Source organism: Meles meles, chromosome 17 (assembly GCF_922984935.1).
Source record: "Meles meles chromosome 17, mMelMel3.1 paternal haplotype, whole genome shotgun sequence".
Lineage (NCBI taxonomy): Eukaryota > Metazoa > Chordata > Mammalia > Carnivora > Mustelidae > Meles > Meles meles.
In genome coordinates, this window is record NC_060082.1 from 38,329,265 (window position 1) to 38,471,554 (window position 142,290).

General features: G+C 52.0%; 2 protein-coding genes across 4 annotated transcripts; one reads left to right on the forward strand and one right to left on the reverse strand.

The window, feature by feature from the left end:
• Positions 1-3,731: 3,731 nt before the first annotated feature.
• CAPN2 (calpain 2) lies at positions 3,732-44,917 on the forward strand. The gene is made up of 21 exons (XM_045982473.1): positions 3,732-4,103; positions 8,333-8,402; positions 25,888-26,006; positions 27,049-27,182; positions 28,021-28,189; positions 29,352-29,435; positions 30,741-30,826; positions 31,370-31,444; positions 31,913-32,073; positions 33,380-33,549; positions 35,038-35,049; positions 35,623-35,834; positions 36,549-36,585; positions 37,283-37,348; positions 38,275-38,332; positions 39,819-39,883; positions 40,514-40,582; positions 41,233-41,311; positions 42,384-42,500; positions 42,726-42,784; positions 44,071-44,917. Exons 1-21 carry the CDS (start codon positions 3,867-3,869, stop codon positions 44,092-44,094), a joined length of 2,103 nt encoding a protein of 700 aa, XP_045838429.1. The 5' UTR covers positions 3,732-3,866; the 3' UTR covers positions 44,095-44,917.
• Positions 44,918-48,522: 3,605 nt separating this feature from the next.
• TP53BP2 (tumor protein p53 binding protein 2) lies at positions 48,523-104,127 on the reverse strand. 3 transcript variants are annotated; one of them, XM_045982664.1, is made up of 19 exons: positions 103,889-104,127; positions 97,015-97,114; positions 81,169-81,316; positions 75,471-75,584; positions 72,286-72,368; positions 69,045-69,146; positions 66,934-67,108; positions 65,959-66,140; positions 65,462-65,626; positions 64,977-65,205; positions 63,498-63,602; positions 62,879-63,027; positions 61,736-62,195; positions 59,603-60,378; positions 57,266-57,403; positions 56,436-56,569; positions 54,514-54,680; positions 51,286-51,485; positions 48,523-49,284 (listed from the first exon to the last, which is right to left on the reverse strand). In XM_045982664.1, exons 2-19 carry the CDS (start codon positions 97,048-97,050, stop codon positions 49,243-49,245), a joined length of 3,405 nt encoding a protein of 1,134 aa, XP_045838620.1. In that variant the 5' UTR covers positions 97,051-97,114; positions 103,889-104,127; the 3' UTR covers positions 48,523-49,242. The 3 variants fall into 3 exon arrangements, with proteins under 3 accessions (XP_045838620.1, XP_045838621.1, XP_045838622.1); XM_045982665.1 differs by lacking the exon at positions 97,015-97,114; XM_045982666.1 differs by lacking the exons at positions 81,169-81,316; positions 97,015-97,114.
• Positions 104,128-142,290: the final 38,163 nt, after the last annotated feature.

Below are 142,290 nucleotides of genomic sequence, written 5' to 3' on the forward strand. Positions count from 1 at the left end.
CCTGCCTCTCTGTCTGCTTGTGATCTGTCTGTCAAATGAATAAATAAAATCTTTAAAAATAATAAAAAATAGGGGCGCCTGGGTGGCTCAGTGGTTTAAACCGCTGCCTTCGGCTCAGGTCATGATCTCAGGGTCCAGGGATCGAGTCCCACGTCCGGCTCTCTGCTCTGAAGGGAGCCTGCTTCCCTCTCACTCTCTCTGCCTGCCTCTCTGCCTACTTGTGATCTCTCTCTGTCAAATAAATAAATAAAATCTTTTTAAAAAAATTAATAAATAAATAAAAAATAAAAAAAAATAAAAACAGGACAAAGACCCAAAGCTGTATTCCAAGCTCACAGAAGCCCGGTAACGAAATTGGGACCCAAAGAAAGGACCAAGACAGGCAGTTTGTATCCACTTTAGTCAAAGAGACGATATACACTTGTGAGGAATCGACCAGATAAGGAAAACCCATGTTTGCGAGCTTGAATCAGTAAGGAATTCTCAGGGGTTCTGGTGCTAGGCCAAGGCCAAGCTGGGAAGACCTGAGCTCAGGAGCTCACCACAGGGCTCTACCCTTCCACGAGGGGCAGCGCCGGCTGGCGTGCAAGCATTCTTTGTTAAATTAAACCCAGGACCCATGAAGCCCATAGCTGGTCCCTGTCCCCCCTGTGGAGCAACACAGAACAAAAACACACCCTAGGCTCCATGACAACGCTGAAAACACAGGAAGTTAGTCTCTGGGCCCATGCATAAAAGTGTGCCAAAAGATACCTCCCCGAAAGAGTATAATAATGACTCTCAAAGAGAAAGATGAACCTAGGTCCAAGATTTTATTTCACTCATCAGTGAAGAAGGGAACCAGTAGGTGTTGAAAAAAATTTAAAAAGTTCAAAGGAGAATCTAAAAGAGCAGCGGGTTGGACACAACAGAACTGAGATCTGTTCATAGATAAAGAACAGCTGTAAGGAGGCTGTGGGGTTGCACTTCCCTCAGGGAAACCCTATTTGCAGTACATGGGCAACAGTTATTTGCATTACTGTCAGTTTCCTAAAACTTACAGGGTTGTGAAATAGCCTGAACACAGGGAAAGGGACAGACAGGAGCTCATGGGATTCCCTGCAAGTCTGCTTAGTGAGAAAGCCTGAGACCAGGAGGTGAGGGGGACACCGTTGTGGTTTCTGAACCAGATGGGTGGGGGTTCCCACCCAACGCTCTCCTAACCACCCAACGCTCTACTAAAGGTGACTACAGCCACCTGGACCCACACAACTCCGCTCAGGCGGTCTGGACCCAAAGCTGGAATTCCCTATGCCCAGGGAGGAGGCCCAGGCCAGAATCCTACAGATCCGCTCCCACAAGATGAACGTCAGTCCTGATGTGAACCTCGAGGAGCTGGCCTGCTATGCGGAAGGCTTCAGTCGGGCCCGGTGCGAGGCCGCGTGCGAAGGCGGGCGTGATCGCACTGCGCAGGCACGGGAGGAACTCACACAGGAGGACTCCGCAGAGGGCGTCCTGGAGGTGCCAGCCAAGAAGAAAGCAAAGCAGAAGTACTACACCTGCTCCCTGGTCTGGTGCTGGTTAGAGTCATAATAAAAGAAAAGAAAAGGAAAGGAAAACAAAACAAAACAAACGAACGAACAAAACTAATATTGCAGAGAACACCCGGAATATCTTTCTTCCTTTTTATTTTATTTTTTTTTAAGATTTTATTTTATTTATTTGACAGAGAGAGATCACAAGTAGATAGAGAGGCAGGCAGAGAGAGAGAGAGGGAAGCAGGCTCCCTGCTGAGCAGAGAGCCCAGTGCGGGACTCGATCCCGGGACCCCAAGATCATGACCTGAGCTGAAGGCAGCGGCTTAACCCACTGAGCCACCCAGGCGCCCCTCTTTCTTCCTTTTTAATTCCAAAGATTTTTAAGTGTTCCCTGACAGGTTATCGTCTTGCGGACAAATTCTAAATACTCAAATCTCGAACTATGCTTCAAGATGGACTATCTAGTCTTCCTGTTCTTCAAGCTGAAAGATAATTTTTTTTAAAAGATTTTATTTATTTATTTGACAGAGAGAGAATGTGCGAGCAGGGGAGGGGGGCAGCAGCAGGAGAGGGAGAAGCACGCTCCCCGCTGAGCAAAGAGCACGATTTGGAACTCCATTCCACGACCCTGGGATCATGATCTGAGCCGAAGGCAGACACTTCACCGATGGAGCCACCCAGACGCCCCTAAAACATAATTTTTTTAAAAAGTTAAATCATGACTGATTCTCATCTAGCTATAAAATGAACACATGTTAAAGATTTCATTTAGCTCATTAATTAATTGAGGCTACTAAGCAGATGCTACATCTGGTTCAAAGGAAAAGTGCAAGAAGCATTGGTTTATATGAAATGAAGAAAATTGAAATGACTGTGCGACCAGCCTCAGCGCACCCCCGCAGAGTGGGGAGACCCCTACACTGGGCAGGACTCATATGCATGTCTACACTAGGCGGCCACCGTTATCTACAACTCAAGAGTCATAAAACAACTCAGGCACAGTGAAAGACTACCATCGGGTGGCTGGAAAGAGGTGCTCTAACCAGATGTTCTGATCACTTTGCCGTGGAGAGCTGTCCTGGGGAAGTGTAAGAAGTTGAGCAGCATATCCCTGGCTTCTACCCCATAGAAGCCAGTGCCCCACCCATCCTCATTCCCGACAATAAAAAATGTCTTCCAGCAAGTGTCCCCCTGGGATAAGGTGGGGAGGGCAAAGTGACCCCCAGTTTCCCGCTGAAACACAAATGCTTGCCCCTTAATGTGGGGAGTGTGAGGACAGCAGTCCTGGGTGTACCAACGCCTCCCTGGTGGAGCTGAGAAGCTTGCTCCCCGCCCAACCCAGTACCCCCCACACCCGGGGGGAAGCGGTCACCCTGTACGGCTCTCCAAACAACCCACAGTATTGACTCCGGCCTCCCGTTCAAAGTAAGCGTCAGATAAACAATACCTGGCTTTGGTAATCTCCACACACAACCTGGGGCTGGAACTCAGGACCCCAAGATCAAGATCAAGATTGCATGCTTCACCAACTGAGCCAGCCAGGCGCCCCACAACGAGTACCTTTTTAGTATAAGTATGCCCCTGCACTGTCTGGGACATACTTACACTTAGCTGGTGCTAACCTGGAATTCGCATTTAACTGCGAGGATGTATTTTCAGTCGCAAGCCCCGACCCCTGTGTGTAATGTGCAGCGTGCGATTACAACGGTCCTGAGGCCTGGGACTCCCTGAGCTGTCCGCGACCGCTGGTGCGACACTGGGTCACCCAACATCTTCTTTCCGAGGCCCGCTGTTCGCCTCCGCAGGATGGGAACCCCAGCGGCGGGACACCCCTCTCCCGGGGTTGCTGCGAGCGTTGAATGAAACCGTCTGCACAGCCTTCAGCGGTATTGGACACAAAGTCGGGGCCCACGCGGTGGCCGCTGATTTAGTCCCCGACCCACCTCCTACCCTTGGGGGCGGGGAGTTGGCTGAGTGTCCTCTCCGCAGGAGGCAGCCCCGCCCCCGGCGCCGAGGCCACACCCCCGCCGGGAAGCCACACCTCCTCCCGGCGCGGAGGCCGCTACCCCCGGACCCCGAGGCCACACCCCGCGGACGCTAAGACCACACCCCGCCGGGAGGGGGCGCCTGCTGCGGGGGGAGGCGCCGCCTGCAGCACCGCTACCCCCGGACCCCGAGGCCACACCCCGCGGACGCTAAGACCACACCCCGCCGGGAGGGGGCGCCTGCTGCGGGGGGAGGCGCCGCCTGCAGCACCCGGGACTGCAGTCCAGCCGCAGCGCGACCGACCAGGCCGCGCCCCTGCCGACACCCGTCCCTGCTCGCGCGCCCCTGCCGAGACCCCGCGCCATGGCCGGCATCGCAGCCAAGCTGGTGAAGGACCGAGAGACGGCCGAGGGGCTGGGCTCGCACGAGAAGTCCATCAAGTACCTCAACCAGGACTACGAGGCGCTGCGCGACGAGTGCCTGGAGGCCGGGACGCTCTTCCAGGACCCCTCCTTCCCGGCCATCCCTTCCTCCCTGGGCTTCAAGGAACTGGGGCCCTACTCCAGCAAGACGCAGGGCATCGAGTGGAAGCGGCCCACGGTAGGGCGCGCAGCGCGGGGCGGCGGGGGGAATGGGCCAGGGTGGGCGGAGAGCGGCAGGGGACGGCGGGGGGCGCGGGGCCCAGAGTGGGTGAGGGACGCAGGGTGCGGGGTCTAGGCCTCCCGCCGGCCGAGGCAGTGGGGTCGTGGAGGGCCTGCGCCCGCCGCCGGAAACGCACCAGGGAGCGCACCGCGCGCGTCCCTCCCCGTTACTCGATTCGGGCGCGTCCGCTGCGCGGGCCTGGCCTTTGTCCACCCCGGCACTTCCCGGGCCCGGTCTGGCGCGCCCTGTCCAGCGGTGCAGTTAGCAGGCCGCGGGAGCCGCCTTGGACTCTGCCAGATGTCGGGGTGACATAGGGGACCCGAGGCAAACTTTGCTTGGACTCCCGCGGGGAGCGTGGGAGGCAGTATCTCTGCCTGGTCAGTATCTCTGACCAGGGAAAGTCAGGCTGTAACTCAGCTTGTGTCTGCGTCAGGGGAGAGGGAAATCTGAGCCTGTTCCTTTTGTGAGTAAGGACTCTCCTGCAGTCGTGGTTAGATTTATCCAGTTTCGTGTTTGTTTTTCCAAATGGGAGCTGGTGAGACCTCTGCGTAACATTTACCCTGATGATTAACGATCGGATGGACAGGGTAATCTGGCAGGGAGCCAGTGCTCCTTCTCATTGCACTGGCCCAGAGTCTTTCCCCGGGAACTTCGGGTTGGGGCCAGGGGAGCCCTCTAAGCTCCCTTGTGCTGTCCCCACCCCTTCCCTGGCAGGCCTTGGGACAGCTTGCCCCCTCCTCCGGTTGCCAATCCGGTGTGCTGGCTCCACCTGCCATGGGACACTGCCTGGCCTTCCCCCACCAAACCTGAACAAGGCTTCCTGGGAACCCAGGCTCTAGATTCCTGACTTGAGAATAAGGCTGCTGCCCTGCGTCTAATCCTCTGGACCTCCCAGGTTTCCTGTTAACCCAAAACCCAGCCTGTAGGCAGCAAGCGCAGTAGAAATGCCCTAGGCGGGGTCCTCAAGTCCCCAGGACTTGAGTTCATTTCCCGCTAACCTTCTGGGTGACTCTGCCTGCACCTTTTAGCCTCTTCACTTGCATTTCTTCATCGAGAAAGAGAGGTGTTGCCTAAGTATTTTCCTCTTTATTGATTTATTATTCTTTATCTTTTATTGTTCCTCACAGAGCCCTGCTAACTTTCCTCCAGTGTTTCTGCAATTTATAGATATAATTATGTATTATCTGTCCTTCGCACTGAACTGCGGAGACCCAGTGTGTGTTGGTCACCAGTGTGTCCCCAGAAATCAGTGCCTCCTCACCCAGGGGGCCTGAGCACGTGTTCCCATGCCAGGCACTGTCTTCAAGGCTGGGGATACACCTGTGAAGAGAAAGACAGTGATTCTTCAGGGAGTCAGGGAATGAATGAAGGCAGGATTGTAAAGAGCCTTGACTGAAGTTACAGTTATGAAAGTGACAAATGAGAGAATGTATTCATCTGACACTAACATCGCACCTCACTCACACTTTACAGAGTGAATTGGCACATGCCTTCACGTGTTCTTTTGTTCACTAAATAAGCATTTACGGAACTCCTACTACATGCCAGGGACGGTGCATCTAGTTTCTGCCTCCTTAGACTTTAGGGGCTGGTGGGGGAAGGCAGGTCACCCAGCAGGTAGACATGCTGGTAGTGCTTCCAGATGGGAGAGAGGTCTGGGGCCATCTCAGGACCCCTGCTCAGGACAAGACAGACTGGGAGCTGCACAAGTTGGGGGGCAGGGGAGGCAGGGAGGTTGTATGTTCCCATTCAGCGGTTGGAGAACTGGAGGCTTGCAGAAGTTAAATATTTGCTCACACAGGTGTCTGGGCTGGGGCTGGGACTCTGTCCAGCCCATGGGTGTGCAGACCCCACAACTCACAGATGCCCTCTGCCTCTGTCCTGCCTTCTGGAACGCTGCTGTGGTTGGGGTCAGGCAAGGGAAACAAAATGTCCCCTGGATTTGGACACCAGCGAGTCATTGGTGACTTTGGCAGAAGAGCTGCGGTGGGAAGGTGATGCGGAGCCAGACACCGGGGTGCTGTAGAAGTCATGGTCAGGGACCCAAAGGGAAGACCGTTGTTGGGCTTCTTTCAGAAGGGTGTCTGAAAAGCAGCAGGGGAGTGGTGGGTAGGGCAGGCTGTGGGGTTTTAGAGCCTGTGGGATGTGTCATGTGTTGAGTCACCAAGGGAGGAAGGAGTGAGAGACGGGCAGACAGGAGGAGCTTGTGACACAGGGTCCCAAGGAAGGGAGAGCAGGGAGCAGGCAGGCCCTGCGCTGTCCCTCCCCAGGGAGCGGTTTCCTGACCTCCCACTGACTCTGCAGCCACTGGGAAGGGGTAGTCAGGTGAGAGTGGGGGGGCCCCCGAGTCCCCCTGCGCCCCGAGAGCACACACTTCTGTGGTGATTCACTTATTCACCCTCCAGCCCGCATCTCCAGCCCCCGGGATAGGGGACTGTCATCCCCTTGTTCTTCACTGGTAATAACAATAGCTGACTTCTGCGGAGGGCTTACCAAGGACACTTGGTCTCACGTGAACCCCCCAGAACACCCTGTGGGGAGGTACACTTGTCGCACAGTCCCCATTCTACAGATGAGGAACCAAGGCCAAAGGAGGTGGAGGACCTTGCTGGGGACTTAGGACCCATCAAAGTGGGAGAGCCAGGGTTCAGACCCCCCCCCCACCCCGTCTGGACCCAGAGCCCAAGCCATCGACCCCGTCCCCAGGACTGTTGCATCCATGTTTAATCCAGTACTGCACTTTCCCGAGGTACCTCCAAGGGCCACCCTGAGCTTTGCCTTCTTTGGAGAGGCGGCCGAGGTGTGGCAAAGTTTCTGCAACAATGGAGAAATCCTGCTGGGGGAAGAGCCTGGCGCACAGAGGAATGGCGGTGTGATTCTTGGGTTCTCGGCACCAAGCCCAGTGTGTCCTCCGATGAGCTGCATAAGTGCTGGGCTGGCAGGTTCCGTTCAGCAGAAACACACTCGCATTGTCCTCTCATCCCCCGAGCAGACCGACCTGAGCAGGGAGGGGACCATGGCGAGGCGTGAAAGGAATGCGTTCTGCTGTAGATTGAGGTGCTGGGACAGGAGACGGGGGACATGGGGCCGGATCCAGGCCCCACCCAGGATGGGCTTGTGCTGGACCCAGAGGGACACACCAGGGGCACAGCGCAGGGTGTAAGATGGAGTGCCTGCACACGGAAGTTGTGCAAAACCGACAAAAGCCCAGATTTATGCTGGCTTCCTTTGTGGCTTTGGGGTGGAGCGTTTCAGAATCAGGAAATGGACAGGGTGGTGGGAGGGGCTGGAATTGTTCAAAACTGGCCTCCATCCGGCTGAGGGAGAATCATCCTGAGTTGTGTTACTGATCAGTGAGGTTGTAACACCCTCAAGAGCTGTGTTACTAATCAGTTCCAGGGAGCCCAGACCCGGAGCAGGAAGAGTAGGAGCTCTCTGTGGCTATGGCCAGTGAGCGCAAATCCCAGTGCTGTCTGTAACTTAGACACATTGTTTTACATTGTTCTATCTCCGTGGCCTGTTTCTTCGCCTACCCATCTGAGTCCCTGGGAGGCCCCATGACACGAAGCACCAGGCACAGCCCTGCTCTGTAACAGCGTCCCTGACACATGGACGCCACCCATGTCCCAGCCCCGCGGGCGAATTCAGGAGACTAGCTCCGATCCCCTGCACATACCCACCAGCACCGCTGGACGGTGCACAGCTAAATCCCAAACCACAGAGTACAAGTGCTCAGGGTCTCAGAGTCGCAGAGATGAGCAAGGGCTAGACTGTGAAGGAGGGCTTCATGGAGGAGGTGGCAGTGAGGCTTGAAATACGGTAGGAGATGAAACAGGAGAGAACCTGGTGGGAAAGGAATCCCATGAAGACAAAACAGCTGATGTGCAGGAATAGAGGAGAGGGGCTGGCGGGGTGTCCCCAGAGTATTAAGGGACCCACAGGTAGCAGAAGGGAAGTAGCGAGATGAATTGAGCTGTCGGCAGTGTGGGATGCTGGGCTTCCACACTTTCCACCCCTTCCACGGGCAGGAGTACGAGAAGGGGCCCGAGGCAGTCTGTTTCTAACTGCAAAACTTGCCCTGGGGGGGGGAGGGGAGAAGGTGTCTGGTGCACCCACCAGGAACGGGGATGTCCTAACCCTGGATGCAGGAGCCTGGTGGCCTGACAGCACTCTGGGCCCGTTTGCAGGAGATCTGCGATGACCCGCAGTTTATCATCGGAGGGGCCACTCGCACGGACATCTGCCAAGGAGCCCTGGGTAAGTGACGGCGTCTGAAGCGGGCTGTGGGGTCTTGTCTGCAAGGCTGTGCCTTCCCTCCCTTGGCAGCCTGGAGTTTCCATTTCCAGAAGCTTCTTGGAATTCCTGCTCCCCTGAGGGGTCCATCCTGAGGCACACATGAGGCCTCCTGGGTCCCCTGCTCTGGGCTGGTTGTCGAGGTTACACAGACGCTCCCACTGGAGGGTGCAGGGGCTTCTGAATTTCACCACCTTGTGCTCGGAGGCCCGGTCCCGTGGGGGCAGAATGGCTAGCGGCCGATGATGCAGTCAGGCTGTGGGCCGAGGGCCAGGTGGAAGGACTCCCCAGGCCAGTCACAGCCCTGACACCTCTGTTCTCGGGCAGCTGCAGGGCCGGGTATTGGTGACTCAGTGTGAGGGAGGAGGAAAGCCTGCGCTCCTCACTGAAGGGAAGTCAGAGCACCAGGGCATTCTTGGGGTTTGTAAGATGGGCTCACCATGGGATCGTAAGAGCAGGAAGCAGCGCTTCTCCTTGCAAAGAGGGTGGCAGTGTTCATTTAAATGAACACGGGGTGAGGGGAGCTGAACTGGGAGGGTCTGAGGGTCTGAGGCCGAGCCCCTGGCCGCAGTGTCTCTGACAAAATTGATCAGTTGAAATTGTAGCTCCTTTCCTGGCCCACCTGGGACAGGTTCCAGTACTCAGAGTCATACCCACTCGTGTTTATGGAGTGAACACTCTGCCCCAGACACTAAGCTGTGATGGCAGAATCCCGGCGGTGCTGTGATCGTCCCTATCGATGAGGACACTGAGGTCCCGGAAGTGACATCGGAACTGAGGGTCAGACACACAACATGCACAGCTGGACTCCGGGGCCTGTGTCCTCAGCCCCTGGACTACACTTGCAGAAGGGGCTAGAGAGTCTTGGTCGCCGAGGGATGTCAGGGCAGCTGTGTGACTGTGTGACTCTGGGAGCCCCACAGGAAATGCCTCTCGGGGAACACGATGACCGCTGGCCTGAGCCCAGCCTCTGTGTGCGGATTCCTGAGATTCCGGAGTACATGCTTACCTGCAGAGAACACCCTCCCTCACACCCCGTTTCCTTCCCTCTCCCCCAAACGATAGACTAGATGCTCAGGGGTCCTTGGTTGCTGACAGAGGCCTGGGCCAGCCCCGGGGACTTGGAGTATCTGTCATACTGGACTGGACCCCGCATGTGGCCCAAACATCTGCTTCCGAAGGTTATCACGTCTCAAGAGTCAAGTAGCATAAGTAGCAAGTGGAGTGTTTAAGTCCTCTTGACAGAACACCGGGCCTCTCCGAGAGGAGAGGAGACGGGTGGGCCTTACATTCCAGGGGTAAAATTCCTGAGATCTGCACTGGGTCAAATAGAAACGAGGTCAAGTGTGATCAGCTCTTGTAGAATTAATTCCTCAGTCTTTGGTCTCTAACACCTAAGGCCGTTTGCCCTCTTTGGCCTTTCCTTTCCGAGTCTCCTGGTTCGATGGCCCTCTGGGAAACATGAGTGTCTGGACTCTCACCCTGACTCTGGCCTCTGGGCGTGGGGTGGTGACTGTGGCCAGTCCCAGCAGGCTCAGAAGCATTGGGAACAGGGGGCTGTGACATGGCACCTGGCCCACAGGAGCAGAGTGGCAACCTAGGCTCAGCTCCTAGACTGTGGGCAAGTCATTGATCAGACGAGGCATTTGGCGGTTCTAGAGTCATTCCTCCTGCCTGCGGTGGGCACAGCTTGGAGTGTGGCCCGACGGTCCGCAGCGGTGACAGCCCACCCACCGCACCCTCTTCTGTGTGCCCTGCTGCAGGCGGTCCCCCCAGCTCTGCTGTAAACCCCCCCACCCCCACACAGACCAGAAGACAGCCCCAGCGGTACAGCTGGGGATATAGGGACGGCCACACAGCTGAAATGCGCTAAGGAGAGAAGTGGATCCGATTATAGGTCTTTCTGACCTCCTCCGAGCTGTCCTGATGCTGTGACTGTGTCATGGGGACCGGGAGGTGATGTTCTCAGAGCAGAATTCACTCTCTACCCAGACACACACTTGGCTCACCAGGGACCCCGGAGGGTACCATCCGTGGACTTCTACGTTTCCGGGAGTTTGCCACCCCCACAGGGCTGCCCAGCAGTAGGCCATCCTCAAACCACCCTCCTCTCCCAGGGGTGCAGCCAAAAACCCCAGCGAGGTCGTTCTTGCGGGGTTTGTAGAATTGCCCCTGCAGTGAGCAGCTAACTAGGCTCTAGTCTCGCTGGCAGTAACCCGCTCTTCCCCGGGCACAGCCGCCCGCAGGGGCCCGGGAAGTCCAGGAGCTGAACTCCTCTGACCTGAGGTTTTTGCTGTGCCTCTGCAAGCTTTCTCCAGTGCTCCCAGAGTCCCCCCTCCCCCACTGGCCCCCACGGCTCTCTCCTCTCTCCCCTGTCTCTCCGCCCCCCCAATCCCAGGCCCCCAGAGGAGGGTTCAAGGCTGCTGGCAACTGTCAGAGCCCTTGAAAGGCACCACCCTGTGTCACTGTCACCTGGAGCATGTCCTCCAGGCTCCCACGTGGGTCACCCTGCCTCCACCCCCAAAAGGCACCTGGGTTCCGAAAGCACCTAATGAGGGGTGATGGCTATAGGTGTGCTTTCCACAGCCCAGCCCACTGGAGAAGCACCTGCTCCCTCCACCGCATACTAGCCTGGGGGACCTTGGGCAGGTTACCCAAGCTGTCCGAGACTCAGTTTCCCCTTCCATAAATGGGAATAATGACACTGTAGTTGACCCTGGAGCCACAAGGGGGTTAGGGGGCGCTGACGCCCTGCACGGCTGAAAGTCTGCATGTAAGTTGACTCCCCCGAAACTTAACTACTAATAAGTGTTTTAAATAATTTTTATATATTTTCATATTTATTTTTTAAAGATTTATTTATTAGAGAGTGTGTGCATGCATGCGCACACACACACAAGCAGGGGAGAGGGGCAGAGGGAGAGGGAGAATCGACTCCACACTGAGTGTGGGGCCCCCCACGGGGCTCAATGACGCGACCCTGAGATCACAACCTGAGCCAAAACCAAGAGTCAGGGACACTTAGCCAACTGAGCCACAGAGGTGCCCCTGTGAATAATTTTGGGATGATTTACAGTATAATTTTTTAAGAAGTCATTTTTATAGTAGGTGCCTTTTGCAAATGTTAACAGCCTTTGTTTTGTGGTACGGTCTTAGATTTATGGAAGAATGGAGAGGACGGTACAGAGACCCCCCACCCACCTCACACCCAGATCCCCCATCTCGCTGAGCTTGGGCGCTTGTTACCATTCATGACCCAGTACCCACATGGCACCCTCGAGGTTTCCTCAGCGGTTACTCGTGTCTGGGCGCTGCTCCAGGACCCTCCTCAGGGACCACATTATGTCTGTCTGTTGCGTCTGCATGGGCCCCTCTGGGCTATGGCAGTTTCCCATGCCCCTTGCATGTTATGGTTCTTGTAGGATGCCCCTCTGTTCTGGAATATGCGGGTTGTGACTGGAAATGAAGTGTCCGCTGGTTTGGTGGAGAAAGTAAATACATTCTCTTCTCTTCGCAACCGTCGCCTCGCGGCCCCATCATCAGGGCCCCACCGGGGCCTCTCCGGGTCCTAGAGCAGATGGGTGGTGGCTGTGACTCATTTCCTCCCAGCCTCCCTTCCAGTTATAAATACTCCTCCACGGCTTTGCTCCGCCGAGGCTGCAGCCGTGCTCCCTGCTCCCTTCCTGTGATCCCTAAGACAGTCACAGAAGCTGGGACGGCTGGAGCGCTAACACTGCTGTGTTCCCCCAGGCCCCTCTTCCTGCCTCGGCTGCCCCTGGCCTTGGCCGGTACACAGCAGGGTTCCTGACCTCCCGACCCCAGAGAGCAGAGGCAGCAGGAATTCTCCCCCCAAAGAACCCCCCATTGTTGCATCCATCTGCATCCGAAGCCCTCGGGGTGCCCAGGAGTTTATGGGGCCCCCCGTTCCCCGCTGGCCTCTGATCCCACTGTGACTTTCACTTCTCAGATGCTCCCTGAGCCAAGAGCCAGGCCTCAACCCTCTGGACTCTGCTGTCTGCCTCTGAGATGAGAGTTGGATCAGTTTCCTAAGGTCCCACTACTTCTGACATTTTGTGACTCCAAAATATGGTGCTGTCTGCTGCAGACCCCCACAGTCCTCCTGCACCCCCGCCCACCCCCCAAGGGGCTCCACTTATGTCCCTGCTCCAAGGTCTGGGAAGCCCTGCTCAGATCACCCCCAAGCAGTGTCAGCCACAGGGGGGCCTGGCGAGGCACTGGCCTGCAGCCGTGTGGGGTGGTGGAGCCCCGGGAGGAGGGTGGTTCACACCGCGAGCCTGGCCAGCAGCTGTGCAGTTAACCAGGACGGAAGTGGTCTGTGTCAGCCACATGTGCGCACGGGCACTGCGGGGACGGCCCTGCAGACCGCGGCTCACCAGGGTCCAACCTCCCATCCCTCACTCTCTGGCGTTGGATGGTCCCTGTGTCCTCCCCACCCCCCCCGAAGCCAGGCTGGGCACATGCGTCCGTGAGCACCTGTGAATGGCAGGGCCCAGAGTGAGGACGTGGGGGGTCTGTCAGGCAGAGCACAGGCATGGCTCTGCAGCGTGTGGCTCTTCGCTTTGGCGGATCACTGTCCTCCTGAGGCTTCAGCTGCCTCATCAGCGAACTGGGGAAAAGAGGCACCTGCCCCAGGGCTGAGGCTGAGAGTGGTCGCACCTGTACAGCTCCGGGCACCCGGGCACATGGGAGGGGTCTGGCAGCTGCAGGTTGGCGGCTCCCTTCCTGTGGGCGGGTCAGGCGGCCCTGGGGAGGCCAGTGGCATGGGTGCAGGCGCGGTGCCAGCATTCATACCTGCCCGGCTGGGCTCTGGGCCTTGCCCTCGTTGGCCCCCAAGGTTGTGGAGAGGTACAGGAGGTGGTGTTCAGAGAAGCTCAAGGGGTACCGTGCTGTCTTCTGCGCCCCATCCACGGGGCCCACACTCTGCCTATAGTGCGCCTTCAGCCGGAGCTCCCCCCAACCCGCCTGGGCCGTGGGGGCAAAGGTGAGGCTTGTGTCCTCCCTTTCCCATTGGGGTAGGGAGCTTCACAGCTCCATTTGCCATGTCTCTGGGTCTGGATTAGAGGGAAGAACTCATTCTTGTTGGGACACTTTGTCCTGGGGTCTCCTGTACCTGGCTGCCCCACCCCTCCCCATCAGCAGGGTTTTGTCCACAGTTCAACCCTGGGGATGCCTCCAGGGACTCAGGAGGTTGGGCGCTCCTCCTGGAGGGTGGGCGCTCCTCCTGGAGGGTGGATGAAGGGAGCAGGGGTCGGGGCGGAAAGGCTGTGGGTTGGACTAAGCCCCAGTCCCAGAAGCTGGGGAACATAGCTGAAACCAGCATCAGGTGGCTTCCTCCTGGTCTGGGCCCCAGGCAACCCAGTCTCAGCAGTGGGGCAGGGACTCCCTTCCCAGCATCCAGTGTTCCAGGCAAGTTCGGAGTCAGGGCGGGAACCACACGGCTCACATCCTTAGCTCCCTCCTTCCTTGTAGGGCCCCCTCCGGCAGGGGACAGGGGATGGGAGGGGCAGGGACACGTGGTCTGGATTATTCGATGCCACTAGCTCATGGAAGGAGGCTTGTGTTTGCCAGGGAGGGGTGGAGCCCATCCCCACAGCCACCAATGTAAGTGAGCAGTGACTGCGTGTAGGGGCATTCTGGTTTGGGGGTACCCTCCTCTGGGCTGCTGCTGCGGGGCATGACAGGGTCATGGGAGGGACGCCGGCTGGGACTTCCCAGCCACCATCTCACAGGCCTGGCCCCCTGGCAAGCTGTACACGTCCTTTAGGGAAGCCCCTCCTCAGCAGCTCCCACGGGTGGTCCCAGGTTGGCCCCTCGGGGCTTCTGTCCCCTCCCTTCCAAAGCCAGAGTCAAATGTGGCCAAAAGCAGTCTTAGCATCTGGTCTGTTTGGAATTTATGTAGCTTCGTGAAGACATAAGACCAGGTCCAGCAGGACTGGACATAGGGCAGGGCCTCCCACCCTCCGTGCTGTAGAACAGGCTGGGCTTTCCTGGCCCCTGGCCACTGCATGCACCAGCCCCACCCAGACTTGACCGTCAGAAATGTCTCCAGACACTGCCAGGATCCCCTGGGATGGGGGAGTTGGTGGCAAAGTGACCTAGGAGGGAAACTAGGGACCATCCCATCCGGGGTGCCTTGGGGAGGGTGGGAAGATCAGAGGGAGCCTGGAGGAGGGAGCCGTGGTGGTAAATGATGGGCGAGTTGACAAGGCTCCTGACTGGCCCCCGCCACAGTTGGGAGGAACCAGGTCATTGCTGGGATGTTTGAACCTGCGGGAGGAGCTCAGCCTTTCCCCTCCCCTGGAGGTGGTGCAGCCGAAGAGGGGCTGCCCCTGCTTCTTGGAGGGTGCTTCCCTCCCAGGGCTGCCGTGCGGACTGCGTCTCGGGGCCTGAGGTTCCCCAGCAAAGGCAGTGTGACTGGGCACCTTGGGCACGGTCCCCACACTGCCATCTCCATGCCGGCCTCTGTCTTGCTGGCACCCTCTCCCCCCAAAAGCGGGTCAGGCTGTCATAGTCAGCAGGCAAGTCTTCCTAGCCAGATCTCAGGACAGCGGATTCCCGGAAGGTCCCTATCTTGCCACCCCTTTACCTAGTGTCGTAACCCACCCCCAACATGAGTGACTGGAAACAGCAGGATTTTCCTGTTCACTTTCACGGGTTTGAAGGATGACCGGGGTCAGCCCTGTGACTCAGGGCCCCTCCTGCACTTTCAGCCACTGGGCTGGGGGCACCGGAAGGCCCCTCGCCCACATGCTTGGCACCTGGGCTGGAGGCTGGGTCAGCGGGGGCTCCGGGGTTCCTGTGCCTCTCACATGGCCTCTTCCACAGAGGCCTCAAGAGAGAAGACCTTCTGGGCACTCGTCCTGAGAGAGACCCCAGGAGGCTGCCTCATCTTTTACGACCTAGCTTCAGGGGTCACGCAGCACCCCTTCTGCTGAACCCTATCCACTAAGATGCTCAGAGGCTGGCCCAGGTTCTCGAAGAGCACGGGACCCCAGAAATGCTGTGGCTGCCATTTCTGGAAGATGCCGTGTTCCTCTCCTTGGAATAATGACCTTGTCCTTCACCAGTGGAGATCCAAGACTTCTCGGACACTAGCCTGTCATGGTTGGGTGCCTGGGTTCTCTGGTATCCCAGTATGCAAGCTAGCCAGACACCGAGCTGGCCGGGCTCATGGGTGCAATCTGGGGACATGGCGGGGGGAGGGCAAAGGATTAAGAGGGGCCCAGCCCCCAAAGACTGGGACTGAGTCCCCAATGCTGACAAAAGAAGGAGGTGGAGGGCAAGTTGCCCAGGCAGGATTGGCACTTTCCAATGGGAAGTGGCGCCTTCTGGAAAGTGTAAGCATTTTATTGGGCCTGGAGGGTCTGGTGCAAAAAGGGAGAGGCTGAGACAGCACCTTCCCTGAACTGGGAGAGTCTGGTCCAATCTGCTCTTCACCTCACCTTCCCCTCACTCGGAGCCCTGTCCCACCTATGCCTGCTCCCTGCTTCTGTGGGACTGAGCCGCCCCTGCACTGCGCCAAGTGTCCCCACCCACCCTTCCCTAGCCCTGCAAGGGCACCTCCCTACCACCTGCTCCTCAGAACCAGTTCAAGCCCACCTCCCCTGTCCCCCATCCTCCTAGCCCACCCTCTCTTAACCACCCCTCCTGCAACTCCTCACCCTGTTCAGACTTGAAGCCGAGGGCTCATGGCCACCTGTGATCGTGGTTCCCTGCCTGTCACACTGTCATACGTGCGCCTGAGAGCAAGAGCCAGTTTCATCTGGAGCCCGCACACCAGGTGTGGAGGGGAGAAGGAGCAAACGAGGCAGGAGAGAGCAGAGGAGAGGAAGAAGAGATCGTGTCCCTGTCTGCCAAAGTCCCTGCAAGGAGGGGATGCTCAGAGGCTCTCAACGGGAACAGGGGTATGTCAGGCCGAAGGCCCCAAGAGAAGCAACAGTGGGGGGTGCCAAAGCTCAGAGGGCTTCCAGGAGGCAGCAGGGCCGGCCTTGAGCAGTTGTCTGCACTTCCTCAGCGTGTGTGCTTGAAGTGTGTGCACGCGATGCGTGCCGCGAGTCAGGGACATGTGTTCCGTGGTGACACAGGCCCTGCCCTGACGGATCTTGTGTTCTGGGACCCCCCGCAGGCAGCCACACTGTCCTTTCGGGGGACGGAAGCCCAGCGTCTCCTGGATTCTCCGCCTCACTTTCCCGTTTGTAGAAGGAACCCCTGATGGCAGGAGCAAGCACACAGCAACTATCAACTGTGCTTCCTGCTTGGATAAATCCCCGCCGGCCACAAATATTAGGAAACCAGCCCTGTCCTTCTCCTTGCAGTGGCCCCAAGTGACTCCGCACCCTGCACAGAGCTGACCTTCAGGGCACACACAGAGGCCGGGAGCACAGCCCTGGAAATTTACTGACATGGTTCCATTGGAATTGCCTCTTCAGAAGAGGGCTCTGGGCCTTCAAGGAGCCATTCATCAGGCCGCCAGGGAGTGCTGTGCGGGGAAGGCTGTGTGTGCCCAATGTGCTCCAGGTCAGCGGGAGCCAGGAGGGGTGAGTCCAGCCGGAGACACTCAAACCTTTGTCAGGGTAGTCCAGAGGGCAAGGTGTCTGCGTCTGATGACCCCAAAATACAGCCAAATCCCCCCTTTCCCAAACAAGTCAGAAGAGGGGGCAGGTCTGGACTCGGAGTGGATTCCCTGGGGCCCGTGAGCACAGGGGACCCAGTGATCCCAAGAGGTGCCTCACAGGGCGGGGGGAGGGGGCAGAGAGAATGTCACTCCGTAGTCGTTGGACAAATGAATAAATTAATATGTGAACTCTCTCTGCCTTAGACACAAGATTCTTAGGTAAAAATTCCGTGCAGAAACCCACAGTGAGACACACAGGGAGAAGGGGGTCCTCCCCCTGCAGAGGCCACGCCAGGTGCTTATGCCCTTAAAGGGCCCTCTTGCCGTGTGTTCTGTGAGGGCTCCCGGCACCCTGTCCTCCCCTGTGTGGCTCCCTCTCCTTACGTGCCCCCTTTTTCAGCTCTCTTCCCTTCTGGACCCCACACTGCGGCCCGAGACCTCCCCTGTCCTGGGACTCAGCTTTGTCCCTGACTCCTTCCCTAGAAAAACACATTCGTTCACCTTCATGTAGAGTCTGGACAGAAGGTGTGGGGTTCCACATCTCTGAAGCCCATCCAGGGAACCGGTTTCCCTTTTGCATCGGATCCTAACAGCCTTCTGATGCCTCCCCCGCCCTTCGACAGCTGAGCAAATGTGCAGTCAGCAGTTCAGAAACCTGTCCACGCTCACACAGCACCAGCAGGATCAGGATCCAAACCCAGGTCTTAGCACCCTGCCTGTGCTGCTTCCTGTGCTCGCAGCTCTGTGCTGGCCAAGAGGGCGCCTGGGACAGTGTGGCCCCGGGGAGGCAGGTGTGCAGGAAGGGCAATCCCTAGGGGCTGGGCTGGAAGGCTGAACCCAGTCAAAGGGGACAAAGTGGGCAGCCAGAAGCCCAGAACCGGACAGGAATCAGAGAGGATGGCGTTTCCCCAGGTGTGTCCAGGCGTGCGGGAGGAAGAGGGCACGTGGGCTGTGGGCCCAAGGAGGGCAGTTCTTGGAGTAAACAGGCACGCACACAGCCTCCAGAGGGCACGTCCCTTGTAGGGATCCTGAGGTCTCCACTTGGGGGGGGGGGGTCTCCATGCCGACCTAAGTGAAAGATAGGGCCAGTCGGTCTTGGCCCTGGACCCCCACCCCTGGACAGTGTCTAGAATGCGGGCCTCCTAGCTGCCTCCCAACCCCGGGTTCAGGTTCTCAGAAGCTCTCTGGAGTTCCCACTCCAGGTCTGGTCTCAGAGTGCGGTGACAACTCTGTGTTCTGCTCTGGGAATTAAGTCGAGATGCAGTGTGGAGTTTCGGGAAAAGGGGGATCCAAGCTCCCCTAGGCAGCTCCTGCTTGACTGAGCGTGTGGCTGTTGGGGTACCCGGATGAGCTTTCAGGATAGGAAGCAGGGCAGAATATCACCCCCCACCCTGCCCCCAGCCTCTCAGACCTGTACCAGTTGAGTGTCTTCCAGAACAGACTGGAAGGGCAGGAGTTCAGCGAGGGGGTGGGGGGAGGAGCCCGGATGTGGGACCAGCCAGTCTGGAGCCTGTAGTCAGACATTCAGTGGGTGTTTTGGGAACCCCTGGTCTGCTCCTGTAATGACGGGCATGGCCAGCAGCCCAGGCGCTCAAGGACCTGTAGTGACCCAGCTCCCACCCTTGTCCCTGCCTAAGTCTGGGGTGCTGGACAGGGGAGTCAGCTTCGGGCAAAGTAGACAGAATGTGCTAGAATTTACTGTGCCTCACCTCAGTGGGGCCTGACCTCCCCTCCCCCAGTGCATCCAATAAAACCATGTCTTATAAAGAAAAACTATGGGTAAAGAAAAGACAATCCAGAAAGAAAAGGGTCTCGGAATTTAGGGACAGGAAGAGGCACAGATGGTGTGAGAAGGCCCTGGGCTGCCAGAGGAGGTCCCTGCATTTAAGACCAAGGCTGGATGGCCAGGGAGGAGCCTCACTCATCTCCCAGGGAAGATCTGGTTCTGAGCGGCCCAGCTGCAGGAGACCCTGCCCGGGCGGGCCAGCCCCAGATGCACCCTCCCTAAGTACGTGGAAGGTTCCAGCGTCCAGTAAGTGGAAAGTGTGCACATTGTGCCGCTCTCCGCACAAAGCGATCACAGGTCCTTGCTGGGAAGCCTGCGCTCTTGACCTGAGTAGCTTTGCATTCCCGTGGAAACTCCCTTGACCAGAGAAACCACTTCTCAAGGGGTAGCTGTTAACTTCTCGACAGACAGAACAGTTTCTACAGAACAGGCGCTGGGAGTCAGAGGAGCGACTGAGCTGATGCGCTGTTCTTACTGGCGATAGACCGATTCTCATGGGGCACTATATGTAAAATAAAGATGTTCACTCAGAATAACTGATACTAAGCTATTTTTCTTACCATAAGGGCATAAACAAGGTACCCGGGGAAGCCAGTAATCTAGGGTTGGTGGTAATAAAACCATAGGCGAAAGATAACCACATAAAAAATTATCCATAAGAGCTTCAGTGGATGAAGACAAGAGTCAAAAAAGGGCCATTACAGTGCTCCCCCAAGTTTTCTCCCATTTTTGTTTTTTCCTTTCGGCATATCCTATGTACTTCTTGTGTGCCGTGCTCCGTTTCTCTGAGCACCGCTTGGCAGTCAGTCTGGGTCGTCAGGGAACATCTTCGCTCCGTTCTTTGTCTGCCGTAGTCTCATCAGGGAGGTGCCCCTGATTTGTTCCCCTGGTTACCTGTGGATGGACACTTAGCTACAACAGGGCTCCAGGAAATAACCATGTCACCCCTCTGTTGCTCTCATGAGTGCGTCTGTAGGGCCGACTCCTGGCCCCAGCATCTTGGGGGCGTGTGCTCCCTGTTGCCTCTCGGTGTCCATGGACGGGCATGAGAGTGGGTCTCCCACAGCTGCTCTGGGGACCCCACATCTCGTTCTTTGCCATTTGAAAGATAGAAATGGTGCAGCGTAGTTCCACTTTGTTTTTCTCTTATGATGAGTGAGGGTGAGTGCCTTTGAAAGTCTGGGATTTAAAAAAAAATTTTTTTTAAGATTTTTTATTTATTTATTTGGCAGAGAGAGATCACAAGTAGGCAGAGAGGCAGACAGAGGGAGAGGAGAAAGCAGGCTCCCTGCCAAGCAGAGAGCCCGATGCGGGACTCGATCCCAGGACCCTGAGATCATGACCTGAGCCAAAGGCAGAGGCTTAACCCACTGAGCCACCCAGGCACCCTAAGAAAAAAAAATTTTTAAGCACTCTCTACCCCCAACTTGGGGCTTTATTTTTCCCTTTTCCATCTTTGTCCGTTTTTCTGTGGAGCTGTTGTTTATTTACTAGAAAAGTTTATACATGATGTCTAGGATCTGAGTATTTTTCCTTATTATTTTTTATTTGGTTTTGTTAATCATGATTTTTTTTAGCATATAAACTTTTTTTCTCTTTAATGTAACTAAGTTTATTATTCAAAAGTCTTATGGCTTCTGGATTACAATTCAATAGCCTGTCTCCAGTCACATTACATTGGAATTCTCCCATTGTCTTTTCCAGAATGACTGTGGTTGTATAAAAACATTGTATTTATAATGTTGTCATAATATTAACATGCTAAGATACCATTAAGATATATGGCATAAATAGGCAATCAAAATAAAAATAAATGGCTAGATTTACCATATTTATGTAAGATTATGTAAATAATATATTAGAATATATACTTCAGGAATATAATGTTAAATGCTTAATTTACGAACATTATTCCATTTAGAATTTATCCCTGTGACAAGATGAGCTAGAACTTGATTTTTTTTCTAGATGGCCCTTCCACTGTTCCAATCCCACATGCGAATACTGTATCTGCACTAAGTTCCTATGTTTAGAATGATTCCTGAACTTTCTGTTCTGTGTCACGTATCTGTATTCTCGTGCATAAGTTCGTTTTAATTATTTTGGCTTTATGCCTGTTTTAATACCTAATAGAGGTAGGCTTCCTTACCTTCTAGACTTTCTTCTATGCTTGATGTTTAATTTTTCCTTATAAACTTTGCATAAGCTAAGTTCCAAATTTAAAAGATCATCTTACCATTTTTATTGGGAGTGCGCTAAGTTTACAGACTGACTTAAGGGGAAGTGGCAGTTTTACGAGGATGACTTTTTCTAGCCAAGAATCTGAGCCCTGTTTTAAATGGGGTAAATGATTATCTGAGCTTCCCCATGCAGAGTGTTGCCCTTGGAGTTAGCTAAGGGCGCCCAGCTGATGAGGGATAGACCTCAGTCAGCCCAGCTTTGAACACTGTTGGCCAAGCACACTGTGTGTTCGAAGCCCTCTGTGACCCACTGAGGAAGTATCACCAGATCCCTGGTAGGAAAGGCCCTGATTTAGGAGGTGGTGCTGGTGTCAGGACTCAAGAACTGGGCGTAAATGGGTCATGCCCAGATGCCACCTCGAGGGAGCAGTGCCCGGGGTCAAAGGGACACAGCTCCAGCCAAGCCCAGGAAGAAATACTCTCACCGCACCCTCCTCCTCCCTTCCTGTGCTCCCCAGGGCCCCCGCTGGCCGAACCCGCCAGCAGCCAGAGGCGCTGGGAACCCACAGTTTCGTCCAGGGAGGCCAGCTCCGGGACAGAGGGCAGGATGAAGATTGTGCACTGGACGTGGGGAGGCATGCAGGTCCCCACGACCGTCGTCTCTGCTCTGAGACAAATGGACTAAGTGAAGATGAGGTCATCCGCGGTGACTGAGTGTAAGCGGACTCTGTACCCGGCAGGGGCTCTGTGGTGTGTCGCTCAGGGACAGTCCTGCATGGTCTGGATGGCCGCCCACCCTCACCTCTCTCTTGCAGACAGGTAATTTAAAAACCTATGGAACTGCACACCTGCATCTTTCCAAGCCTGTCTGTGTGGCAGCTTTGCCGGACAGTCCTTGTCACTGAAAGACACCCTCACAGGCTTTCCTGGGGCTAAACCAGTAGAGCGGTGGCCGGGTGCGTTGCCGTCTCACCTGTCCAGAACCAGTCCGCTGGTTGTACGCAGATCCTGATGCCTCTGACCCAAACAGCCTCTGCTGGGGGAGGCTCCACCCATGTCTCTTTGGAACCGTCCAGAGGAGAAGGGTGGTTGTGAGTCATTTGGGGAAAGGGAGAGGCTGACCATGATGTGGAGGACAGAGGATCCAAGATTGCAGCAGGAGGTTGTGGGATAGGTTTCTGGGAGGTGGGGGGGGGGGGGGGGCAGTGGCATGCGGACGTGGCATCCAGGCGGCAAGCAGGTGCTAGTGAGCCACCATGCAGCCAGACACAGAAACAATCAGGTCCCCTCCCAAGGACAGAAGTCCCCACAACAACATCCTGTGAATTAGGTGCCTTGGAAATGGGCACCTGTTTGCAAAGGAGACCATGTGGGTCACACACGAAGAGCTTTGCTCAGATCCCCCTGATGGTGGCTCGTTACAGGGACTTCGGGAGGCCACCAGCCTCCCTCGGCCCCCTGTGCTCTGCTGTGACCACGGCCGACAGCACCTGGCTGTTCTGTGACGAAACGGGAGGACAACGTGAGGGGCTTGACACATCATGAATCCCCATGATGTCACTATTCTAGTCCCCGATACCGAGAAAACTCCCGTGAGCGGGGAAGTAAAGAAAAGAGGTGGACCCTGGGACAGTTAGGAATCTGAGCATAAAACAGGGTTCCCGACACTTTCAGCTTATCAGACGTCCACACGCTCTTGCAGAGGCCTCTAAGCCTCCAGGTAGGACTTCGGGAAGCTGTGGCGCATCACCGCTCAGTTTTAAACTTGGATCGCACTTGGATAGTCCTAGTGGGGTCTCTCCTTTGTCGAAGGAATCAGACGCTCCTTGACCAAAAGAAATCTCTAGCAAGGTTCGGTTTTTTAACAAAGCCCAGGATTTGATTTAGAGGATTTGCTTGCGAGACCGGGTCACCTCTGGTCTGCATGCTCTCTGAGGTTCCATTCCTTCCCCACAGAAAGGTGACACAGCAAGGGTGATCATGTCGTAAGGTTTGCAGAGAACCGGGCAGCGTGCTCTTTGCACACTGCCAAGCGGTATCCTGCACGCTGGCTGCCTGCTGCCACCGAGGGCAGACCCGGGTTCTGCCCCTGCGTTGCTCCTCACAGGACACGTGACCTCAAGCAGGTGACTCGACCTCTTAAAGCCACCGTGCTGTCATCTAGAAGGCATTCTAGGATGACGTACCCTTTTGGAGGACACCTGGTAGGTTGGGATAGCTCTGCATGAGGCAGGGGGTTCAGGGGCCTTGCTCCCCCCAGCTGGCCAGGGGGTACTAGAAGGAAGAAAATCAGGAGGCATGGAACACAGCCCCTGATTGCCAGGCTGTGGCGAGAGCCTCCGGGCCTGGTGGGAGCGGTCATCTGAGCTTGGTGTGGGGCCAGCACTGACCTAGGTTGATGGCCCAGGATAAACAAGAAGCCCGTCCCTCCTGCACTCGGGGACATCCGGGAACTGTCGTGATGTCTGAGGCCACAGAGCCAGACACACGTGTGCCATGTCAAAGCATGAGCTCCTGGGACCCGGGGATACCAAACCAGGAGGGGTTGGAGGGACCTGCTGCAGCCGCTCTTCCCAGGGGCTGCACAGCAGGTGTGGGGTTCTGGCTTCAGGACCTGCCTCTGGGGTCCTATGCTTGACCCACTCTGTCCACAAGCCTGTCATCCTCCACGTGTTGACAGGCCCAAAGTGCCCAGAAAAATCTCAAGTCTACTCAAGAAGAGTAAGAATGACAAGCACCTCCAGGCTTCCAGAGGACCAAAGCCATGGGAGGACCTGAGGTCAGGGGACAAGGAAAGGACTGGAAAGGGGATCTCATGAGCCCAGGAACAGCGGACACGTGGTGGGTTTGTGCTCCAGGTGGGGACAGTGTGACACGGTCCACATGGACCGTGGGAGAGCATGATGCTCAGAAACAGCCGAAGCTTGCTTTACTGACCAGGCAGCAATGTGGGCTCAGCACAGGGAAGCCCCTCTGGGTAGATTTCCATGCCCCCAGTGGGGGCTGCTCGCCTCCTGCCTGGTGAGAATAAAGACTCCCACCGCCAGATTTCTCTGCAAGCTCCATACTCTGAACACGCCAGGGGTCTCCAGTTTAGTTCATGCCAAGGCCTACTTGGCCCAAAAGGTTGTCTCCGAGATCTGACGGACTGAAACACCACACCTTCAAAGTCTCAGTTAAAACTGTTCAATTGTTGGCAGCACATTTAACCTCCCCAGCCATGTCCTGCTCCACTCTGACGCAGACACATTCATGCTCCTCGTGGAGCACTGGGAGGAAGAGATGAGGTAATGACCGGAAGCTCCCAGGAGAGTAGCCCACACATCTGAGGGTGTCCACCAGCGAGGGCTGCTGGCCACGCTGCCCTGGAACTCAGGAAGACTGAGGTCATTGCATCACATGGCAGAAGAGTCCAAGGCAGATCGAGCTGCAGGTATGGCTTGATTCAGGGTCTCCAGCGATACCTGCAAGACCTGGTTTCTAAACCCCTTCCGTCTCCCAACCCCTCTTCCTCCAAGGTGTGCCCATTCCCAGGCAGGCTGCCCCTCCCCAGTGGTAGAGCACCTGTCCACTCCTGCCAAAGCCCCCAATAAAGCTCTCGTGGCACCTCACGGGCTGTGCTCCAGGCTGACCACAACAGGCTGGGCAATGTGATACTTGGGAAACCACAGGCCCACCTCTGGAACTGGGGCAGGGTCTGAGCCACTGAAGCCTCATGGGCGGAGCGTGCAGAGCGGCTAGAGTCTCCGGGGCACGTGGGGGTTCCCGGAGGCGCGCAGGAAAGCCACATCTGCATGCCCAGCACCACTGCGCCTACCCGCTGAAGGAGCGAGGGAATTGGTTTACCTGTGTCGGGTTCCAGACTGAGAGAGCAGAGCTGCCCAGCTCAGGCCTCCGAGAGCCGCGCACACGCCACCCGTCAGGACACAAAGTAGTCGACCAGAATCCCGAAGAACTCAGTGCCCCTCAGTAGCGCCTTCACGAGCCCCGTCCTTAGGAAACACGGAGCCAGCGGTGCACATTAGCTCCTCCGAGGCCGTGTCCTGTTACGGCTGTGGGAAGTGGTAGGAGCGCACGCACTTGTTCAGACTCAACTCAAGGTCCTCAGCCTGCCCAGGGGGCCTATGGCGTGCCCCGGCCTTTGGAGGTGAACGTGAGCCCCCGCAATGGGCTGTTGCTGCCCACAGCTCCCTGCTGAGCACTGAAGACAGTCATGGTGCTTGCGCGCAGAGCGCCTCCCGTGTGCTTTACCCACTTCACACACGTGCTCCCGCGACAGCTGGGCGGTCCCTGAGCCACAGGGGGCATGGCGGCTTGGGGAGGGGCCTGTCCGACCGTCCTGGTCCTTGTGCCCCGGCACGGTGCCCTCCCACCCCCTAGAAGTAACTGTCCATACCCTCGCCCCTGGAGGGCAGTCTGGCCGTGAGCCTTTTCTGACCCATGCGGGATGCGCAGGACAGCCTGTGTGGGATCTGCTGGCGGCCCCTGTGCCCTCCTCCCCGCCGACCACGTCCCATCTGCGTGGCTGCATGTCCTGCCCCCAGCTCACCTGAGTTCACCTGTATGCCCTGTGCCCCTAGAAGTGTGGGTACCCCATCACTCCAGGGCTCCTGCTGTGTCCTCCGTGGGCCAGGCAGGTGGCTGGACCAGGAAGACAGCGCGGCTGGCTCGTGTCTTCCCACGAGTGAGTCCTCCTGCCTCTGTCCAGGTCACCTCCCCACTAAGGATGTCACCCAGCCCTAGAACCCTCCCATCATGCGGGGGCTGTGTTCACCTGCGTTCACCCCATCCTCAGCTTCAAACTCCCAGGGGTGGACAGGGTTTGGAGCTGTGTGCTTGTGTTCACAGGTGACTGCTGGCTCCTGGCAGCCATTGCCTCCCTCACCTTGAATGAAGAGGTCCTGGCTCGCGTTGTGCCCCTAAACCAGAGCTTCCAGGAGAGCTATGCGGGGATTTTCCACTTCCAGGTGACTTGATGTTGGTACCGGCTTCTCCCCAGTGGGTCCTGGGGGGCCAGGGATAGGACCTGGTGTGGGGGAAGGATAGGTCTTAGGGCATAAGGACAGGACCTGGAGAGCTGTGGACAGTTCTTGGAGGGTAAGGACAGTACCCGGGAGGCCAAGGACAGGACCAGAGGGCTAAAAGAGTTCCTAGGGGGTGGTAAGGACAGGTCCTGAGTGGGAGTGCTAAGGGCAGTTCCTGGAGACTAGAACAGGTCCTGGGGGCTAGGACATATCCTGGGGGCTAAGGACAGGCCCTAAAAGACCAGAACAGGTCCTGGGGGTAAAGACAGGTCCTGGAGACCAAGGACAGGTCCTCAGGGGTAAGGACAGGACCTAGGGGCTAGAAGAGTTCCTTGGGGGTGGGGGGTAAGGACAGGTCGTTGGGGAGTGGCTAAGGGCAGTTCCTGGGGGCTAGAACAGGTCCTGGTGGGCTAAGGACAGGACCTGGGAGGAGTAAGAACAGCACCCGGACAGGGTAAGGAGGAAGGTCCTAGGAGTTAGGAACAGGTCCCAGAGGCTGGAATAGGTCCCCATGCTCAGCCAAGTGTATCAGACCCTTAGGACCGTGCTGTTCTGTAGAAGGACTTGGAGAGGCTGCCTCAGGCTCCCTGGCCTGCTCCTGACAGGGGGCCTGCCAGGATAGCAGTAGGAAGGCTCTCCGAACAGGCAGGGAGGTGGAACAGGCACTCGGGAGGTCATTCCCAAGTTTAGAAAAGCCTGTTTCGGGACATCTGAGACAAAATAGTGAGCTGTTGCTCGCTGCCTTCTTTTATGCTGGTAAATGAGAAGTAGCATCCTTGAGAGAGCAGGAGACTCGGGGCACAGTCCAAGACGTGGGTCTGGGCTTGGAGGGAAGGACAGGTGCCTTTGCCCTCAGCTGCTCATTGAGGCTGTGCCAGGCAGAGGAAGGGCAGCATCTCCTCCCAGGACGGGCTTGCGGAGGCCAGGGGTCCCCATGTGGCTGCCGGCCCCTCCCCCAGCCCGTCCCGTGTCCCCTGCCCCCCAGTTCTGGCAGTACGGCGAGTGGGTGGACGTGGTCGTGGACGACAGGCTGCCCACCAAGAACGGGGAGCTGCTATTCGTGCACTCTGCAGAGGGCAGTGAATTCTGGAGCGCGCTGCTGGAGAAGGCCTACGCCAAGTGAGTAACTGCAGCCCTCCCTTGGGCAGCCTGGGTCCTGGAAGTGGCAGGTGGGGGTCAAGGACGACTCTGGCCAGAAGTGGGGTCTCAGTGCCAGGAGTGCTTGCCTGGCGGGTGCCTGGCCATGTCGTGCCTGATCAGTGACCGTGTTCACCACGTCGCGGCCACGTTAGCCACACTTCCCACACAGGAATGGGTGTGGCCCAGACTGCTGACCTTGAGGGTGACCTCCACTTCTTTGTCAGCTAAAGACAGTGGAGTTTTTGCCAGTGGGTGTTCCTGGCCCCTGAAGAGGGATGGAAAGCTCGGGAACTGGTGCAGAACGTATGGTGTGCCATTAGCCAGCCCACAGCCTGTCGTCCCCGAGCCCCACGGCAGCGCCCCCGCAGGCAGTCCCCTCCCACCCTGGCCGCCTGGGCTCTCCGGCGTCCAGAGATGGCCGTCCCTGGCAGCTGCTGCCGGGGTGGAGGGCCAGGCTCCCCGTGGCCAGGAGTCAGCGTCTGGGGCCTGGGAGCCACATCTCCGTCACGCGCCCCGTCACACAGCTAGAAGCCGCAGGTTGTGCTGTGCGTAGACCCTTTTTCATTAGCGAGTTGGTGTGTTCTAAGCAGCCAAGGAGCCGGCTGGCCCTTCTGGGGACCTCAGTACAGGAGGTCAGACCTGATGACTGCCGGGGCCTTGCCAGTCGGGCTGCAGATTTGCTGGAGCCCAAGTCCCGGGGAACCTGAGCGGAGGGTCCCTGGAGCCCCCGGCCAAGAAGGCATGGGGTCAGGGTCAGGGCGGGAGGTCGGATGGGGGGGCACTTTGAGAAGCAGCAGCGGCATCTGTCCCCCCTCAGAGTCAACGGCTGTTACGAAGCGCTGTCAGGGGGCGCCACCACTGAGGGCTTCGAGGACTTCACCGGGGGCATCGCCGAGTGGTACGAGCTCAGGAAGGCCCCTCCCAACCTGTTCAGGATCATCCAGAAGGCCCTGCAGAAGGGCTCCCTCCTCGGCTGCTCCATCGATGTGAGTGCAGGCCCTTCTCCCAGCTCTGGCGGGCGCGAGCCCATCCCCGTCCGCCAGGAGGGCTGTGACCTGGATCCCAGGGGTGGCCAGCAACAGCCAGGCTATGTAGGGGACAGCTGATGGGGCAAGGGCGCCTCTGGGCACCGCCAGCTTGGACTGCGGGTTCTGCAAGTCCCCTACCCTCTGCTGGTCCCTGGGGAAGGACCCAGTGCAGACACCCGCCCCTGGGGAGAGGCCCTGCATGGCCTGGAGCCTGGCACCCTTCCCCTTCCGATCTGCAGGGTCTGCAAGCCTGTGGGAGGCTCGGGAGGGGCTGTTTCCTCATGGTGGCCTTGCTGGCCGCAGGGATGTGTGCACCCCCTCATGTCCCCAGGCGTCCTCTGGATAGGGGCTGAGTCCACTCCCCACTCCTGTGCCACCGGGAACACGTTCCCCATGGGGACAGAGAGAGAAGCCCCTGCTCTTGGGGCCAGAGTCTCTGTCTGATGTGCTAAAAAACCAAATTCAACCTAGTAAACTTGAAGAAATACTTGATTTTATTAAGTGTTCCCTGGGGGAGGGTCTTAGACTGCAGATGACCCCGTCTCTGGGGGTGGAGACTGGCGGTTAAGACTGCATTTCTGGGGGTGCCGAAACTGTATCGGGATTGTGTGGCAGGCCCGGGCTGGGGCTCGGCCCACGGTCTTCTCTCTGCCAGACTGCGGGCCGGAATTCTGGCTTGTTCTGCAGACCCTGCTCTCAGGCCTTCTTCCCACTGACTGAGACAGACACACCAGCCTCCCTTCTCTCATAGTTGGGGGGAACGGGGGACCCCTAAGGAAGTTCCGATAGAACAGGAGCAAATCCCACAGATGGCCACATACACAGAAGTGTCCTCGGGGAACCCCGCAGCGGGGCCAGGCCAGACCACAGGCTCCGGGGCCACCTGATCCCGTCCTGGGTCTGTCCTGAGCCCGGGGCCACCAGCCCCACTCTAGGGTTCTGCGAAGGCTCATGAATGCCTCCCACTCACCGGTGCAGCGCTCTCCCCCTGGCTGCCCCTGCTGTCCTCCCCGTCTGAGAGCTGCCATGGGAGGCTGGCACTGAGGGCCTCAGTGGACCCGGGGGAACAGAAGGTAGAGCGAGGCTGCGCCCAGTGGCCTGACCCCTCCCATGTTTCCAGATCACCAGCATGGCAGACTCAGAAGCCATCACGTTCCAGAAGCTGGTGAAGGGGCACGCGTACTCAGTCACCGGGGCCGAGGAGGTAAGGTGGACAGAGGTTTGCAGGGGGGTACCCAGAAGCACGTCTGGTGGGGGACTGCCTGGGTGGGGCTCACGGTCTTACAGCCCCGCTGCCAGGCCTCCAACTCATGAGGCCCAGGGAGCCGGGCCAACAGGCCTGGAACTGCTGCCAGCCAGCATCTGCCCTCTGTGGGCCGCGGGCCAGCTCGGGCGCTCTCCATGCGGTCCACGGTTGGTCCACGATCGGTCCACGATCGCCCCGCCCTAATGGACCCGCTAGAGATCAGAGACAGTGACCGCAGCTGGCTAGTGCCAGGGTCTCTGCACAAAATGCCTTTGCATTTGATCTTGCCACAGTGTCTGCGCCCGAATTCCTATTCAGGTCTGACCGCATTTCTCCAGCTCTCTGGAGAGTTCTCTCTCCCGGAGCATTCTCAGGTCAGAGAGATGGTGACGGTGTCCCCATGGGGCCAGCGTGGCAAGCCCAGGGGCCCCCCAGCAGGTGCGCGAAGCGTGTAGCAGTGGCCGTTACTGGACACCGCACATGCTGGCGTGCAGCTGGTCTTGCGTCCTGTAGGGGGACCCCGCATCCTCTGACCAGCCTGGGCCTCCGTGTGGTGTTTGACCTTAAAGTTTGGTGTACTCTCCGCCCACCTCTGACACACATGCATCTTTCTCTTCGGAAAAAGCCCAAGTCTATGGAAAAGCTGAAACGACAGCGTAATAGGAAATACCCGAACACTGTTTCCCTAGACTCGACGGGATTTTCCACGTCTGTTTTGTGTTCCCGTGCTGTTTTTTGAGCCATTTGGAAGTGAGTCACAGATGTCAAACTTGGCTCCTGAATGCGTCTCCCAGGAAAGAGACGCCGTCTCGCATGGTGCCAGTGCCGTTTTCCTGCCGAGGGAAATAAACATGAATCCCGTTACAGCATCGAGTGCAGAGTCCGTAGTTACCCTCCAACTGCTGCCCGCCCTTCGTAGCAGCACCTGCCGGGACTCAGATCCAGGCTGGGCGTCCCCTTCCGCTCGGCCCTTTTCCTGTGGTGGGGGTGAGGGCAGCGCGTCCTCCGCTAGTCAGGAGGCTCGGGGGCACTGTGCACTGGCGCCCCAGGCTCACAGCGTCTGCCATGGGCTGGACCCCCCAGAACGGTCCATGCCCAGCAGCAGCGAGTGGCCGGGGGTCCAGCCCTTCTCCCTCTCGTGACCCCCCCATAACACAGACCTGACACCTCCTGACTCATGGACGGGGTGCTTTGGGACTGAGTGCCTCTAAGCCCAGCTTGAACTCCACATCCTCCCCTCTGCTCCCCATAACCCATCTTCAGGTCGAAAGTGCAGGAAGCCTGCAGAAGCTGATCCGTATCCGCAACCCCTGGGGAGAAGTGGAGTGGACTGGGAAGTGGAACGACAAGTGAGCCGGGTGCCCTCCCCGGGAGGTGCGGGGCATCCAGGAAGGGAGACCGCAAGGCTGGCGGCTGGGCCAGGGCCGGGGGCTTGCCATGGGGGCCCAGAGACGGGTCCCCACTCCCGGGGGCCACTCAGGGCATGTGCCCCTCTAACCCATCTGCGTGCCTACCTGCACGCCCTGGGCTCCTTCCATCACCCTGTGGTGCACACCTTCCCTGGAGCAGTCAGCCGCTGGCAGGCCTTCCCGGGGTGGGGGAGGGCGGGCAAGGGGCCGGTGCCTCCAGCTCAGCCACTCGTGGGGTTTTTCGTTCCCCTTATGAGAGCTGCCACTTTTGGGCCGCCCGCGCTCTCCCCTTCTCCCTCCGATGGGTCGTGTCCTGTCTGCCCTCACCGCCCTGCCCAAGGCTACAAGCCTCACCCAGCCGGGGGTGGTCTGGGCCCCTCAGATGTGCCGGAGCGTGTCCCTGGGCCTGCATTCTCGGGTCCTGGGGACAAGGCCTCAAACAGCACTGGCTTCTAATGCCCATCCTGTCCCGTGGTTCTCCAGCTGCCCCAACTGGAACACTGTGGACCCAGAGGTGAGGGAGCAGCTGACCAAACGGCACGAAGATGGAGAGTTCTGGTAAGGCTGCAGGGAAGGGGGTCTGCCCAGGGGGCTCTGGGGAGCTGAGCCAGGTGATGTCTTCGGGGCACGGAGGCATGGGAGTGGCTTTTGTCATCGTCCTCTGTTCCCTAGAAGACCCTGAATGAAACCCTTCTTCCTCCTCCCCGATCTGTCCCTCTCAACAGTGGGGTCTCAGAGCTGAGCAGCTTCATAGAGAAGCCTGTTCAGATCCCGTGGAAGAGACACGGCCTTTCTCCCCCGCAGCGCTAGGGTCATCCCAACACCTTAGGAAATGGGCCCTTGGATAGCAGGGCTGGGCCCGTGGGTGGGCCCCACCACCACCACCGCTGCCTCCACGCAGCCTGGCTCAGTGCTCAGAGCAGCCCGACCTCCGCCAGCTCTCTGTCCGGCCTTGGGCAGAAGATCAAGGTATGTGTCCACAGGTTGTCTTGTAACCTGGGTGCCTGTGTCCCCCGCCTCTGCCAGGATGTCTTTCAGCGACTTTCTGAGGCACTACTCCCGTCTGGAGATTTGCAACCTGACCCCTGACACCCTCACCAGTGAGTCCTATAAGAAGTGGAAACTCACCAAGATGGACGGGAACTGGAGACGGGGCTCCACGGCGGGAGGCTGCCGGAACTACCCCAGTAAGACCCCACTGTGCCCAATTCCGGCTCATGCCCTCGGCCCCTCTGTCCCCGGGCAGCCAGGCCCGCAGGAAGGGACCTCACCCGCGGGCCCTAACACATAACACAGCCCACAGTCCAGGCCCCGCCCTTGGGGATCCCGGGACCTTCTGCTGCATGGGCGGGGGCCCCTCTCCTTGCACCGCAGACACTGAGTCCGCAAGACCTCCAGGTTGGGCCCGAGGGACTGTCCCAAGGGGCTGATCAGGCTGTTCCTTGGGTCTCGGTGACCAGTTCCTGTGGCTCCATCTTGGGAGATGAGGCTGCCTGGGCCCGCAGAGGTTTAGGGACCTGCCCTGGGCCGTGAGCTCCCAGGGACTTGAGCACACGTGGTCTGGCGGTGGGGCGGCAGGTCTGGGTCCTGTGTTGTGGATGAGGGACCCAAGGATCCCAGTCCGGCAAGCAGACGGGTCCCTCCGGCCCAGAGCCCCTCATCCTTCACCTCAAGTGTGCAGCCTCCAAGTGGCGGTTCCAGAGGTGCTGGGAAGGCACTGTGCCCCAGCCGCTACGTCAGGGGTTGGCAAACTCTTGCAAGGGCCAGATGGCAAATATGTGGGGCTTTGCAAGCCATCAGGTTTTGTCACACTCCCGGCTCTACAGCTGTGGCCCGAAGGCCATCAAGTGAAGACATACAGCTGTGTTCTAATAAAACTTTATCAGTAAAAACAGGCAGCCGGGCACAGGGTTGGGATCAGCCAAGCCCAGCCCTGGATGGTGCCTTTCTTTCCCCAACAAAGAGCTTTATCCTATTAGAGGGGAAGGCAGTCAGCACAATTATCCCTAAATGTGAATGAACCTCAGGTCCCTCCCGTAAATAGGTTTTGAAAGTGGGGAGGGCGACACCATGGGGACAACAGGACAGGCTTGGGGGGACAAAGGACACAGAAAAAGAGGCTTAAGTTGTGCACAGGATGTTCCTGGCCTCTGGGTTCACTGGAGGTGCAGGGGTGCGTGCCCCCGCCTGCCCAGCCAGGCCAGCTGGGCAACCTCTGACTTCCCAGACGAGCGTGGGGAGGGAGAGGTACCGCCAGGGGACTGCTCAGCTCTAATGGCCTCTTCCAGAATGATGACCATCAGTCCCTGAGACCAGCCTGCGGGTGGGTGGAGGGAGTGGTACAGAAAAGTCCCCACCATGTTTAGATGAGCGCCGCCGCGCCCCCTGCCAAAGCCCCCTGCCATGCCCACTGCCCACCTCTGCTGCACCCCTGCACCCCCACCTGGGGCTCCCACGTTCTGAGTGACAGAGCCCGGCCCCCTCTGGCCGCAGACACCTTCTGGATGAACCCTCAGTACCTGATCAAGCTGGAGGAGGAGGACGAGGACCAAGAGGATGGAGAGAGCGGCTGCACCTTCCTGGTGGGCCTCATCCAGAAGCACCGGAGACGCCAGAGGAAGATGGGCGAGGACATGCACACCATCGGCTTCGGCATCTACGAGGTGCGGGCAGCATCACGGTGGGGCTGCCGCCTCCCTTCCTGCCCACATCTCAGCCCTGGGACCCAGGCGGGACCCAGACAGGGAGCTGGGCCAGGGCATAGCGAAGCTTCCACGAGAGCCGGCATCTGGGCCCGGCCGGTCTCGAGAGAAGGCTTGAGGTCCCTGCAGGTGCTGAGCTGCTGCCTGGGCCCCCACAGCCAGCTTCCTGGGTAGTCCACTCTATTTATAGGGGCCTCTTGCCTCTTCTGAGACCCTACCCCCAGGCCTGGCACCACTCTCCTTGGAACAAAGGAGACTTAAGAACAGAGCTTCTTGAATCCCATCTGGGAATACGGCAAGGGCAGGAACTGTTCCAGCGCCCAGCTGATGGGAGCCCAGCCCGGTGCAGGGCCTGGGAACAGCTCTGGACAGGGAACACTGGCTTTCATGCTGTCTCCCGCACGTCCTTGCATTCGAACCATGTTCAAGAAAAGCCCAGCTCAGCCGCAGGCAGAAAGCGGCTGCCTGCCCATCTGGGGCTAGACCCCGGCACCCTCTCCACTCCTCCCTGCAGCACCGACCAGATCCGTTCCACTGGTGGGTAGAGCCCCCAGTGGGCCCCCCTGTTCCGTGAGGTCACCAGCGAGGTCACAGGGACAGCCTGAGCCACCTGAGAAGCCCACACCTGGTAGAAGTCAGCAGCCTGGAAACATGGCCCTGCTCGCTCCTCGCGGGCAACGTGGCCCCGGGACACCTGCCCATTTGCTCACCAAGCAGAGTCGGTTAGATGCCATCATTTCATAAATTATTTATTTATTTTTATTTATTTGACAGAAATCACAACTAGGCAGAGAGGCAGGCAGAGAGACAGGAGGAAGCAGGCTCCCTGCGGAGCAAAGAGCCTGATGCGGGGCTCGATCCCAGGACCCTGGGATCATGACCTGAGCCGAAGGCAGAGGCTTTAACCCACTGCCACCCAGGTGCCCCTAGATGCCATCATTTCAAACAAGGCCCATGACTCCGAGCCCCTTCGTCTCTGCAGTGGGAGCTGAGGGCTTCAGATCTGGGATGGAGTGGCCCAGGAAAACACAGACTGACACACTACCCTCCCCTTACCCCCACCTCACGGGGATGGGATGCCCCCGGGGGCTCTGGCAGCAGCCAGGAGCTGATGCGTGCTGCCCTCCAGCCCGGCGGCACCCCTTCACTGCCCTGTCTGCCCGAGGGCACAGCACTGCTTCTGCGAGCCGGGGGGCGGAGTAAGCTGGCCCTGTTCCTGCGGGGCTCCGGGCCTCGGGCTTAGTCTCTGTGAGTCAGGAACAGTGCGAAGGGCTCAACCGTGAGGTGCCGATCAGGGCTTCATTTTCAGCGTGGGAATGCTTGGGTCGCTTGGAAAACAACCACCTTGTGGACACAGTTGTGAATGAGCTGCTGCAGATGGACGGCGCAGTCAGGCCTTCCTGCAGCCGCCCTGTGGGCCGAGTGACTCATTCCCCTCTCTCCCTGCAGGTCCCAGAGGAGGTACGCCTGGCAGACGTTGGCACGGGATCATCAGTGGGCACAAGGCTTAGACCACCAGCTTAGGGGTCCTGTGAAGCCTGGGCAGGGGCTGGCGGCTGCGAAGGATGAGGCCCCATGCCCTCCGGGCCCTGGTGAGGTGGCTCAGGTCCCAGACCCTGCTGGTCGGAGCTCAGGGCCAGGCCTCCTGGGCAGCCCCACGGGACCTGTGCATGTGTGGTCCTGGGACAGCAGGAGGCTCTTCAGAGTCCCCCAGTTGTCCTAAAATAAGCCCCAGGGGAACGAGGCACCCCACAGACTGTGAGATAGTGTGGGAACACAGACGGAGGCCTGGATCCCCAGGCAGGCCCTGTCCTTGCTTCCATCCATGTGGCACACCACGCACATCCCTGAGCCCCTGTGAGGAAGCCCGAGGACCTCCACAGGCAGATGGGGCCTCTCTGCAGAGCTGGGCACACGTGCGGCTCCTGCTGCACGCGCCTCCAGGTCTCCCCGGGCCACTCCTCTCTGGATGTGGAACGACCCAGACACTGTGCAACTGACTACCCCCTGCCCCCGTTTCCGTTTGTCCACCAGATGTACGGACAGACCAACATCCACCTCCCCAGAAACTTCTTCCTGACGCACCGAGCAAGGGAGCGGTCAGACACCTTCATCAACCTGCGCGAGGTGCTCAACCGCTTTAAGCTGCCGCCGGGAGAGTACGTCCTGGTGCCCTCCACCTTCGAGCCCAACAAGGATGGGGACTTCTGTGTCCGCGTCTTCTCCGAGAAGAAAGCCGACTACCAGTAGGTGGCCTGACTGCCCCGCCCTCCAGGTCCCTGCGGCTGGTCCCGACCCTCCAAGGCTCCCGATGCCTTGGTCTGGGACACCTGCTGCTGCCCAGGTTAGCAGGGGAGGTGGGGTCAAGAAGGACTTGAGTGTTGTCGCTCGACGTCTCTGCGGTTCCAGCATAGTGGTGTGTGGTCAGGTTCACCATGACCTTACGTAACCACACAGACCGACTGGCAAGCGCAGACCCCGTGGCCACACACTATCCTGCCCAGGGTGGGCGCCAGTGGGCCCTGTCCACCTGCCACTGCCATCAGGACGGCCTCACCTCACAGCGGCCACCGCCTGGACCATGTCTCTTCAGTTAGGTGCCTGATTGCAAGAGACATAATCCACCTCGGACAGCTTAACCAAAAGGGGATTTACTGAAAGACCAGGGGGCTTTGAGCGGACAGGAAACAGACACAGCAAACAGCCACGTGCTCCCTGTCCAAGACCCAGGACCATGTGTGCAAACTGCCGGGTCAAGCCAGCCATGGGCCTAATGGCTTCTGCCAGATGCAGGCATGGCAAACCAGACTCTTGACGGCCTGGCATGGGATCCTCAGGCCCAAGAAGGACCTTCTGACTCTTAAGTCCCTTCATTGTGGAGAGGGACTCAGCCCTGCAGGCAGCACTGGGCGCGCAAACTACACCCCGGCCTCAGTGACACAGTTTCCTTCTGTCTCCAGGGTCGTTGATGACGAGATCGAGGCCAACCTTGACGAGGTACGTGCAGCCCCTAGACTCCCACCCCTGCTCTGCCGCGGACCACTCAGGGCCCAGAGCAACAACACAGGATCGCCAGGGTTTAGGAGGACTTGATGCCCACAACTCCAGACTAGGCTCTGCTTCCCGCACCCACGCTGACCACCGTGCGGGATTCAGATTTCCACCGTGCGGGACTCGGGTGTCCAATGACCCCCTGGTCTCAGTTTCCTTAATCATAAAATGAAAACGCTGGGCGACAAGGTTCCCATGGCCCCAAGGGCTCCAAGAGGTTCTGTTGAAATACTGGTGACTCGGGCTCAGGGTCTCTGAGACCCCCCCAGAAGGCTCCCCTGCTGTCCCCAGGCCTGATAGCCCTCGGCTCAGTGGCTTGTCCTTGGTCCCCAGGAAGAGACTGGTACAGTCCCAGAGGGCCATGTCACAGGTCTAGATCATTCTGGCTAGGCTCTGCTTCTGAATCCCCACTAGTGTAGATCAGGAGGGCCATTCTGGTCGCAGGTCAGAGAAGACACTCTGAGGAGCTCACTAATCCCTCCCACAGAGTTTCTATCCCTCTCCTGTCCGGTCGAGAAAATCGTTCCTTTATTCTTTGCCATCCTTCGTGTCAAGCCCATAACTTGGCCCTTAGGCCCACGGGAGGCGGGGGAGGCCCCCTCCTGGCTCTGACCCGCTCCCAGCCACGTGCCCCTCCTTCCAGATAGAGGCCAGCGAGGACGACATCGACGATGGCTTCAGGAGGCTGTTTGCCCAACTGGCAGGCGAGGTGGGTGTCCCTGTGGGCTCTGCCATGTGCTCTGGTCGCTGCAAAGGGAGGGACGGTCTCATCCTCGAGACTCCAGTTCAGAGGGACAGAGGAAACCACAGAAGCAGAGAGGAAATGCGGATGGAACTCGGGCTCCCGCCCACGTCCTGCCCACACAGTGGGGCTGCCAGCTCAGGGTCAGCTCTGGCCCCGTGTTCCCCATGGTAGGGTTCCTGCTCTCATTTCTCCCACTGCAGCTGGGACGTGGGGCTCAGACCTTATTCTTGATTTTCACAAAGATACCCGGAGCGGGGATGGGGTGGGGACAAGGGTTTCAAATCTCTGCTGTGTTGATTGCGGGAGCCATGTGGGCCTCAGGCTGCTGTCCGCTGCTCCCACTGGTCCAGAACCTGGCGCCTTCCTCTGTCCTGCACAGGAAGCCGGCCCACCCCATCGGAGTGCAGCAGGTGCCCCCCCCCCACCACGCCCCGTCCCGGTCTCTAAGGGACAGAGACATTTCCCCGCTGGTCCAGTCATACACAGGCCCCGCCGCCACCCCCAGGAGGCAAAAGGGACCACGGCCAATCTTGGGGCTCGGTACCCCCCCTTACCCAGTACGTGTGCGTGCACAGAGGCACCTGAACCCCCCGAGAAGTCCTAGGCACAGAGAGAGTGCTGGTCCTAACCAAGCCAGGCCCGAGTTTCATAGGGGAGGACAGCCTGTGGGGCCACACGTGCGCGTGGAGGGGAGGGCTTACCCCTGATACCCTCCAGAGCTCAGAACTGGTGTTGGAAGTCCACCTGGAACAGGTGTACCGTGGGGTCTGGGGGTGGTCGAAATGCACATCACAGACCCTGCCCTGACCCACCTAGTGCACCTGCCCCAGGGTGGGTCTTCAAGGTCCTGTGCCCCCACCATGTAACCACGCTCTGCTTCATGTCCACAGGACGCGGAGATTTCCGCCTTTGAGCTACAGACCATCCTGAGGAGAGTGTTGGCCAGGCGTAAGTGCCCTGCTGGCGCTCCCTGCGCCCTCGCACCCCCTCTCCCGCAGCAACATCTGCGTCCACCCCCGCTGCACTGGGTAGAGGAGTCTCTGAGCACCCCGATGAAACAAAGTACAAAGGGTCCAGGTGGAGGTCAGAGGCCACGCCCCAGTTCCCACCACTGGCGGGCTGTTGCTCGAAGCCGGGTGCGTGACCCCCAGGCTCTTTCCTCGCCCATGAAGTGGGTGGGTGGCTACCTAACTTCCCGGAGGGGTGCCGTGGGGCGGCCCCTCGGAGGAGCAGCTGGTAAGGAGGGCTGAGTCAGCCCCACCCACCGGCCCAAAAGTCCCCAAGCTGTGAACCCCGGCTGTGTGTAGTGGGGTTGCGGATGGAGTCCACATCTCCCTGTGTGGCTGGGGCGCAAGGACGGAGACCATCTTAGACTCAAACCACCGCAACAGTCCGTGAAGCGTCTCCCCAGTGTGCGGGCCCAGGAGCCTCATCTGACGTCCTGTTCAAGCCCATGAGCCAGGCTGGCGACTCCAAGGCTGCGGTGGTGGCAGTCGGGTCTGCTGGAAGAAAAGGGTGATGCAGGAGAGGGGCCCGGGGCAGAGCCGGAGCACCTCCCATGGGCCTTGAGGCTCGTTCACCCCAAGTGTGGTCCAGCCACAGGGGACATGTTTCTTCCCCATTGATTCATCCCAAGAAGCACGGCTGCCCCAGAGCCCCTGAGAGCCTGGATGTCGCTGTGTTCTGGGCAGCAGCCCCGTGCTCCGCCCAGAAGCTGGCCTAACCCCCCCCCCCGCAAGAGCAACCTCTCTAGAAGTACCTGGGCTGGTGGGGTCGCCCACCCCAGAGCACACGGGCAGCGCGCCCAGCTCAGGAGGCACACGTAGCTGGTTCCTCCCGGGCAGGCCGGGTGAGGATAAGAAGCTGGTGTTTGGCCTGGAGGCTGCCAGGCACGAGTGAAGTCACAGAGCTGCTGAGGCATGCAGCCCTCAAAGCTGCCTTGTTCCCACACACACGGAGGCTGGGCGGGCAGGGAAGAGCCAGGCCGTGCCGGGACTCAGCCTCCTGGGCCGCCCACTGATCCAGGCCTCCGCCTGGGCCCGTGGAGGGGTCTGTGCGCACAAGGGCAGCTCAGAGAGAAGCTACGTTACATTTGCAAGGATGTGACAAAGGACAAGTCTCTCGTGGTCTGTGACAAGGGTCTCTGGCCAGCCGCCAGCCACTGCTGTACCCCACTCTCCTAGTGGACCACAGTAGCTCTGGAGAGTGTCTGGTCCTCAGGCTTCTCAGTCTACAGGGACACAGGCTGACATGGCAAATACACGCTCCTCTCTGTCCCCTCTGACCCCGCGAGCCCCCTGTGCCACTAGAAGAGGGTGAAATGGCCCCTGTCCTGGAGGCACACGTAGGCGTTTCTGCCCTGGGGGGGTGGTCCTCTGGACAGCACAGCCCACCCCCCGACCCAGGGATTTCCCCATCATTCTTTGTCTTCTAGGCCAGGACATCAAGTCGGACGGCTTCAGCATCGAAACCTGCAAAATCATGGTGGATATGCTGGACGTATCCTTTCGTGCTGCAGAGCACAGTCGGGGCGTTGAGCCCCCACCAGTCCTGCTCAGAACCCCCCATAGGGAGCGCCAGAAGCCCCAGCCCCCTGCACGGGCAGCGGGAGATGCCCACCCGCTGGGCCCAAGCAGCTTGGGCTGGTTTCCTGAGGGGCCATGGCAAACCTCCCCCGACTGTCCTGTTTCTGGCCTGAATCTGTTTTTCTCAGGTCGTGGGTTTTTTCTCTAGTTAAAGGCACAGGGAGGCCCGTTGTGGGCATCTCTTTCCCAGGGCCACCCGCCCACCTGCCTCACCGCGTTCAGGGCAGGGATTGGGCTGAGCTGCCAGAAGTTTGGTCTCCTGGGCTCCCAGCACCTCCTGTCCCAGTGCCCCCCATGAGGCCCTAGAAATAGTCTCAGAATCACCAAGCACTCCTGCATGTCACCCGACAGAGCCTTTTCGGCAGGCTTGGGGCCCCCGCCAGGCCCTCCACCAGCCCGTGGATGCAGCTCTGGCCCCTGAGTGCCGCGTGAGGTGCTTCAGCTGGTGCTCCACATAACTGTGCGGAGGGCGCCACGCCATCCAGTGACACGCCCGCACGATGCCCCCTAGGGGCCTTCCTTAACCTTCCTTAACGGTGCACAGTCAGATGGCAGCGGGAAGCTGGGGCTGAAGGAATTCTATGTTCTCTGGACGAAGATCCAGAAGTACCAGGTGTGTACCTGGGATGGAAGGCAGGGCGTGCGGCTCCATGTCTGGGACATGTCTGGGAGCACACCCTCTGTGGGGGCAGAAAACGGGGCACCAGGTCCATGTCAGGCTGTGGGTGCTGGTGTGCGCTCCATGGGGATGGAAGGCGGGGCGTCGGGTCTGTGACTGGCCATGGGGGCAGATGCACCCTCTGGGGGGGCAGAGGGACATCCCCAGGAGTGGGGAGTTGACCCCCAGAGGCATGATGGGCAGCAGGAACAGCAAGGACCAGCCTCTGACATGGACCTAGGCTGCTCCCACCCTCCCCTGCTAGTAGCTGGCAACAGGGTCACCTTCCAGCTGCCCTGAAAGTGTCTTCAAGAGCCTGTGCAGCCTCTTGTCCTTTGGACTTTGGACACCCCAGGCACAAAGATGACTTCACAACACGGGTCCGCCATGGCTGGCTTAGCGGACCGACGACACGCATGTGTACAAGCCTGCTCACAGAGAGAGGTGGACACTATTAGCTATTTAAGGCAGAAACGGGGTGACTTTCAGAGGCCAGAGGAGAGGCAGAGCTGGCAAGCTTCATGCCCTCGCGGCATACAGTACGCGCTAACTCGTCACCTGCTGGCTTTGCATTGCGGTCTTTGTAACTGTTTTGCTCATTCCAGAAAATTTACCGGGAAATTGACGTGGACCGGTCGGGTACCATGAACTCTTATGAGATGAGGAAAGCCTTAGAGGAAGCCGGTAAGGACTTGGTTTTGTGTAGAACATGTGAGCGCTTACTCTGCACTGAGGCAGGTGCTGGCTCATCCTTTCTATCCATCCCCCTTTGAAAAGCTCACTGGTAAAATAAAATGCCCGCTGTGCCCTCGCAAGTCCACGTTTCCTTCCGAGGGCCTGGCAGGTCGAGCGGGCAGAGCCAGTTTTCAGCTCACTGGGCCCCCCACCCTGGGTAAGTCCCTCACACCCAGTGGGCATCTCCACTCTGTTGGTTGGGATGTAATCCTTCCACAGAGACCCAAACGGCCATCCTTCTCTCCCAAATGGTGCAAGTGCAGTACCTCCCTTCCCTGCCTGACCACGCTGGCTTGCCGCCACGACATTCTGGCAACAGGCGGACAGGGGAGGGAAAGACAGGCTCCTTGCCTTTCGGGGCACACGTCCCCTCAGCGGGCTGCAAGGCAGGCGGGGAACATGGGCTCACTTTCACATAGCCGTGGCTCAATAGAAATTCTGCTGCTGTGGAAAAGGCAGGAATTCACACTACTTTGCGATAAATGGATTCTGCCCCATGCATCGAGGAAGATTCTCCGAGGTGATTCTGAGCTAAACAGACAGGAGATGAGGCACGGGCAGCCTCGTGTCAGCCAGTGAGGAGACAGGCAGGGCCGGCAGCAGACTGCAATCGGGAGCAAGGGGAGGAAGCGCCATCTTTGCAAAGCACGGGAGTCCCCCCAGGAGAGCGCCAAGGAACAAAAGCAGTTTGTTCAGTCGCTCTGAAGGGTCACTTCCACCGGGGAGCAGGTGCAGGTACAGGCACAGCTGCAGGTGCAGGTGTGGGAGCAGGTGCGGGAGCGGGAGCCGGTGCGGGAGCAGGCACAGGTACAGGCACAGGTGCAGGAGCAGGTGCGGGAGCTGGTGTGGGAGCAGGTGCAGAAGCCGGTGCAGGTGCGGGAGCAGGCACAGGTGCAGGAGCAGGTGCGGGAGCCGGTGCGGGTGCGGGAGCAGGTGCAGAAGCAGGCGCGGGTGTGGGCACAGGCACGGGAGCACTGCGGGCACCGTCTGATGCTCACATCGAGGCTTCGTCCCACCGCAGGCTTCAAGCTGCCCTGTCAGCTCCACCAGGTGATCGTGGCTCGCTTTGCGGATGACGAGCTCATCATCGACTTCGACAATTTCGTCCGGTGTCTGGTTCGGCTGGAAACGCTATTCAGTAAGTGACCCTTCAGGGGAAGGCCCTTCTCAGCCCTGCTGGGGTGAAGGCAGCCCGCCCTTTGCCTCAGGCGAGATCGCTTGAAACAGGACGGATCTGCAGTTGACCATGAAGATCCTTTGCCACGGGGACAGAGGCCAGGAGTAATGGCTTGGGACAAACAGGGAGGACAGTACGGTCTCTGTTCCGCCTCGCTCACGGGGGATGGCCCTTCTTCCTTCGCAGGGGTTTTTAAGCAGCTGGACCCCGAGAACACTGGGACCATACAGTTGGACCTCATCTCTGTAAGTCCGTGGCTCACACGCCCTTCCCTTAGGGGGACAGAGTGCTGGCACCGGGGCACAGGGACCTGTGGCTTAGTGGCCGCTTACTTCAACCTGCACCTTACAAGTCTTCAGGTCCGTGGGAGACAGCCCCAAAGTGGCTGTAAAGTCCCACCACGCACTCTCACTGGCAGCCCCGTCCACGTCTCCTGCTGCCCCTCCTGTCCCCTCCTCCCACTGGCTTTGCCTCGAGTAGGCAGTGGAAGAGGGGGCTGCGGGATCCCTCGTAGGAGAATGAACCGCTGACCAGCACACACGGGAGGCAGTGTTCATATAACAAAACCCTTTGGAGGAAATTCAAGCGGGTTTGGAAAGATCTGTCATGCTTAGACCAGATCCCCCTTTAAAAACACTCCCAATAGTAACTAAGCTTGGGGGATGTGTCTGGAGCCCCCACAATGCCCACCTAGGAGATGATCCTCAAGCCAAACGGAGGGGGGATACTGGTTCCCTGGAAAGCTAAGTACGAGGTGTTCTCTCTGGCCATCCTGATGCCAGAACATTCTCTCACCCCCAGGAGGAAGGTTAAACCTGTGCTCCCAGGCCGTACATTTCCTCTGCTCTCAGGGGAATGGAGCTTGGGGCAGCCCCAGGGCTGGGCGGGGGGCTGAAGCCCCCCGGGAATGACTAGGTCCCACGTACCAGTGAGGAGTGAAGTCGCAAATGGGATGGATGTTGGCACTTGGCCACTCCTTTCCTTGCACTTTGAACTCTGGAGGAAGCCAGCAGCTTAGTAGCTGCCCACCTGCTGTGAGGCGCTGCTGCGAAGGGCTTCAGCCATCTGAAAATCCGTTTGAGCTGGTTACAAAGAACATTAAGTTGCTTTTCCAGCCATACATCCCTGGGGAATACACCCGCCCTGAGGTCACAGCCCATAGCCGAGGCTCTCATGTTTGCTAGGACGAGCCACCGCGCCATGGGGAGCCTGGCAGAAGCCGGGGGTCCAGTCCCATCCCAGACCAACTCGATCAGAATCGGACCCAGATTGCCCACTTTACTCCAACAGGACAAGGGCCAAAGCCACTGGTTTCGGGGATAGCCACAGGCCAGACGCACGTGAGCCTGATGTTCTGTGGCCTGAGTTCCAGGTCATGGTCCGCTGGCCTGTGGTGTCAAGAAGCCGCAAGCCTGTATGCGGAGGCCCCCACCCTGGCTCAGCTTTGTGGGCGGCAGTCAGGTCTCTCAGAATAAATAGCCTTTCGTTTTGCCCCCGGTCTCTGAGCTGATGGCTGTTTCCTCCCTCACAGTGGCTCTGCTTTTCTGTCCTTTGAAGTCCTAACCAAGCTGCCTGAAGACAATCAGCCGAGCACTAGGCCTCCGCAGAGAAACTTTTTATCTGGACCTTGCAATTACGGGAACATTTACTTAAACAGATGATCATAGCTGAAAATAAAGATGCTTTTTGAGGTAGCAGAACGTTCAAACTTCAAAGTCAAAGATTTGCATATTATGATATTAAATGCCAGCGAGTCACTTAACCCTCGGTAAGTGGAAAGAAACCCTGGAATCTGCGTACTGTACAAACTCCAGTCTGCAGCGACAGCCGACCAGGGAGAGGGCGCAGGGAGGTGTTTTAACAGCTGACCGACCGCATGTGGAGTCTGTCTCTGAGGTTCCTGCTGGGAATATTGAGCAACCTCAGGTTTAAAAATGCAGCAGTCCGTGCCCCTGGAGTAAAAGGGAAACCAGGAGGCATCGCGGAGCGACCGAGAAGGCACCCCTATGTCTTGTAGGTCACTCCAGAGACCAGCCTTACGTCAACTCGACCGGTTACCTGTGTGTCTGAGCCCAAACCCTGAGCAGTCTGGTGTCACATGGGGGGTGTCCCATACGCTGAAGGGGATCAGCTCTGGCTCAGCTACCTGAAGCGTGCACCAGCGCAGGGGCCCGGGGTCACGGTCAAGGACAGAATCAGCGGTTCTGCCACCTGGATGTCACCCCTGCCCTGCTTGCGCGTGGAGCCAGGAGGGAAGTGGCGTGGGAGCTGGACCCCCGACTCCACCCTGGGACAATGCTAGCCGCTTTGTGCAAGTATCGCCTTGTTGCCTTACCTTCTCCCACACCTGCTGTTAATAAAGAGCAGCCCAGACCGTCCCGCAGAGTGCTGTCCTTCCTGGAGGGCCTGCCAGGGCTTTGTGCCCACACTGGTCCTGGCCTGCTATGTCTGAACTCCCCTCGTGACAAGAGCAGGCAGCTTAACTCCCCTTTCCTGTGCGACTGTACAATCCGGAAGCTCATAAGTGGTCTCCAAGTAGGTGGGACTCTAACCCGCTTCTGGTCTCCCCTGAGGAGGCCCAGGCAGGCCTTCGGGCATTAGAATGTGACGGGGCCTGGCAGAACAGGCACGGAAGTCCCGGGGGATGCCAGAGGAGTGGGATGCGATGGGATAGGGAGGGGCATCTCCCAGACTCGGCAGGGAGGTGCCCAGGCCCTACATGCGGGCTGAGGGGAGGCAGGGAGGGTTGGCGAGTGTCCTCCACTCAGCAGCACAGGCCAGGGTGCAGGATGGAGGCCTCTGAGGCCCAGGCACGCGGGAAGAGGAGAGGCCCAGGCAAAACCACGTCCGTGCTGCAGGCTCTGGCCCTCTGCTCCTGCCCGGCTGCCCTGGCTCACCCACTCACTTGGCACTGTCCAGTCCCAGCACACGGGAAAGGTCTACGCACGGTAGGACGAAGAGGGGGAAGTTTCTGGGGTTCTCCCACATGGTGCAGCCCTTGCCAACGCCTACTTCACAGGGAGAAGTTAGCCAGTGCATCAACACCCCACATCTTCTGACCCCGCCAGAAGTGGCCCCAGTCCCAGGCCTCCAAGTCTGTGCTGGGCACATGGCCTCTGTAGCTCTCCTGCACGCAGTATCCCAGCACCCTGAGAGCAGCGCCTTCTTCCCAACATAGGACACGCCCTCCTCCCCGCCAAGCCCAGCAGCTCCTCTCCCCCTTCGCCCGTCTCTTCCCTTCTCTCTCTCCTCTCGCTCTGTTCTCCCCTCCCTCCTCTCTTCCTATCTCCTTCCCTTTTTTTTTTCTCCCCACCCTCTTCCTCTCTCCTCTCCCTTCTCTCCCCAGCTTCTTTTTTCTCCTCCTCCTCCTCCTCCTCCCTCCCTCCTCCCTCTTCTCTCTTTTCCTCTCCCATCTCCTCCCCTCCCACAACCACCTGGGCCCTGTTGCTTCCTGTGACCACCACCTACCTCCCAGTGCCCAGACCTATGAAGGAGAACCAGCGGCATCTTCCCAATTTTCTGTGCCTTCAACACCATGAGCTCTGCCCTCTGCCCTGTCCTCCATGTGCCCCCCGTCCCTACTAGAAGCCCCCTTCAGCAGGGCCCACCCTCCAGCTGCCCTACTCCCCCCTCAGAAATCTAAAAACTGCCACCATGAAGATGGCTTAGGGGCATCACTCTAAAAATTCGGGACCAGCGTGTCCCTGGGTCAGACCTGGATCTCTCACGTGACGGGGAATCGCACAGCCATCGGAAATCGTGCTCATGAGCAACGTCACAGGCACGAGGCCATGGCTGCTGAAGCCGCATGCTCTCAACCCCTGCACAGAAACCTGGAGCCGTGACCGGATGTGCTGACCAGACACAGTGATCAGACACAGTGACTGGACGCAGAGACCAGATGCACTGATGGGAAACCTTGACCGGAAACCCTGACCGGACATGGTGACCGGATGTGCTGACCGGACTCAGTGACCAGACATAGTGACCGGATGCAGAGACCAAACGCACTGACAGGAAACCCTGACTGGACGCAGTGATCGATGTACTGACCAGACACGGTGACCAGACATGGTGACCAGATATGCTGACTGGACACGGTAACCAGATGCACTGGTGGGAAATCTTGACTGGAAACCCTGACCAGACACGCTGACCGGACGCAATGACCATTAATGCTGACCAGAAACCCCAAATTGACATGGTGACCAGAAACACTGGCCACACGTGCTGACCGCACAGGCTGACTAGAAAGCCTGACTGGACGCAGTAACCGGCAGTCCCACTAGCGCCCTCAGCTACCCTCAAGCACCGTGACCCCAGGTCCGGGACCTTTCCCTGTACTTGGGGATATTTCCACGAGGACCTCTGATACAAGGATCCTCAGGCTGATGATAAGGGAAAAACAAAAGGAAAATAAAAGTGAAGTTTCTTAGTTTAGGACGAAGGAAACAGATTATCATATTCTCCTAGTTTTCACGTCTTCCCTTCCCATACACCTGAGCGCTTCTTTACAATTTCCCGGCACCTCTGTGTACAATACCTGAGTGGGCCCCTCTGCGTGCCAAGGTGTGCAGAAGTGATGCTGAACTGTGCACCCTGGGCAGGGCCACAGAGATGGTTAGGAAGTGCCAGACCAGGCTCAGAGGCCCTTGCTGCCTCTCGCTTAGCAACTTAAACACCCATCCTCCAGCACCTGGAAGGCTCAGATGAAGGAGTGTGTGACTGTTGATTCTGGGGTGGCAAGTTCAAGCCCCACACTGGGAAAAGAGATTACTTAAAAATAAAATCTTAAAGCAAAACACAGGACACCCCTCACCTCACAGTCCTGTAGCAGGAGTCCCAGCCCGCCCCATGGGACTGGCCGGTCCCAGCAGAGACCCCAGGAGGGGCTTCCCACCGTGGGCAGCAGCTTTCCGCATTCCCTGGCACATGACCCCTTCCTCCTTGTGGCCACCAGTGGTGGGCTGAGTCCCTCACACCTCTCTTGCACCCACCCAGCCCAGGGTGACCTCCCCCTCCTGTCAGCTGATCGGAAAAGTCCCTCACAGAAGCACCTAGATCAGCATCTGGCCAGTAACCAGGACTCCTAGTCTGCTCTGCTCCAGAACAAAACCCCACAGCCTAGAGGCTCACACAACAGATGTCTACCTCTCGGTTCTGGAGGCTTTGGGTCCAAGATCAGGATGCAACCGACTTGCCATCTGGCGAGGACCCTTCCCAGAGTGCAGATGGCCACCTTCTTGCAGTGTCCGCACATGGCGGAGGGGAGGGCTGCAGCCTCTTCCTCCTTTCAAGCACAAATGCCCTTCATGGGGTGTGTGGGGTCTCTACCTGGTGATGTTGTGGGTGCCTCCTTGGCTCCCGGAGGCCCCACCTCCAAACACTGTCACCCCAGAGGAAGGAAGATGGAGGGCGTCCTCAGAATTCTGTCCACCACACATGTCTTCCAACTGCTAGCTCGAGGTGTCTATACTGTTTCTCCATTACCCTGATGAGCGTGGGATATTCTGTCTTTCACTCACCTTTCTTGCTAGAATTTAGATGCTCAGAAAAACGTACAACAAAAAGTGAGCACTTGTTTTCTCATTTGTGGTTTCTATTAACTGCAAAGAGTTCCACTAAGCAGCATGGGTTCCAAAGCCATTCACAAAGTCAGTAACATACTAAAAACCAATGTAGAGACCCTATGTACATTTTCAACCCATGAATGAGTGTAGACAATGTAGACGAGGACAAGACCACTCAAAGAGACTGAGGAGCAGTGAGACCCTCTGTGCCCAGGGTTCTCTATCAAAACCCAACGCAGAACTGACCAACTGCAAAACCAAGTTCTCTGTAAGCAAAACACCACTTCTTCCATGTAATCACATGGCTGGTAAAGAAATACTATTTCCCACTGGGTGAGCCGCCCAAAGGCTTGTGAACTTTAAACAAGGCTTTTAATGACACAAAAAAAGTAAAGCTAGTAAATAGCTTTAGAGTCAAAAAGTTTAATTTTATTATAATTGTTTTTAAAGTCAGCTATGATCTTGACAAATAACATGGGTAAGTCTATACAGCCACGTTTCCAATTTCCAAGATACAAAAGACAATAAATACAGATTCAAATTCGTCCTAAAAACAAGGTTCTAAATCTAATTAGCTGTGGTACAGCTTGGATCCAGTATCACAAACATACGTGTAGTCCTGAAGAACTATCAAACAGGGATTGCAGACACCTGACCAATGGTTAGTTCTCCACCAGCAACATCCACGCGAGGAAACGGAGTCCCCTGGGGGTCTGTTGGGGGGAGAGGCAGAGGAACTGCCTCGATGGCACTGGTCCATTCTGGTGGGGCAGGGGAGGTATAGACAAACACCAACCAGGTGGAAAAGGAAGCCGACCTCCCAGGAGCCCAAACAAGGCCCTATTTCTCAAGAAAAGCAGGATGGTCACTGTTCATCTTCCCGAGTGCTCCATGAACACCGTTCCCCAACAGTGTGGTCAGCTTACTTTTAAGCTCCAGTCCATCATGCTGAACGTCCCCCACAGAGAGCAAATTCTCCAATCCTTCATTTTCTTCCAGAGGACATTCTACATTGTTTTCAAGTTACGTTGTCATTAAAGTCAGTCTTGTGAAATTTTTGCCAAAAACAATCACATTACTTTTTCTTAGTGATAACAAAGATTAATTCTTCAGAAACTAAAATCTGTGAAGTTTCAGGCCAAGCTCCTTTGTCTTGGTTTAATTCTTGGGTACAGCTGCAAGAGAACAGAGACATGCTTTACACGTTGTAGAGACAGAACGCAGGAGTGTAATGGGGGTGATGGCGCTAAGCCCTGGCCCCAGGCTCAGCCTGTGATGGCTGGAGGTGGCCTGTGGCGTGCCGTGTGCAAGGGGGACAGGAGAGATCGGAGTCTGTCAGCTTCACTCACAACAGCCTGACAAACGCTCTCGTGGGACCTGAGACTCAGCCGTGAAATGCCACAGACTGAAAGACTACCGATTTAAGAGAGGGTAAGTGTGGAGTTTTTGTTGGTGGATTTCTGTGGCTTTGTGTTTTCCACAGTAAGAGCAAGAGAGGAGTTTGTGAAGTTCAAAGATCTGCAGTCTGCAAGCCAAGAACAAGTCAAACTAGCAATTCAACTGGCAAACTACACAGAGCCCCCCTCCCCCTCCTCCCACCCAGACAAAAGGAACAAGGTTCCCTGTAAGAAAGGAGAGTCGGACTTCTAGCCAAAACTGAAAAACTAACTGGCAGATCAACACTATACAAAAGACCATTTTCCTGAGAAAAGATTGTTAGTCGATATAATCTTCCAGGCTCCCATCTGAGCCTCTGATTAAAAACTCGTTTATGCGATTTCCATTTTTTCAGTCTCCAAGGAAACCAAAAAAAGTTACTTAGAGTCCACTTCTACCGCAAAGAGATTTCCAAAAGGCTAAGAATATTTCAATGTCCCATTAACATGACAATCTTGGGTCTGGTCTGCAGATGTCAGAGCCTCCTGAGGGCATCCCCCTGCGGGACCAGTGAGGCTTCCCAGTTCCTAAGTCGCAGAACGCTCTGTTAGAGGAGTAAAATAAAGAACTCAGACCCACAGGCAGTTCACAGAGGTTTTCCCAGGGAAGAAACGGTGACAAGTGCCGCTGGTGTTCAGGGGGATATGGCTGCAGGCCAAGCTGCTTCTCTGGGCCGGGGAAGCTTCAGGGGCTCATGGCTCAGGGTTCCTTAGCTCTCATCTGTGCTTCAAAATTTTCATTATGGTCCCACCAGCGGACACCGTCTAAGCCCCAAAGGCTGACTTAACAAGGAACCGTGGACCAGAGGGCAGAGGAAACACAGGAACAGGCAAGGAGGATCAGTAGATGCCAGGTCCCGACACCACGGTCATGCCGTGGAGGTCACGCCACCACCGCAGCGCATTCGCACACAGAGCCCAGGTTCGCGGCCTCAACACCAGAGCAGGTCCGCACGAGGACGAAAACATCCCCCCGCTGTCCTTCAGACACCCCAGCAGTCTCTAGAGGCAGTGTTCTCTGTGCCCCTGTGCCACACCCCTACTGCCCAACAGTGAGCGTGTAGGGGTGAAGCAGGGGTAGAGGCTGGGTGGAGCAGGGGTGGAGGGGGGAGTCATGCTGCTGCCTCTCCCCCACACCACCCCCGCCAGGCTCTTCTGGTTTGGACTCTCCTCTCAGCCTCTCCGTCACCCCTCCCACTCTGCCACCCCCAACCCCTGTGCACATGGGACGTTACTCCCACTCCCTGCCCTCAGCCCACCCTCTTCGCCGCCTCCCTGCAAACGCTCCCCAGAGCCTCCTGGTGAGGGTAGCCACGTCTCTATCCCGGTCTCTATCCCGACGCAGCAGGGCGGAAAGCTTGCACGCACTCACACGATCGGCTTTTGTTTGTTTCCGGCTTTAACAAAGTATAACACTGAACAGGAGAGAAGGCTCTGTCTGCCAGCTCCGCGGATGCTGTAGCCAACGTTATCCATGTCCCACACACTGCTAGGAAGCAGCAGGACCCCCGACCTCAAGGGCTAGCAGGTATGGACATGGGATGCCCACCAAGTGTAAACCTCACACTGTCCAAACTCTAAAATTCCACATGGTGCGAGCAAAGGGCAGTCAGCCGCACAGAGCCCCTGACACAGTGCGGCCCCCGCATACCTGGGTCCCACACACCACTAGGGCCCACGCACACCCGGGCCCCCTGCACACCCAACCCGCAGAGCGACCCGTCCGCATGGCTCGCTCACCCCCAGCAGGTTGCGCGGAACATAGCCCTCCTTGTCGTGCAGACGTGCCCACCACCACTCCGTCTCCTCCTCGTCCTCCCGGCGGATGACAGTCATGCAGTCCCCGTCTCGTAGGGGCAGCTCATCACCGTTCTGAGGCTCATAATCCCACAGCGCGTAAAGGACTCCTTTGTTCATGATGCCCATTTTCTCCTGAACTCCTGAAATGACAGGAGAAACCGCATAGGACATGTGACTAGGACTGCCTGCTCTTCAAACCCTCGGCTCCATGAAGCCACATGAGGAGAGCCGGGCAGGCACCGGGCACCAGAAATACCACATGAAGCCCTCCATGAACAAAAGACCTCAGGGCAGGGGGGATTCCCACCAGACATGTTAGCCTCCGCGATCTTCTCTAAGGCAGCTCAGAAACTACTCTTACTCGGAGTACAGAAAGCCCTGCAGGCCCAGGAATATGATGAACTGCGGGCGTCTAGGCTGTTAGAGGAGCGCGCTTTGCCTGCGGAAATCCAGCGCCGCTGAGCATGGGGACAAGGAATCCTGGAGAAACTACCTCATGCTTGACCTGGAACCTAGAGCAGCCACGACCACAGCTCACAATGACAGTGTCTCCTGAGCAGTCCCTGCCCATTTCCAAGTGGGGAAAGGGAGAGGAAGAAGACTGTAAGACACACGAGAATGCACAAATATTTCAGACACAAAAAGTCTACACAGAGTCAAGTATAAAGTCACGAGGATAGGGAAACTCACAAACGTCCACTTTTACTGTAATAACAGACTTGCACATCCAGCCCTACTTCACGCTCCTCCACTCTCCCCTCGCGGGCAGGACAGGCACCGGGTGGGAGCAGGGCAGGTACAGGGCAGGCACGGGGAGGGCACGGGATGGCACAGGCCAGGCACAGGATGGGCACGGGGCAGGTACGGGGCGAGAACGGGACACAGCAAGCAAGCAAGGCTAGTCAGTCAGCTCAGGAAGACTGAGCACTGCAGAGCTCGTTACTGGCTTCACCTTTACAGGTTTAAAGAAGGCAGGAAGTGTCTGCTTGCCCTCGAATAGTCAGATTTCTCAGCTTCCATGGACACTGAACTTAATCACGAACTTAATCTTCTATCAGTTACGGCAATAGAGCACTGTGTACCTCGCCATGGCTCTGGGCAAAACTGACACGGGACAAAAAGCTGCACTTCAGCAGAGGCTCCATTGACTAAGGGTCAGGTTCCAACTGATGGGGACAGTTATGCTCCCAATTTTCCTGTTTCAATGAGACAGGACCGTGAGATTCACAAGGGTGACACCCTGAGCAAACCTGGCCTCCACCAGGTTGGAGTGGGAGCAGGACGGGGCGGGAAAGAAATCCAGGGCACTGTGGTTTGCTCAAATGACAGCTCTCCAAAGTGTCAGTGAAATTATCCTGGGAAAACCTGAATGACTGTAAAATACTAATTAAAAGATATTTGGTCAGAATTAGAAAATCATATTCTAATAAAAAAAAAACAACTTCAGTCTCACATCCAAGAAATCACCAAGAATGGGAGAAAATTTCTCCTTACTCTACTATTCACCGAACTAAGAGGGAAAGGCACTAGGTGTGCATCCCTGGGACTGGCAGGTGCACTCAGCATGGACCGTTAGTGACTACGAATGAATGAGCGCCCCAATGCTCCAAGGTAGAGAGGAAGGACAGATGTGGAGACGCAGCCATAAGCAGGACAGACAGCAGGAACCAGGGCCACCACACAGAGGAGATGCCAGAACAACCGTGAACGGAAAGGCAAGCCAGAGAATCACAGCATGACTTAGTTCACAGAAAGGGCAAACCTAGGCACAACCCGACAGCCTGAATTACAGGATTCACTCACGGGTGGCAGAGGGATTTTTAAAATGCAAGGAATGACAAACATGAGGAACAAAACAGTCAAGGTCAAGATCACAGCTGCCATAGGTGTGAGGGGCTACATGAGGGCAGGGCACCCAGACCCAACCAGGGAGAGGCCAGGCCATGGTCATTTCAACATGTAAGGCAAAAACACGCTTTCTTGGTGTTCATGGTATGGTCCATAAAGTAAAGCCTCTGATCAGAAGTCCCTACGTGTCTTTAAAGATCAGATTCCAGGGCGCCTGGGTAGCTCAGTCGTTAAGCGTCTGCCTTCAGCTCAGGTCATTATCCCAGGGTCCTGGGATGGAGCCCTGCATCGGGCTTCCTGCTCAGTGGGAAGCCTGCTTTTCCCTCTCCCACTCCCCCTGCTCATGTTCCCTCTCTCTGACTGTCTCTATCAAATAAATAAATAAAATTTTTTTAAAAATTAAAAAATTTAAAAAATTAAGATCAGATTTTATAATTAAGTAAAGCTCAAGATGGCCACTGCATTTCATATAACAAAGCATATATTAATATCTTAATAGTAAAATCTCAGTCTATCAAAATCATTCTTTTTTTTTTTTTTATCAAAATCATTCTTGATTCATTCTTGATCCATGGGAACAGGAATGCAACATCACCCTCTGTGCCCACAATTGACAGGAAGAGCTGCGAGACCACCCCACCCCCTCCTGAGCCTGAGAGCAGCCCATGAGCCGGGGACACAGCCGCACAGAGGGAAAGGCTCACCAGCCCTGTGGCTCTTCCAGTGACAGGCGGAGCAGCTTCCCGGAACACGTCCGGCACAGACCCCCAGCACCTGCTCACCACCTCTCCTCACTTCCGCTCCAGCCCAGCTGAGAAGAGTGAACCTCAGCTCAGAAGAGTCGTAAACAGAAACGCCACCCGAGAGAGGCCTGTCTTGTTCTCGAGGGTCAGAGCTGATGTTCTCCCTCGGAATCAGAAACAATACCAAGACGATAGAAGAGCCAGAACTCAGCTCTGAAACAGGTGCCGCCCTTCTTTCACTTCTCCATCAGTCTGACCTCGTGGGAAATCCCAGCTCCACAGGCTCGCACATGGCCCCTGCCGTCCCTCAGGGCCGTCGTGGAAGGGGGGTCCACTCACGGGGGCCCAGTGTCTGGCCCTAATGGGGTCAGGGGCCGTGTGGCGTGTGGGCAGCTCAGAGGCACACGCACAAAAACTGCACTCATCGAGGGCATCAAGGCCGCCCTGTTTCCAGCGCCCAGGACTAGGCATGACATAAAAATGCTTTCCCTGATAATAAGCATACTTGGGAAACGGTATCCCAGAAACGGACAGATGAGCGCAGTCATGAACATGTGGGAACGTGCTCATCACAAACCGTAAAGGAACTGCGAGCACTGGGTGTAGCCCTCCTCCATCTCCTCGCACTTGTCTGCGGCGGTCTGCAGGTCGCTGTAGGTTGTGGCGAACACAGCGGCTCCGGACTCCACCAGGAACTTACACACCTGCACATTGTTGCAGGAGGCTGCGCAGTGCAGAGGGGTCCTGTGGGGCGACACACAGCAGGCTGCAGGGTCTCCCCCGGCACACGACATCAGCGGGCCCAGCGTCTGTGCAGAGTGCTCAGAGTCTACCATCTGGGCCCTTCTTCTGGAAAACTCCTACTTGGTTTTCTAAAAATCAGTTAAACACAGATATTTGAGCCCACGAGAGGAGGACAGGGAGGAACAGTCAAGGACAGGCCACACTGGGCGCTGCTATGCGGGGCAGCGCGGAGAGCAAGAGGAACCACAGCAAGGCATGCAAGGCCAAGACATGTGAGTGACGGTCTAAACCAGGGTGAGATGCTCCAGAGCACCCGCCCCTGCGTCCTGGGCAGCTCGAGGGGCACAGCTGGCTTCACAGCAGAGGCCTTCTCCCCCGACACAGGCACCTGTCCATACTCCCTTCCCACTCCCACTGACGAGGGAATCTGGCTGCTCATGGAGAACTGCCTTCACCTAACAGCTTGTGAAGTCCAAATTGAACTTTAATTGAGTAAAGGTTTGTCTATTCAATGTAGATGAGAAGCGACCGTGAAATAAACACATTCCATCTGACAGGCCACTGGCTGGCAGGAACTTAGAGCCACCCTTACGGAGAGCCCCTCCAGCCTCTCACACATTCACGGCGGGCTCCAGGCGACCCCCGACAAGGGAAGGGGGAGAAGCCTGTGCCACCGCCTAGCTCAAAGGCAGACAGCAGCATGCGACCTGGGTCCAGACTGCACACATCCACCCTTCTTGTCCTGCCCCTCTTCATTCTGTTCCTCTCAGGTGTAACAGTCTCCAAACCACGGATCCCCCACCCTGCATCCCAGAACACAGTAGGTCAAAGTCTGGTGAATATTACTGCAGAATTTTTAACTGCATGCTTTTTTAGTAGTGAAAAATTATATATGACCTAAACTGCTAGGAACAGGGAAACAAAGACATCATGAAGAATCACTAAAAATTTGTTTTGGGGGTGCCGACCGGCTCTGTCAGAGAAACGTGCTCTTGATCTTGGGGTCATGAATTCAAGCCCCATGCTGGGTGTAAAGCTTACTTTAAAAAAAAAAAAAAGAATTTGTTTTGCTTAGGGTATAAACGTAAACCAAAAAATTAGGCTACAAAATATACATTTATGTAAATTTGAAGGGAAAAGATTAAAAAATGACTGGTGTTTACCTTTAAATAACTGCATATAGAAAACAGTTTTTTGTATTCTTCCAAAGAAAAAGCTTATTCTAACTCATACTTTCTTTAAAAAGAAAAAGAATTACAGAACCTGCTCTCTGTCCCAATACAGTCATCAGAGGTGAAAGCACCGATCAGGACCCCTTATTTTGGTGCGCAATAACAACCATGATCCTATGAAGGACACTCATCATCTCTAACAAGGCCCTCTGGGTCCCATGCACATGACCATCCCAGAGAGCGCTCCGTGAAACCGGATTCCACAGTCACATACACTTGGGAAATGCTACAAACTCTGCTTCCCTCTTGCAGATGCACAGTGGACATCCGTGGACAGAAGATGGGCAGCACTGGGCTCGGGAGACTGGGCTGGGACCAATATCTCTCAAACTCACACAAGCCGGCCACATCTGTGCCACTCAGGGACATCTTCTCATCACTCAACTATAATACTTCATAAAAACAACACGTGCTTCCAGAACAGGAGCAAGAGGACTGTCACACAAGACACCTGTGGACACTCCTAACGTCCAGCAGCGCTGGGGTCACCCCACGGCCAGGGTGGCAGTCGCTGGGGACTTACCATCCGTCACTGTCTGCAGCATTGACATTCACACCAAACTGCACCAGGAACTTCACAATTTCCGTGTGGCCCGCACACACAGCATTATGCAGAGCCGTGATGCCCTCATCATTGGGCAGGCTTGGGTCGTCAACCTGTGACATCAAGATGAAGGGGAGCCGTCACCCAGACTTCCTGTCACTGTTCAGGTCACTATCACCTGGCTCTTCAGAAGCAAGGGAACAGAAATAGGCTTCTGCGGGTTGTTTTTTTTTTTTTTTTTTTTTTTAGTTATAATTAAAACCTCCAGGAGCCAAGACAACTGCACCAACCTCAGGTCTAGAAATAAGACCGCCAGAAGAGCCACATTAAGTAGGCACTCACTGTAAAAAGGTCTAAAAAATGAACAGGTGCCGGGAACCATATCCTCAGTCATTTTTGCTTATTTACCCTCCGGCTCCCCACCACAAATTAGAGTCTGAGGAGAAGGTGCATTTCCCATGTTAAGGAAAAAAGGTCAACTAAAAATATTTTAAATAGTAGGCTTCTGAAAATAGGGACCACATGTGCAACTTAACAGCAGAAGTCCGCGTCCACCCAGGAGCAACTGTAAACAGAGGGGAACCATCTCCCCAGACAGAAAAGTACTCTGGAGAGTGCTGGGGACACCGCACTTCAACTCACAATCAAAACTCACTCAGCGCAGCCCCACCCTCCCAAGTCTGCTCCGCATCCCTCCCACCTAGTCCCTCCCTACCTCACCCCCTCCCCCCTCCAGAGGAGCTTCTTAATTAAGCAGAAGTCAGAAACAAAATATAACGTATTTAAGAAATCTACAAATCCAATCATACCTCATAAATAATTCTCTGCACAAGGTCAAATTCTCCCTCCAAAGATGAATCTAGAAGTAAAGCGAGGGGGTTGAACTTCACCCTCATTCCGTGTGCAATCCTTTCCGAACCAGTTTTACGCAAGTTTGTCCTTTTGCCCTGCGGGAGAGAGGTAAGTAAGTAAGTAAGGACCCCAGTCTCTGAGAGCAGACCTAGGGAAGGGAAGGAGGAATGTCTCAGCTGAGGAAGTAAAAGGACACTTAAAAATCCGTTATCAGCACATTTTATGGACATGAAACATTATCTAGAAATGTATATAAATCACAATACATAGCTTACTGAATAACACCTGTGTAGCAAAGCCGGCAAGGTCTAATAGGCGATGAGAGCAGGCTGGCTTTCTGTGGGGCACAAAATCAGCCAAGACTGGCCTTCAAGTTCCCTCTCTGAGTTAGGCTTGCAAACCCCACACGATTAAACCAGGCAATAGCACAATCAGACTTATCATGGCTTATGTTAATGAATGGCTACTGATAGACTCCCCACCAAAACCCTGTGACCCCATCTTACAGATAAGGAAGTTAAGGCACACAGCCAGGAACACCAGAGCTAGGATTTAAATCCAAGTCATCTGGCTTCAAATCCCTTCCCTTCAACCATCTTATAACGAAATGCTTCCTTAGGGGAAAGTACATAACCAAGGAAATAGTAAGTGTTATCAGCCTGTCTTATGTATACTAACAAGAAATCTTTCCAGTCTTAAAATGTTATCCCTATTTTACATTCAGAATTTGACTACACTCCAAGATACACAAGCCAACTAGTCAAGCCCTTCAACTATGAATATAATACAGCAAAACAACAGAGCAAAAGTGTTAAGACTGATCTAACAAGCCACTCAATAAGTTTCCTACACACGCCCAGCAAAGTGGCAACGTTTCCTGAGGCTAGCTGTGCTATGCGGCCTGGTCCTTACTCTATTTCGGATGCGGAAAACCACCAAGGTTTAGAAAACATCAAGCGGCCATTGCTCCACTTCACAAACGTGCCACAACTCAACTGCTGCTGTTTCTGGGAAACAAGAAGTATAGATGTCACATGACCATGAGATGCAGCCGCGAGTGGGATGGGCAGGACCCCCTGCACACTCCGAATAAGCCTGACACGCAGTTCGGTCTCTCGCAAAGCCAGACAAGAAGGAAATTGCTTCCCCAGGACGACAGGAACAGATGGTGACCCTGTGACCCTCCAGTCTCCTCTGTTCCTGGGTACGTGAATCATTTTGACTTAACGACCAAAAAGGGGTTGGAGGAGGTGTGAAGTTGTCTCTCCTTCCCACAAGTTTAACACCAGCTGCAGAGAGCCATGCGCCGGGACAGACGGGGCACAGCGCTATTTCAAGGCCTAATCTCTACTTAAACCTTGTCCCCTAGAATGCAGCATGTGCTGTATAAAACTTGGAAGCAAACATCCACAGTAACCAGCAGTTATAGCAAATCAAGACAATCATCATCACACACAATGAGGGATCAAAATATACAGCACTCTTAAAAAATCCCTACAATATGCAATTTTGTTTCGATCTTTAAGACTCAGGGTTTGGCATCCTACGGAAAGGGTCAACTTTATTTAAGGACACCCTGGGATTCTTGATCCTCTCTCGAAGACTTCAAAGGGACACAACAGACTTGCAAACAAAGGCATGACAATGAAGGCTTGTGCACCATGTGCCCAAGTCAACATACACACAGCCTGGGAGGAAGGGAAGCTGGGGCTCAGGGGCACGCCGGGGTCCCCTACCCGGGAGGGGAGGAACAGGCTCGTCCCACCAGCTGTCCCGCACACTCCCAAGTTTACCAATGTTGGAAGTCTGAGGATGCCCTGAAACAGTTCCTTAAAGATACACAGCATTGAGAGGAAGAACAGTATAAAAGAGTGATGTCACCGGGGAGGACCTGCCTGATTTCACATAGCTGGCCAAGGGAGGGAGTTTCCGAGCCTGGTCTCCTCCTTCCCAGCCTCGCCAGCCTCCCAACAGGGACCGCCACAGCGGCGTGGGGTTTATATCGTGAAGAACCCAATTCTGCCTCTTCCCAAAGAGAAGGGTTCTTCCTAAAAAACAGAGATGTTCTTTACCCTGAATACACCAAATCTTCCTCATACTTCTGAGCTCTCCTGAGCGAAGGGGGTGTAAAATAAAAGGCAACCATTGGCAACCACGGGCAATTCACACGCAGACCATCCTCTGCAAATGGCCCTGAGCAGTTGTCTGTTTCCCCGGGTCTTTGAGAGTCAACTACCTGGAAATCTGTGACAAGGGGGTCTCCTGAAAGGACTGTAAGACAGCACGTTACTTACAGGAGGCAGAGACACCTGACCCGTGATTTCGGGTGGACGCATGCTGCCCGAGTCTTCTCCTGGCCCTTCCGGATCCCCGGATGGGTATGGCGGGGGCGGGTATGGGGGATACTCCTCCAGGTACACTTCCAGTGGATGGGGGGACTCTGCACTTGGTTCTTCTGCACTGTTCTGGAAACTGGGGCTGCTGTCCGGGACTCCTTCAGGCACATAATCAAGGTCCGGGGAAAGAGCTGCCATGTCACTGTTCTCGGAACTGGCGCTTCCCACATCCTCTGGGAACACTGATTCAGGAATGAGACAGACCGCCTCCTTCTCGGGCTCCACGTGTAAATATGGATTCTGGGTTTCAACTGGGCTGTCAGAGTCGGCCACCATAGACGTCGGCTTGGATGGATACGAGGGAACAGAGATGGTCTCCATGGCAGCGATGGTGGTCCTCTGGTACAGAAGCTTCTGGATGTTCGGTCCGTTCGGACCTTCTGGCTCTGTGATCGAGCTCCGTTTCTTGAGCGGCCTCGGCGCGTTGGAAAGTTTCTTGCGCAGGGCTTCCAGGTCGGCGTCGCTCTGGTTTCGGTAGGGGTTGGACAAGAAGGGCAGCAGTTTGGTTGGGCTGAGTGGCCGAGGAATTCGTTCGTTCTCATGGTTCTCCTGGCCTGAGGCCACAGGCTCCACATCAGGCTCGGGACTGCCAGGCTGGCTCTGGCTGCTGGAGTACACGTTCTCCAGGTGCAGCTGCTGGTTCTGGGCAGCAGCGATCACAGGCTTGCCGTAGACTGATCAGAAACAGAAACAAAGCCCCGATGAGGATTAAATCAAACCGGCATGTAACAGACACAGGACACAAGATTTAAAGCCTCCTTCAATTTCACAGTTACTACACGGCACCCTTCAACACAAGTGATTTTTTAAAAACAAAAGACCACACAAAGCTTCCATGTTAACACAGTAAACTTATCACAGAATGAAAACCCTCACTGATGGGAACATGTGCCATTATTTCATGTACCACGAAGAAAAGTGCTGCCGTTATAACTGTAAGAAAACACAGGCTGGGGTGCCTAGGGGGCTTAGAGGGTTAAGCCTCTGCCTTCGGCTCAGGTCATGATCTCAGGATCCTGGGATTGCACCCCACATCAGTATCCCTGCTCAGCAGAGGGCCTGCTTCTCCCTCTCCCTCTGCCTGCCTCTCTGCCTACTTGTGCTATCCTTCTGTCAAATAAATAAATAAAATCTTTTAAAAAACGCAAGAAAGAAAAAAACTTTGCTTGTAGCAAACTTTGCTTGTAGCAAACTTAAAATGTCAAAATATGAAAACAACATAAAAAAGCAATCCTTTCCTGAGTCTGGGTTAAAACTAAACACAAACCACCCTCTCTTTCATATGTCTCAAAAGTAAATCAAGGCGGGGGGGATTGTATTTGGCTGACAACATTAAGAACCACTTGTATTTAATAAAACCATTCCCCTTACCATTCTGATTCTATCAAAACTATCCAATTTCCAAATTACTGCATCAGCAGTTCTCAATGAAGCCGAATCAGCCACAGCACATGTATAAATTCTTTGTTGTCTGGTTACTTGAGGTACATTTCAGAGCACAATCACGTGCTGATTTCATGACCAGAAAGCCACCATTATTCAATTAAAACAGGGTGAACTCGATTCTAGTTTTATAAAAACAAATGACCCTTACAAAGAACCCACCAGATCACCAGACTGTCAGTCTTCCCATGTTCTGTATCTCACTAGCAGCTGTGTCCTCATGAGAGCAACGTGGGACACAATGGGGAGCGCGACTCGGGGCAGCTATCCCACCACCCACCCCCAGGAGCACCTGGGGTGAACCCCACAGGGAGGACATCGCACGGGCCTCACTCACGTGGTGGGCCCGGCGAGCGGGGACACAGAAGGCTGTGTCTGCACCACGGGTTTCTTCAGCTACGGCACCCACTCATCCCTCCGTGACGTGGAGTGGACACCCAGCTCAGCACCCAGGCAAAAAGACAAGCCGCCACCCTGCAGAGCCCTCAGGACACAAGCGTGCATCAACTCAGCCAATCACGGACAGATAACAACTCCAGGTGGGACTGGGCTGCCCCCTGCTCCAGTGCAAACAGGACCAGAGCTTACCGGTGGAGAAGGGTGGCCCTCTGGAATGGGTCTTGGTCAGCGCGCTCTGCACTGCCTGCTGGAAGTTCTTCCCGGGAGCCTGACGCTGCGTGTACATGGAGTATATGGAGCTGGTGGCCACGGTCTGGGGCTTCCGCAAGGGTGGGGGAGGGGTGTCCTTGGAAGGCTGCGGGGTGAAGGGCCGGACGGCCACAGCTGGAGGACTCTCTTGCTTCCCAGCTACAGACAAGGCCTGGCCCTGGCTGGCCGAGGGTGCGCCAGGGGACACCACGACCCTCTGTGGCTGCCCCGATTTCGGTTTGCTTCCCACGGACACCACACCTGCTGACAACTGTGGAGGGTTTCCATCCGGCTTCATGTCTGAGGCTGACTGGGTGGTTTGCCCAAAATAAGGCAAGTTAATCTGTTTTGGTTTTGATGGAACAGGAGGCGGCACTTTAGCCACATTCTTACTTGCAGCCTGAAACACACACACATACAAAGCAGTTAAACACTGTCCAAATGGGAATACAGCATGTGCTAGACAACCAAATTTCGCGAATACTAGCTCTATGTTTTCAAGTCAATTAAAAACTCATAGGTCTCTTCACTGAACTACGTTTAATAAGGAGCCAGAGGACTGCGCTATGGTTCCTGCCTGCATGCCTCTTCCTCATCACCACCCCCGACTCGGAGACTCCCACTCCACATATTCACAATGGCCCCAATAACCCAAAGTCCTCCTCGCTCATCATACCACTGTGGTGAAAACACCTAACTGGGAGCACGCCACCATCACCCATTGTTGTCAAAGGCTAGGATCCTAACAGTCACACGAGATTCATGCCAAATGGTTACTGGCAATACCTCAGCTCCAGATTCTGAAGCCAGAGGGTCACTGAGTAGTGCACACACGATGTGCTTCAGCACGCTCCTAGTTTTCAGAGAATCACACGAAATGGGAGCCAGCAGCAAGAATGGCAGCCTTTCTCCAATTACCACAAACACGCTTAAAGCTCCAGAATTCAAAATGACAGAATTCTGTGTTCTCATCTTCCAGAAATATTTTGATTTTTCTTGCTCTCCCTCAACACGATAGTCCCTCTCTTCTAAAGAGCACATACAGAATTACCACTGAATGTTAACCTGAGCCATTCTTCACACCTGAGCATCCCGCAGGATGTCCTCGCTGCTCTGGTTCTTCCTCAGAGCCCCAAAGGGGGGCGGGGCGGCACACTGATCTACTGTGTCAAACATCGAAAAGGGACGCACTTTCTTTTCCTTCTCCCTCAGGGGAACCTCTCCATCATCACCTAAAGATGGAAAAAAAATCACAAGGAGATTCAAGCCATTTGTAGTAAGACCTCTTTTTCACATGTAAGTTTCCCTCTCTTCAATCTCCTTGAAACCACACCCCCAAGACATGCTTCCCTATTTTTAATTGAGTTAACTGGAGAACAGCCCAGATGCTACGCCAGTACCTGAACTCCGTAGCTAAATGAAGGTGTTCTGGAAGTGAACGCTGTCCCCAGGTTTGACACACCAGAAAACAAACTAAAGAAGACTGTGGTGACACAGACAGTGGAACGTCTGACCCTTGGTTTTGGCTCAGGTCACGATCTTATGGTTGTGCAGTGGAGCCCCACATTGGACTCAGCACAGAGTCTGTCTGAAATTCTCTCTCTCCCTCTGTCCCTCCCACTCATAATCTCTCTCTCTCAAATAAATCTTTAAAAAAAGAAAGAGCATGGAGTGCCTCTCAGATGTCAGAACAGAACCTCACCTTGGTCTGGGGCATCCCCTGAGCTCACAGGCACGGAGGCTTGGCTCGCGGAAATGTCTGCACTTGGGGAGCTCCAGTCAGGGCCGAGCAGATGGATTTTAGAGCCTACAATGCAGAAAAGCAAACACAGTAACCTAAGCATTCCAAACAGATCTCTAATGGTTCCTTTCGCTCTGAAAACAGCTTGAAATTTCAGACTCCCAACCCTCCCTTAAACTTATTTAGAAAATAGGAGAATTCAGATTCCTAATTTAAACTTACTGAAACAAATTTAAGATTAATTGTAGTCAACAGAAAATCTGCCTGAACCAGGGAGGACATCCTGCTTCTCACTGGTACGAAACTGTCACTGTCCTAGTCAGAAAACAACTTCCAACTTCGCAGACCAAGGGCTCCCAGGCGTATCTGACACACCAGTTACGCACACACAACAAAAAGGCAAAACTGTGGACACGGACCAGTCTTCCACAGATCGGTGTGCTGTGCAGGTTTTCTCTACACAGATGTGGAAGCATCAAGTCCACAGCTCTGTCCTCATAGGAGCAAAACATAGCCAGTTCTTTTTGCAGGGAAACCCAGACCAGGGGCTCTATCGCCTCACCCTGGTAATTATGGCAACATAATCGCAACTGTAACGTTAGCCATATTCTGCCCGTGACAGTGGCTGGGGAAAAGAAACAATACTGGCCACTATTTCTTCTCCCAGGGGTCTGAATGAGGATGTTTTCATCCCGCTTTCCTACAAGCCTCCTGTCATCTAGGACTCTTGTCACACTACTCCGGCTCACACCTCCCCATGCACTGAGAACTACACAGATGCAAAGACCACTAATACAAGGTGCCTCTGTTATTGTCACTGTGAGCTTCCAGAAGGTTTATCTTTATTCCATAAAGTGTTAGCAAGCAAAGGCTCCTGTGTGAGCGCATACACACAGTAAGCAACACCAATCAGCAGAACGTACTCACCACCTCACCTTCCATAATGAGGAGACCACTACCACATATGCAGTGTTTTTACACAAAAGGAAAAGGGGTCGAGTTATAAACATCAAATCAAAGTGTCCTCATTAACAAGAAGGAATTCAAAACAATCTTCATTGCAGAAATATTATATTTCATTTATTCCCAAATAGAATTGCATTATTTAGGGTTAAAAAACATAATCATGGCAACGCCTGGGTGGCTCAGTTGGTGAAGCATCTGCTTTGGCTCAGGTCATGGTCCCCGGGGCCTGGGATCGAGTCCTAAATCAATTAATCTCCCTCTCCCTCTGTATGTGCTCTCTCTAGCTCTCACTTTCTAATAAATAAAATCTTTAAAAAAGAAAAGAAATGCATCACAGTGCTAGCAAAACCACACGAAGATTCTCAGGACTTAAACATGAATAAGAAATAGACTTTTTTTTAAAATCCCGGGAGTAAATGACAGTGAGGACAGGGAGAATACACTGCGGGAGGGACTGGAAGTGACCCATTTTACCTTGACCCTGGGAGGCAGGCCCAGAGCGCATGTTGGGCAGTGTGTGTACTTTGAGCGGCCCTTCCGGAGCCTGCATGGCCAAGGAGCCGTCCGGCAGAGCTGGCTTCACCAGAAGTTCGGGCCTCGAGGGGACGCGGGGCATCGTGGACGACTGGATGTAGGGCCCCACCGCGGCCACACGACTGGGCGCCGGCAGCCCTTGCGGGGGCAGGTTTCCATCCGACGAGACCTTAGGGAGAGGCACGGGAGCATGCTGAGTCCCACCGCATCCAACTCAGAGAGGCTGTGGCCCTCGCTAATCTGTAAAAATCAGCGCTTCCAGGGTCTCACCCCACAGCGTCCTGGAACCGCCCCACCCCAGCCCCGCGGCAGGAGCAGCAGCCCTCGCTCTGTCCCCGGCAGAAGGCCCTCTGCCCGGAGGACATCTAGGTGCGGCTCCAGAGGCGCCTGCCCACGTGACCTGCAGGGCAGCGGCGGCCACTTACCGGGAGGCTCTCCTTCTGCTGCAAGGCTGCCTTCTTCTTCCATAGCCGGTCCCGCAGCTCATTAACACGCTTGTCCATGACCGCCACCTCTGAATTGCGCTTATTCAGACACTCACGCTGTTGCTGCAGCTTGGCATTCTGCTCCTGATTCAGTTTGTTTCGTAACTGAATAAAATGGGGGGGGGGTAGCCAAGGAGTAGGAAGAAAAATTTCTCAAACAGATAAACACACGCTTGACTATTACGTAATTTCTAAAAACATAAGGTTCCTCCACCTCTCCCCACTTCCATCTTACAGTTTAAAACTGTCAGCCCACCCACTGTGGTTGTAAGGAATGCCTCCAATTTCCTGTGTCAGGTGATCTTAAGTTTATTCCAGACTCTCTGGGGTTTGGGTGTTCCCCCTACCCTGTCCCACCCCCAGTTTGAGGAAAAGAAACCAAAATCCCGCACTTAAAGCCACTTCTGTGGCAACTGTGCCCCTGGAGCAGGCCGCACCTGCAGCTCCTTGTAGAGCCGGTCGAGCTCAGCCGCAGCAGACCGGCTGTCGTGACGTCCATCTATCCTGCCGTTCTTGAGCATCTCCAACTGTCTGGTCAGCTCCTCCACTTTGGACACAGCCAGAACGAGCTCCCTCTGCTTTTGCTGGAACAAGCTATTCATTTGCTCAATCTCCTCCACTAGAATGAGAACGAGAAAAGCCACAAGAGTTGAAAAGAAAAGTAAGAATGGAGCACTCCCAGGCAACCGGGCTTTACAACAAACTTCCTAACAAAAAGTACAGACGTTTTTCAGAAATGTCCTCGAACCAACCTCTTTCTTTTACAAGCAACTGAAATCAACATAGACATTTCTAAATGTCCGTGCCTCCCTCTGAATAGATCTCTAGCAGAATTTGTGTTATGAATATTATTAAGCTCCAAATTTTAGAAACAATGAAATTTATTGAGAACTTTTAATCTGTTTTATAGTGGTAGAGGAGGTATTACATCACGAAAATTTTAATTAAAATAGCATTGTAATAGAGGGACCTATTATATGAATAAAAATCCTTCTTGCCTTCATCATATTTTCAGTCAAAAAGTATTTAGAAAGAGAAAAACAAAACCCCATGAGTACATTTTTAAAAAGCTTGTCTAAAACACCCAGCAGCTAAGGGCAATCCTCTTGGGCCCCTCCCTGTGTGGGAGCTTTGTACTAGATCACTCAATAAACTTTCCTTTGCTGCCCACCAAAATAATAAAAATAAAAAATAATGAAACACCCAACACCTAAATTCAATTCATGTGACCCAAAAGCATCAAAACTGCAGGGAATTATGCTTTGAAAAGCCTTGATTTTAAAGCTGCCTACACACACAGCCGTGGCTTACCGTCACTCACGCAGGGCTATAAGCGCTCCACACCCACGTCCCTGTTCCCCCGTCCCCGTAGAGCCATACGCACTGGCCAGGTCCCTCCAGGAGCAACTCACCCAGTCGGCCATTGCTCAGCCTCTTCTGCTCCACGTGGCCTTTCAGGGCGCGCACCTTCTTTAGCTTAGCCTCCTGGTTCTCAGCCATCTCCTTCAGCCTCTTGAGCTTCTCCTGCTCAGCAGCTTGTTGCTGCTGACGCTGATCTTGCTGTTTCAAAAACTTCAAGCGCTGTTCCTAAAAGGTAGAAGCCATCATCGAGCAAATCCTTTTCAAAGGTGTATTGGCCCCAAAGGAAGCCTAGCGTAGCCGGAGACTGAGGCGGTGGTGACCAGCCATCCTGCACGCTGCGGGATCCATGCGGGATCCACCTCGGCCAGGAGTGAAGGACACAGCTCCTGGCCCCGACCCGACACTCTCTTGGGGTAAGACCCAAGCACGAGCATTCTTACTCCCGGGGGTTCTTGTGCAGCCGGGGAACAGTGATCCCACAGCGGGTGCTCGTGCTTAGGGAGGTGCACACGGAGAAACGTGAGGCGCTCACTACAAAGGTGGCCTTGGAGTCCAATTCGGACTCACAACCCGAGCTCTGCCACTTATGGGCTTGGAGACGGCAAACCACATACCCTCACCAAGGACAAGGGTTTCCTTCTTCGGCCAAAAACAGGGTGATCAAGAGCCTCACGGGGCCACGGTGAGGAATAAATGAAATGTGAGTGTGCACCTCACTGCACAGAACCTCACACAGCTACCGTATACTCAGCACACACACTTAGCAAAGAGCTTAAGAGCCACCCCGGCTTCAAAACCCACAATGTAACACTTTCTAGTATACTACACTAGTTACTTCACTAAAAGTGAGTAACAGTGGGCGCCTGGGGTGTCTGCCTTCAGCTCAGGTCATGATCTCAGGGTCCTGGGCTCAGGCTCCCTGCTCCACCAGGAATCTGTTTCTCCCTCTCCTTCATGCTCTTTCTCTCTCTCTCTCTCTAATAAATAAAATCTTTTAAAAAAGCAACAGAGCCACATAATTTATAATCAAACTTCTCAGAGTAATATCTCTGAAATATATATAATACAAAAATAGTTTCAAGAGAAGACCCTGAGGTCAAAGATGTATTCTATTACTCAGTCTTTTTATTTGAATTCACGTCCCTGACTTTCAAGAAACGGTGCCTCAGCACCACATGGGAGCCTAGTGGGAAATGCACACTCTCAGACCCCAAACCATCCCCACTGCACCAGGATACGCATTTTCAACACAACCCCCTGGGGACTCCTTCGCAAGCTCAAGTTTGCAAAGCCACGCCATCCCTGATTTTGAAAACACTGGCGCCCAGCGTCAGAGACAGAAGCGGACCCACAGGAACTCCAGTGAGTGTTACCCACACCACAGGGCGTGCTGCCGGGGACTCTGCACCAATGGTCTACCCCACTCCGGCAACCATACAGTCCCCGTGGGCATGGCCAGTTGCAGACATGGAGTGTTCAGACTGGGGCAACGAGTGAAAGCCAGCCCGCCATCTGTGTTCCCACGTCACACAGCCAGTCACGAGTTTGTCTGTGGCTGCTTTAGTGCCATGACCACGAAACTGAGAAGCCCGCAGAGCCCATAGCATTGACCACCAGCCTTTATGAAGGAAGCGTGGTACCATCTGGGTCAGACCAGAGTTCAGACTGGTGGGAGAAACAACAGGGAGACTGGTGTGGATGGTAACAGAGAAACTTCTCCTGTTTCGCCTGTTCGAGGCAGGATGAGGATCAGTCTGTGGGGGCAGCATGTCCCAAATAAAGGCAAGCAGCCTATTGTCAGCGCCACACAGCAGAAGGGGACAGGGTTAGCACTGGTTGACTTTACAAGTCCCTCTTGCTGCAGTAATGATTAAGGACGGATCAGCCCAGAGCAGTTCCCTCTAGCAAAGTCGGAGGGCTCTTTATGCCTTTGCTGTTTTCCTGATCCACAACATAACGTGGTTAATTTTGATCAGAACTAGGTTTCTGGAGATCTTAAGCAACTCGGATGATCTAAGGATTTCTACAAAATGCTGTGGTAAAGAGAAGAAAGCGCCACAAAGCAGGTAACCTGTGGGATGACAGGATCAACTTGTACCTTGGGGTCACTGGCATAACAGCATCCACAGAGGGGCCTGTCCAGTCTTTACAGGACCTTTACCTTTGTAGCCAGCATTTGTTGCTGGGCCTCGATCTGCTGCTGCTGGCGAGACGCCATTTCCTGAAGCTCAGCAAGAGTCAGATCCATCCTGGGGCTGTTAACCTACACATGAGAACACAAAGAAGCCAGCTGCAAGACCACACAGACACTCTTCCCTTGGAGGCCTGTGGAAGCTTCCCCTGACACCCCTCCCTCTAGAGGCTGTGGCAGCTTCACCTGGAACCCCTCCCTCAGTGGCCTGTGGAAGCTTGACCTTAGCCCCTCCCTGAGAGGCCTGTAGAAGCTTCATCTAGAACCCCCTCCCTCAGTGGCCTGTGGAAGTTTGCCCTGAGCGCCTCCTTCAGAGGCCTGTGGAAGCTTCCCCTGAGTCCCTCCAGACAGTTTGCCATTTTCTTCCATAACATGAAAAAGATCACTAATTTTTATATTAATATCCCCACAATCACTTGTTTCGATGGAAGACACAGTAATATACAAACCAACATTCTTTTAAGTTATAAATGTAAAATTAAACAGTCTCAGTAGTCTCTGACAGAAATGGAACAATTTAGAATTACCTTGTTCTGGACTGAATTTATATTAGAAAAACAATGCTGGATCACACTAAATATGCTATTGGGACCCCGGCAGCTAACCTAGAATACAGGCATCAGAATGACCTTTACAAATACTGCACAGTATCAGAAAATTCAGGAGATACGACGGAGTTATCAGGAACAAATGAGATGTCTACTCTATACAACGTGGTCCTAGGCATTCTAGCCAGTGTGTGCAGGAGAGCGAGAAGACAACATGAGCTGTATCCAGTTGGAAAGGACAGACCACATAGTCGCCCATGAGGAAAATGGTGTGGAATCCACAGAGGAGCAACCTGAACTAAGAAGTTGTTTGGCAAGATTGCAGGATAAATTATTGTTATACAAAAATCCACTGTATTTCTTATATTAACAACCAGAAATGTAAAAAAATTTTAAAGACCATTTACAGTAGCATACAAACCACAGAGTACCGAGGAATCAATTTAACAGAAGATGTCCAAGACGCGTGCCCTGGAAACCCATAACCTCGGTATACTGAATGGCGGTATACTGAGGGGCACAGTCCCACCAGGTTTCTCACACTACCTGACCGCGCGACTTAGCTCCCTTTGGGGGCCAACACGGGTAGTGCGGATGGCAAGACAGAGAAGCAGAGAGCACAAACACAGGCCTGCACGTATACCAGGCAACTGACTTCCGGCAGAGGTGCAAAGGTGCTGGAGAGACAAACGGTCCTTTCACAGACATGGCTCAGTCAACTGAGTACCCACCTATCCATGGACAAAACTTTAATTCGCACACAACATCCACATGTCCGCCCAAAATGGATCATAAAATGTAATGTAGAGTAACAGCACAAAACTTCTATGTCGAGCAATTATACTTAACCAAAATTTAGAACAAGACACAGATTGGGGAAAATATTTGCAAATCATATTACCTAATAAAGGACCTGGATCCAGAGTATGGAAGAATTCTCAAACCCAATACTAAGAAAGCAAACAAACCAACAAAGAAAAATATGAACAAAAGAGCTAAACAAATCCTTCACACCAAAAAAGAGATACAAGTGACAAATCAGCGCATGGAAAGACACCAGTGTCATCAGGTATTAGAGAAATACACACTAAAGCCTACTAGCCAAAACTGAAAGGACTGACCACACCAAATGTTGGTAAGGATGTGGAAAAACCGGAACTCTGATGAGACTATAAACTAAAACAATCACTTTGGAAAAACAGTTTGGCAGCTTCTTAAAAAGTGAACACACACCTGCCACGTGACTCTGTCCTCCCACTCCTAGTATTTACTCAAGACAAATAAAAGAATATACCCATATGAAGACTTCCACCCAAATATTCATTACCACTTAATACAGAGTAACTCAAAGCTGGAAACAACCCCAATATCCATCAAAAGAGAAATGGATGAACAAGCCACATCCGGACAAGGCAAGACCTCTCAGCGATAAAAAGGAACTAAACTACTGATACACACGAGATGGATCAAAATAATGACGCTGAGCAAATTCAGACAAAAAGACTTGAGACAGCATGACTCCATTTATGTACAAGTCCAGAAAATAAAATTTACTTGTAGTGACAGAAAGTGGACCTGCCAGGGGGTCCTGGAGGATGGGGAGAGAGGCAGGAAGGGAAGGGTTGCAAAAGGACACGAAGAAACTCTGGGGATGAAAGATAGTGTCACTACTGTGCTGATGGGGACGGTTTCACACGGGTACAGGCATGTGAAAACTTACCACATTGTGTACTCAAACTGTGAGCCGTTTATGATACTTCCATAAAACCCAGTGAGGGGGAAAAAGATACCCTGTGCCGAGATGCATTCAAACCCTGTTAATGGCTAAGACAGTTTTTGGTCATCCTTATATGAGCTTTTCATCCCTGTTCAAGAGAACTATATGATCTCACAAGAGAAATGAGAATTTGGGGAAAAGCAGGGTGGGAACAAATGGCCTGCCTTCTCCCATAAATTTACCCTAGATTGGAGAAAGATGACATAGCTATTCCTTATGGTATTAAAAATTCTGAGCCCTGAAAAGAAAATGTCTGTAAGGTGCCCCCCAAAGATACTTGCTAAAATTCACGTGCAACAGCAAGGGCATTAACATGTACTTTGTCATTTTACTAAAGTGATTACAGCAAAAAACAAAATCACACACACACACACACAAAATCCTCCCTTAACCTCATTCACCCTTTGTCTTGTTCTGAATTTGCAGTATATCCAGCATCTAACTGCTCTCAACAGTCAGTCATGCAGAGAGCATTAAAATTAATCCTTTCTATGAAATACATTTGAAACAACCCTTTAAAAACCAGGCCTTGTTGAGGCCCCTCAAGGGTGTGGGGTGGCTCAGTCAGTGAAGCATCTATCTGCCTTTGGCTCAGGTCATGATCTCAGGGTCCTGGGATCGAGAGCTGCTCAGTGGAGAGTCTGCTTCTCCCTCTCCCTCTGCTCCCACCCCTGCTGTGCATGCTCTCTCTCCTCCCACCTCTCTCAAATAAAGAAATAAATCTTAAATAAAAAAACTAAAAAGCGCCATCCTTCATAACCCACTGAGCAACAAAGTAGCAAAAACCATCCTTCCTAAGTGGTGAGTGACAAAGTGTCTATGAAGTAGCAATGAGCGAGAGGGAACTGTTACAAGAGCAGCCAGAAGCACATAAACCATCACTTACCCCGTTCTCCTTTCTTCGATGTTCACCAGGGACTTTCACACCATTTCTCTTTAAACTTGGATCCTGAGTCCGTGGTCCACTCACTAAGCAGAAAATTTAAAAATGATGCGTTACCCACCACAAGAGCTGGCAGATGTTGTTAAGGACTGGCTCATCTCTGAGCTCTGTGATTCTTGCTCCTGAATATTTTAAGTAGAAAGTAGATGGTAAACAAATATTTTCTCATAGTGACAGAGTGAAGGTCTCATAGTTCTGCCTGTTTTGGAAAACCTTACTTGGAAAGGTGCACACTCAGCAGCAGACAGTACCATGTGCTGACTGCTCCCGGGAGAGCTGCACAATCCTGCCAGCAGAGGACAGAAAACCAACAATGGTAACATACTTCTGACGGCAGGTCACGTGCCTCATCTGCTCCTCACTGCTCCTCCTGGTACCCTAGCTACTCAGCGGTGAAACCAAGAGTTTCCACTGGAAGGAACAAGGGCAAGTTAAATCAATCCATCCTTGTGCCCATTAACCAGGCTTGCAACTTACCCAGAAAAAAAGTAACCAAAGGTAGAGCGACAGGGGTTCTGAATAACTGGTTTACCGAGGGCATTTTATGGTAATCCATGAGTACCGTGAAGTGTGTCTCCATTTATTTCAGTGAAAAATGCCCGTTTTTCTTAGCTTGGAAAAGTACTAACTGGAAAACACTACATATTGTGGGGTTTTCTGGCTAAAAAGAATTTTTTGAGTCAAAATACAGGTCTCTCAGTACCATGCCCTGCATCATAAAAGAAAAACAGTCTTAATTTAAAGTGATACATTGTTAGAAATTAACATCAAAACATTTTTTAAGTATGTGGAATTAAACTTACATCTATACTTCCCAGAGATTAGCAAACACATGATCACCCAAGAAAGTTTCAAATTAAAATTTCCTCTGAATTGGGGCACCTGGGTGGCTCAGTGTGTTAAGCCTCTGCCTTCAGCTCAGGTCATGATCTCAGGGTCCTGGGATTGAGTCCCGTATCGGGCTCTCTGATCAGCAGAGAGCCTGCTTCCCCCTCTCTCTCTGCATGCCTCTCTGCCTACTGGTGGTCTCCCTCTGTCAAATAAATAAGATCTTTAAAAATTAAAAAAATTTTCTCTGAATTAACATCTACTATATCTACTTAGCACAGAATCCCATGCCAATAAAGGTCTGTCCTCAGAGCCAGGTATGACATGTACACCTAACTTGAACACATTAGTTTTATTTTTAAAATACTGTTCAAATTCTCTGACAACACAATCTGTCACAGTATTTCTGCAAGAAAAAAAAATCTACCATTTAGGAATTACTGCTTTCTTTGCTACCTCAAAGACAGGGCACTGAACCAGCAGGAGCGTGTTCAGGACAGGACACATTCAGGGCCCCGGGAGCTTGAGAAAGAGCTCACACCCACGCTCAGCACAGGTCCCAGGTCACGGGAGCGGAGACTGTGGCAGCCCTGCCCCCAGCCACAGTCCAGAGGAAAGCGCAGAGGAGTTCCCACCCTGTGGAGAGGTGACACTGCTGTATCCCCGCTCAAGCACTGGGGGGCGCTGGTGTGTGGGACGCTGTGAACACAGCTGCACTGCTGGATGGTGTTTCTCACCTTACAGACACACTGAGCCCGCAGCTGAGGCTCCTGAATAATTTAGCCACTACATACACAGAAGATCCGCCAACAGTCAGCCAACGGGTGCAAGTCAGCTTCCTCCACGAGGATGTGTGCAGTAATGTCAACAAAGGACAAAATAAATGTGCTGTCAATGCCCGTGTAAAACTACAAAGGAAATGTGTGTGCTGATGGGAAGTGAACGCACAGAACGGCACATGGCCTCGGACAGGGGGCCGAAGTGTTAGCGCCCCTCACCTGCAAAGCGCGGGCGTCCACACGCCACAGCGGCCCCCACAGGCCAGTCACTAATTTCTAACCACCAGACACCAAAAGGACATGGTTATTAAAGCAGTAACACAGAGAATTAACATCTGCTACCTACTTAACTGCTCCCAGGAATTATGTACTGAGGTCACAAATCCTCAACTCCCCATTTTAAAAGTTCTCCCATCTTTAGAAACACCTAGTAATCCTGCACAGATCTGACTGGAAACAAGGCCACCAGGGTCCTGGGATGGCTGCACCCTCAGGGTCCAGCAGCTTTCAGCCCACTGTTCCTCTACTGGCACAGCACCCATCACCTTCCCCCTCCTTACCTTGTCTCCACACTCCACTGAGAACCCTCGGTTCCCACAGGTGTGAGCACCTGACTCCCGAGTTCTCCATCCCATGTGACTTCCATCCAAAGCTAACCTCTTGGCCTCTAATTCCCACTCATTTCATGGCCCAAATGGGACACTCATCACCTAGAAGCTCTCTCCCTTTGGAATCTTAAATTCAGACGCTCTCCTTTTTGACCCTAAGTTCCTCTCACCACACCTGTTCATGAGCCCAAGACCAAGGCCGCAGTCTCTTCCCCTGCCCACCATCTCCCACAGCCCTCTCCTCCATCCCTTTCTACCAGCTGAAGCTGTCCTGACCATAGGCTCCTCTCCCCATCCACCCTCTGAGCTGGACCATCAAAACCCCAACCCTGGGTCAATCCAACCATCTTCTTAGAGCCGCCCAGACTGCCAAGCACGCCTGGAGGGAGTGCCCCTGGTCTCGGAGTCTGGGCCCCAGCAGCTTGCCCCTTCTCTCAGCAGACGCTCAGCTATTCCCCACAACAGTTCACACTGGCCCTCTATACCTTCCCAACCCCGAGAAAACCATCAGACAAGAAGCCCCTCCACCTGATCCCACAAAGCACCTGCCTGCCACCATCCCCGCCGGCTCCCTCTCCCTCTGCAACAGCGGACACCGGCTCCCTCCTGCGCCCAGGACCTCATCCCCACTGAGGGTGTACCTTCTCAGGTGCACACCCCCTGTCCTGCACTTCAGCCTCCTGATCTGGGGACTTTTTTCTACCTGCTCCTCCCCTCTTCAAAGAAAACAAATGAAAGCAAACCACACCCTTTTCTCCCCAACAGTCAGGTCTTGGAAGCTGGTCTATCCTCTCACTTCCATGTCCCTTCCTGTCCCGTACCCCTCACGTCACCTGGCTCCTGAAATCCCCGTTTCTCCAACGTGTGGAGTCCAAATCCACACCTTTGCTCGGATTCACACAATGCTACCTACCTGTGTCCCTGCCGGGGGGCCGTTCATGACGGAGGAAGAAACGAACTTCATTCCTCTGACTGCCAAACCTCTGCAGAACATCAAACATCCGCTCATTATCAGCAACTGGACGTTCTAAAGGAAACAAACAGAAGTCACATGACTTGCAGGTACAGAAAAGAGCATTTACTACCCATCCTTCATGCAAATTATGCTTGTAGGAAAAACTGAGCATCCTTGATGCTTTCTTCTCATTAAAAGGCTCTTAGAAATAAAGCACCACAGATTTTCCACACACACAGTCGGTGTCAACACCGTGGGCACTGGAAAGGGGAATGGGTCTGGGCTGGCTGCTACGAGCGCAGGAGTGATCTCAGGCTTGCCGGTGAGCTGAGGGGTGGGGGAGGGTTCAGAAATCTCTGTAAACTATTGGCCTCTGAGGTCCCTTCTAACTCAAATGTTCTAGGGTTCTCTAAACTTAAATAAGAAATTAGAAATAACTTTCTAAATAAATAGCTTAGGGGCATCTGGGTGGCTCAGTTGGCTGAGTGTCAGAAACCTTGGATTTCGGCTCAGGTCATGACATGAGGGTCATGAATTCAAGTTCCACATAGGGCTCACTCAGCACAGCATCAGCTTGGGATTCTCTCTTCCCTTCTCTCTCTTCCTTTCTCCTGCTCATGCACAGGTGCTCTCTAAATAAAATCTTTAAATAAAGGCTAATTCTACTGTTAGGCTAATTTTAAACTATAATTCTATAAACTATGTTTAAAAAATCAGACATACCCACTTCTAAACAAAAGCCTATTTTACCGCACTCAAAACAGAGTTGACCCATGAATGACATGGGTATGACCCATCTAGGTCCACTTATAGGAGAATTGTTTTTGATAAATACAGTTCAGTCCTGAAATGTATTTTCTGTTCCTTATGATTTTCTCTTTTTTTTAAAGATTTGAGAAAGAGCGAGTGCACGTGCACGTGCGTGTATGGTAGGAGGAGGAGGAGCAGAAGGAGAGGGGAGAAAATCTCAAGCAGACTCCTCACGGAGCACAGAGCCCAAGATGGGGCTCAATCTCACAACCTGAGCTGAAACCAAGACTCAGATGCCTGCCTGACTGAGCCACCCAAGTGCCCCACGATCTTCTTTTTTTTTTTTTCTTTTTTTAATATTTTATTTATTTGACAGAGAGAAATTACAACTAGGCAGAGAGGCAGGCAGAGAGAGAGGAGGAAGCAGGCTCCCTGAAGAGCAGAGAGCCCGATGCGGGGCTCGATCCCAGGACCCTGGGATCACGACCTGAGCCGAAGGCAGAGGCTTTAACCCACTGAGCCACCCAGGCGCCCCAACCCCACGATCTTCTTAATAGCACTTTCATCTCTCTAGCAAAGTTGATTGAAGAACACAGTATACAATACATAACATCCAAAATACGTATTCATGGACTGCTGATGTGGTCAGCAGAGCTTTCGGGCAACACTAAGCCGTAAGGAGTGCAGTTTGGGGGGAGTCAAAAGTCCCATGCAGATTTTCGACTGCACAAAAAGGTCGGTGCTCTGAACCCCCACACTGTTCAAGGGCCAACTGTGTATCTTTCTGGCCCCTCTTCCAGTGAGACTGCCAGTTGTCAAACTTCTCTAGAGACAAAAAGGACACAGAATACTCTAATAGATGGAAACTTCAGGAGAAATCATGTGTCTTAAGCTACCCTCAAAATACCCTCCAACCTCAAGGAACTGGATATAAAAACCAAACCTATTGTTCGAGGACCCAATTGCTTAAAACCAGAGATACTTAAGCATCTGCCTTCAGCTCCGTCATGATCTCAGGGTCCTGGGATCAAGTTCCACATCAGGCTCCTTGCTCAGCAGGGAGTCTATTTCTCCCTCTGCCTCTGCCTCTCCCTGCTTGTGCTCTCTCTCTCTCTAGCACTCTTTCTCTTACTCTCTCAAATAAACAGAAAATCTTTAAAAAAAAAAAAAAATCAGAGCTACTCCAGCTCTAAGCTTTAATAGAAGAATGCTGAAAGAGCCTAAGAAAGCACTGTGCACCTGCCCGTCATCACAGCCACCAGGTTTGTGGACTCACCCCAAGCCCAGTCCACTCAGCCACAACAAAGTGCCAGTCTGCTTGCAGTCCTGGAAGTGACAGAGGTGCCCCTCCTCACCCCAAGCCACAGAAATCCCAACAGTGACCCCCTCAAAAGGACATACCCCCAGCAGACACCCCCCCCAACAGAGCTTCTGAGTAACCTCCCACCTCCTGACCTAACACACGAACACTCGTGCACGCACACTGGAGCAGGCGCACACATACTCCCTTGAAACACCGAAGGGAACCCTGCACGCTCTGGGAGCCCCCAGGAGGCACAGCAGGCTGCGCACGCACACACATACCTCGCAGTCCTGCCTCTGCCCCGTGCCCGCCACCTGCTCCACCCACAGCCATCCCTGCCGCAGGGTCACAGGCAAGGCTGGCCGGGAGTTTCAGTTACAAAGCCACTAAGTGACAAAGACAGGAACCTGAGACCCAAGGCCTTGCTCTGAATCACGGCATCATGCAGACAGCCCGCACATGAATCATGAATTCACTCCAACCAATCCAAGTCCTAACATGACCTTCCACGGAACCTTTCAAGGCCATCCTCAAATTTATCTGAAAAAGGAAAAATGATAGAATGGCTCATTTATTTTTTTGAAAAAGCACAACAATGAAATGAAAGCACTTGCCTTACAGACACTTAACGTACTCTTAAAATACAGTAATCAGAACCACTTGGTTCTTTCATAAACAAGACAAAAGCAACGGACTGAGGCTTCCAGAAACAGGACTGTGCATGAGGTCTAAGGTGGCCTGCAGGGACACTTCACGTCAGTGAGAAAGAAACCGCTGCTTGGTAAGGCACCTCAGACAATTCACTCCCCGTTCAGGAAACAAGGAATTCACTCCCTAACTCACACGACTCACAAAAGTTAATGGGGGAGGAAGGAAAATTCTTTCAAACTTAGAGCATTACGTAACAGGAGAGCAGGTTTACAGCCTTGCGGGAAGGAAAAGATCCTTTTAAATCACACAAATAGGCCTGGGATCCAGAAGAGTTTCTGTTTTTGAACGCCTACAAATCAAGAGGCAAATGCCAAGGGAAACATGAACAAAGACTGTGGAGAAACAATATTTTAAAAATGAAAATCCAGGGGTGCTGGGCGGGCTCAGGCAGAGGAGCATGAGACTTGAGCTCCAGGCCCACTCTGGGTGTGGAACTAACTTAAAATGTAAATAAATAAATATGGAAACCTTAATGGCCAATAAACAAATGAAAGAATGGGCAACCTCAGCTATCAGCTTAACAAAAATTAAAATGTTATCCTATCAATTATTGACGGAAGATTCTTTCAGAAATAACTGGTAGGGGTGTGAGTGGCCAGCCTCTATGGAAGGCAATCTAGCACCACACGTTGAATTTTCAAGTGTGTGAACCTTTAAGTAATTCCACTTTGTGGTATGTACTCCAGAGAAACAGTTGCCCAGATCAAGCGGCTCCTGAAAGGACTCTCACCACAGCATATATATAAACAAAAGTAGAGGGGCGCCTGGGGGTAGGGGGCCTCAGTCGGTTCAGGGTCCAAGTCTTGGTTTCACCTCAGGTCATGATCTCAGGGTTATGAGATTGAGTCTACGTTAGGCTCCACATTAGCTATGGAATCTGCCTAAGAGTCTCTCTTCCTCCTCCCCTCCCTCTCCCTGAGTGCGCTCTCTCTCAAAAAAATTTTTAAAAAAAGTAAAAATCATGATATGGATTTACACATACTAGTCTGAAAAAACACCTCTAAACTAGAGTACAAGGTAAAACAGTAAGTTGCAGGTTACTGACATGTATGACACTATTTACAGAAAGAAAAAAAAAAAACAGAAAAAGAGACAACACACAAAATTATTCCTATATTACTACAATTACAAATGCAGAGACAAGAGTATGAAAAGTTCCCTGCTACGCTGAGCAGTTACACTGGGCGATCAGGGGACAGGCATGGGGGAGAGGTTTCCATTCTGTCCACATTATTTCCTCTTTTACAAAAAAAAACAAAACCAAAAAAAAAAAAAAAAAACCCCACATTCAGGTGCGGTCATTTCTTTTTCTTCCTTCCTTTCTTTTTTTTTACCAAAAAAGTGAGAAGAAAGGAACTCTTCTAAACATCATCCCATAGTAAGGGTTACCGGCCTCAAGTGAGCAAGACACGGAGAGGAAAAAGAACAGATGGAATCAAGAGTTCCCAGGAGACACCGAGCCTTTCCCAAGAGAAGGACACTGCTTCCTCGCTCCCGACAGGGGCTTTCCATCATCTCAGTAAAGCACACAGCACGGCGATCTGTGGAATGCAAGGAGGCAGCCAGAAGCGGCCAGCAGTGCATTCATTCAGTCATTCAAGAAGCACTGACAGAGCAGCGGCAGACGCCAGGCCCTCTCCCTGAGCCAGAAACACTGATGCACGACACACACAAGCCTCTCCTCTTAGAAGTCTCCGTTCTAATGCATGTGTTTGGGCTACAGGGAGTCAAGTGGCAAGAAACTAACGAACACACAAAACCTGGAGGATGAAATCAGGGTGGCTTCATGGCCACGGTAGCAGGATGCTCCAGGGGAGTCTCTGGGAGGACAGAACACTCCGGCTGAACTGCAGGCGACAACACCTGGAAAACGACGCAGGCAGTGGGACAGGCTGGCACCAAGGGCCCTAAGGTGGGAAGGAGATTAGTTTCCTCGGGAACAGAAGGGAAGCTGCAGGCCAAGGAGAATGGTGCCCAATGGCAGTGACACAAACTTCACAACCCAAGGTCAGAAATTGAGATTTTTTTCCTCAGGAGAAGAGAAAGCCACGGAGGAGTGGAAAGTCGGACTACCCCATTTTCCTTTGAAAAGGATCATTTGGGTTTCTTTACGTGAATGGTCTAACCTAGTTCCTTTGTGAAGGGAAAAGCAGCAATTCAGGGAGTGAGCACAGGACCTTCCAGGACACCCAACTGTAAGAAAGCGGACTGAAGACAACCAAGAGGCCTGGTAGGGAGGGAGTTTGGCTACAGGCAGGTATTATGAATGGTGTGGACCCTATTAACCTGGTATAACGGGTGCTGGCCCTGGCCCCCTCGGAGAGAAAGAAGCAGTGGGATGTCACCCAGCCCGTACAGGAACAAGGCAGAAATTATGGAAAATTACTCACACGTCTACAAATTCCTGAGGGGCCAGAAAAAGACCAGGCTGTCTCATTTTAGAGCTCCAAAGAACTAGAGTGAGGGATTGATTTCAAAGCCTAAAATAATGCCTATGATTTCACCATTGCCTTTTGCCACCATGGTAACTCAACACTGAAGAGCTTTCCCTAAAAACCTACAAAAACTGGGAGAGGGCAAAGCAATCAGGATGCCTCACGTTTCTAATTCAGTCAAGTCACAGCGCAGAGGAAACATTCCTCAAGCATTTCCCGCCTCCCGCCCAGAAGCCCACCCTGCTGGGCCACCTGTCTGTCCTTGACCTTGTGTACTGGGTGCGGTGTCTTCACCGTACTGCACAGAAGGACAAGAGCAGAAAGGCTGCCTCCGTCACAGCGAAGCCAGCAAGAGAACGTCACACCCTGATGCACGTGCAAGTCCCGGCTTCCCCGCAGACAACAGGCATGCCGCCCACAGTCTTGTCTACACAGCAGCACCATCCGGGTCTCATACCAGAGCCACACCACACTTCGGCCAGATGGCACTCGCTCTCGCCGGGCTCTTTGCACAGATCCACCACATCTCTGCACATCGTCTCGGGGGTCACGGGGACCTCGGTGAAGTGCTGCTCGCTGTCACTGAGGTACACGGTGAGAAACATCTGCCAACAGAGAGAGACAGAGAGAGAGACAGCTGCTGTCAGTGTCCACACTGTGCCTTTCACTCTTCAGTCCCCTCGGATCCCCTTCCCTAACCCCCCGTGCAGAGCGGTGCGGCGGTCCGGCCCCTCAGCGAGCGGTGCCCGCAGAGCCTCCAGGATCCTTGGGGTTCCGGCAAACAAGCTCACACAAAAGACCCAACAAAGTTAGGCTCTGACGCTGTATTTGTTATTCGTCTGCCAAATACTTAACACGGTTCCTCGTAGGTACCAGACCCACGCTCGAAACAGACCCTCCTACCAATGCTAGGAGATTCGGGGTAGCTGCAGGCACCCTTCTGTCCACACAACCTCTCTGGCGGAAGGAAGACCTAAGAGCGTGCTGCTCTGACGGTGGATCTGGGAAACAGGACACACAGCCTGGAGGGAAATCTAGTATTCATACCACGCGTGTCAACTACCTACTGAAAAAATCATACTTATAAGGCTGAAATGTTTTAATCAAATACCTACATTACAGTCTAAGTCTTCATCAACAAGGTGTTAGCCAAGCGACGGGCTGTCAGGCTAACACTCACCCAGGCTCGCAGAGAATATAAAGCAGCCAGCAGAAGATCTCCATCTCCAACCCACTAGCCACCTTTCTCCTAGTAAACACAGACGCTGGCTCTTAGAAATACTGAGTAAAGAAAGCAAACTTTCATGCCAATAAACCATCCCCCCAAAATGTGAATTCCCAGTGCTGAAGAAACTGACCCAGCAAATAAACCGCAGATGGCAACCCACGAGCACCTCCTCCATGCAGGTCCGCATATATCAGAATAAAACACACACAGCCTGAAAGCAATCCCCCAGGAGCACTGATCCTGCGAGAATAATTCTTCCACGAAAGGAGAGGGCCAAGGCTTTGGCGGGTCCACTCTGGACCAGCACACGTTCTGTAACAGTGATTAATGGGCCGCCAACACTGAGAAAAGTTGGGGGTTTAAGGCCACAAAAGAACAGAATGAGTAGGACCTGCACTGGGCTCAGGAGGACATGGGCCCACCCACAGCAGCGCACCTCCCCCTGGGGCTCAGCCTTCCTCGCCCACCTCCAGAAAGCAGCACGAGGCTCTTCTCTGCAAAAACGCAGGGCCTGCTTATGGAGAGTGATGGACACCAGCCAAGTGGTCAGGCCGGGTGCCGCAGGAGTGTGGTCAGGTGAGAGGAGGAGCCGGCAGGGGAGAACACCGCCCCACCCCAGGGTGAGCAGGCTCAGCACCCGGCACCTTGCAGCTCCTCCTTTACCCTCGACCACGTTTCCTTAAGGTCACCGAGTCCTTCCTTCTTCCAGCCAAAGCTCTCAACTCACAGGAACCCATGCAATGCACTGAGTCACCTGGCCCATGAGAGCATGCAGCAGGGAACCCAGAAAAATTAACACAGTGGATACTGGTGAAACAGCAAATAAAATATGGGGAAAAACCATACGGCTTCCCAGGATGAGCTGAGCAGCTTTCAAGCTAATCCTATGCGATCTTTCCCCTCCCGACAAACTGTATTAATAAAGACACATCGTTCCAGGCTTCAACCAGAGAAGGGAGCACTTTAAAACCACACAGAAAGCCTAAAGCCTTGACAATAATCACCTGGAAAAACATAAACAAGATTGCCTCATCTCACAGACTTCCAGCCTGCCGCACGCAGCTCTGACAAATCGGAGGGCACATTTCATGAGACTCCGGAATTGCACAGCGGCTCTCTGAGCTCCCCACCCACCCAACACTGTCTGCGAAGTTGAACACTTCAAAACCAGGAAGTGTCTGCACTGTACACAACAGACAAGTGTTTGTGAAACTGCAGGGACACTGAGCGCGCGCAGCCCGCACGGGTCCTAGTACCCCACCCTCACCCCCCTAGGGTGGACGTGGGGGGTGGGGGGGGTACTAGGACCCGTGCAGGCTGCACAGGCAGCTCAGAAACTCACATCAACCCCAGACAGGCACAGCCAGCACAACTCTCTCTTTACATATGAAGAAATCAACTTGCTACTAAAATGACAGGGTTGGGTCGCCTGGGTGGCTCAGTGGGTTAAGCCTCTGCCTTTGGCTCAGGTCATGATCCCAAGGTCCTGTGATCGAGCCCCGCGTCGGGCTCTCTGCTCAGCAGGGAGCCTGCTTCCTCCTCTCTACTTACTTGTGATCTCTGTCTGTCAAATAAATAAATTTTTAAAAAATAAAATAAAATGACAGGGTTAATTCTGCTCTTCAGATCCATTCTCTACTCTTCAGGCTGTTCCTTACAGCAGGAAAATATTAGGAAATGCTCTATGTAACCCCGACTTTAATAGGGATCTAGTCTTTTACTTTCTGGAAAATAACAGTTTTGTTTACTTAAAGGTATGATTAGGAATAAGAACGATGAGAGATGTGTTCTGTTTAAGGTTACCTTTCCCCACAAACCCACAGCATTGCATGAACGGCAAGTGCATGAGCTGACCCATTACCACCTCCCGCGTGTGAGGACTCCCTCAGTGCTGACTGCAGGGCCCGTCCTCACGTGCTTGGGCCGGTGGCTGGTAGGCGGGTGTTGTGACATTGCTCAGGACTCCCGGGCAAGAGGTCTGGGCTCTGCCTCCAAATCTGTTAATTATTAGCTAGACCTCCTTGGGGAAACCACGTCACCTCTCTGAGCCTCGGTTCCCGTCTTCAAAGTTAAGAGTCTTGTGCTCCCAGCACTGCCTCCGACTTTGGGGGTCAGCATCAAAGCCAACCTTCCTACAACAGCCGGCACGCTACAGCCAGCATTTGGGCCAGAGCAAGGGCCTGAACAAAGGCAGTGAGAAAGGATGGGTTTCATAGAAAAGAGCGGTCTGGTGACAAAATGGGGGAGAGAGCAGCACTGTGAGTGAGCGGCGCAACTCAGGAGACACAGTAAATTCAGGAGGAAAAGGAGGGCTGCTCTGCTTTGTGGCTGCGTCAGGCAGGGAGCCGGGGAGGGAGGTCTGGTCTGGCTTAGTGGACTTGTGACCTGCCCGAGCCAACACCTGCTACCACTGCCTCCCCAGTCCTCCTCTCCTAATCCCCTCCATCTCAGCCGTCCTGCGGGCCAAGCCTGTACACCTGCCCTGCTCTGTCTGCGGCCGACCTGCCTGCTCCCCAGGCCTGCAGGTCTGCACTGCCTTCCCAGCGAGGGTCTCCCTGCTATCCTTGCCTAGATCCTGACACATGTGTGCATACGCACATGCACACATGCATACCTCCCTGCTTTGGGATCTCCTTGGCACAGTCCCTCAGGTACCACACTTCATATTTGGTTAACTTGGCTTTACCCTCCATCGGCCCTTCTGGAATATCCGCAGTATGCAAGCTGGGGGTCTGTCTCTTTAGCGCCACATCCTCGGCCCTGCAGACTACGCGGCCCAGCACAAGGTGCGCACACAGTAGGTGCTTGTTTGCAGACAAGCAGGTCCTGCATGTTACAGACTCCCCTCGGACTTGCTCTCACCCTGAGCCCGCCTCCGTGTGTGCAGAGGTGCAGCAGAGCACACAGCCGCCACCGGCCACTCCGATGGAACAGAGAGCTAGTGTCCTCTTGGTCCTCCTGCTGGCCCCAGCCAGCCATCCTCCTGCTTCCACACTTTCCCTTCATCTGGTACTGATAGGCCAGCTGCTCTACGGACTCGGTCCCACTGTACAGGTTACCTTTACTGGACAGCTAACACAGCACACGGCCCAAAATTCAAAACAGGGGGGGCCGTGTGGAGAGGGGACATGGGTGCCACAGGCTTCTGCACAGGGCAGGGAGGGGAAGGGGGGCAGGGTGCATATGGAGGGGCAGCAAGGGGAAAGGATTAGAGGGGTGTCAGGTCACTGCTCCTCAAACTGGGGTGCAGACGGCTGGGCTCCATCCTCAGTCTCTGACTGAGTGGATCTGAGAAGGGGGCCGAGATGCTGCATTTTTAACAAGCTCCCATATGATGTGGACACCACTGGTCTGGAAGCCACTGTTCAAAGGCCAGAGCTAGGAATCTGGACTTTAATCGAAGAGCCCACTGAAGGCAAATGGTCAAGAGACAGAGACACTGGTGACTGCCAGGGAGCTGGGGGAGTGACTGCTAACAGCTACAGGGTTTCGTCTGGGGCAATGAAAATGCTGGAGTGAGTGTGAGGGTTGCACAACCTTGTGGAAAGTCTAAAAACCACTGAACTGCATACTTCAGAATGGTGGTGTGTGAGTCATATCTCAATTTTTTTTAAAAAAGAGGTCCTTGGAGGATTCCAAGCAGGGTAGCGAAGTGATGTCATCTGAAACACTGTGGGAGCAGATCCAGGGGACGACGCACATGCCATCTGAGAGGACACGCAGCACCCGAGCTGGAGGGTGATGGCAGACGTGGGGAAACGGCTGGAGATGGATTTTCTTGCAACGGCAGAGCCAGAGATATGCTTGATGGACAGCAGGCGGATATGAAAGGCAGGGAGAGACTGGTGTGAACCTGATCTGCTGTCTTGGTGCAGGTCCTGGTGAGTGACTCAGGGAGGTGAGGAGGGGGCTGGCCTGGGGAGCCTCCAGGGCAAATCGGAGGCATCCACCAGCCACCAGAAGGGACACGTTACACCAGGCAACCACAGAGGTGCCTCCCCCACCCACGCCACTGCTGGGTGGACGCTGCTACCACCGCTGGCCACGGTATTTATAACTGCTACTTCTCCCTCCTAGAAAATTATGAGTAAAACAAAGCAAAGGCATCCCAACTTTGAAATACACTTTTAAACCCATTTCATCCACTTTTTTAAAAAGATTTTATTTATTTATTTGACAGAGATCACAAGTAGGCAGAGGGGCAGGCAGAGAGAAAAAGAGGGAGAAGCAGGCTCCCCGCTGAGCAGATAGCCCGATGTGGGCCTTGATCCCAGGACCCTGAGATGACCTGAGCCGAAGGCAGAGGCTTTAACCCGCTGGGTCACCCAGGGGTCCTGATTTCAGCCACTTTTAAATGTATACATAAGTATGTCCCCAAGTTATGAAAGTTAAATATCACTTACATTAATATATCACTTATAATTTAAAATCTTTTAAGTTATAATCTGGCCACAATTATGGGCTTTAATGTGATAATTTATACCTATTTAAAATTTTATAGAAGAAGTGAATCAGGGAGTTTCTTAATAAATATCACTTCTCTTCTTCTTACTTGAAAGAGTAGCAAAAAAATAAAAACAAGAGGATCAAAAGAGAGGGTCAGCTAAACTAATCATCCTATTAACCTGAGAAAAAGCAGGTACATACATTCCTCACGTGGCCACCTTCCTTTTATCTCTGTTCACAAATCTGCTGTCCTCCGAAAGGATAAAGAAATTCTTTAAAAATGTAATTTAATTCCCTAAAAAGTGAAATAAAAACAAGCTGAAGCTGTTTTTGCTTTGCTTTATTTTGTTTTGTTTAAAGTTTTATTAGCATGTTGAAAATTTTTTTAAAAAGACATTTTAGCTGACTCTTTCAACTAAGCCCAGCAGATAACAATTTTAGTGTATAATTCATAAGCTTTTTAAAGATAAAAAATAAAACTGTTAAATCTTAGGAGTTTCCAGCATCTGCTACCAAAACATCGTAGAAGGGAAAAAGCAGACATTTTCGAAAATGTGTTGGTTACCCACTGTTTAGTTACAGGACTGTTCACCACATCCTTTTCCACAAATGGGAAGATGGCACACACACACAGAGGCATGCAGGCAACTCACACACAGAAAAAAGCCTGGAACTGTATTCGCCAAGTTAACAGTAGTGATGCCGGGGTGAGAAGATTATGAAGGGACTTTCTGGGAGCTCAGCCATGCTGAAGTTTCCTAGAATGATTATGTACCACACACACAAGAAAACTGATATTTTAAGGAGTCTATGATGAAATCAGTAAGATGAACACAGGGCGCCACCGCCTCCGGGGCCTTGCTGTGACACATACCGGAAGCATGCGCCCCATCGTGCTTTTCTGGGGCCCCAGTGCTGCCTCAACTTTAGTCAGGGGCCACAAGAAACAAGCAGTCCAGAAACAGATCTTGGAAATCCAATACATTGGAACAGAACAGTATCTGGTCATCAAAAGGGCTGCAGTGTGGAGACACTACGACATGGATGAACCTTGACAGCATTGTACTGAGTGACAGAAGCCGGACACACATAGGACGCGTCCCAAGATGAATTCAAGGGCATGGAGACAAAACGCCCATTAGCAGCTGCTAGGGGCTGGGGCTGGGGAGCGGGGTAACTGCTCAAGAGTTCGGGGTTTCCATCTGGGGTGATGGAAATGTTCTGGAATTGGTGGTGATGGTTACATAACCCCATGAAGTTACTAAAAACCACTGCATCACACACTTCACAGGTTGAATTTCATGGAGCATGAATTGTATCACTATTTAAAGGGCCTACTGCCTGCTTTGTGTAAGATATAAAAAAAGCTCTCTTTTTTCTTTCAAAGATTTTATTTTATTAATTTATTTGACAGAGAGTGAGAGCACAAGCCCGGAGACAGAGGGAGAGGGAGAAGCAGGCTCCCCGCTGAGCAGGGAGCCGGATGCAGGACACGATCCCAGGACTCTGAGATCATGACCAGAGAAGAAGGCAGATGCTTAACCAACTGAGCCACTCAGGCGCCCCAGTTAAAAATCTCTTAAGGGAGATGAAATGTGTTTATGGAAAAATGAGACAATTTACTACTAAAGTAAATGAATGAGACTGAAGGTAAAACGGAAATTCAGGGGCGCCTGGGTGGCTCAGTGGCTTAAGCCTCTGCCTTTGGCTCAGGTCATGACCTCAGGGTCCTGGGATCAAGCCCGGAATCGGGCTCTCTGCTCAGCGGGGAGCCTGCTTCTCCCTCTGTCTCTCTGCCTGCCCCTCTGCCTACTTGTGATCTCTTGTCAAATAAATAAATAAAATATTTTTTTAAAAAAAAGGAAATTCAGAAATGAAAAAAATGCACATGATCAGAGACAGGCTGATCAGCCCAGAGGCACGAATTAATGGAAAGCATAATAAAACAATAAAATAAAAGTAACCTTACTTCCAAATACATCATCTTTTCCTGGCATGTATATTTTAAAATACCATATTCCCAAGAATGCAGAGACGACTTCATCAGCTCCCTGGCCCAAAGGGAAGCACGTAAAAATGGGGCTCCCGAGAAGGCTATTATGAGAGTCTTGCCTGTTCTCATGGACTCAAGCTCCGGGTATTTCCTGAGTACCTCGGAGGCGCATTATCGTCACCAGGAAGAACGCAGCAACCATCAGGCCGAAGCCGCACGGCAGCCCTCACAGCCAGGACCAAGAACTGTGGAGGCACCTGAAAACGCATGCCATGGTGACAAGAGTGACAGGGCAACGGAGTGACAGACCAGATGGCTCTTCTTCCCTTGGTACAGGTGAACACCCTCAACCCCTCCCAGGGCCAGAGACTAACTTCCTGCCAACTTGTAAACCAGGAACTTCACTTTTTTATAGCATGAGCCACAAAGAGAAGAGATTCCTCAAAACGCAATCAACTCTAAAGTACTCTTCGGAGCAGAGGAGTAACGGGCGGCTCACACGAGCTAGAACACACTGCAAAACCCAGGAGGAAGTGATTGTTTTAACTAAACTGAAACAACAAGGCACCACTTACAGCTCTTACATAGCAATATGATTAAAAGACCCAACAGAGATGAGACTGTAGGACACTGACTCATTTGGACACGATGGCACCACATAAACTGTAAAAATCCATTTGGAAAGTAAAACAGGTCGTGTCAAACGCCACAGAATTAGGTCTACCTCATGACCTTACTTGTGGGGATTTATCCCAGAGAAATAGCTGAAAGGAAGAAACATTCTATATGCCACAAGATTTTCCCTACAGGCTTAGATCTCCAAAGAGTAACATAGAAAACGAAATATCTGGCAACATGGCAAAGTTGGAAAACCTCTACTGGAAGGGTTACAACCCAGCTGTCAACTCCCACAAATAATCTGGTGTTGGGCAAGTGGTGACAGCAAGCCACGAAACAGCATCGTGTGACATCGTAGATCAGAACCATCTATTTTTTTTTTAAGATTTTATTTATTTATTTGACAGACAGAGATCACAAGTAGACAGAGAGACAGGCAGAGAGAGAGAGACGGGGAAGCAGGCTCGCCACGGAGCAGAAAGCCCGATGTGGGGCTCGATCCCAGGACTTTGAGATCATGACCTGAGCCGAAGACAGAGGCTTTAACCCACTGAGCCACCCAGGCGCCCTGATCAGAACCATCTAAAACCACATACAGGTAAACTGGCTTGGAAAGAACATACGGGAGAGCGGGTACAGACGTCACTTTAAAACGTTCTAGATGTTAACATACTTTCAGGATAATCTCAGTTTCAAAGTACACTAACTACAGACCATGATCAAAGAATGTGGAAATACTCTACTGAACGTGGCAGCCGGGACGAGGACTTCCGTCTGCTTCTTAAGCTGCTCGATGGGGGAGGAAAGGCTCAGAGAAGACAACACTCTGCAGGGGCCAGGCTCCCCGCCCTGCTCACCAGTGAGTCATGCCCAAGTCACGGCCCTTCCAGAATCCCCAAGTCACAACCTTCATTTAAAAACAATGGGTCACAGATTTATTTTTAAGAGCTCTGTTTTAGGGGTGCCTAGGTGGCTCAGTGGGTTTAGCCTCTGCTTTTGGCTCAGGTCATGATCTCAGGGTCCTGGGATCGAGCCCCGCATCGGGCTCTCTGCTCAGCAGCGAGCCTGCTTCCCCCTCTCTCTCTTGCCTCCCTCTCTGCCTACTTGTGATCTCTCTCTGTCAAATAAATAAATAAACTCTTTAAAAAAAAAAGGAATGTTTAAAAAAAGAGCTCCGTTTTGGAGGACATGTATTCACTGTGACTATGATGTTATGCTCATAACACAAGAGTGATTCATCTTCATGGAGGCATTATCTCAGATTAAAAGTGGGAAGATCTTCCAGGAGGAAATACCAAAAAAAAAAAAAAAAAAAATTCCACAAAAACTGGTTAGGGCATTTATGAGAAATTTACTTTGTATCAGAGGCTACAGTTTATTCCTTTGATTTACAAAACCATGTAAAGCTCCACAGAAAGAAAAAAGAACCAAGAGTCTAAGATCTCTTCAACGCCGAAAGGAAACAAGGCTTTGTGATAGCAGCTTCAGGGTTCTGACTCAGAAAACCTTCAATCCCTCAGGTTTACCGAGGAGAGAAAAGAACACAAGAGGGGAAAACATGTCCCTTAGAGGAAAAGGAACAATCTGTGAGAAGGGCGACACAAATCCTCCCCAAACCTTACAACTCTCAGGAACTCGGTGTCGGGAAGAAGCAACAAGACCAAGACCGGGGGTGAGACCAAGGAGGAGTCTGCATGGTTCGGGGTTCAGCAATCACCAGTGCGGGGAGAGATGCAAGCCATCACCTCCTTTTATCCTGGGCTTCACCCCACCCACCCAGAGCAACCCCTCCTTCAACACGATCCCAACGAACAGGGAAAGAATGAACAAACAAGGAACATCAGCCAAAGCTTCGTTCCACTGCTCAGGCGCACACGGCCCTTTGACCCAGCCGCGGCTGCCGAGTGCAGAAGGGCTAGAAACAACCCAAGGGCTAGAAACGACAAGCCAGACAAGCCAGCCATCCCCACCTCCTGGGATCTTCCGCCACGCCTCCTCACAGGGCCTCTCCGTGGGCCAGCGCTCCACCTGGTTCCCCAGCCTGCATGCCCTTCCCCACTCCCCAGTGTCCCCATGGGGTAGCCACAGGAGTCTCAGGGGAGCCTGGGGGGGGGCACACACCTCCCAGTGCTGCGTCCTGGCCCTCAGAGACCAGCCCGGCTTCGTGTCAGCTGTCAGGGCACCTTGGCTTCCCGGCCACGAGGACTCCGGCCTGGAGTTTCCTCTCAAGGCCACAGGAGACCATGAGTCACACCCATCAGCGCTCTGGTCAGAGTCTGCGACATGTAAACCCACCCAGACGCTAAGTGCGCTGCTTTTTATTATGGCATTGTTTACAATCAGTCCATCAGTTTCCGTCAGCCACATCTGAGTTAAAGCAAAAGCATAAAATCATCACCAATGCATTTTTTCTTTTTTCTTTTTTTTTTTTAACTCTTTTGGTCAGGACAGCAAGTTAGTGGAAGTTAGAAATCAACACCCCGGAAGTGTCAACAGCGAGCTGGACAGCACTGAAGAGGGAGTCCCCCAGGCACCCAGTGTCATGCAGAGAACACAGTTATCCTCCAAGACCACCTCCATTCCAGAAAAAAATTGTATGGCAAATACAAAGTGGCGACTTTGAGAAAAAAATCCTCTATGGAAAAATTGTGTTGTAGCTGCCTGCTGCTCTCAGATGTCTGATCACATCCACACTAGGTGCCTGTGAGCCGACGGCACCGCCACCTCTGGGCCTCACAGGACTGGTGTCCCCCCGACATCTGTCCCTCGGGAGAAGCTCCTGGCTCTGTCCCCTCCCAGCCCCAACTGCTTGTTGACCTAGATGTGTGTCCCACCTGCGCCCACTAGGATTTCCTAAGCACCTACTAGGCCAGCACAGGAGCGGCCCAGAAAGGCAAGAGAGGAGACTAAGACATGGGGCGGTTCCCAGAGACACATCTGGACAGAGGCTGAAGGAGCCACCTGGAAACTCTGGGGGAATATGCCCCACACGAAGGCCACACACGGGAACGACCAGAAAGAAGGGGCAATATACCAGGAACACAGGCAGGCGCGAAAAAGGGCTGGCTGACCAGGGCCCTGCAGGTGGAGAGCAAGCAGGCTTTCCAGTTTCTAGTACAGTAGAGGTCACTAGAGGGGGCCTCAGAGTCTGGTTGCCAGACCAGTGGCATCAGCATTATTGGGGGACCTGTCAGAGCAGAAAGTCTCAGCTGCAGCAGCCCCCCTGGCAGAACTCCTGAATAGGAAGCCCTTGGGGTGGGCCCGCCACCCCACTACCCCACTAGTGAGAAGCATGAGCTTTAAGGGTTATGTGCAAGGGTGGGAGGACCTTGCTGTCAATACTGTCCATGTGACCGGGGTGCAAAGTGGCCCGCCCCACACACGTTAACTGTCGCCGCACCGGGAGGTACCCCAGAAATGGGAACCGTGTGGGAACACCATACACTCTTGGGCACTTGCGTTTATCTTTGCATAATTCAACTTTCAGGGAACTTCATTTACATCATGTGTTGCACAATCACAACCTCAAATCACCAAATAAGAAACCTAAAAATGCACACTTTTCCTCACTCATCTCCCTGGTTTAGCTCACCTGTTCCCTATACCCTGTCCCTTAGTGTCCACGTCATCCCCATGCTTTTAGAATGATTCAGAGACCCTCCAGCTGCCTCCAACCCCTCCTACACGTACACCTGTCCAGCCACAAGGAAACTTTCTCTTGGCTTATCTAAACCCCCTCCAACACACACACAGTTGTTTATAGCCCTGTCTTATCTGCCTCCACTGTGTATAAATTCCTTGAGGACAGAGGTGTTGACCCTGAAAGGCTTCCTCCACCCCCCAGGCTATCTCAGACTTCACACACACAGCAAGTTGACAGCACTTGCCCAGGGAGGTGACAGACGGGGCGGGGCGGCAGCTGCAGGGCCCAGGGGTCTGAGTTCCGTGGCCCAGGACAGTCAGCAGGAACAAGAGCCGGGGCAAGAGCAGGGGCTGAAGCTAATGTGCCGTGTAACTTCGTGTAACTTCGAAGGGAGCTTTCCCAAACCAGACCGGGCTCAAAACGAGAAACAAGGTATTCTGCTCAGAGTAACTGAAGAAATCTGTTCTCTCCTGTTCAACCACGCCCAAAGCCGAACTTGGATCTCAAATTCCAATCACACGCAGCAGAGCAACTCCCGTTAGGCCATCTGCTTTCAGTATCTGCCGTAAACAAACATAGAGAGCAAAATGGAACTAAACACAGTCTGTAAGTAGGTCAGTGCCAGCCCGACCCCCGCTCTCCGCTCATACTTCCTCCGCACTGAGCGCGGCTGCCTTGTTGGTGCAGGAACTACTGCGTGGAAAGGCACTTTTTCATCCTACGTCTTGCTTTCCTCCACTAAACACACTATGTCTCAGACCCGCCCATGAGACCATAAGATCAACCAATCCACTGCCCCCAGGTCTCCCACTTCTGCCTCACATTTTGTAATCAAAGTGTTCCTCCATTCTCAAAGAGTCCAGCTCTGGGAACTTTCTAAGAAAGCCCAAAAGCCAATCGTGGACATAACTATAGGTGGGCAAGAACTACCCTCAGCAAAGAGAATCGAAAGAAAGAACATTCAGGGGCACCTGGGTGGCTCAGTCAGTTGAGCAAACGTCTGCCTTCAGTTCAGGTCATGATCCCAGGGTCTTAGGATCAAGTCCCACGTGGGGTTCCCTGCTCAGCGGGGAGTCTGCTTCTCCCTCTGCCCCTTCCCCTGCTCGTGTTCTCGCTCTCTCTCTCTCTCAAATAAATAAATATATTCTTTAAAAAAAAATGAAGACCATCCATGCACTCCAGCAATATCAGGTCCCCACTGAGTGTCAAACAGTGTTCCAAGCCTCCCAGAGCTGGCGGGGCACCATGGGTGGCAAACAGACGGGCCGCACGTGGGAGCCTCCTCGGGGAGGCATACACGAGACCCGGGGAAAGCAGGAAGCAACCATTCCCTCTCAAGGAGTGCCATGGAACTGGAAACTGAAGGCTGAGTGAGATGAGCAGGAAGAGGAACATCCAGACCAGAAAACCTCATCCCGGGCAGAGGCCCAGCAGCGCACAAACACAGCATCGCTGCAGTCCCAGAGCTGGTGCAACCGGAGGGCAGGAGCAAGACCGGGGACCAGTCAGTGCTCAACCTGTGGGGCACAGATGTGCTGCAGAAACTGTCAGGGTGCACACTTGGCGTCACCCCCCGCCCCCCCCCCACACACACAGTTACGGCGAGGTCAGAGGGCGCAGGGCACATCATGAACAGAAGCATGGAATAGAGGACAACCTGCCGTGAGCAGAAGGAATGCAAACGTCCGGCCCCACCAGCAGTCCTCACACAGATCCCCTGGGGGGCACGGACAAGGCAAGAAGCGCATCTTCTGGAACAGGTACACAATTCCAACAGCAGGCCAGAGAGTGGTGGCGCGAACAGATGCTGACTTGTTGGGTGTTTTGTGTCCTTCTATCACTTGCACTGTGAGGCTCAGTATTTGGATGGTGAGGCTCAGAAAAACATGGGCAGGTACCCTTTAGAGTTGAGGCAGCTCTAACCCTTACTTCCCAGATGTCTGGCTACTGTGTATCTGTCAATAAAAGGAAGATATCTCTGATTTAAAAAAAAACAATCGGTAAAGGAACTTAGAGGTGAGCCTGTCAGAAGCTGCCAAGGCCATATAGTCACAGGGTCAAAAGGAGAGTTGTTGTCAAACATTTTTAAGGTTAGGGCTTCCTTCAGAAACTGGACTTGCCCGACTCGGTTTTAAAGAACCACAGTAACTGTGTGCTGCTCTCGAGCTCTTCAGAACTCTGGGAATCTAGACAAAGTCTGGTTTCTCTCTAGACCCACAGGAGGGAGCCTGTGCAAGGGCAGCAGTCCTCCCTGCTCCTGCCTGGTCTTACTCCCCACCCTGGGGAGGCACCGCTGCTTCTCTCACCCCAGGCCTTCCCCAGGGCACAAGGGCAGAGCACTGAGCAGGTGACACACGTGTCCGTGGAGCTTGTGGATATCAGTGAAGGGAAACCCCACCAGAGTGGATTCCGGATGCAGATGGGGAGGAGGAGCCACACCACTCAAGGTAATCATGGACCCACCAGAAGAACCCTCCCCAGAAAAGGATCCCGAATTCCAGGCCCCCAGAGGGAAAGGCTGGCACCACATCTCCTACAGGAAGTGAGCTCCCCGGCAGTGTGGACGGGGACGAACCACCGTCACCCCAAACTCCTACGTTTCTCCAGTGGACTTTGCTTCAGAACAACTCTCCCACCTTCCTCCTTCTTATCCACAAAACCACATTCCTCTCCCTCGGGTGTTGGACTTGCCTGTGGTCTTGCCATAGCTTGCATGTCCCAAACTGCAATTCTCTGCTATTCCCAAATAAACCACTCTCAGGGGGAAAGTGACTGTTTTATTTAAGGTTAACAAGCTCACAACTAGTCACACTACCAGCTGGGCCCTCGCTGTGATAAGGTACAGCTCTTCCTCATTTTAGATGGCTGGCTGTGGACCTTCCTCAGGGGGCCTCGAGAGGCCTTTCTTCTCCCCCCCCTCCCCGGGCCGATTCTCTCAGGCACCTGCACAGTCCACCGCCTACACCAACGCAGGAGTCTTCCCTAGTCAATGAGATGTGGTCCCTTCTCCTGCCGCCACTCCCCCAGGGGACTACTGCACCCCACCTCAGTGCCACCTGAGCCCATTTCCCCTGCTCTCACTTCCACCCTCGGCACCCTCCCCGCTGTCCACGAAGCGCCAGCCTCCAGGGCTGCACTGTGTCCTCTAGGCCTGCGCCCCCCGCCCAGCGTCTGCCCACATGACGTGCAGGACCAGCTCCTCTTGAGCACTTGGGTGGGTCCCAGCTGAACTGTCACTTCCCCAGTCCCCCAGTCTAAAGCAGCCATCCTAGCGGCAGGATCCTACTGGAATCCCACTCCCCGTGTGTTTCTTTCTTATTCTCCCCGTCCTCCCCCACCACCACCCCCACTCACCTCCACAGGAGGTAAGCTCCCTGGACCCGGTCTTATCCTCTCCTGTATCTGGGCTCTCAGAACGGTGCCCAGAACATGGCGGCCAGGCCCCATGTATCTGCAGAGCAGATGCTGGCCCAAACAGCCAGCAAACACAACCCAAAGGTTAATACGGAAAGACAAAGAACAATGATCTAAGGTGATTTCATCCAAAATCAGTCTCTAGGGGGTGCCTGGGTGGCTCAGCTGGTCATTAGCGTGGGGTTCCCCACTCAGCAGGAGTCTACTTCTCCTTCTGCCCCTCTCCCCAACTACCCCACCCCCCGCTCATGCTCTAGCACGCTCTCACCCTCTCCCCCTCAAATGAAATCTTTAAAAAACCAAACCAAACCAAACCAAACCAAATCAGTCCCTAGGTTACATCTGACAAATTCATCTCAATAAGCCGGATCACTACCCCTCACTACAGAGCCAGCCCTGTCCCTCAGCGTCCTCCCCGACTTCCCAGCACCAGTGGCGCGCATCAGGTCACTGCTGTACCACTCCGCCCCCCGAGCCGGCTGAAGATTGAAGGCTGGGGACAGCACTCTCCCCGCAGACACTGTACGTCCCCCCATCCTCTGCGTCTCCCAGTGCACCCATGCACTTCTGTTCCTTCTCCCTGTTTACAAACATCCTCCAGAGAATGAGGACTCCACACACCTCCTTCAAACGGTGGCTGCCCGCCCCCCAGACCCCGCCAATGCCATGCAGGGGCTGAGATCTCCGTGGAGTGTTAGAGGCACAAAGACAACACATACTGAGGTGTTTCTGTGGCACGGGGACAAGGTGGTCACCTCCCTGTCATTCGAAACTTACTCATCTCACCCAGTTTAGGTTTACATATGGAAAGATATCTGTTCTCCTTTTCCCACTTCAAAAACAATTGTAGTTATGTTCTGAACACTAATGTTTGAGGTTATCACTCACCAAAAGAACACCATGGCCACCGCGTCCCGTAGAGTGTATACAGAAACAGTCTAATGTAGGCACCACCACCTACCTCAAGGAACATCTGTCGCAGGCAGACCTGGTTCATATCTCATGTCTGCTGAGTGATCAGGAGCAAATTCCTGAAAACCTTTGAGCTTCAAATTCCTCATCTGTGGAATGAGGTGGAGAAGACACACTTCACAAGGTCAGCAGGAAATTCAATGGGATGACCAACCTAAAGCAGGGGGCACAGTGTGGGGCACAGACAGGGTCTCAGGGGAAGCTTCTTCCCCTTCCCTGGGAGGGACGCCGGTGCACAGCACCTCCAAGCCCCCAGTCTGCTCACAGAATCACTCACTCCACGGGGTGGGGGTGAGGGTGGGGGGTATTGGTGAGCTATGCTATCCCTCTTCCATTATTACCACCGACACCTGCAACTGGAGTTTCACACTCCTTGATTCCTGACGGTGTTCCTCTACTTTCCTCAACTTGTGTCTCAGACACTTCTATTTCAAGTGTTTGAAATGTAATTGAAGTACTAAGCTAAAAATTTGTTTCTACAGAGATCACTTAAGTTTGCGTTGCAAAATTAATAGTTACGTATTTACCGGCCAAATGAGTATCTCTGAAGAAAATCTAGTTCTCTTACCATCCCAATAAACTATGTGGTTTGGTATAAATTTTATGCAGAAAAAACTAGAAAATGACCACAAGTTGCTGAGTCTGGCAACTACTTTTCCTACACAAGATCTATTTAGAATGTGCATTTCTTCGCTAAAATGACTTCCATTGGCTGGGACAATATACAAAATGTTTTTGGGGCCCTGCCTCCGTGTCACCCAGTGCTCCTAAAGGGTCCCCTACGGACTAGAGCTTCTCTTGGCTCTCCGCAACAGAATGTAAAATGTTAATGTCTCACTCAGCACTCCAAAGTAAGTATACATTTCATACGCAGTCTGTCATCTGTGTTTTCTTTCCTCAATTACATCTGATTAAAGAAAAAATGCTCTCGGGGCACCTGGGGGGCTCAGTGGGTTAAAGCCTCTGCCTTCGGCTCAGGTCATGATCCCAGGGTCCTGGGATCGAGCCCCACATCGGGCTCTCTGCTCAGCAGGGAGCGTGCTTCCCTTCCTCTCTCTCTGCCTGCCTCTCTGCCTACTTGTGATCTCTGTCTGTTAAATGTCAAATAAATAATAAATAAAATTTAAAAAAAAAAAAGAAAAAATGCTCTCTTCAGAACACAGCACACCATCGAAAAGCAAGTATTTCAATCATGTTTAACGTGGTTAAGTGGCATGAGCAGAAAAGAACACTTTGGATTCCTAAACCCTCCCACCCCACTCTCCTTATCACTTCACATTTAGTAGAGGTTGGGGAGAGGTTCACAATCCGGGACAGCAAATCCCACCAACAGGCCCTGGTATGCTGTCCCCACGGAGCTGCAGAAAGGCCGCATGACACAGGAGTGCCCAGAATGGCATGGAGTTAGGTTCAGACAGACTTCTTAACCAGTGCCCCAAACTATCACAGATTACCAAGAGATAAAGGTCTATAGTATTCCTTAAAAGCTTCAGGAAGAAAACAAAAAAACAGGTTTTTGCCTTACTGTTTCTACTTCCTACAGTTGGGGGACAGGGGACAGGAACTGGGAGAGAAAATAGTTCTTCCTAGAAACAGTATATGAGTAAATGACCCTCCGTTCTCATGCCTTCCAGATAAATAAATTCCCTTTAATTTAACTGTTAAAATACAAGCGCTGTAAGCTTGTGCTAATGTACTTTAGAAAGTCTAAACCACTTCCCTGAAACAGGGAAAGATACAGAAAAATTTTTATGTATTTCAGCTTTTAATGAATATAGAAGTCACAATGCAACAAATCTCACTACAGCAGAGAAAATGTGAGGTATTTGCCACTTTTTTTTTTAAGATTTTATTTATTTATTTGACAGAGAGATCACAAGTAGGCAGAGAGGCAGGCAGAGAGAGAGGGGGAAGCAGGCTCCCTGCTGAGCAGAGAGCCCGATGCGGGGCTCGATCCCAGGACCCTGAGACCATGACCTGAGCCGAAGGCAGTGGCTTAATCCACTGAGCCACCCAGGCGCCCCCCTTTTTTTTTTTAAAGATTTTATTTATTTATGCCACATTTTTTTTAAAGAGATGATTTAACAGCCTTTGAGACTTAAAATTCTACAAACCTTAAACTTTATCCTGGAGTCAAACCAAGCTAAGTTGCTACATTACTACTCAACAAGGAGAAATTTTTTCACCATGTGGTATAATCCTATGAATACAATGTTCTAATTCGAAAGCTTTTTCATTTCAACACATAATTTCAGTTTGGAAGATATGTGCAAATAAGACCACCCTTTCATAGGAAAATAATACAAGTATTTAAGCATAAGTCCTGCCTCTGGTCTGTAAGTTGCACAAGGTGGTTTCCTCTAGAAACAGAAATCCTACCAACCAGCCCTCAGACTGCCAAAGAAGATGCAGCGAGAACCCAATTTTTTTGTCCTAGACTCCCCTAACTAGAAGCTCACCCAATCAGGTATTATCTTACAGCATTACAGAATAACTAGAAATAATTAGGACACTCTGAAGCCCTAGAAAATGCCACAAACTTAAAACTTAAAACATGCTCAGGTCAACTGAGCTTTTGAAAATAATCTGCCCTTTTCTTAAAGTCATGATCTGTATCAGGGCCACATGATGAGACTCAGTCAAAGAAAACACTAAACTAAGGCCCTGGGAAACTCATTTCCCAAGTCATTAGGGGTAAACAGGCCATCATGATTTCATTTGAAAGTATTAATGTAGGGGCGCCTGGGTGGCTCAGTGGGTTAAAGCCTCTGCCTTCGGCTCAGGTCATGATCCCAGGGTCCTGGGATCGAGCCCCCGCATCGGGCTCTCTGCTCGGCAGGGAGCCTGCTTCCTCCTTCTCTCTCTGCCTGCCTTTCTGCCTACTTGTGATCTCTGTCTGTCAAATAAACAAATAAAATCTTTAAAAAAAAAAAAAAAGTATTAATGTAGGGGCACCTGGGGGGTGCTCAGCCAATGATGCATCTGTCTGCCTTGGGTCGTGCTCGGGGGTCCTGGGACCTGCCTCTCCCTCTGCCTCTTCCCCCACCCCCTTGTGCTCTCTTGCCCTCTCTCTCCCTCTCTGTCAAATAAATAACTTTTTTTAAATTAAGTGTTAATGTAAATAGGAAGCTGCAAATATGTGATTGCAACATAAAGTTACTCTTTGGGCTACTTTGCCAAACTGCCCACCATGTCAGTGCTGTGGCCACCAGGCCCATGTGGCTACTTAGATATAATTCACACTAAATAACTGTTTGAAGACCAGTTGCTCATCCCACCAGCCATATCTCAAATGCTGGCTGGTGGCCACCACAGGGGACAAGACGGACACAGCACAGTTCTGTAACAGCCAGACATGTGTGTAACACATGGTATCTACCATACAGACAGGCAAATTCAAGTCCGACCTTCCGTGGGGCACGACACAAATACCTCATGGTTTTGTGGGCAGTTTTGTTTGTTTTTAATTCACCATTTCGATAGCAGGCACAAACAGTAATTTTTGTAAAGCTACATCTAAAAGGAGCAGTGAACAACGCTTTTAGAGTTGGCTAACTCATAAAGACATTTCTGAATACAGGCTCTGCTTACATACAATGGCTTTGCAAAATAAAAGTAATGAAAAAACATAGCTGGCATCATTTTGAATAGTTGAGAAATTCTGTTTGCAATAATTATCTCCCTCTATCTGATAATCAAATACAGTGAGGAAGGCTCAACTAAAAAGCCATACTCAACCTACAAAGGATACTTTCTGCGATGAGGAAAATACGGTGTCAAGTAGGAGAAGTTAATCAGTTTCTTCTTACCAAGTGGTAGAAATATCAGAGAATCAGAGATGCTTTGGTGGGTATCTGAAAATGGGTGTTAATTATCACTCCCGCTCTGCCGCACCCTATCATTACCTCAGCCCTGATACTCAGCTGTTTGCCTACTTATTTTTAGCCTCCTAAAATGCACCTTCCCCCTATGGTTTTGGGTCCAATTATCACTTCATGTCCCACATGAAAATCACTTACTTCTCTACCATTTGGTGAGAAAATACACAGACACCATTTATTTGCACATTTTTAATATAATGCTGTCTAAACAGCAAGCTGTTATCTTTACAATGCCTAGAAAAGCAAATCAAGGAATGTGCTTAGTGCCAGAGAACCGCACATGTAAAAATGGTTAAAATGGAAACTTTTGTTATGTACATTTAACCACCACAACAACAACAAAAAAAGCACACCAAGACAACTGTCTACATCCTGACACAATCCATTTTTTCAGAGGAAGCACATGGTTTTTCCCAATAAATTGGTCAGAATTTTTCAAGGTAAGAAAATATGAAACTTCCCTCAACGTTAAAATTAAAATCCAAGTATATTAAAAGCCAAAGATGAGAAATATATTTAAGAAAATGGGTTTATTTTCCAGTACCCAAGAAACGACAGGATAAAGACAAACGTAACACAATGGCACTAAACAAAAACGTGCCTCCTGTTTGTAGGGACCCCAGGTGTAAGAAGCTATGGTTTCACCAGGATTGCAAATCCCACACAAGCTGGACGTGGTACTGAGTGCTTCAGGACTAGCAACCCTAATCCTCAGACCCCCTCTAAGACCTCCGTAGGATCATAATCTCCATTTTACAGATGCTGAACCTGAGACAAATAACTTTTTAAAAGAAGATGGTTCTTGGGGCGCCTGGGTGGCTCAGCGGGTTAAAGCCTCTGCCTTCGGCTTGGGTCCGGGTCTGGGTCGTGATCCCAGTGTCCTGGGATCGAGCCCCGCCCCGCATTGGGCTCTCTGCTCAGCAGGGAGCCTGCTTCCTCCTATCTCTCTGCCAGCCTCTCTGCCTACTTGTGATCTCCATCTATCAAATAAATAAATAAATAAAATCTTTTAAAAAATAAAATAATAAAAAAATAAAAATAAAAAATAAAAGAAGATGGTTCTGGTCACAAAAGTCGTAGTTGAAGTAGTGAGGTCCTGGCTGCTCCTGGCTTGGGCGCTGGAGAACTTGCTGCCCCTCACGCTGGGAGTTCATGCTGAGGGCGATCAGAAGAACCATACCACTCACTAACACACAGTCTCCAGAGCAACATAACCTTTCATAGATGCTGATCATCTGGTATATAGCAGGGACAAGGAAAACTCTCCTAAGTTTTAAGAAAGCCCAAAAGATATCTTGACATGAAACCATCCTTAAGATATCCATTGCAACAACCAACACCTATCTTGCTCCTATTTTTAGGAAAATTCAGAGACAACCTGCAAAAGCCATTTCAAGAGAAAGAAACATTACAAAGGGGGGGAGGGAAGAAATGTAAATCGAAGGGATAAATATTTCAATAGCAAACTCCTTCACCTTCTTCCATGGTCCATATTTTAATACACAGCATTTTCATCACAAACCTTTGTAACCCGGTATTAAACTAAAACAGGATGCAGAATGCTCAACACTTTCCAATTCCCTGAATCCTGGCAGGACAAAATACCCCAAACCATCGAAACTCAACAATGAATCCCGATAAACTAAGTTTGCCCAGACTGTGAACATTTAGGATGCCCTCCCACGACTTTGCGGGAGGGGTGAGAGTGGTGAACCCCGACGACGACGACCACTTTCTACTCTGTACCTGTAACTGCAAGTGAACACGATCTGTCCTCACTCCATTCTACAGATGGGGTAATGCGGTAAAAGTTGCCAGCTTTTTTGTCTCAACACACGAAGCCATAAGGAAACAGCAAGGGCCACAAAATGACCCCTGGTCCGAGAGAGAGGCGCGAGCACAACTTGGGGGGTGGGGCACGAGCCCCTAGTCCAGCACCCCCTCCCTCTCCCACCGCGGGCGCTGAAGGAAAGCACCACTTCACTCCAGCTTCAGCCCTGGGGGACCAGAGCCGGGGGCGGGGGGGGGGGGGGAGCCTTCAGGAGTGGGGACTCAGAGGGTTGGTTGGGGGAGACCGGAGGCTCTAGGCTGGAGGCCAGGTTCGGTGGATTCAGCGGGTTGGGGAGTCGGGGGGGTCTCGTGGGGCCAGAGGCTGGGGGCCAGGAGGTCCAGGGGGCTCGTAGGGGGGCAACTCGAGGGTGCCGGATATCAGACTCGGGGGGTGCTGGGGGATTCAGGGGGCCGGGTACTCCGAGGGGTGGGTGGACAAGGGTTAAGGGGAGGGCCGGTGGTTCGTGGGGGTTTGGGGGTTTCGGGGGATTCATGGCGCCGGGGACTCGGGGGGAGGGGAGTGGGGGTTCGTGGGGGGATAGGGGCTCCGTGGGTTCGGGGGGATTTTGAGCGCCGGGCAGCGGGGGTGGGGGTCTGGGGAGGGTTCGGGGGATTCCAGGGCCGGGGACTCGGGGTGTGGGGGGGACGACGGGGTGTTCGTGGAGGGATGGGGGCTCAGTAGGACTTGGGGGATTCGCGGGGCTTGGGGAGGGGGGCTGTGGACCGAAGGCGCCGCGGGCTCCCAGGTCTCCCGCGACCCGACACTCGGGCTGCCATCGCACACCGAGAGCGAAACCCAACCAAAAGTAAGGCAAGGGCAAGTTTGATGCCTGTTTCACTCCCACAAAAAGTTTTTTAAAAAGACAAAGCAACCGAGATTCCGGGCCCCTGTTCTCGACGCTCAAGGAACGAACCAAGTGAGGACCCCGGCGGAGACCGGAGTAAACTTTCGGCGGCTGCCCGCCCGCGGCTCACCGCCGGCCGGGGGCCGAGGGCTGGGGGCTGCGCCGGGGGGTCAGGGGGGCCGAGAGTGGGGGCTGGGCCGGGGACCGCGGCCTGGGGACCCGGGGCCGGGCCGCGCAGCCCGCAGCCCGGCTCTGCGCCCACGCCCGCCCGCGCCCCGCGCACTTCCGCGCCCGCCCGCACGCTTACCGGCATCATCTTGGACCCGAACCGCATGGGAGCCGCGGCCCGGGCCGAGCGGGGCGCCCGGGTCGCGGGAGCGGGGGGCGGCGGCGCAGGGCGAGGCTCCCGGAAAGCCACCGACCTGTTGCAAGGCGGCCGCGGCGTGGGCGGTCCGCCGAGCCCTCCCCGCTCGCTGGGGCGCCACCGAGCCCCGGGCCCACCCCCAGCGGCCCCGACGCGGCTTTGTCTCCTCCGCGCCCGCGACGGCCCGCGCGCCCTCTGCGCTCCGCCCCCCGCGCGCGGCAGTGGGGGCGGGGGCGGGGCGGGAGCGCGCCTGCGCGGGCGGGGCCGGGAGCGCGCCTGCGCGGGCCAGGCTGGGGTGGCTGGCACGGCGGCCGGCTGGGCGGGAGTTCGCGGCCTCCACCTTCAGTTCTCTGCCCGTCGCCCAGGTTCCATGGGAAAACTCTTGTCTGACTCGCTTTCACTAAGTAAAGGAACACACTAAAAATGACTTCAATGGTAGAGCATACATATTTTTGCTACAGTCAATAAACAAGCCTCCAAAACGGTTCAAAGTGTGCCGTGCAGCCTTGTAAGAAACCGCTTTTCTGAGGCTCTAGCCGGTCCCGCCCTCCGCCTGTAGGGGGGCGCGCTTCCCCCGCCCCGCGGCGGGCGCGCGCTGGGGAGGGGCGGCGCGGCCTCGCGGAAGCCCGGGTCGGGGGAAGCAGCCCCCGAGGAGGATGGACGCTCCAGTGGGGGAACAGCTCCGGTGCGGGACAGACCCCGAGGGGGGGCTCCGGGGAAGAGCTCGGGGCAGCCCCCGTGGTGGGGGGCTCCGGGGAAGAGCTGTGGAGCAGCCCCCGAGTTGCGGGCGCTCCAGTGGGGAGCCCTCGCGAGGTGCCTCCTCCGCAGCGAGGCTGAGAAGTGAGGCCAGCGAGGAGAGCACCTGCCGCTGCCCAGCTCCAGGACAAGCAACTCTTTCTGGGCCCGGCACCCCCCTTCCCAGATACCCCTAAACCCCGTGTCGCGCACCACCCCCCTTCATACCGGAAATAGTGAAGAGCACCCGATTCCATTAGAACGTAAAGGTCTCCAAACCTGCTGTGTGAAGTCTAGGTAGGTGGGGCGGACCGTCGTCCTGAGTTAAGCAAAGCGGCTCTGTCGCTGCGTTGGTTCAGTACTCATCCATCGCCTGCCGCCTGTTCTGATCGCAGAACAAACATTGGATGAGCGGTGAAACCAATGGCGAAGTGTATCAATAATCAGTGATTACACAAATTACCAGTACGGTCCTAAGGACAAGATTGAAGAAGGTCGGGGGAGGAGCCTGCAGGTACAACTCTTAAGAGGGTGGTCCAGGAGCACCCCCAGGACAGAAGGCTTCCAGGCTGAGGCACTGGTCAGTGCGAAGGCCTCCAGGCAGCCTGTCTGCTTCGGGCGGGAGGGGGGGGTTTGCTAGACAGCTGCAGAGACCTTAAGGGGCCGGTGGAATGACGCCCCCACCCCCCACCCCGGACTTGAGGGCTCGGTGGAGAGCCCTGGGAAGGTCTGTAGCCCACGATCTGACTCTTATTTCCCTGGGATCACGCTGGTGGCTGTGCGGAACCGTTGGACTTAGCAGAAAATCTGTAGGAAGCTCTTGCAGTCGTGCAGGCCAAACATGGGAGTGGCTTGGGCAGTGGCCTGGCTGTGGTGCGGGTGCTTAGCTTTGGGATGCGTTTTGAAGAATTCCCTGACAGGTTAGCTATGGATATGAGAGAAAGAAGTCAAGGGTAAGTCCAAGATGTTTGTCCGGGAGGATGAAGCTGCCAGCAGCTGGGGCAGAAGACAGCAAGTGGGGCATCCCATCCCACAGGGATCCTCGTTGGCAACTGGCAGCTCATAAACGGCCCCTTGAGCACTTAAAAAAAAAAAAAAAAAAAAAAAAAAAACCTGGCCTCATAATACATGGGTTTTCATTCTTTCTTTTCACAGAAAGAAATCTCAGCAACAACCTAAGCTATCACAATCCACCTTCATCTAGAAAAAGAATTCTGGGCATCAGTCACTAAACTTCCCGTTCTCAATAGAGAACACATCTCTTTACCACCCAGAAGCTGGTCACATGCTAGAGTACCTTACATTTCATATGCGCACCGGCAGCCCCCACTTATTCATAAAACCGTCACAATGAAAATAGAAGCAAGGACAGAAGACCTGGAGTAAAATGGCCCAGTTCTGTTTCTTTACTGCCTGTGGAACAGATAAGCCACATAACCGCAAGCTGGGTGGGGTGCCCCAAGGGGAGCTCATCCAGGGCACAGTACCTCTCCTCATCTGTTGGGCGGGAGTCCAGTGTTTGAGTTCCCAACAGCCTCCTCCCAGTTACCCCCTTTCCCATTTCCCTCAGTGGTCAGACCCCAGCCAGCCTCTCCCCTATCCCCTCCCCGAAGGTGAACCCCCATCTCCCTTGGACACTTTTCCCCCTTACCCTACTTCTACTCATGTGTCAAGTGCCCACCTCAATGGAAGGTTCTGGAAGTCAGGTTGAATGAATACCTCATCCCTGTCCCGTAGCCATTTAAGGATGTGCAGAAATGTATGAATATACATATATATGCTCATTATATGCTTTATCTATTTATTTATTTATTTATTTATTTATTTATTTGAGAGAGATAGAGAGAGAGCATGAGCACAAGCTGGGGAAGGGGCAGAGGCAGAGGGAAAAGAGAATCCCAAGCTGACTCCCTGCTGAGCGCAGAGCCCAACATGGGGCTCCATCCCACCACCCTGAGATCATGACCTGAGCTGAAACCAAGAGGCAAAAACTCAACACAGTGAGCCCCCAGGTCCCCCATTTGCTTTATTTATTTATTTATTTATCAATCATGATACTTACACCCTGTGATATAGAAAAAAACACAGTTTTCTCCCCAACTGGACAAAATGGCAAAAACCAGTTGTTATTCATTTATTCACTTATTTGTCTATGTTCAGTCCCAATGTTGTGCTTCGGGCATAGAATGGATGGTACTTAATAATAATCGTAAGTTTACCATTCTCTCTCGTCTCTGCAGGTTTGGTAAAGTCTCATCCCTGACTCCTGCCGTAGCCTCAGGGGGGTTCTCCCCGAGCATCCTTGGGGGTTGTCAACATGAGTCCTCTTGCACCCTCCAATCCACATTCCATCCTCGTGGTTGACAAACCATAGGCCAAACCTGGCTCTCCACCTGATTGTGTATTGCCTAGGAGCAAAAATGGTTTTGACATTCTTTAACGGCTGGGGGGAGGGGAGGAGTCCAAGAGAGAAGAGGAAGATTTTGTGACACGTGAAAATCACACGAAATTCAAATCTCAGGATGGGGCAACGTGGTCATTTAGAGGACGTGGGGGCAGGTGGTGAGTAGCACACGGATGGTTATTATACTTCTCTGTCTTCTTGGGTCTGCTCTACATTCTAGATAATACCACGTTTCTAAAAAAGAAACATGAAAGCCATGGGTGGCTTTTCATCACTATGGGGATCACCTGCGGTGAGCATGGCCCCTCGCGGTCCCCTGCCCCCTGTCCAGCTCACCCCTGTTCTCCACGAGAAGGAGGGTGGGGGGGTAGGAACGGCCCGTGTGCACCTGTGTTTGTGACAAAAGACTCAAAATTGGTGACTTTATGGGACAAACTCAGGGCTCTGAAGACGTCTGTCTGTGCTGTGGGCTGTACCTCCATGTGGTTTGAGGAATTCCCTGCATCCCTGATAATGTGTGGCGTTCTTACCTCCCGTTGGCTGCTCTGTCCCCACCCTGGGCCTCCCCTCACTCACCCTGCCTGCCTTCTGGTCCCACCTTCATCTGAAACTTGCCAGAGTCACCTTTATTTCACGGATGCCTAAACATTTTCTGTCGTGGGAGCGATGCTTGTCCCCTCCCTCTCCCAATGCAATTGTCACTGGGTTTCAGGACGGGGCTCTCTGGGTTTCCCCCTCCTCCTCCTCTCCCTGCCTCTTCTCTGTGTCCTTGAGCCTCATTTTCCCCGCCAGCCCTGACGCGAGGCTCAGGTCTTACCCTTTCCTGTTTTCCCCATACATCCACAGTCCTAACTGTCACCTGCATACGGGGCCAAGGTCCACATTTCAGTCTGGTCTGCTCCTCTGGGCTTTAGAACCTCATTGCCAAATGCAGAAGCCATGGGCCAAGTGTAGTGATGGAACATGGCCAGAGCAAGTGAGAAGCTGAAGTTGTGATTTTTTATAAATTTGAATTCCAGTATAACTAACATACAGTGTTGCATTCGTTTCAGTTGGATTGGACAGTCCCGGGGACCCTGTCCGGTCCCGTCAAACAGCCAGCTTAACCTCACCGCACAGCTGCCTCGAAGTGCGGCCGCCACAGCTCATCGAAAAGCAAATGTATGGCCTTTCTCTCCAGTCCAGTCGTCTTCCAGTACTTTCTGTCTCTGAGGATGGCACAGGTGCTCACTCACTCTCTCAAACCAGAGAGCGAGGCATCAGGCTGGACGTTCTCTCCGTCCCCTATTACCTGTGCTCAGTCCTCTCTGGTTCCCAAATATATCTTCAGACGCCCGGTGTCTTATCCCCACAAGCACCCGTCCAAAGTCCCACACGTGCTCATGGACACCCCTGCTTCAAACCCCCTTTACCACCACCCCCAGTCCCTGCCTCCACACCCTCTGGGACTCCGCCTCACTGTCTGTGCCCTCTTTGCTCTCCCCAGTACACGCTCCAGCCGAGCCCCAAGGCCCTCCCCTCCATGCCCTACGCCACCTCTGCATGTTCACATTGGCCTGCGTTCCTAGTGTTCCTGGTGTTACTCTGCAAACCACAGAGCAGGGACTTCTACCCATCCCTGCTTCCTGCTGATTGTTCACGGCCTACCACAGGGCCCAGGACATGGTAGCCGGGTGCAGACATGAATGAACAAGGAAGGGAATTAAACGAATGACAGGTTCCTTTGTCTCTAACACATGTGGTTCAACCCAGTGTCTCTGTCAGCTTACGGCCGTTCTAAATAGCACAGTCTAGGGGCGCCTGGGGGGCTGAGTTCGTGAAGCAGCTGCCTTCAGCTCAGGTCATGATCCCAGAGTCCTGAGATCGAGTTCCGCGTGGGACTCCCTGCTCGGCGAGGAGTCTGCTTCTCCCTCTGCTTCTCTCCACACCCCCCACCATGCTCTCTTTCTCTCTCTCAAATAAATAAAATCTTAAAGTATATATATAGACATCACAGTCTAGGTGGCTGAAACTACAGGAATTTCTTTTTTCACTGGTCTGGGAAGTCTGAGATCAAGGTGCCTGCCAACCCTGTTCCCTGGTGAGGGCTCTCTCCCTCGCTGGCAGACTGGCGTCTCAGAAGTGTATCCGCACACACTGGGGCAGAAAGGGAAGTGAGCTCCCTGGTGTCTCTTCTTAAAAAGGATTTGTACAGGATCTGAACATGGGCCCTGCCTCGTGACTGCACATGATTGTGATTCTCTCAGTGGCCCCCACCTCCGAATACCACCACATTGAAGGGTAAGGCTTCAGCGTGTGAATTTTAGGGGGGTTACTGCGAGGTCCACAGCACCCAGAGTGTTTTCCTATCTTACGGCCTACTTATCACCCCAAAGAGCCATCCCTTAAATGCCTGCAAGAGGCTCAGGTTGAATGAGGGTGAAAGGACCTAGGGAACCCAAACCCATTGCTGATGGTTGGCCCCGGGTGTGAGCGCACGTGAAGAACTGTACAATTCTAGTGTAACCTGAAAATAAAGAAAATCTGTTGAATTCAGAAGCTTGAATTGAGGCTTCGCTATGGGCAAGCAAGAGAAGTCTGGCCCAGCAGACCGCGATAGACACTTTGTTTTTTGGGGGGTTTTTTTTGTTTTTTTTTTAATTTATTTATTTGACAGAGAGAAATCACAAGTAGGCAGACAGGCAGGCAGAGAGAGAGGAGGAAGCAGGCTCCCCGCTGAGCAGAGAGCCCGATGCGGGGCTCGATCCCAGGACCCTGAGATCATGACCTGAGCGGAAGGCAGAGGCTTAACCCACTGAGCCACCCAGGCGCCCCCGCGATAGACACTTTGAAGTGCCGAGACATCACAAAGGCCACTGGCCATCATCTCGGGCTGCCGTGGCCTCTGTGGTCCCCCAGCACAGAAAGGTGTTAATTCCACAGAGACGAATGTATACACATGCCTTCCCGGTCTCTAGTAACATATTAGGTTGGAATGAATTGCGTTCTCATCGCTTAAAAACCATTTTAAACCATTTGTAAATGGGCTTTATTCAAATATTTTTCAAGTGCCTATGAACAACACACTGGTTTTGCAGACAAATGGCATGGCTCCTTTGGGGAAAGGACCAGTTCTTGAGTTCTTGACATTCCCTTTCACCAGCACACACTTTTACCAGCAGTTAATTATTAAATGAAGGCAATCATGTTGCTACTTTTAAAATTTTTTTCCTGGTAGCCAAAGATAAACAATTAGAAAAGGAAAATCTCATCAGAAGGTTTTCTATGCCAACACTTAAACCCCATCGTCATCCAGTAACAATTAGGCATGAGCTCACATTCGTTATCCATCGGCAGGACCATATCCTGCTGCACCCCTAGCGTTGCCCAGTGTGATGGTGGCGAGTCTTTCTAGAAGTCCTGTCCGAACTCGTGTGTACTGCCCTAGTTGAGGCCCAGAGAAATTTTTTAAAAAAGGTCCACAGAGAAGTCAAACTTGGAAGAACTACAAAATTTGAAGCTGGAGGGCTCCCTGGGGGGCTCAGTCAGTTGAATGTCTGACTCTTGGTCTCAGCTCAGGTCTTGATCTCAGGGTCGTGTGTTCGAGACCCACATGGGGCTCCCTGCTTTTAAAAAAAGCCTACTTTAAAAAAAAAGCCTACTTTAAAAAAAAGGGTGGGGGGCGCCCGGGTGACTCAGATGGTTGGGCAGCTGCCTTCAGCTCAGGTCATGATCTCAGGGTTGTGGGATGGAGCTCTGCTGTCAGGCTCCGTGCTCAGCGCAGAGTCTGCTCGTCCCTCTCCCTTGCCTGCTTGCTCGCTCGCACTCTCATTCAAACAAATAAATCTTTAAACAAATAAAAAATAAAAAATGAGCTTCCCTGAAGTTGGGGTGTTTTCTATTCCATATACTTGAAGCCTTGATTTACTGGGAGGAAATTTTATTTCATTTAGGCAGTGTTTTATCGAGCGTCTACTACATGTGTAGTGATATGAAGCATATGGATAAGACGTGATCCGTGCCCTAGATGGCAGACACTCAACTGACTGAGCCTCCCAGTGCCCCCAGAGTTAGATTTAAATTTTAACTTTTTTTTTGCAGGTGTGAATACAGTTTTTAACAACATGCCAAAATGCTTTCCTAGAGAGCCTTGTTCACACTTACCATGTGCACAGATTTGTCCCGTGTGCAGTTTACAGGTGAAACTATATCCCCCTCTTCTGAATGTCTGATTTTTTTTTAAAGGTCTTTTTTATGTGAATCATCTCTCCAAAAACAAACAAACAAACAAACAAAAACAAAAACAGGCCCGAGGCAACTGGGTGGCTCAGTGGTTAAGCGTCTGCCTTCAGCTCAGGTCATGATCCCAGCTCCCGCATGAGGCTCCCTGCTCAGTGAGGAGCCTGTTTCTCTCTCTCCAGATCCCCTGTGCTTGTGGTCCCTCTCTCGCTATCTCTCTCTCTGTCATAAGTAAATAAAATATTTTAAAAAAACAAAACAGAACAGGTCCTATGACCAAACTGCCACTTGAGAATAAGTTATTGCTCCTCTTCCCACAACTGGCCGGATGTGATCTCTGAAAAAACCACAAAATCACGCAAATCAGGAAGTTCTGGTCTTTGTGGTCACTTTGAGGACACTCATGACACCACCCGGAAAGCCGAGGGTATGCACGTCAGAGAGCCAGCGAGCAGCGGGCAGCTGTCGCTGTGGGGAGGAGGCCTGCACCATCCATCCCCACGATGCTGCAGCTGGGCTGGGCGTCCGGCCATGGATCCCTCCCTCTTCCATAGAACCTCATTTATTTCATGGCTTTGTGCTTTTCCTTTCACGTTTTAAGCTCTTGACCTTGATGTGTCTTTCCATACTTAAACATAGTAATGTACTATGTTTAGATACGTCCTGGCACAAGAGTAACCCAGAGACTTTGAGGAACCAGTATTGGCACAACACATGGCAGGTCCGCAAGGCCAGTGGGCCCTCTTCTGGGGGGACAGGAGGCGCTCCCTGTAGGAAGGAGAGCGCTGGCTGGAAGGGGCCAGGGAAGGCCATCTGGGAGAGGCGGTGCGGTGGGCCAAATTCCGGGAATGACCCCAGCGCCTCCCAGCCATATATGACCTCATCTCCGCCCCCCGCCACCGAGTGTGAGTGGAATGAGTCCAAGTGATGGTTTTACCTTCTCTCACACAAGGGAGTTGTCCAGGTGGGCCCGGGGAAAACACCAAGTCTCCTGCAGCAAGAAACAGGCTTGAAATGTGGGGATATCACCGAGGTGGTCCTGCTGCTTCTGAAGTGGGGGTCAGGCATGGGGGCCAGAGAGTGGCCTCCAGTAGCTGAGAGCCACCCTCACCAAGACAAGGGACCTCCCTCCTACAACAGCAAGGAAGTGAGGTTGGCAGGGAATCCAGATGAGCTGGGGAGCAGAGTGACCCCACAGGCTCCAGGGGAAAGCCCCTCAGCTGCCCCCTGCTCCCGCCTGCTCAGCCAGTCACCTGCGTGGTGTATGGTAACTTGTGTGCAGCAGTGGAAGGCTGACACTGGCGACATGTAAGCTGCGCCCAGAGGGAGATGGTGAGAAGAAGCAAGGGGAGAGCAGGACCGCATGGGGGTGTGGGAAGGTCTGGGTGCCAACAAGGGCAGCTCGAGGGGTCCGGAGAGCCCCCCCTTAGCTGCTAACCTCTTCTCAGGGATATCATGGAGGCTTTCAAGCACAGGAGTCCATGCAAAGAGCTGTTCCTTTGAAGGCCACACCAACCATATGGTCGTGGTGGGTGGGGAGAGAGGATGCGGAGGCAGACACAGAGGCAGGAAGACAATTAGGAACCTGTCACCACTGGCCAGGGGACAGGCAGGGTCTTTCAGCGCTCACCAGGCTCCAGGCAAGTGCAGGGTCCCCCTCAGTGTCGGGGGGGACAGAAACACTGAGTAAAGTTCTCTCTTCTGGAGAATCTTTAGGCTTCCTGAAAGGTCCCAGTGTAATGAAACTGCATTGCTCAAAGTCGTGTGGACCGTCGGTGATGGTTTTCCTCCTCCACCATCCCTCTGTCCCCTCCCTGCAGGTCCTTATACCAGGCTCTGCTTCGGGGAAAATCCACGTTGATAATCCAAGCAAAGCGCTCCCAACCCAGGCTGGTGGTGCGGATGAGAGAGGGACACGGACACACGTGTGCTGCGGATAGAAGCTTTGGGATGAGAAGGGCAGGGAAGGAAGAGCCCAAGAGTGTGCCAGGGTTCCATGAGTCATGGCAGGAAGAGGCAAGCATGGGGTGGAAATGTGTAACGTGTGAGGTCCTTGCACCAACATCAACAACATTGTCATCAACACCAATAACTTCACATTCTCTGTCCTATACCCATTGTCCTTTGTCATAAAACAGAAATCAGAAATGCAGGTGGTTACATCTGTAAAGGGGTGGGAACTGCAGACAAACCCCGTTGCTACCAGCGGCTCCTAAAACGTCACACATCTGCACAAGCCCCATCGGTGGCTTTGCCTGTGGCCGTCACACCACTTCCTAGGCCTCAGCCCTGTGGGATTCTGCCTGACTGATGTTTCCGGCATCTGACCATTCACAACCTTCTAGAACCTATACAACCTTCTAGAACCTACACACAGCTCACCTCCCTGGGCAGAAGGCTGCAAGATCTTGTCTCATTCTCTCCCTCAAACAAACAATAAGAACAAGCAGTGTGTCGATTCTGAGCTTCCAGCAAAGCTGTGGTTTTATAACTTAACCTCAAATATGTGGAAAGAGAAATGACACCTGGGACCCCAGATGCCAAGAGGACCAAAGAGGGAGCTCTGAGTCTCGTCAGGTGTCTTTCTTCTTAGCTGTCTCAAAAAACAAAGTGAGGGGCGCCTGGGTGGCTCAGTGGGTTAAGCCGCTGCCTTCGGCTCAGGTCATGATCTCAGGGTCCTGGGATCGAGTCCCACATCGGGCTCTCTGCTCGGCAGGGAGCCTGCTTCCTCCTCTCTCTCTGCCTGCCTCTCTGCCTGCTTGTGATCTTTCTCTGTCAAATAAATAAATAAAATCTTTAAAAAAAAAAAGTGACATTCTAGGTCGAACACTGAGGACCGTCTCCTTTTTTGAATGCTTACAATCGTTGAGTCCTTGAACCACATTATTTTATTAAATTCTCACAACGACTCCATCTACTAGTTGTTAGAACTTCATTCTGCAGAGGGAAACACCGACCCCTCGGCAAGGGACCCCTGTCTGTCCCAGTAACCCAGAGTGTCATCGAAACCCTGGCATCCTCGCTTCCCAACCCCACTTTTCCTACTCATCATCTTGACTCCCTGTGATCATGCTAGCGGAGGAATGGCATGCCACGAAGGAGAGAACAGGCCAACATTATCTCCCCTGGGTCATGACCCTTAACCTCATCCTGTGATCACATGGGGCGTTCCCTGTTTATCTTCCAGAAGAACAGAAGCAAACGTTTTGCTAAATCCCTGTGGATCGTTATCAATAAGTCAACCCTAGCACCAGTGTGTGCGGTATCCCATTTCCCAAGATGACACCCTATCTTGTCCTCACCCACATAGCGGCCAACCAGCCACCCCGAAGACACCTGTTCCCCTGAGCTGTGCCTCCTTCCAGCCTCCAGGATGATCCCCAGTGCCCCCTGTGGACTCCCTCCCTGTTGCCTGGGAGGTGATCCCCACCATATGATTTCTAACGTTCTCTTGGGGAAGACATTCACGCATACACACAGACCTGCAACAGGGCGGCCCAGAGGTCGTTCAAGGTTAGAGGTTCATCAGGAGCTAAAGATTCACAGTGGGAGCCATGCTCCAGAGAAGCATCCAGGCCCACACTTCCTTGCAGATAAAGACACTGTACATCAGTGGAGGGGCACACGGGTGTGCTGTAGGAGTTTGGGTAGCCTCTAGAATGTTCCATCTGTCTGGCTTGTGCCCTCTTACTGGAGCTGCAGAGAGGGAACAGCCAAAGCTGCTGGAAAGCAGGTCATGTTGATTTCCCAACACAAATAACACATTCGTCAACGTGGGAAAAATTCAGAGAAGCTGAAATCCTTCCCAAACTCCTGGTTTAATCAACCCTGTGGGCTGAAACGGGAATCCAGTCCTCTAATTCTGGGTAGTGGGACCTGTGTCGTCTGGCAGCCAATGGAAATAACCCTTCACTATGGCTTGTGTTGGCGATACTAAAGCCATTCAAAGATCCAAGTGTCAGAGAGGAGGGGAGTTGAGAAGAACACATGGGTCCAGGGAGACAATGAAGCCAATAGCATCTATCTCCACCCAAGACCCCGCATGTCCATGAAGAAGTAGCCTCTGTTGAGAAGGGACTATACCTCAGGCTTCCAGAACATGGGACACATGTCTACCGCCATGTTTTCTTATCTGTGTTCTATGCTCTGGAAAACAGCCTTCTGGCACACAATGCCATCACCGAGAGCCCTTCTAGCACAGGTCACAGCAGCTTCCCTCCCACAGGCATGGATCAGACACTAAGGCATTCTGTCACGGGAAAGGTAAACCCCTCTTACAAATCATTCTGCTGGAATTCTAAAGAACATGCATCTGTCCCCATGTGGACAGAGAAAATCCGGGTGCTGGACCAAAAAGTCCAAGGACTGAGCTGAGCCCGGAGCATAGGAACCCCTCAGAGGTGCCACTGGGCTGTGTGTGACCCACTGGATTCCCATCAGTGACAACCCTTGCCCCCCACTAAAAAAAAAAACCCTTTGCATATCAGGATGCTTTGAAGTCACACCTATGTCATAAGGAACAGTTTATGAAGGCCTTGCTAAGAAATCATTTTTTTACATTATTTATTTGACAGAGAGCAAGAGAACACAAGCAGGGGGAGCAGCAGCAGGAGAGGGAGAAGCAAGATCCCCACTGAGCAGGGAGCCCAATGTTGGACGCAATCCCAGGACCCCAGGATCATGACCTGAGCCAAAGACTCAGAAAATCCAGGCCCCAGGAAATCATTTTTAAGTATTTGGCTGCCTACAAAAATAATCTGATTGTTTCTCTCCCACCCACCGTGGACTAGGTATATAACGTATATTTATACTCTGAATATAATGACACGTGCGTATTTGACATGTGTGTCCATGACCATTCTGTCTTCCTCTTCCTTTATCACCTTTTTTACATATCTCCGCATCACGAGCCAAAATCAGGTGCTCAAAACGTCTCAAAACCCACAGTCTCGGCCACAACTCCCACCCACAGGCATAAGCTGCAGACAAGTCTCTGGATGATTCCAGGCAGACCTGATTACCGGGTTCTCCCCTGTTCTCAACCCTTCAGGCAGTGCATGTCCAGCTGTCCCGTCCCATCTCCGCTCCCTCATAAGTGACAGTCCTCCTGGCTCAGCTGTGGCCTCCAGCCCATGGACTCCTCCTGCTGCCTTCAGCTCAGCTGGGATGTGGCTCCAACCCCCTCGCCTGCCCCCCTGGAAAGCGCCCAGCCGGTTGGTCCTCCCCACTTGGACCCTGGACTGGGGACACAGACGGTGAGGAACCACGAAGCAGGACTGTGTCCCTCCCAGGGTATGACGGCAGAAAGTGGCGGCTAAGGAACACTTCTGGCTGCAAGGACCTTTGAACAGCCACGGGCGGGGGGCAGGAACAGTCTTCCCAGCACATGCCAGATTTGCCTTTAAACGAATCTAGTGCCTTCAGAAAAAAAAAAAAAAAAAAAAGTCCTAAGTCCTCTGCTTGGGGATCAAGGTCCTGCGGGGTCTCACCATACAACGCCATTCACGTGGCTGCCTCTTGGTTCCCTCCGCGTCATTGCTAGTGGATGGAGGTGCTCACGATCTCCCACTGGGTCCCAAGCAGCCCCCTTTCCGACCCTGGCTCACATGCTGGGACGTGAAAGCCCCAACATCCTCCTGTCTCGCAGGCAGGCGGTCGCGTCTAGGACCCTGCAACCTTGTCACCTTTTGACACACACACCTGACCATCTCCTGGTTCACGGTCATCCTCTTGCTTCCCCTTTCTGAAAGTTTTGATTCTCACAGACTTATCCGTCTCAGCTGAGGCTGGAAGACACCTCCAGCTCCCTCTGACGCCAGGAGCCCCTTCCCCTCCATGCTGCGTGTCCAAGCCCCCTCCCCACCCCCACTACTGGAGCACACTCCACTTCCTCCAGAAAAGCTTTCAAGCAAGAAGAAGCCCCCACCTGGACCCCAAACGCTTGACTCATCTCCCTGCCACTGCCCAAGACACCTGCCACTTTGACTTTACAGGTGTCCATGGACTTGGCTTAAAGCCTTTCCACATATGAGAAGTGAAGTCTGCTAGCCTAGGTTTTATTTTGAATTTATCTTTGGGTCCCTCCCAGCCTGGAAGCATGGTCCACTGGCCACAATATTCTAAGTGTTTTGTGGAATAGATGCATGATCTCACTCCGGAGGCAGTTTCTGAGTCTGCATGTAATTTCTGCTGGTCAGAGAAGGAAGGGCGTCCCAGCCATTCAGGGGAGAATTCCCTGGACAGTCACCCATTTACTGAGCTCCAATTTTAGGCCTGAAAAAACAAGTCTGCCTTTTTGTGAGGTGAGCACTTCAGAATGCTGTTTTGCAGTCTTTCTGGTAATTACGCAAACCAGAATGTTTATCTAGAACCTCCTTTTTAACAGATAGCAGTTGTATCAGTAAACACTCTACAGACCAAGTAAAATGCATTGTTCACATTTTATGGGTGCCTGGGTGGCTCAGTTGGTTGAGTGTCTGATTCTTGATTTTGTCTTAGGTCATGATCTCAGTGTCCTGGGATCGAGCCCCACATAGGGCTCTGAGCTCAGGGTAGAGTCTGCTTGTCTCTCCCTCCCTCTGCCCCTGCCCCTGCTTGCACATGTACACGTGCTCTTTCTCTCTCTCTTAAGTAAACAAGTTTTTAAAAAAAATAAAATATATTTTACGCAAGCTAAATGTAGAGCCCTTTATGATAAGAATGCTTGGTCTGGGGTGCCTGGCTGGCTCCACAGTAGAACATATGACTCTGGGTCCCAGGGTTGGGGGTTCAAGCCCCATGCTGGGTGTAGAGATTACTTAAAAAAATGTTGAAAACCTTTAAAAAATTTTTTTGGTCTGACTAATGAGCCAGTAGCCCTGGGCCAGGCTCAGTGGATACCAGTCTAATCTGCAAAAAGACACTAAAAGTGATTTCTAAAATAAGGTTTGTGTGCAAAGGGCAGAGAGTGGGAGACCCCTACACCACTTCCAAGGCCTCTCCCAGCCTGGAGTCGGGAGGCCAGGGCTGAGCCCTTTTCATGACTGTGACTGTTCCAGGATGGAAGAGGATGGTTGATCTCCTTTCTCTCCCACAGCCGAGCCTCCCCTCTGCTCGACATGGTCACTTCTCATCATAAATATCCTTCTACTGAAAATCATTCATCCCTTTCTGTTTATGTAACAGGTTGATCTGAGATCGCTACTTAGACCTTCACTGAACCCGGAAACAGAAAGAGCAAATCCCTTTCAGTGGGCTCCCTGCTCAGTGGGGAGCCTGCTTCTCCCTCTCCCTCTGCTGTTTCCCCCGCTTGTGCTCTCTCTCTCTCAAATAAATCAAAATCTCAAAAAAAAAAAAAAAAGAAAGAAAGAAACTGCTCTAAACTAGGTTATAGTCTGTATTTCTTGCATCAGTTGGATGTCAGATAAAAAATTACAAGTACTCAAGAAACATGGAGAAAGTTCTATATAATCTTAGTGGGAGAAGCTATCCTAAGTATGACACAAAGTCCAGACAGAATTTTTTTTAAAAAGATTTTATAAACGAGGGGCGCCTTGGTGGCTCAGTGGGTTAAAGCCTCTGCCTTCAGCTCAGGTCATGATTTCAGGGTCCTGGGATCGAGCCCCACATCGGGCCCTCTGCTCGGCGGGGGAACCTGCTTCCTCCTCTCTCTCTCTCTCTGCCTCTCTGCCTACTTGTGATCTCTGTCTGTCAAATAAATAAATAAATAAAATATTTTTTAAAAAAAGATTTTATAAATGAAATTATATTTAAAATATTAATTCCATACCACACAAAAATTAATTCAAATAAATTACATACCAATTAGTGGGACATATTCAAAGGACAAAAAGAACTGGAAAGAAATCTTGAACCTTTCCTGGCAGGTTAATCTTCAGTAGGTGCAGTGGTGTTAGAGGGATAAGACGTTTTGTGTGTGTTGTAAGGAAGCATCCTGAGTAAACTAACCAGGATTTTGGGAAGAGGGTTTTCTGCAGGAAGAGGACAGTCAGGAAGGTGAGGAAACACTCGTGACATCAGATGTGGATGATAACACAAACCTGGGGCACACTGAAGATACACCTGCATGTATTTTAGTTGCACATTTAATTTTACATCTTAAAAGGTTCTACAGGAAAAGAAGACATCCAAATGGCCAACAGGCACATGATACATCACTTGGCATCAGGGAAATCTAAATCAAAACCACAATGAGATACCACCTCACACCAGTCAGAACGGCTAAAATTAACCAGTCAGGAAATGACAGATGTTGACAAGGATGCGGAGAAAGGGGAGCCCTCCTACACTGTTGGTGGGAATGCAAGCTGGTGCAACCACTCTGGAAAAAGAGTATGGAGGTTTCTCGAAAAGTTGAAAATAGAGCTACCGTATGACCCAGCAATTGCACTACTGGGTATTTATCCTAAAGATACAGATGTAGTGATCTGGAGGGGCATGTGCACCCCAATGTTTACAGCAGCAACGTCCACAATAGCCAAACTATGGGAAGAGCCTGGATGTCCATCAACTAAAGAATGGATAAAGAATGTGGTATACAGGGGCGCCTGGGTGGTTCAATGCGTTAAGTCTCTGCCTTTGGCTCAGGTCATGATCTCAGGGTCCTGGGATCGAGCCCCGCATCAGGCTCTCTGCTCAGTAGGGAGCCTGCTTCTCTTCCTCTCTCTCTGCCTGCCTCTCTGCCTACTTGTGATCTCTCTTTGTCAAATAAATAAATAAAATCTTTAAAAAAAAAAAAGAATGTGGTATACACACACAAACACACACACACACACTGGAATATTATGCATCCATCAAAAAACAAAATCTTGCCATTTGCAATGACGTGGATGGAACTAGAGGGTTTTATGCTAAGTGAAATAAGTCAATCAGAGAAAGACAGTTATCATATGATCCCACTGATATGAGGAATTTGAGAAACCAGACAAAGGATCCCAGGGAGTTGGAGTGGGGGGGAAGGGAGGGGAAAATGAAACAAGATAAAACCAGAGAGGGAGATAAACCATTAGGTTTAATCTCAGGAAACAACCTGAGGCTTGCTGGAGGGGAGGAGCGTGGGAGGGATGGGATGGCGGGGTGATGGACATTGGGGAGGTTATGTGCTATGGAAAGTGCTGTGAATTGTGTAAGATGACGAATCACAGACCTGTAGCCCTGAAACAAATAATACACTATATGTTAATTTAAAAAAAAAAAAGCTCTATAGGAAAATATAACAGAAAAAAACAAAAGGCAAGGGAAAAAACAAAGACAAAAGGCAAGTGAAAAACTGAAGAAAGTATTAATAACAGAGACTAAGAGCCAATTCCTTTAATATATAAAGAACTCCTATATCAATTGTCTAAACCAATAAAACACAAGGACAAGAACAGATATTTCTCAGAAAAGAAAAGACAGATGGCTTCTTAATTTATCAAGAGGGGCATCTGGCTGGCTCAGTCCATGGAGCATGGGACTCTTGATTTGGGGCTTGTGAGTTCAAGCCCCACATTGGGCATAAGAACTTATTTAAAAACAAACAAACAAAAAACAAAATGAAAAAAAGTTGACCTCTCTCTTAATGTTAAACATGCAAATTAAAAGCTGTGGGGAAAATCACAAGTAGCTATCAAATTTCAAATTGAGGTACTCTGACTCAGCAATTCCTCTTTTAAACATTGATGTTACAGACATGAAACCAGCATTTCACCGAGCTGCTGCTTGTAGCAACCTGAGTTTGGAAATAACCGGAATGCCTACCCAAAGCAGGTCATCACCCAGCGGTGACAGATCCATGCACGAGATGCTATGCACCTGTGACAAGGACACAGCACATACATCCCAATGTGGAAACCTTTCCAAGGTACGTTGTGAAGATTAGAAACAGGCAAGGTACTAACGTGGTGTGTCTGTGGTTATCCTCAGTGCTTTTTTTTTTTTCTTTTTCTTTTTTTTTTTAAGATTTTATTTATTTATCTGACAGAGAGAGATCACAAGTAGACAGAGAGGCAGGCAGAGAGAGAGAGAGAGGGAAGCAGGCTCCCCGCTGAGCAGAGAGCCCGACGTGGGACTCGATCCCAGGACCCTGAGATCATGACCCGAGCCGAAGGCAGCGGCTTAACCCTAAAAACATATACACTTTGTACAATGAGCCGATCTGGGAAATAATAAAAAACGATTAATAAATGACTTAAAAAACACACACAAAAAGAACAAAAAACGACGCTGCTTTTGGAAAGGAAACTAGGAGACTAGATGGAAGTGGTCACTTTTCATTTGTGCTCTATTGAGCTTTGCACATTTTATTTATCTACTTAAAAGTATTTAATTTCAAAACAGCTTCTTCACAAGAAAAATGCAACTTAAAACTTATTTTTAAAGATATCTATATTTTAGAGAAAGAGAGAACACGAGAGGGAGGACCAGAGGGAGAGGGAGAAGGAGACTCAGGGCTCGATCCCAGGACCCCCGGATCATGACCCTGAGATCACAATCTAAGCCAAAACCAAGAGTCAGATGCTCAACGGACTGTACCACCCACGCACCCCACAATTTAAAATGTTTAAGTGAAGATTAAAAATTGGGAACACCAGTGTGAAAAATATAACATCCAACAAAATACTAAAAATGGATAAAGTTGGTGCCCATTTTTCCCTTGACGAGCTGGGTCGTCTTCAGACACGTAAGCACAGGCGGGTCACAATGCAGGGGATGACTGACCCCATCACTAATGGAAGAGATATAGGCTCGGGCAGCATCGGAAAACATGACACTCTCCAAGATGAAAATGGATAAAGCTGGAGTTTATGAGACGTTCTGCTCGTTCAGATGGCGTCTGAGCACTTTCCCCAAACAACATTGACGCTCACCTGGCAAGAGACTCTGAGGTTCCCAACCTCAGAGTTGAGGTCCTCAACCTCCCTGCTGTTGGCTCACCAGCCCCTATCAGAGAAAGGAGCAAGGGGCACCTGCCGGTGCGAGGGAGAGAGGGGTCACGCAGGGAGAGTTTCAACCTAGCAAGATTCCAGCACCAGCAATTTATTTTTTATTGGGAGTTAGAGGCTTTTAGGGAGAGTGGAAATGGGGGGGAGGGTAAAGTGGGTTTTTTTTCTCCTGTAAAGCTACCTGGGAATATATAAAAGAATTTAGAATCATTCTTGGGGCGCAGTAGGTTAAAGCTTCTGCCTTCGGCTCAGGTCATGATCCCAGGGTCCTGGGATCGAGCCCCGCATCAGGCTCTCTGCTCAGCAGGGAGCCTGCTTCCTCCCTCTCTCTGCCTGCCTCTCTGCCTACCTGTGATCTCTGTCTGTCAAATAAATAAATAAAATCTTTAAAAAAAAAAGAATTTAAAATCATTCTTGATCCTTCCACTTTGGTGTCAAAAACCCCTATGGTTCATATCAATGCTATTTATAATAATGGGAATGTGAGAAATAGGTTGAAACTTTATTTTGCTTTCTTTTTTTTAAAGACTTTATTTACTTGACAGAGAGAGAGAGAGACATCACAAGTAGATAGGCAGAGAGAGAGGGGGAAGCAGCTCCCTGCTGAGCAGAGAACCCAATGCAAGGCTTGATCCCAGGACTCCAAGATCATGATGGGAGCCGAAGGCAAATGCTTAACCCACAGAGCCACTCGGGTGCCCCTTGCCTTCTCAAATATATGGATGGAGAGGGGGGCCTGGGTGACTCAGTCGTTAAGCAACTGCCTCAGCTCAGGTCATGATCCCAGGGTCCTGGGATCCAGTCCCACATCCGGCTCCCTGCTCCGCAGGAAGGCTGCTTCTCCCTCTCCCATTTCCCCTGCTTCTGTTCCCTCTTTCACTGTCTCTGTCTCTGATAAATAAATAAAATCTTTAAAAAATAAAATAAAAGTTTTCAGGTGAGAAAACACTGAATGAAAAGTAGAATACTCGATAGTAGATGCACACTTGTTACAAGTACAGAAAGTCTACATGGAGACATTATCACAAGTAGAAAATTAATTTGGGGGAGCAGAAGTGTTTTGTCATGAAGTGTGCATTGGTCTTTGGGTGATCGGCTGGTCCCTTGTAATGGAAACGTTACGGTGTCCGCCAGGTGCTGTAACTGAGCACGGAGGAGCAGACGGGCACAGTAGCAGGTCAGCACTGGCGGCGGAAAGAACACGGGGAAGAGGATTACTCCTGTCCCACCTTCAGGACCTGGAGACCAGCTGGCGTAGCCCGGGACTAACCCGTGCCAGGTGCTCGCGAGGGAGTTGAGGCCACCTGCTGGCTACGCTGAGAAGTGCAGCCTCAATTCAGGAAGTCAGGGACGCGAGGACTGGCCAAGACTTCCAGTGACCCCCACTTCTCATCTGTTAGCTTTGCAGGCGCACAAAAGCATCTTTGCTGGCTCCTGGTTCATCCCACTGCTTCCTGTGAGACCTGTTCCTCTCGGTCTTAGCCAAGGATCTCGGTGGTGCCTTCTATCAGCCCCAGGCAACAGAATTATCACCATCTTGCCTCTGAGAATGCCACTTGCAGGGGCGTCAGCATCACCCGCGGGTGACCTTGCTCCAGCGCCTGGAGCCTGGAAGACCGCCGCTGCGCCTCGCCACACCCCCTGCCGCGTCTCCGGGAACACAGACATGTGTTTGTATTTTTAATAAGAAATAGAGGAGTGCTTGATTCACAAAGACAAACACCCACCATGTCTCACTCTCTCTCTTTTTTTTTTTAATGTCTTGTTCATTCCACTATTCAGTCAACTCTTGATTGTCCCTTGGAGGAGTTTGGGGGAGTCAGATCATTCTGCTTCGTGTCTGTGTTTGCGAGCGTTTTTAGTAGTGTCCTGTGCAGCGGGCCCTGGCTGCCTGAAGGAAGGGCCCCAGGTGACACGTCACTGCAAAGGTGAGGAACGTGTCTCCGGAGAGGACCTGGGGGCTGACACCTGCCTCCCCTAGCTTCCCTCTGACCAGCTTCCTGCAGGCCTCTGCCTCCCGGTTACTCAGCTGAGCACCGCTCTCTATTTGCTGTGGCCGTAAGTGGGTCATAGCAGGGCCCTAACTGACGCCCATCCTTCTAGTGGGTTTAGACCAGCAGACTTGTGTAAAGCCCAGACGTCTGGGACAGAATGGCAGGGACTGGTCACACCAGCCAGGAAGTCGTTAGGTCCATCTCTGGCTTTGATGAGTCCCGAGATCAGAGTGCCCCTCAGCCGCCCCATGTGCCTTAACACCATGCACTCCACGAGGGTCCCTTTCCATCCATCAGCCCGTCTTCTCCCAACCTGGGCCTGTGTGTGCCAGGTCAGGAAATGTTCTAAATTCTCTTTCCCAGAATCCACTTGTGGCAGTGTGACAACGGCCTGATTTTTCCAAACTCACTGAAAATTAGAAGATGTGCTACCCACCCCCCAAAAACTTGAGAACAGAGACACAAAACACTTAGGAACATGTTTGGCATTTGTCGAAAAGACGTCTTAACTGGATTCCAATGTATGCGTTGTTTTCTGTTCCGTCCATCCTTACTGTGCTCGTCAGGGATCAAAGCACTGGCCAACAGTTACCATCACCAACAGTGGCACGAACGGATAGCACGAGTTTGCCGAGGGAACGCACCAGGTAGGACCCACGATCGCTTCTGCTTTCTTGCCAAACACGCACAACGTCAATCTAATCGTGAGGAAACATAAACCACAAGCAAACTGAGCGACATTCTACAAATCTACCGACCTCTACTCTGAGAAATAACAAGGTCATGGGAGTCAGCAAAGGCGGAGCCTTTGTTCCAGATTCAAGGACACTGAAGAGTCATTTCAAGGACTCTGCTGAGGGAAGAGGCAGAATTTTATATAAGGAGCTAATGGGAGATAACAAGATCATGGGAAGGTTAAATTTCCTGGATTTCAGAATTGACCTGTTAGGGATGCCTGGGTGGCTCAGTTGATTAAGCGGCTGCCTTCGGCTCAGGTCATGATCCCAGTGTCCTGGGATCGAGTCCCACATCGGGCTCCTTGCTCAGCAGGGAGCCTGCTTCTCCCTCTGCCTCTGCCTGCCACTTTGTCTGCCTGTGCTCACTCTCTCTGACAAATAAATAAATAAAATCTTTAAAAAAAAAACAATTGACCTATTAGACAAGAGAACGTGCTTGCTGTAGGTGATCGTTGCGATGGTACTTTGAAGTAAGGCGGCACAAACAGTTTGGAGAAAAGTGTATGAATATAGAGAGGAAAGGGAGTGATAAAGCAGATGTGCAAAATCATGAGAAGTGGGGTCAAGAAACGTGCAGCTTCTGCGCGCTATTCTTTTTTTTTTTTTAAGTAGAAATACAGTCATTGTGGGGCTTGAACCCACGACCCCGAGATGAAGAGTCATATGCTCCACGGACGGAGCCAGCCAGGCACCCCTCTGTGCACTATTCCTGTGCCTTTTCTGTAGGTTTGAAATTATTTCTAAAAAAAAAGAAAGAAAGAAAGAAAAGCGAGAGCACAAAAATAGAACATTCAAGACTCAGGTCTTCCCCTCCACATTTCGTGGGTTTTTCACGTAAGTGAGAAAGGAGGCTGAGGCTCCCACAGGAGCTGCACTTTTAAATGGAGCGGTCATACTCGCTGTCGGGATTCGGTTCTTTGTCTGCATGGACCTGGCATGGCTACATTCTTCTGAGAACGAGGCGCAGACGTGCCTTGGGGTTCCCCCAGGTCAGTCCAGGCTCCGGCCCTACAGGCCCAGGGAGGTGTTGCTGGTCTTGCCCCCAGACAACAGCCGATGAGAAGCTGGTTCTTCCGTGTGAGGCATCAAGCGAAGATTTAACACCATTACAGCACAATTCTTACAACAATTCTAGGAGACACGTGTTGTTATGACACCCACGGTTTCACAAATGAAGGAACCGATATACAGAAGGGAAGTTTCATGAGGACTCCAAACTTCTCCATGGCGGGGCTGGGAGCTAAACCTGGGTGCGTCGGAGCCCCTGGCCGGCTCCATCGTGGAGCGCGTGACTCTCGATCCCAGGTGTTGAAGGTGGAGGAAGGGCCGCGAGCCGGGGAGTTCCAACAGGGTGGGGAAGCTGGGCAAGGCTCTCACCCAGACCCCTGGGAAGGACAGGGCTCTGCAGACACTTGATGGCAGCTCACTTGGCCTTCTGTCGGACTGCTAGCCCACAGAACGGTAAGATAATGCACTGGGGCTGTTCAAAGCCACAGACTTGTGCTAATAGGAATGGGAGATGGGGCCACATTTTGTGAAGCTAAAAAGACTGGACACTATCTTTCTATTTCCATTTCCTATATTCGCTAATCTTCATGCATCATCCCAGGAGATTCTCAGATGAGGTCCAAAATCAACAAACCAAAACCTAACAGTTCAAGCATGCTTGTTTTATACAGAGATGAATCTCAGAAGAACCGCCTAACAGAAGTGAGCGTGGGTGCCTTGGGGAGGGAGACTAAGATGGGGCAGGAGTCCGCGGTTTTTAGTGCTCTTCGTGCTCATTTTTAAATCTAGGGGCAATGGAAGCTTGATTGAACCAAACGCTAAAACAGGAGGCACCAGGCTGGCTCAGTTGGTTAGCACCCGGACGCTTGGTCTCAGGGTCGTGAGTTCAAGCCCCACGCTGGGTGTGGAGCCTACTTTAAATAAAAAATTAAAAATGCTGAATGTTAATCAGGTGGCGCCCACCTTCCTCTGCTGTGTCCAGCCTGTCACCAGCTCCCAGACACTGGGCTCGTCCTCACGGCTGACACTCCAACAGATACCCATGCTGCACCTGTTACGGAGGACCCCGCAGAGGAGGCCGGCTGAAGGTGAGGACGAAGGTGGGTAAACAGCAGACCCGCTGAGAGGCTGGGTCGGAATTGTTCAGCACCTGGTGGTCACAGCCCCAAGGAGAGAGGAGGAAAGGCTGTTTCCCCAGCTCCTGTGTGTGGGACTGGAGGCCTTGCTATTCAAACCACTTCATCCAGGGTGTTAGGTATCTGATTCCAGAGGCAAATTCCTTGACATTCATGAAGAATCGATAGACTTACGTCCACTAACGTTTGTTGCCTGTTCCAGAACTTTCTCTGCAGCTTCTAAGTGTTTCTCTGCTGGGAGCCATTTGGATTTCACACTTTCGTTTTTTAAAAAGGCGGGTTTGGTTTTTAACCTAATTTTGTTTTTGCAAGAATTATGGGAAATCATTTGGGTGCTTGTGCTAAGGGAAGAGAGTCTTTGCGGGCTTTCAAAGCCAACTGTTTGCAGTAAGCACAGGAGCCAAGGAACGGAGGCAAGGGGCTTGGGACGAATGAGACCCGACGTGAGGTTTGGCCTGGGGTCTGAATGATGCCCAGCAAAGGCAGGCATCCCATCCCAGCACAGAGACTCTGATGGTCCATCTCCCAAGGCAAGGAGAGCAGCTCCCTTGGCTTTGTTTGCAAAAGCTTGCTGGATGCGTCTTTGAACAGTGACAAGAAAGTCTACTTCATGTTCTTACTGTTCATCTTACTTTTAGGACAAGACTTTTAGAGCTTGATTTTTTTCTGACCTTCAGGAATGTGCTATACAGAATACAGACTAAGACACAAAAGCAGAGAGACATTTCGGTAAATCTAATTTTTAAGGTTTTGACTCTGAAAATACAAAATTATACCAGTTAAGCAAACCCCCATTGGAGAAAAAGCCCTTCGGTCAAGAGATGAAAAAAGTAATATGTGGCAATTACTTTGGAAATCCAAAAGGAGTCTGAGCGTCCTATGGGAGAGGCAGACAGCCGGGAGCAAACAGTGGGCCGGTCCTCACTCCCCAGAGAGCCCACCCCGCCATCTTTTCTGGTGGGTGTCAAAAGAAAAGTAGAAGGCAAAGGAACAGAGCAGGGGGTGCCTGGGTGGCTCAATGGCCTTTGGCTCAGGTCATGATCTCAGGGTCCTGGGATTGAGCCCCACATCAGGCTCTCTGCTCAGCAGGGAGCCTGCATCCCCCTCTCTCTCTGCCTGCCTCTCTGCCTACTTGTGATCTCTCTCTCTCTGTTAAATAAATAAATTAAAATCTTGGGGCGCCTGGCTGGCTCAGCGGGTTAAAGCCTCTGCCTTCGGCTCAGGTCATGATCCCAGGGTCCTGGGATCGAGCCCCAAGTCGGGCTCTCTGCTTGGCTGGGAGCCTGCTTCCTCCTCTCTCTCTCTCTGCCTGCCTCTCTGCCTACTTGTAATCTCTATCTGTCAAATAAATAAATCTTTAAAAAAAATAAATTAATTAATTAATTAAAATCTTAAAAAAAAAAAAAAAAGGAACAGGGGCGCCTGGGTGGCTCAGTGGGTTAAGCCGCTGCCTTCAGCTCAGGTCATGATCTCGGGGTCCTGGGATCGAGTCCCACATCGGGCTCTCTGCTCAGCGGAGAGCCTGCTTCCCTTCCTCTCTCTCTGCCTGCCTCTCTTGTGATTTCTCTCTGTCAAATAAATAAATCTTTAAAAAAAAAAAAAAAAAGGAACAGAGCAGGAAGTTAGGGTTGAGGCAAAACACGGGCAGTGTGCATGTGAAAATTCCACTGCTATTGGATCATTTTTTTAAAAGACTTTATTTATTCAATGGAGAGATAGAGCACAAATAGGCTGAGTGGCAGGCAGAGAGAGAGGGAGAAACAGGCTCTCTGCTGAGCAGGAGCGGACATTGGGATCATGACCCAAGCCAAAGGCAGCTGCCCAATTGACTAAGCCACCCAGGCACCCCTACTGGATCATTTTTAAGGGTAACTTCCTTTCTCATTCTTTCCTTTCTCTCTTTCTTTTTTTTACTTAATTTATTCAAGGTGAGTCACAAGCCTTTCTTACCAAAGACTCTACCATGCATCAAAAACTAACGATGTATTATATGTTAACTAAACTGAACATTTAAGAAAAACAAAAAAACTCCCCACAATAGACATGTTTCCCAGGCAGCAGCCCACACCAAGCCTCCCCAGTCCCCCCAGACCTACACCTTCCTTTCTCACCCCAGGGAGCGATGCTGCCCAGCACTGAAAACCACTGTCTAGACAACTTGTCACCCAGACAGAAGTCCCATCCTTCTGTCTTGCAAAAGCAAGACAGTCTACCAGTGTACTCTGTGCCTCAGTTTCTTCCTCTACACCTGCCATCCACGGTTGGTTTGAAAAGCGTCCTGCAAATGTAGTAAGGTTGAGTGGGACAATCTGTAGCCGCCTCCTCACATAGGAATTAATGTCCCTGTGATCATTTAAGACAAAGAGACTCTGCAGATGACTCCTGGGCTTCCCCTCTCCAGAAGCAGCCCCTGGGGACAAACTGCTGAAGCCCAGTCCTGGAGCACTGGCCTTGCATGATTACAAGACATTCTTCCCTGAGACTCTTCAAGAAAACAAAGCCAGTTTCCTGAAACAGGCTCCAAGTGAGGCCATTGCTCCGCACAGTTAGGTAACCTCCGACAGTTTTTTCCAATTGTGTTCTGTTTGTTTTCTAACTCAGGGAGGCTCCCAGGATAAGGTGACTATATGTTCAAGTCTTGCCAAAAAATGTAAGGGAGGGACTCATGTGTGCTTGAATCGAGAGGGACAATCTTCCTGAAATAATACCTGAAAATAAAACGAATCTGAGAGAAGGAGATGGAAAGGTTTAGAGGAGCGAGGTCAGCGCTTCTGTTCTGGTCCCCTTTCATCCCCAAGCAATTTAGTGTAAGAGCAGCAGCCATTCCAGCCACAGGACTTGGCCTGGCCATGGGTCACCCGTCCTGCCACATGACACTGAATAGTAGCTGACTGCGGTTACGCATTGAACACGTTGCCTCCGAGTCTTACTCTCCCCGGTAGCCTTCTGGCCCTCGCCCGGCCACCAAGATTGGTGCTCATCTCCTCTTACCTACAGAGAAAGAAGGGGAAGCTACCACAGGGAGAGGCATGGGGGGTGGGGAGCTTTTTCCGATGGTCTGATGTGAGAGGCTGTTTTGAATTTTGCCCATTACTTCCTAAAAGTGTATCGTGTGACTCTGTAATCATACCTGCCTCTTCTCTATTCCCCCACAAATGAAACTGCTCTCCCCAGCTGCATTTTAAGGGATGAATGGATCGGTTCTTTGGCCAGAGTGCTCTGTGATTGCAAAGTATCGTGTTATCATCACACACTTTTCCCCTTAGGTGGTCAGTTAGGAGGAAGTACAACCTTCCAGAAGCTCTCCAGGTTAGCAGAACCCACCGTCTCTGGAGTCTGACCTCCCGTCTGAGCAGGTATAATCACAGCAACAAGTGACCTTCAAGCCTATGCTCACGCACTCTTAGATTTCTGATTTGCCCCGCAAGGAAGATGTCAGTACTAGCCTTGGGCCTGAGTTCTCTGTCTGCTTGAGTCTGGGGACCTCTCTGCCCCATGGCTGGTGACCTGCCACCCTGAATTCCTGACCCGTTCTTTTTTTTTTTTTTTTTAAGATTTATTTATTTATTTATTTGACAGACAAAGATCACAAGTAGGCAGAGAGGCAGGCAGAGAGAGAGGAGGAAGCAGGCTCCCTGCTGAGCAGAGAGCCCGATACGGGGCTCAATCACAAGAACCTGGGATCATGACCTGAGCCGAAGACAGAGGCTTTAACCCACTGAGCCACCCAGGCGCCCCTCCTGACCCGTTCTTGACCTCTGATAACACCTGCTCCTTAACACAGTTCTACCGGCATAGATCCTTGCCTTCCACCCGATCCATAATTCTGACTCTTGGGCTCCTGGACTAGGCCAATCCTCGCAGTATGGCAAGGGTAGAGATGGTCTTAGATGGAAATGCCCAAGCCCAGGTTTCACGATTAAAGAGGACAGGCAAATCAAAGACTCGGGGTCCTGAATGAGACCAGGCGACCCTAGGGCACAGAAGACTGCAGAGGGGACACGGAGGGTTCCACTTCCCTTCATGCAGCCCAAGCGTGGACTAGCATCTGAAGGACAGTTGTGTCTTATCATCACATCGCTCTCAGTCTTCTTCCCCGTGAGTGGGCATTAAACACTTCCTCTTATGTTCTGGGTTAATAGGAATTTGCATTTCAAGTACAGGACATTAGAGTTTGCCCTTGCTGATTTCCTCTTGTTGATGTTGGAAGAGCCTATAAGAAAAGCGGGAGGCAGAAAGGGATCCCTAGCAGGGCCCCGGAGCCCCTGCCCCACCCTGTCAGTAGGGGGTACACTGTCGGGACAAATGCTCTGTTGAAGGGTTGCCATATTGTTCTAATGGATATACGGAAGTACTTTGAGCTCAACCCCTTTCCTAGTGGGAAAGTATCACCGGATCCTTCTGTATAGAGTCCAACCAGTTCAAAGAGTAGAGACCTAAGAACCTAGCTGAAGGGTTCCCTGCGGACACTCCTCCACCTCCATCATTTGGCAAAGCCCATGAATAAGCCCCATCCACACACTCAGAGTCTCCAGACAGCCTCTAAGGGTGACTCTCTTTAATATACGCAGAATACAATACATCTAAGGCCCACCAGGCACCCTAGGAAAATCTCCAGCATGAAAGACAGATCATAACAAACACACAGAAAAAAAAAAAAAAAGGAAAGAAAACAACTCAAAGAACTACAACTCAAAGAGACTACAGAGATAAACAGCACAAAACTAATAACCTCAGAAAGATAGAAGAGAGACACTGCATTCAAGAAATAAGAATATTTAGAGACCAGAGCACCTGGCTGACTTAGTCAGAAGAAGGTGCAAATCTTGATCTTCAGGTTGTGAGTTCGAGTCCCATGTTGGGTGTCGCGATTACTTTTTAAAAAAAGAGAGAGAGAAAAACTAACAAAAACAAAACAATCCCACTAAAAATTGGGCAGAAGTCATGAACAGACAGACACTTCTCCAAAGAAGACACCCAAATGGCCAACAGACACATGAAAAGATGCTCCACATTACTCGTTATTGGGGAGACACAAATCAAAACCACAATGAGATCCCACCTCACACCCATCAGGATGCCTAAAATCAACAATATAAGAAATGACAGGGGTTGGCGAGGATGCAGAGAAAAGGGATTCCTAGTGCACGGTTGGTGGGAATGCAAGCTGGTGCAGTCACTCTGGAAATCAGTATAGAGTTTCCTCAAAAGGTTACAAATACAGCTACCCTAGGACCCAGCAATCGCACTGCTGGGTATTTACCCAAAGAATACAAAAATACTAATTCAAGAAATACGTGTACCTGAATGTTTGTAGCAGTCTTATTTACAATAGCCAAGATAAAGGAGCAGCCCAAGTATGCACGGATAGACGAATGAGTAAAGAATATGTAATATATATATATATATATATATACACACACACATACACACACATAATATACATAAAATGGAATATTACTGAGTCATTAAAAAGAGTGAAATCTTGCCACTTGCATCAACATGAATGGATCTTGAGGGTATAGTACTAAGGTATAAAGGTATACTAAGGTATAATACTAAGGGAAGTAAGTCCATCAGAGAAAGACAAATACCAAATGACCTCACTCAGAAATTTAAGAAACAAAACGGAGACAAAACAAAAACAAAAACAAAAAAAGCCCAGACTCTTAACTCTAGAGAACAAACGGGTGGTCCCCCAGGGGAGGTAGGGGGAATGACTGAACTAGGAGATGGGGATGAGCAGCACACTTAACATGATAAGCCCTGAGTAATGTAGAGAACTGTTGAATCACTGGGGCTCAGCTGGTTAAGCATCGAACTCTTGGTTTCCGCTGAGGTCCTGATCTCAGGGTCTTGAGATCAAGCCCCAGGTCAGTCTCTGTGCTCAGTGGGATTCTGCTTGAGATTCTCCAACCCTCTCTCCCACTCATGCTCTCTAAATAAATAAATAAAATCTTTAAAAAAATTGTTGAATCACTTTATTGTACGCCTGAAACGAATATAACACTATGTTAACTACACTACGATTAAAATAGAAAAACTTTGGGGCGCCTGGGTGGCTCAGTGGATTAAGCTGCTGCCTTCGGCTCGGGTCATGATCTCAGGGTCCTGGGATCGAGCCCCACATCGGGCTCTCTGCTCCGCAGGGAGCCTGCTTCTTCCTCTCTCTCTGCCTGCCTCTCTGCCTACTTGTGATCTCTCTGTCAATTAAATAAATAAAATCTTAAAAAAAAAAAATAGAAAAACTTGGGCGCCTGGGTGGCTCAGTGGGTTAAGCTTCTGCCTTCAGCTCTGCCTGCCTCTCTGCCTATTTGTGATCTCTCTCTCTCTGTGTCAAATAAATAAATAAAATCTTAAAATAAAATAGAAAAACTTCAAAGTGTCTGCTTCCCCTCCCCTCCATGCAATCCCCTTGCCCTGCAATGCAGGCCAAGCCCAGGGCCTTGCTTGTGACCCACAGAGTACAGCAAGTGGGGGACTGTCCCTGCACAATTAGGTGCAGTCTGACGTCAGGCACCCGCAGGGAACTCAGGCTTCAGGCACCTAAGGGCATAGGCCAGCGGGTCGCCCCACTTCTGAGCAAGTGGCTCCTCATCTGGGGAATTCTCACTACCTCTCAGGTTTAATCATTCCCTAGAGTGGCTCACAGGACTATGAAAGTACACACAATTACTGTTTCACTGTAACAGATACAGATCAGGACAGCACAAAGCTGGAGCAGGTCCCAGATGCAGGCTTCCTGCACCCTCTCCCTGGGGAATCAGGACAACCAGACCTGCCAGCACTTCGCTGGGCTCACCAGCCAGGAAGCTCCCCTGAGCTTCAGTATCTAGAGTTCTTACTGGGGTTTCCTTGTGTGCATGGTTGCTCTACCATCGGTTACTGGTATGGCTGGACTCCATCTCCAGCCTTTCCCTCACAGAGGTCCCGCTAAAGTCCCAACCCCCACCCCCATCCGCCCCCGTGTCACATGGTTGGTCTTCCAGACTGGTCACCTTGGGTCACCTCATCAACAGAAACGCAATAGGGTAGAAGGGCCTCCTTGAGTAACAAGACATGCCTGCAGCTCAGGGAAATCTCAGGATTTAGAGGTTCTCTCCCGCAAACAGGAGCCAGGACCAGAAGATTCTTCACTGTGCAGTATCAGGGTAGGAGAGAGCACAGCTTCCATGTTGCTCTTAGCATGTCTCTCTTGCCAGTTTTGATGAAACAAATGGCAAGGTGCCAAGGGAGGCCTGGGTCCAACAACAGCTGAAGCATGGAATCGTGTCAACAGCCATGTAACTTCACAAGCTGACTCTTCCCCAGCTGAGCCTTCAGATAACACCTGTTACTGTACTCTTCTCAGAAATCCCGAAGCAGAGGACTCAGCTAAGCCCTTCCCAGATTCCTGACTCACGGGGAACAATCAGCTATGAAATAATACGTGTGCTGTATTAATTTGCTGGATTTGGGGGATAATTTGTTATACAGCAGTACACATAATACAGCAAAACACTGACTGTACTGGGACTAAAATTCAGGGATGTCTGGAATATAGCAAACCCAGAAGTTGCAATCAAACCAATGGACTTCCTTGAGTTTTGCTAAATAAATGAAAAAAATGGGCTGGATTATCAAGCAGCAAACTACCAGGGCAGACAGATCAAGTGACTGACTTTAGCTCAAACAAGAGGTAAGTAGTAAAGTGAAAACCTGACCCCCCAGTGGCCAGACTCCAGAACCTGTGAATTTAAACACTACCTTACATGCCCACTGGAAAAAACCAAACAGCAAAACCACAGGATAGTTGCCCAAGACTCCTACAATCAAAGACTTCTCCCCTCAAGTTTCTAACTACAATTTATTTATATGCCACTGCTTCTAAAGAGGATATCAGGAGTCTCAATAATTCTACACAACAGTGTAATGACAATTACAAATGAAAAGAATATGGGCAGGAGAAACAGCAGGAAGTGGGGCAGGCTTGCTCCTGGGTAGAGATGGGAGCCACAGGCCCCGAGCTTTGAGTGCGAAAGACTGCAGGACAGAGGGAAGCAGATTTGACCACGGGATGCACGGTGTGTTTCGGGAAGTTGATGCAACTCTTCCTGGTGGAGACCAGGGAAAATGTTTTTCTGCAGGTGCTCACAAAGGAAATCCTGTGTAGTCATCAACGTCCCCAGAAACATCTGTAGGGTGCCAAACTTGGTGATTTAGCTTCCTGCTGGTAGCTCAATGCACACACAGAGTCCAGAGGAATCAGAAAGATGGACACAATGCCTAGCTTCTCTCTCTCTCTCTCTCAAAATTTTCCTTTGCAACATTTTCAAATTTTTCCTGCCCTTTGGTACTTCGAGCATTAGCAGAGAAGCTATGAGGTCTTGGGCTGAAAACAGAGACTAAGGGCAAAATTACTATGACAGTCACCATTGTCAAAAAGATTGGGGGATCAAAAGGAGGATGTCACTCCCTAAATAAATCAACTGGTCCTTCATGTTGATAAACCAACCCCCTTCCATAGACGTGTGCCCCGTGTTCCGCCATCCCGCAGGTCAAATGTTGAATGTGCCATTAGGACACATAGATTCCAACATTGACATCTCCCATTATGGTGACAATATGATAGTTCTTCACGTCTCTGCTGTGAGATCTCGGCCCGTTATGCTACCCTCAGTAGCTCCACTGGGGATGTCCTGCCTGGAGCAGCTCTTTCCTGTCTCTGCCAGACCTGTCTGATGCTCCCTATTTCCTGGATTCCAGTGACCTCTGACATGCTGCTATTTATTATATGATCATGGGCAGAACCATTAAAAATAACGTCAGGAAGCTGAGGAGTATAAAAAAGGGTCAGGAGCGACTGCTCTGGGTTGTGACTGCTCTGTGCTTGGTGTCCAGAGTAGGCCAAGCACCAGAAATGAGGCGGCATGAGGCACGAGTTATACGATGTCCTCCCCGGGTGTCGCCTAGCAGGTCAGCGCCACTGGCTAGCATCCGACGCCCATATGCTTGCTAGAACAGGCAGGTGATTGTGGGGAGCAAGGGCTCTCCCCGCCACAAGGCGGACTTCTCAGAATCCGGAGATATGAACAACATAAGCTGGAATCACACTGTAATGTGATGTTATTTTACATCAGGAAAGAGGAAATGAATATTTTCATTGTAAACACTTCTGAAAGTCATGCTCAACAAGATCTTCCTGGCTGCAGAGAATACAGAGAAGTAGTGAGTCTCACAGTCATGATCAGAAAGTAGGGTCCCAGCCTACATACCCAGCCTGGCAGGACAGGACCCGAGACTGCCCCCCCAATTATCAGAGAGGATGTGGACTTAGCAGGTGGGAAACACTGTGCCAGACAGTGGACTGTGTCTGATTCCTCCTGCTCTCCCTAGCGCTTATGGCTCCATTTGCACAGAAACTTCACAGAAAGTCCGCTCCAGGACAGTGGAATGCATGACAGTGGTCACCTGCAATGAGGAGTGCATGAGGTGGATGGCCCTCATTCCTGGGGAGCCCATAGGAATGAGGAAGATGTCCTGCACCTCACCTATGGTGGTGGCTTCGTGGAACTCACCAACCACACCATCAACATGTGTGCATGTCACACCTGCATGAAGCTGGGGGTTTTGAGTTCATTTATTTAAGTCATCTCTACACCCAACGTGGGGCTCAAGCTAAACCCTGAGACCAAGAGCCACATGCTCCACTGACGAGCCAGCCAGGTGCTCCCATCAAGCTGGCTTTCACAGGGAAATTGAACACATTCAAAGCAAAACTCAGCTGGGCTGGGCTCCTCTGTCTCAGAAAATGTCTGCTCTCTTCCTCCTTTGCTCAGATCCTGCATCACCGACTCCTCTCCGCACCCCACTCTGATGTCTCTTGCCGCCTTCCCCTCCTCTGGCTCACTGCCAGCCACTGTCCTTGTTTGCCTGATGCGGGAGCCTCCGACTGGCCTCCCTGCCCCCATCCTCAGCCACCCTACTACTCTTCCCGGTGTCCAGTGACATACATGTGACTCCCTTGCCTACACAGTATGTCCTCCAGTGTGCCTGCGTGGCCTGCAGGACCTCTGAGATCTGCCCCCCGGCTCACCCCCCACATTCCCGCATTCTCAAGCACACACCCACCTCTGGACAGTTGAGCTGTTCCTTTGCCTTCCGTGACATTGGTGACATTCCCGAGGCTTCATCAGAGAAGTCATCACTGTATAAACAACATTCCCACTAAACCATTATGATGCAAGTAAAGGAAAACGGACTTGTAAATATGAAGAAGTGAAGGAAATGTACTACAGATTCACAAGCATTTGAAACATAAATCTAGTTAATCAATTTCTACTGATGTGGAAATACTGTATATTCCAGTATTAATCACGTTGGCCTTAAAATATGCAAACTCTTTAATTCACTAATATCATTCCTGAAGAACTATTCTAAAAAATTTTAAAGGTAAAACCTGTATACCCAAAATATTTACTATATCATCTGTGCTATAAACAGAAAATTAGAAACAATCAAAACACCCAGTACTTGGTAAGTAGGTAAATTATAGATGTTTAACATTATAATTACCAAACTTGTGGAACACCAAGGAAAAAATGTTTCTGACATGTTTTGTAAACAAAAAAGAGGCAGAACCCAACTTTTTGTATCTTTACATTTGTAAGTACATAAAATGTGAGTATATCATGTAAGGAACTGCAAAAACATGGAATCCCTGTATTCGAATGGCAGGAATAAAGATACTTTGTTTTCAACTTTAATGTTTTTAAGTTTTTCTTCCTTTTTTAAAAGATTTTATTTATTTGATAGAGAGAGAGCACAAGGAGAGGGAGCAGGAGCAGAGGGAGAGGGAGAAGCAGGCTCCCCGCCAAGCAGGGAGCCTGATGCAGGGCTCCATCCCAGGACCCTGAGATCATGACCTGAGCTGAAAGCAGATGCTTAACTGAGCTCCCCAGGTGACCCTCAATAAGTTTTTCTAAGAAGATCTGGATACAGAGCAAAATGATACCTACACCCTTGGATCCTGTGGACACTATTTGGCTTCCAAACATTCTGGACCCGAGAAATCTGATGAGATCTTGGGGGTTTTTTTGTTGTTGTTTTGGTTAGTTTTGTTTAAATTTAATTAATTAAAATATTATGTATTATTAGATTTAGAGGTAGAGATCAGTGATTCCTCAGTCTTATAGGACACCTAGCGCTCATTACATCACACGCCCTCCTTAATGTCCCTCTCCCAGTTACCTCAACCCTCTACTTTCTCCCCCAGCAACCCTTACTTAGTCTGTTCCCTGTGATTAAGGGTATCTAACAGTCCGTCTCCCTCTCTGATTTCATCTTGCTTTATTTCTTCCTCTCTTCCCATATGATCCTGTTTCGTTTCTTAAATTCCACATATGAATGAAATCCTCTGATATTGTCTTTCTTTGGTTGACTTATTTCATTTAGCATAATACACTCGAGTTCCATCCATGGAAATGTTACAAATGGCAAGATTTCATTTTTTGATGGCTGCATAATAATATCCCGTTGTATATACACCACACCTTTTTTAGCCATTCACCTGTCAACAGATTCTGGGCTCTTTTCCCTAGTTTGGCTACTGTGGCCATTGCCGCTATAAATGTTAGGGTGCACGTGCCCCTTTGGATCACTACATCTCTATCTTTGGGGTAGATCGCTAGCAGTGCAATTGCTGGTTCGTAGGGTAGCTCTATTTTCAACTTCTTGAGGAACGTCGAGTTCTCGTTAATGCCCCATGCCCTCCCCATGTCCACTGAGTCCACGTCCCCAGAGGAGTTGCTGCCCAGGGAGCTGTATTTTTAAAACTGATGATCAGGAAACCACTAATTTGGGGCAGAGAATAGCATCATTGTGACATAAAAGATTCCAGGGTCGTTTGCAGGCCACTAACTGATTTGTCCCATCCATAAGTATATGGTGCTTACTCTTCCCCATCCCCTCTCATTAAGGAGCCTCAGAGAACCATATCAACAAGCCTGTCAAGCTACTTGCTCTGTGAGCTCATGAGGCAGCAACATTCTCAGGCCACACATGGTAACAGAAAAGAAACAGGAGGGCTGGCTTGAGTCACTCAGTGAATCACAGGTAGAGAGTAGACCAAGGTGTCATTTAGGAGATCCAGAGACTGAGGAAAGGGAGCTATGGGGTTTTTTGTTTTGTTTTTTAAAGATTTGTTTATTTATTTTGCAGGGTTGTGCAGAGGCAGAGAATCTTTCAAGCAGACCCCTGGCTGAGTGAGGAGCCTGATGCAGGACTGGTTCCCACAGCCTGTGAGACCACAACCCGAGCTGAAACCAAGAGTCAGATGCCCAACCAACTGAGCCACCCAAGCACTCTGTTTTGTAGGGTTTGGGGAGGTTTTTTTGCCTTGTTCTGTTTTTAAGATATAATGGCTATTAAGTTTCTGTTTACATTCCAGTTAGTGACCATACAGTGTAGTATTAGGTTTAGGTGTACAATACAGTGATTCCAGGTTTCCATAAGACACGTGGTGCTCACAACAGGCACACGCCTTCATCCCATCCCCTCATCCCCCATTCCTCTAGTAACCATCAATGTGTTCTCTAGAGTTAAGAATCTGTTTTTTGCCTTGCCTCTCTGTTTCTTTTTTCCCCTTTTGTTCATTTGTTTTGTTTCTTAAATTCCACTTACGAGTGAAATCATACGGTATTTGTCTTTCTCTGACTGACTGATTTTGCAACATCCATGTTGTTGTTAAATGGCAAGGTTTGCTTCTTCTTTATGGCCAAATAATATTCCATTGTGTATGTGTGTGTGTGTGTGTGTGTGCATGCGTGTGTACACACACACACATATACCACAACTTCTGTATCTATTCATCTGCCGATGGACACTTGGGCTGATTGCATATTGTTGCAATTGTAGATGATGCTGCCGTAAACACTGGGATGAGGAAGGCATGATTTTCAGGAGCATTAACATAATTGGGATGACAGTTTAGAGGCAGGATGATAATGGAAGAAGGAACTAGATAGGAACAGCTTTGCTCCTCAACTCCCTGCACATCCTCACCTGGTTGTGTTGCCCTCCTGCTACATCTGCTTCCACAACCAATGCCCTAGAACGTGCCTTCCTATGCCTGCAGGACAATGATGGGGGTGGACTAGAGAGATGTTTCCATACAAAGTTTGCAGGCCTTTCTTCCCTTGAAAGCTGCAGACTCATTCTGACTTGTTTATGGCTTGGGACTCCAAACCAGGGCTCCATGTTCCGAGGAAGCCTGCAGAACTATGAAGCAGTTACTAATGAACCACATCATCTGCATAATTTCTGCCAGAGACCCTGCAGGCAGGAGTCTCTTATTGATCTTGGACCAGAACCCCAGGTGACCCTGAAACTATGTAGATCAAGATTGGATTTGGGGACAATTCCCCTCAGACTGTGGACCAGCTATGACTCACATTGCTGCTGGCCACCCCCCCAGACAGAGTGGGGTGATACTGAGCCCTCCTCCATGGTTAAAGAGCTGTTTCCCAGGGGCACCTGGGTGGCTCAGTTGGTTAAACGACTTCCTTCGGCTCAGGTCATGATCCTGGAGTCCTGGGATCAAGTCCCACATCAGGCTCCCTGCTCGGGAGTCTGCTTCTCCTGCTGACCTCTCTCCTCTCATGCTCTCTCTCTCAAATTAATAAATAAAATCATTTAAAAATTTTTTTAAAAAAGAGCTGCCCCTCATTCCAATAACAAATAACTATTAACACCCTTCACTCTGCATCATTATCACATAATCGAATCCCTTAGGTACTTGTTAGCATCTACTATACCAAGGCACCATGCTAGGTACTCAAGGCACACGGAGGTAAATGAGACAAGATTTGTCTTGAAAAGAATCACAGATGCAAATTTAGAAGGAAAAAAAAAGAAGTATTTACCCAAAACAAAAAGTTGGATGGCCTGTTCCCCAAAAAGCTGTATGAAAATCACAAAAATAGAAGCCAGTGCCTCAAAGTCAGAGGAAAATAAGGAAAAGGAGTTTTTAAAATAGTGAACTGAGTTGGGCGCCTGGGTGGCTCAGTGGTTTAAGCCTCTGCCTTCGGCTCAGGTCATGATCTCAGGGTCCTGGGATCGAGTCCCGAATCGGGCTCTCTGCTCGGCAGGGAGCCTGCTTCCCTCTCACTCTCTCTGCCTGCCTCTCTGCCTACTTGTATCTCTCTCTGTCAAATAAATAAATAAAATCTTAAAAAAAAAAAAGTGAACTGAGCAGAAAATCTGAGTTCCAGCGCACCCTGAACTTGAGTCACAGTCACACAATCTAAAAACGGAGCTCCTCACAGATTGGTGTGGGGGAAGGAACAAATCCAGACAATCAAATCCTATAACATGCCCCAGAAATGGGTATGGACCGAAACAATAAGATACCTAGGAATAAACCTAACCAAAGAGGTGAAAGACTTATACCTGGAAAACAGAGAAAAGAAATTGAAGAGGACACAAAGAAATGGAAAGACATTCCATGCTCATGTATTGGGAGAATAAATGTTGTTAAAATGTCTCTACCACCCAAACCAATCCATAGATTTGATGAAATCCTTATCAAAATACCAATGGCATTTTTCACAGAGCTAGAACCAAAAAAAACTCCTAAATTTGTAGGGAAACACAAAAGACCCTGAACAGTCAAAACAACCTTGAAAAGGAAAAGCAAAGCTGCAGGCATCACCATTCCAGACTTCAAATTGTACTACAAAGCTATAGTACAAAGCACAGAAACAAACACATAGATCGTTAGAACAGAATAGGAAAACCCAGAGAGGAACCCACAACTAATGGTCATTTTATCTTCGGCAAAGCAGGAAAGAATATCCAGTGGGGAAAAGACAGTCTTTTCCATGAATGTTGTTGGGAAAATTGGACAGCAACGTGCCAAAGAATGAAACTGGACCACTTTCTTACATCATACACAAAAATAAATTCAAAATGGATGAAAGACCTAAATGTGAGCCCTGAAACCATAAAAATCCTAGAGGAGAAGATAAACAGTAACCTCTTTGACATTGGCCATAACAATTTCTTTCTAGATCTATCTCCTGAGGCAAGGGAAACAAAAGCAAAAATAAACTATTGGGACTTCATCAGAACAAAAAGCTTCTGCCCAATGAAGGAAACCACAAACAAATCTGAAAGGCAGCCTATGGAATGGAGATGTTTGCAAATGACATATC

Excerpts from the sequence above, each read along its gene's own strand:
- CAPN2 (XM_045982473.1), top strand. The coding sequence starts at position 3,867 with ATGGCCGGCATCGCAGCCAAGCTGGTGAAGGACCGAGAGACGGCCGAG. Across the intron at positions 31,445-31,912 it reads CACGAAGATGGAGAGTTCTG|GATGTCTTTCAGCGACTTTC; the intron begins GTAAGGCTGCAG and ends CGCCTCTGCCAG. Across the intron at positions 38,333-39,818 it reads GAGGAGAGTGTTGGCCAGGC|GCCAGGACATCAAGTCGGAC; the intron begins GTAAGTGCCCTG and ends TTTGTCTTCTAG.
- TP53BP2 (XM_045982664.1), bottom strand. The coding sequence starts at position 97,050 with ATGAACCAGGTCTGCCTGCGACAGATGTTCCTTGAG. Across the intron at positions 54,681-56,435 it reads GCTGCAGACAGTGACGGATG|GACCCCTCTGCACTGCGCAG; the intron begins GTAAGTCCCCAG and ends GTCGCCCCACAG. Across the intron at positions 49,285-51,285 it reads TTCCGCGCAACCTGCTGGGG|CTGTACCCAAGAATTAAACC; the intron begins GTGAGCGAGCCA and ends GTTCTCTTGCAG.